Here is a 144179-nt window from a genome sequence, read left to right on the forward strand (position 1 = left end):
CGGTCCTTGGAAGCTTGTTTACGGTCCAGGAAGGCATGGCTTGGCAGTTCGGGCTGGACTGTTCCCATGAGGCACAGGGTCAGACTGATTTGCATATGGCCATTTCTGAACTGGGGTGGCAGAGTGGGCTAAAGAACGGTGATGAATAAAACCCAGATCTGTTGACTGGGTGTGAGTGTTTGATTGGTTCTGATGCTCCGTCCATCACCACCCCCCTTTTGTACCGCTTTGTTCGCCATAAATTGGCAGGGTATGCTCAGACGTGAGTCCCTTGCTCACTTTGCCACTGGATTCAAGCAAGCCTGGCTGAAGACGGCTGAAATGCCAGAAACCGGTCCTAGGAAGCTTGTTTCCGGTCCAGGAAAGGCATGGCTTGGCAGTTCGGGCTGGACTGTTCCCATGAGGCACAGGGTCAGACTGATTTGCATATGGCCATGTCTGAACTGGGGTGGCAGAGTGGGCTAAAGAACGGTGATGGATAAAACCCAGATCTGTTGACTGGGTTTGAGTGTTTGATTGGTTCTGATGCTCCGCCCATCACCACCCCCCTTTTGTACCGCTTTGTTCGCCATAAGTTGGCAGGGTATGCTCAGACGTGAGTCCCTTGCTCACTTTGCCACTGGATTCAAGCAAGCCTGGCTGAAGACGACTGAAATGCCAGAAACCGGTCCTAGGAAGCTTGTTTCCGGTCCAGGGAAGGCATGGCTTGGCAGTTCGGGCTGGACTGTTCCCATTAGGCACAGGGTCAGACTGATTTGCATATTTCCATGTCTGAACTGGGGTGGCAGAGTGGGCTAAAGAACGGTGATGGATAAAACCCAGATCTGTTGACTGGGTGTGAGTGTTTGATTGTTTCTGATGCTCCGTCCATCACCACCCCCCTTTTGTACCGCTTTGTTCGCCATAAGTTGGCAGGGTATGCTCAGACGTGAGACCCTTGCTCACTTTGCCACTGGATTCAAGCAAGCCTGGCTGAAGACGGCTGAAATGCCAGAAACCGGTCCTAGGAAGCTTGTTTCCGGTCCAGGAAACATGGCTTGGCAGTTTGGGCTGGACTGTTCCCCTGAGGCACAGGGTCAGACTGATTTGCATATGGCCATGTCTGAACTGGGGTGGCAGAGTGGGCTAAAGAACGGTGATGGATAAAACCCAGATCTGTTGACTGGGTGTGAGTGTTTGATTGGTTCTGATGCTCCGTCCATCACCACCCCCCTTTTGTACCGCTTTGTTCACCATAAGTTGGCAGGGTATGCTCAGACGTGAGTCCCTTGCTCACTTTGCAACTGGATTCAAGCAAGCCTGGCTGAAGACGGCTGAAATGCCAGAAACCGGTCCTAGGAAGCTTGTTTCCGGTCCAGGGAAGGCATGGCTTGGCAGTTCGGGCTGGACTGTTCCCATGAGGCACAGGGTCAGACTGATTTGCATATGGCCATGTCTGAACTCGGGTGGCAGAGTGGGCTAAAGACCGGTGATGGATAACACCCAGATCTGTTGACTGGGTTTGAGTGTTTGATTGGTTCTGATGCTCCGTCCATCACCACCCCCCTTTTGTACCGCTTTGTTCGACATAAGTTGGCAGGGTATGCTCAGACATGAGTCCCTTGCTCACTTTGCCACTGGATTCAAGCAAGCCTGGCTGAAGACGGCTGAAATGCCAGAAACCGGTCCTAGGAAGCTTGTTTCCGGTCCAGGAAACATGGCTTGGCAGTTTGGGCTGGACTGTTCCCATGAGGCACAGGGTTAGACTGATTTGCATATGGCCATGTCTGAACTGGGGTGGCAGAGTGGGCTAAAGAACGGTGATGGATAAAACCCAGATCTGTTGACTGGGTGTGAGTGTTTGATTGGTTCTGATGCTCCGTCCATCACCACCCCCCTTTTGTACCGCTTTGTTCACCATAAGTTGGCAGGGTATGCTCAGACGTGAGTCCCTTGCTCACTTTGCAACTGGATTCAAGCAAGCCTGGCTGAAGACGGCTGAAATGCCAGAAACCGGTCCTAGGAAGCTTGTTTCCGGTCCAGGGAAGGCATGGCTTGGCAGTTCGGGCTGGACTGTTCCCATGAGGCACAGGGTCAGACTGATTTGCATATGGCCATGTCTGAACTGGGGTGGCAGAGTGGGCTAAAGAACGGTGATGGATAAAACCCAGATCTGTTGACTGGGTGTGAGTGTTTGATTGGTTCTGATGCTCCGTCCATCACCACCCCCCTTTTGTACCGCTTTGTTCGCCATAAGTTGGCAGGGTATGCTCAGACGTGAGTCCCTTGCTCACTTTGCCACTGGATTCAAGCAAGCCTGGCTGAAGACGGCTGAAATCCAGAAACCGGTCCTAGGAAGCTTGTTTCCGGTCCAGGGAAGGCATGGCTTGGCAGTTCGGGGTTGACTGTTCCCATGAGGCACAGGGTCAGACTGATTTGCATATGGCCATGTCTGAACTGGGGTGGCAGAGTGGGCTAAAGAACGGTGATGGATAAAACCCAGATCTGTTTACTGGGTGTGAGTGTTTGATTGGTTCTGATGCTCCGTCCATCACCACCCCCCTTTTGTACCGCTTTGTTCGCCATAAGTTGGCAGGGTATGCTCAGACGTGAGTCCCTTGCTCACTTTGCCACTGGATTCAAGCAAGCCTGGCTGAAGACGGCTGAAATGCCAGAAACCGGTCCTAGGAAGCTTGTTTCCGGTCCAGGGAAGGCATGGCTTGGCAGTTCGGGCTGGACTGTTCCCATGAGGCACAGGGTCAGACTGATTTGCATATGGCCATGTCTGAACTGGGGTGGCAGAGTGGACTAAAGAACGGTGATGGATAAAACCCAGATCTGTTGACTGGGTGTGAGTGTTTGATTGGTTCTGATGCTCTGTCCATCACCACCCCCCTTTTGTACCGCTTTGTTCACCATAAGTTGGCAGGGTATGCTCAGACGTGAGTCCCTTGCTCACTTTGCCACTGGATTCAAGCAAGCCTGGCTGAAGACGGCTGAAATGCCAGAAACCGGTCCTAGGAAGCTTGTTTCCGGTCCAGGGAAGGCATGGCTTGGCAGTTCAGGCTGGACTGTTCCCATGAGGCACAGGGTCAGACTGATTTGCATAAGGCCATGTCTGAACTGGGGTGGCAGAGTGGGCTAAAGAACGGTGATGGATAAAACCCAGATCTGTTGACTGGGTGTGAGTGTTTGATTGGTTCTGATGCTCCGTCCATCACCACCCCCCTTTTTGTACCGCTTTGTTCGCCATAAGTTGGCAGGGTATGCTCAGACGTGAGTCCCTTGCTCACTTTGCCACTGGATTCAAGCAAGCCTGGCTGAAGACGGCTGAAATGCCAGAAACCGGTCCTATGAAGCTTGTTTCCGGTCCAGGGAATGCATGGCTTGGCAGTTCGGGCTGGACTGGTCCCATGAGGCACAGGGTCAGACTGATTTGCATATGGCCATGTCTGAACTGGGGTGGCAGAAAGGGCTAAAGAATGGTGATGGATAAAACCCAGATCTGTTGACTGGGTGTGAGTGTTTGATTGGTTCTGATGCTCCGTCCATCACCACCCCCCTTTTGTACCGCTCCATATATTAGCAAGGCACCCAAGAACCACTTTCATCTATGTGAGAGTAAAAAAAAACAACAGCCTGGACCTATTGGCAAGTATAAAAGGAACTCGTTGGTGAACTGACAAGAGTAATACGTCCAATCCCAAGCAGCCAAGGAAGTCTCTGTTCATTTACTAAATTCTGAGGAAAAGGGAAAAACAATACAGACATACTCCAAATCCTTACATTGTTGTATTCCTATATTATTAATCTGAATACCCTGAAGAAAAAGGGGAAATGTTCTCCACTTTTACTTATAGATTTTACATTACTTGTACAGGACTGCAGACACTTCTAAAGTGACTTCTCTTAATAAAAGCACCTACATTGTACGCTTAGGACCATGCTCTCATGTTATAGGAGCAACAGGAAAATCTAAAACTGCTAATTTAACAGTGATTCTTATTACATAAAGAGCTAAAAACTTCCACATAATGGGTACATTTTCTTCAGCAGAACATGTTGTGACAAACAATAATTTCTTCAAAAATGTTTGCTAAGGATCACTTGGGGTCTTTCCTGCATTCTACTTTTCACAATCCAAACTATGCAACATCAGCTCCAATAAGCTCTAATAAGGACTCTCAGTTAATTTGCACAGACTAGCTAATAATAATGGTGTTATCACCTGAGAATTTTAAACAAAACTACTCACATCTAGCTCCCCTTAAAGGTCAAATAAGGGAGCAGCAATCTAGACTACTCATCCTTTCATAATTTCATCAAACAGGATGGGCAGTAACATAGCATATATATTTTATTCATTTTATTAATGCTAACAATGTTTAAAACAGTATTACTGAATAGCCAATTAAATGTCTCATGGCTATTTCATAGACAGTTTAGACAGGCTCAAAAGAAATTGAGAAACAGAGAGAGAAAACATAAATTTGCCTACCCTTAATTTGTAGAGGAGCTAGCCTCCTTTCCCCATTTTGACAGTAGGAAACCTGAAACAGGTTTCAGTTCTGTCAACACTATCAACCCCTATTTGTAGCAACTGGGCATAAACAAAGTTATGGGATGTAAATAGAACATTGAGCGAGCTAAAAAACATGAATATCCAACCACCAATTCCTTTAGCAAATGTACAAGTGTAACATGAGGGCGCATGAATTCAAACTAAATCCCATTGCCTTATTTATCTCAGCTTTTGCACAGTAATCTTTAAACTGAAAGCATTAGTGCTGTATATATGGCAAAGATATCCGTTAATCAGAGCTCACATATACAATTATATTGCTGTTTATTCATACCAATTATCACGTACTGGAAGGGTAAGAGCTTGAGGGACATCCTGGTGAAAAGTGACATCACAGCAGAGGCGCAGCTAGAGCTTATGGTGCCCGGGGCTATCCCTCAGATTGCCGCCCCTTTGGGGGGGGGGTTTGCTGGGGGGAAAAAGGACGGCAAGCACTTGAAAGAGGACCGAGAGACACGTAGTATTGCTGCTAATAGTTACCTCGATCATGCAAGTTACATGCACATACATGACACGGTCCAAGCCTACACAGTTGAATACACCGGTGACTGGCAGTGACTGGCAGTACAAAAGAGAACACACAGACTACATGATCTATCTGGTGACTCAGAAAAAACGCATGTGACATCCATCAGAGAGCTGCGTGAACAATTACCTGGTAATCCCCTCAGCACAATGCAAACATGCACATACATGACACTGTTCAGGGATCCATCATCTATAGCTGACATTAAATGACCATTCATCATGGTCCCCCCATTAAAGCAGTGCACTTTGTGATCTGCATGGTACATGTTCTTTGCAGCAGGCACATTAAACCTCTGTGCTACCTTTCCAGGAGTCAACCATTCCACTAGACAAAACTCGGATCTCTCTCTAGGAAGAACATTAACCACCAAAGTTATCATGACATTTTTATTGTTTCTGAAAATTGCTGGAGGCCAGGAAGGAGGCAGCAAGTTTTTTTTAAACCATAATATATTTGCAAACACTACGCACCCACCCGAAATAGGTACCAAGTGCAGTCACACCGTTCGCATCGCCCTAACCTGCTCAAGGTTCATGTGACCTCAGTGACAGAGTCACAGTGACTGGATCACTGTTGCTCTAGGGTGTGCTGCTTCGTAGGCCTGCCCGCAAGACTGGAATTGAACTTCAGTATGGATTGTAGTGGACAGGCCTTCAAGGTTAACTCACAATTTACACAACTAGGGTACACCTGCTTGTGCTAAGACAACAAGCCTTGTAAGGTCTAGTGGGGCCTTGTAAGGTCTAGCATGGGAATATGCCCCCGTCAGTAGAATGGTCTGGTGGAATGGTCATGAAGGCTGAACCCAGTTCCCCAGTTCCAAATTCGACAGCTCTGGCCATAGTGACACATCCTCTCCCCCACTGAACACCATACTGCCCCACTGAGAGAAACTCTCACTGCCTTCAGCTACAACCTAATTGTGCCCGCTATAAACACTTGGATGTGGCTCAATTCAAATTATGCACTTGATAAGAGTAATATGCTGCCTAAAAAAAAAAGTAAAAGCAAACACTCATAGGGAATGCAAGATTAAGTAAAGCATGTGAAATGTAAGCAGAAACAACATGGTTACCTTAACGATCTCTCACTCACTCACTATTCAGAAATCAGCGAGTGGTTTTACCGGAAAAGCTAAGGACATGACTACAGGGCCCTGAAGGGAACCGTTTCAATGTCCATTGCTTATATCCTTAATAAACGTAAGCAGTATGGTTTAAAAACACCACATCAATAAGAGCCATGGTACGCATTTTGTTTTCCAATCAACCCATCAACCAGGTATTGCAGTACTTCCAGGAATGGTGCACTTCCCCACCTGGGGACAACAATGCTGTTCAAAGAAAGACGAGAAAACAAAAGTAGCGCTTCACTGCAAAGTCTGTAAAGTGAGGCTGATGTGTTTGGATGTGAATAAAACCAATCTGGCCACTTTGCAACCACTCTGTCTTGCTTTATTTAGTTATGTATTTATTTTTAATATTTAAAACCTTCTATTTCTCTCCATCCCGCTGCACTTTGGAATAGAAAAATGTCAGAAAAAGGGCATTTCCCGCAAGAGTGTTTTTCTTTTTTGGATCCATTTCACAGGGAAGCAACTAAATGAAAGTAGGAAAGAGGTTGTGAACCGTTTCTACAAGTTACGGTTTTCAGTAAGTGAGGAGCAAGACAGAAAGAGAGGGAATAATAGGAAGAGAGGGGGGGACAGCTGCCAGCACAAAAAAGAAGAGGACATTGCCTGAGTCCTATTCCTTCTCTGCCCGTCCCCGAACGTCCACGAAAGCAAGCCGAGCCTTAGCTGAATGCCTTTGTTCACCCCCAAAATAGTGCTGCCTGGGGCAGACCGCCCCCACCGCCCCCCCTAGCTACGCCACTGCATCACAGAAACCCCTCAAACTTATCTTCATGGGTTTTTGATGCGGTAAAGTGAATTGGTGTCCGAGACGTAGGACGGTGTGTTTAAAATAGTTCTTCTAGGCCTTATCATAGCCCCGGTGATCCAATGCTAACGTAATAACAAAATATCATATCCAGGAGTACTTGAACGATACTAAATGTTTTTACATTGATCTTCAAGTGAATGGTCCTGCTAATTACTTGTATGATAATTACATGCCCACGTATATACGATGATGGACATTCTCTATTTTTTATGAAAACGATTTGAAAGACTTACCTGCCTGTTAATTTTACCATGCACTCGGGTAATCCAGAATCACCAAGCTTCTCTTGAAAAATTAAAAAGCCTTGAGGAAGTCACTGGATGTGACGAAACACGTTTCGGCTGTTTCTGCTCATCGGGACTGTTGCACGTAATCACCAAATGAACATCCTGCTGGTCATTTATTTCCTGGGATTACTTACATCTGTATTCAGTCCTGAATTTAATAGGTTTGATGGTGTTTTTAGCTTTATTGCCAAATCACTTTTGCCACATATTAAATTCTCAAAATTTGATTCTGAAAAAATCTTCTGTGTATGAATCTATCTCTGGTTTTCAACCTGTGAATGTACTGAACTTTGAAATTTACATATAGAGATTGACAGAGGCTATACACCTACCAATTTGTTGCAACCTTAGAGTGCCGGGATTCTTAGTTTCATATAGCTGTAAACACGAACCCTTTTGGGTTTTGGTGTTTGTCTGCACCTTTGGTAGTGAGGTGTTAGTAATCCTGAGTGGCACCATTACTTTTTGGATTGTGTGTCTTTGGACACTAAAATTGTTGGTTTCTTTCACTGTGTTAGCCCTACATAATTTTTTTAATTTCCTCAGATGTGCGACTCGTTTATACACCACTACCTCTGTTTTTGTAAACTATCTTCATGGGTTAAAAGGTTTCTTCCCCTGTGGGCATTGTAGAGCGTATAGGTTCAGCCACCATGTTAAAGAATTCTCTATACCCAATACAGCTGTGAAAAAGAAGATATCACAGTTTCTTACCTGCAGCAGCTGCTTTGTCATTTATATCCTACAATGCCTGTGCAGACTCAAATACGTAGGCAGCACCATCATGAAAAAGAGGGTCCTTGAACACCTTAGGGCTATTACTAATAACGACCTGCATTATCCTATTGCGAGGCATTTCCAGGAGAAACACCAATCTAACAGATCCCTCTTGCGTTTCTGTGCCATAGAACAAATCAATATGGGACACAGGGACGGCAACAGAGAATTGACACTCAGGAAGAGGGAATCGAAGTGGATTCTTGAGTTAGAAACCCGTTTCCCTGGGGGCCATAACCTTGATGAAGAGTTAGCAACCCACCTATATAAGAACTAAAAAGTATAGGTAGATCTCACTATTTAGCTCCCTGTATCATTGATGCCTGTGTTTATCATTACTAAATTTGTAAATATGTAAATAAATATGCATATAAAACTTAGAAAATCCAGATTTTAAGTTTTGGAAAGTTAAACTTAGATATCATTTATCATTCCTTCCTACAGCTTCTCTCCTCATTTGAATTTAAGATTTAACATTTTAAATGTAATGTCTGCAATCTGTGCAATCTTAGGAATTTCAAGTGTTAATATTTGTCCTCTTATCTTGTTTTTTCACAGGAGGAAAGGAAGGGACCCACCACTGGAGAGTCGGTCACTAAATGGGTTCCCTACCCTTTTCTTCACCCGGGCTCAGGCTAGCCCTCACAATAAGATAAGAGTCACTATTATGTTATTTGATGTTCACTTTTTTGGAATAACAATGCTTATGAAGTACATAGGACTTGGTATATTTTGCCACTTAGCGAATGCAGATTTTTTAAATATATATATACATTTTTTGGATTGGAATAAATACTCTTGTGGCATGTACACGCACATACCTACATCACTTATGAAGTGTCCTCGAGCATAATGCCCTTTAATCACTGAAGGCATGCGTTGAGGAGGTTGAATGTTGTACATTGGCCACTTGGCGAATGCATATAGCGTTTCTATTCACCACTCTGCCTGGACCTATGACACATGACTTTTAAAGTTTTGAAACATATTAAATCACAGTGCCCGTGTGTTTTGAGAATCACATATCTTAATTCTGAATTTACAGACACTATATATCATTTTCAATCTGAAATGTGGTAGGATTGTTTATTGTATTGGTTTTTGTATTACTTTACTCAAAACATTTTCTGTACTACTCAAAACATGCTTTCAAAATGCTCTATAAACGTATAGATGCACCTATTCAGTGACGATATATACTAGGATGGGTGCTCAAGCTACAGCAGTACCCAGTCCAACATGGCCGACAAGCTTCTGGGGCCAGTGACTCATTTGCAACTAGAGTCCTATGTCTATTGCAATTGTTTATTTATGCACGTAACTTTGGTAACTCGGCGTGTGATCAAGCCATTAGTTTGGCGAAATGCGTAACGTTTTGAGGAATAAAATTATATATATATTCACTGAAAAAACCATAGGTTTCAGGGGCGTTATAGTTAGCTGGACATTTCCCTCGTACAAAACCCTAGAAATTCCCCTGTTATAGTTAGTTCAGCTAACTATAACTCGCGCCCCCGCAATGCACTGCTGACGACGTCACATATACTAGCAACTAGCCCACCAGGTACCTCCAGTATGGGCTAGGTAGCTGCATTGCAGAGAGGTATTCAGAGGTCACGCCCCTTTTTTATAACACTCTGCAACACAGCTCCGTGGCGCTTACTGGAGGTACCTGGTGGGCTAGTTGGTCCCCAGGGACCCTCAGGATTGAAGAGGAATTAATTCCCCAATTTAAAAAGTGCCACAGTGAGTGTCTGCATAGATCTCACCTCAGGCCCCGCCCCCTACCTTCACCTCTGTGCAAACGCGCCCCGTGGGGTGTTTTAAGTTGGGGGATTAAGTCCCCTTAAATCCTGAGGTCCCATGGTGGCCAACTAGCCCACCAGGTACCTCCAGTATGCGCCAGGGAGCTGCCTTGCAGAGAGGTGTTCAGAGGCCACACCCCTTTTTACAACACTCTGCAACGCAGCTCCGTGGCGCTTAGTGGAGGTACCTGGTGGGCTATTTGTCCCCTAGGGGACCTCTGGATTGAAAAGGAATGAATTCCCCAACTTAAAACGCGCCACTGGGCGTGTTTGCTCAGTATCACCTCAGGCCCCGCCCCCTACCTTCACCATTGTGCAAACGCGCCCCATGGTGCGTTTTAAGTTGGGAGATTAAGTCCCCTTGAATCCTGAGGTCCCCTGGCGGCCAACTAGCCCACCAGGTACCTCCAGTAAGCGCCAGGGAGCTGCGTTGCAGAGAGGTGTAAAAAGGGGCGTGGCCTCGTTACACCTTTCTGTAACGCAGCCCCCTGGTGCATACTGGAGGTTCCTGGTGGGCTAGTTGGCCCCCAGGGACCCCCAGTATTGAAGGGGAAAGAGTGGTGTAAGAAGGGGGCGTGGCCTCCGGCCCGATCCTTTTTTTTCCCCCCCTCTGTTTTTTAGAAGGGGGGCTGTGTAGCCCCCCTTCTTTTTCTTTTTTTTTGGCCCTGGGGACCCCATCCCCCAGGGCCTGCCCCCAATTTTGATTTTTTTTTTAAACGGGAAGGGGGTCGCGTGGCCCCCCTCCCCAGGCCATAATTTGCCCTGGGGACCCCATTCCCCGGGGTATGGCCCTTTTTAAATAAATTATTTTTTTATGGAGGGGGGCTGCATAGCCCCCCTCCTGTGCCACCTATGGCCCCGGGGACTCCATCCCCAGGCGCCATTTAAAAAAAATGTTTTAAAAAATTTGGGGGAGGGGGCCGCGTGGCCCCCCTCCCGGGCCACTTATGGCCCTGGGGACCACATCCCCCGGGGCCTGGCCTCCGTTATAGTTAGTTGGACATTTCACTTGTACAAAACCATAGAAATTCCCCGGTTATAGTTAGTTCAGCTAACTATAACTTGCGCCCCGGATATGCACTGCTGATGATGTCACATATTACATCACTCATGACATGGTCAGTGACATCACTGATGACATCACTGATTACATCTCAATGACATCACTGATGACATCATCAAAGTGATAAATTGATGCATCTTCTCACACCCTAATATAACCTTTGATACACCCACTCTAAATTACAGACTGCCATTCTCAAAACCGTAGACACTCCAACACCAATAACTACATACCCACTCACTGATTTGTAGGTTTACACACACATCCACTCACTCACCCGTACAATCACTTATACTTATGGTCACTCAGTACAGGACTATCATATGCACTCATACACCTATATAGAAACTCACACACCGCCACTCATCCATAGAGGTACTCACACACCTAGACAGTCATGCAAATAATCACACTGTCATTTACTCACCTATACAGTATACACACACCAGCTCACTTACTCATACAAATACTAGCACATACTTACGCTCTTATACAATCACTGATACAAGCACAGACTCATCCATACAGCCACTCTCACAATCACACACTCTCACTTATAGCCATTTATATACTCCAACACACATATATACTGCCTTTCACATATGTAGTTACTAACACATGTACAACTGAGATATACATTCACTCAGTAACACACCCATACACACACTCACCCACCCATACAGTCCATCACAGATGCACTTTTGAAACCATGCACCCAGTGAATCACCCACTCACACATCTATGTACAGTCACACACACCCCACCCACACAAACACTCAGGCACCCATACAGATACTCAGACAACCAATCAATAACCCATATAGACAATCATTTAGCTATTCGCAAACCCATGCAGCCGCTTACACACCAACAGACAGACGGATACAGACATTCACACAGTTTACTCACTAACCCATGCATTCAGTAAGATAAGTTTAATCACTCAATTATAGTCAGTCACGCACCTACTAAATCATCCATTCAGACACTTATACACCCACTCATTCTTCAATACGCCTTTCCCTATCTATATTAAACATATTTAAACTTTACAGAAACACACAGTCACTGGATGATGTCATCAGTGATGTCATTTGAGATGTCATCAGTGATGTCATCAGTGATGTCACTGACCATGTCATGAGTGATGTAATATGTGACATCATCAGCAGTGCATTGCCGGGGCGCAAGTTATAGTTAGCTGAACTAACTATAAGCAAGGAATTTCTATGGTTTCGTACAAGGGAAATGTCCAACTAACTATAACTTTCCCTAAAACCTATGGTTTTTTCAGTGAATTTCTAAGGTTTTTTAAATGCTCATTTCTAACTATAACGTGCCTGAAACCTATGGTTTTTTCAGTGAATTTCAAAGGTTTTTTAAATGTTTGTTTCTAACTATGCCTACAGAGGTAGGACATGTGAAGAAAGAAGAAAAAACGCACAGAAAGAAGCAAAAGGAATGCAGAAAGAGGCAACAGAAGTCCACAAAGACGAAGAAAATTGCAGGAAGAATAAAGACGTGCAGAAAGAACCAACAGAGGAGCAGAAAGAGGCCTTGTTGCAAAATCATCCTATGCCCACAACTTTTTCAAACGGGTACTGGTGGTAACTGACTCTGACTAACCAGGCCTAGAGCCTGTGCTATGCTAAAAGACACTTAGAATACAGTGAAACCACCTACATACACTAGGGAACACTATGCGTTGGGGTACCCCTGTGATTATCATGACCTCCTCTGTAAGGCCCTAGTACATAATAGGGCAGGGGGATTAAAACTACCTCTTAAAACGCACCACGAGGCGCGTTTGCACAGTGGTGAAGGGGGGGCCTGAGGTGACCTGTGTGCAAACACGCCCTGTGGCGCGTTTTAAGTTGGGGGATAAAGTCCCCTTGAATCCTGTGGGTCCCTGGGGTCCAACTAGCCCACCAGGTACCTCCAGCAAGCGCCAGAGAGCGGCGTTGCAGAGAGGTGTAAAAAGGGGCATTCCCTGGACCACCTCTCTGCAATGCAGCACAGTGGCACTTACTGGAAGCACCTGGTGGGCTAGTTGGCCCCCAGGGGCCCTCAGGATTGAAGGGGAATTAATTCCCCAACTGAAAACGCGCCACAGGGCGTGTTTGCACAGGTCACCTCAGGCCCCGCCCCTCCCTTCATCACTGTGTAAACACGCTCCATGGCACATTTTAAGTTTGGGGATAAAGTCCCCTCAAATCCTGAGGGTCCCTGGGGTCCAACTAGCGCACCAGGTACCTCCAGTAAGTGCCAGAGAGCTGCGTTGCAGAGAGGTGTAAAAAGGGGCTTTTCCTGGACCACCTCTCTGCAACGCAGGTCTGTGGTGCTTACTGGAGGTACTTGGTGGGCTAGTTGGGCCCAGGGGCCTCAGGATTGAAAGGGAATTAATTCCCCAACTTTAAACGTGCCACAGGGCGTGTTTGGACACATATCACCTCAGGCTCCACCCCTCCCTTCACCACTGTGCAAGCGCGCCCCTTGGCGCGTTTTAAGTTGGGAGATTAAGTCCCCTAGAATCCTGAGGGTCCCTGGGGTCCAACTATCCGACGAGGTACCTCCAGTAAGTGCCACAGAGCTGCGTTGCAGAGAGGTGTAAAAAGGGGCATGGCCTCGAAACACCTCTCTGCAATGCAGCTCCCTGGCGTATACTGGAGGCACCTGGTGGGCTAGTTGTCCCCCAGGGACCCTCAGTATTCAAAGGGAATTATTTCCCCAACTTACAACGCGCCAGGGGGCGCGTTTGCAAAGTGGTGAAGGGAGGGGGCGGGGCTTGAGGTGACATGTGTGCAAACAAGCCCTGTGGAAACAGCCACAGGGCGTGTTTGCAGAAGTACCAATAGGATGGTCAGTATCAAACAATTCCTCACATGTAGCAGTACTTTCGTTATCTATGTCCTAGAATGCCCATGCAACCTCAGTTACGTGGGGAGTACAAAACATATGGCAAAAAAGAGAGTCCTAGAACATATGAGGACAATAACAAACAGGGACCAGCAGTATCCAATTGCACGACACTTTGAGATTGAGCATTATTCAAATTATAAAAAATTGTCATATTATGCTATTGACCAGGTCATTAGCCACAGAAGAGGGGGTATCGGACCCTTAATCTTAGACAAAGAGAATCAAGGCATATCATAGGTATGGGGACACGTCAGCCCAATGGTCATAATATTGATGAAGAAATGGCCGTATACCTTCAGGAGGGTTAGTTAGTGACAGAGAGCCTTTTTTGCAATCATTATCAATAATCATGCTATGTCCCTACATAAATGCTGCCATGCACGTTTTTCATCTCACTGTATATAGCTTACAATGTTTTTATCTTCCACAGGAGAGAAGGAAGGGACTATGTTTGAGACCAGTGACATAAGGATCCCTACCCTTTTCTTCGGCTGCGTGTCAGTGTCAGATAAGATCTCACTCAATTATATGATTTGATTAATTTCTTTTTGAATTCACGTTATTTAGGATAATGGGTGGTAGAGGACACAACACCTAGGGCAAAAGCACTGACACACAATAACACAGCAATCAAAAGCAAGGCCGTTTAACCACTTTATTTAGAGATTTTATGTCGTGAAACATGGTACACTCACATGAACCCACTATGGTTAGCTCCAAACTCCCCCAATACCGGATTAGGTACTATGCTAATAGACCGATAGACAAACAAATTTGAGCACTAACAAGCTTGATAATATATGCACACTAGGCAACAACACGTGGCCACACCGAAACACAGTGCCTTTTGACAGTGTCAGATGATGCCAAGATATTAGTACGGTCACATGCATCGCCGAGACAATGGGGGCAGAAATATTTGGTAACATGTAGGGATATTAAGACTACAGCAACCATAATGCATCAGTAATGACAATTACCACATGAAGGGAGTGATTTTTTCCACTAGGTATTATGAAACGTAGAAGGAACATTCAGATACCGATTTAATTTTGATTAGCATGTGACTTTCTAGCAACCTATGTTTTCATAAGAATTGTGCCAATGTTACACGAATGTTAATATATTATAAGTGTACTCTTCAAATTGGCGCTTACACTGCATTTTCTGAAGTCCTCTTTTCATGCACATGATTGAAAGAATTTTTTTTTGTATAAGCCTTTACTCACAGTGTTTCCCGTTGTGTGAAGAAGCCACTACACCCCTTGAGGGTGAAACGCATCACAGTGGGATTATGAAGCAATAAACTCCATTTTTGATTAAACCTGTTTGGTGATTATTGCTCTAAGAGTGCGATTGGGATTCCGTTCATTGTGCATATATATATATATAAAGTATAATTTCCTTCTGTAGAAAGAATTTCACCTTCTCAGGTGGAAACTCACGAGCCACACTGACCAGCAGTTTCGAAGGCATTTATTAAGTCGGCAGGGATAACATGTTTCGGCCACACACTGGGTCTTTGGCACATGACCATTGATTTGTATCGAGTTGTTTTAAAGACCAAATTGGCATCATACATGATGCGACTTTGATAAACATAAAAGAAACACATAACAGTAATTGGGTGGATGACAATTTGTAGTTTCATTGTTAGCAACAAAAGGAATGTCACATCTGTTTAAATTAGCACAGATTTCATCCGTCAGAGTTACGTGAGACATAACCAAATTATACTTACATATGGCTCAGAAAAGTCAGACAATAGCAGCAATAAACAGTTGGTTTAATTCGTTAGAATTCATTATGGTCACAATGTAACCTACATCTACCAAGTGTTGTGGTGGTATTTGCCTTATTCTTATGAGCCCTCTATGTTGGCTTTGAACAGTATGTGGAAATTAAAGTGCTTGGTCAAAAAGTGAACAAATCAATTGTGTGCTTGTGAAATAAAGGTATAGTACCTCCATCAATAATTGAGTTCCATCGTATTAATAATACTTTTGCCTGTGTCTATGCTAGTAGAGGCATTTAGTCCATAGGATACCCTGATATAGTAACTATGGTTAATCCTCTTACTTTTCCATATAAGACATACTAGCATACCTCTGCTGGCTATAGTGACTAGGGATCAGTGACTGTTGCCTGGAACATCTCCCAACTCCTGTGCGGTTACACAGTACGATGGTGACTATTGTTATTCAAGTTGTACTTGCCACATTGATCTTGCAACTGGAACAGAAAGAAACAGTCATCACGTCTGGGCTCTGGAATAAGCATAAAAACATTCTCCAAGATGCTTATATATTCTGACCACTTGCGATTTTCTTTGGGCATTGTCAAATCCATCGACTCACATCTGCTATCATTATTGAATGACCCACAATTATAGACCCATTTGTGACACAAATGTATTAAAAACACCCTTTAGTTGCATAGATTCAGAGAGACCTTCATGTTAATATACAAATGTGAGTATAATTCCTCATCATTGTTCATCACTTGTGGGATGATTGTGCCAGCCTGCAGAATCAAACGTGATTCTTGCCTCCATAAGGAAGACAACCGATTGGCACCACATTGGTGTTTAGGGACCGTATACAAGCCGAAAAACTTGGCTTGTGTCCAGTCACCTCCGTGGCTGTCATGAAAAGGTTTTGCTGTACTGTAACTAAAGTCTCTATTCGCCATAGCTCTCCAGTGTTCTAGAATTTGTTTTATGACAGGAAACGTGCTAGATCCTATATACCATTATATATAACTTTATCAACCCTCAACCCCTAAATACTTACACCCCTGAACCCTAAAAATACTCGCCACCCAAATACTCCTACCCACCATAAACCCTAAAAATAACCTTGCCACACAAATACCCTTACCCACCCTGAACCCCAAAAATTCCCTTGCCACCCAAATGCCCTACCCATCTGAAATATTAAAAATACCCTTGCCATCCAAATTCCCCTACCCACCCTAAACCCTAAATATATCCTTGAGACCCAAATACCCCTCCCTACACTAAACTGTAAAGATACCCCTGCCACCCAAATACCCCACCCACCCTAAACCCTTAAAATATGCTTTCCACCCTTACCTAAACCCTAAAAATACTCATACCACCCAAATACCTTTACCCACCATAAATCATAAAGCCACCAAATAAGCCCCCAGCCCCCAACCAATTATAGGGTTGCATCAATATGAAAGGTAATTTCATCAAGGACACACACTCAACTTATCCCATGAGGCTGTCCTCAGCATTTTCAGTCACAAAGATTCCCAAGGTGTACTGGAAGTCCATGCCTTTCCGGGCTATCCTAGTCTTCCAATGTATAGGACACATGCAAGTGTGATCAAGAGCGCAAGGGTTGAAATGCATTGGTGGCGGTTTGATGTAACTGCTGATGCCAATTAAATCAAATAAATTGAGGACCCCGGGAGTGCATTGCTAACATTTATATAATATATATATATATATATCCAAAACACATAAGCTCCTATTTGCTGGGACCGTTGACCCATGAGGGGTGGAGTTTCAAGCTGGCAGAGCACACCAGGAATTAGATGCCCTATACAATGAGGAAAAAAGGACGTTCACACAGGTTAGCGTTGTGATGAAAATGGTTTACTTCAACACCATACTCATTTCGGCAGACACAGCGGCCTTGCTCACATAACACTCTGCATAATAGCAGATAAGGTAAACTCAAAAGACAGACAACAATGAAAACAAATGTTACACAAATAAGTAACATAGGCGCCATCTTGTCATGTCATAAAAAACACCGAAGCGGGAGTAAAATGTAAAATATATAAAGGCTTTCTACTTACCTGCGAAATACTTATTTTTTGTTGTAAAGGCATGTGTGGTAAAGGCATATGCGTTGTGAAGATTTGCGTGGTAAAGCTATGCGTGGTAAAGAAGTATGTGTTGTAATGGATGCGTGGTAATCGTATTGCATGGTTCCGGCCATGTTTCCCCCTTTTTGGTTTTAACATGCAGCATAGCAAAATATGATTGTTATTGGTTCACATAAAAGGCACTACTGCCTTTGACTCACTGTCACCTGAAAGTAGATTTTAAATATACAAGCATTACTAAAAAAAAATTACATTGGATAATGAATGGAAAAGAAAAAATATTGGCAAATTTAAGTAATGACCCACCAACCTTGCCACTAAAATGCACTTCCTTTTAGGCAGATGCAGATGTTATCAGGTTTAGGCAAATATGCACATGTGATCAAGCAAAATGCCATTGCTCATGTGCATGAGAGCTATTGGCTGAAGTCGGCTGATCTATTACCCCTTGCCATATGCTTGGGGGACCGTATGGGATTTATAATGGAAGTTCATTACCAAAAACACATGCAGAAAACAGGTTGAGCAAAGAAATGCTTTACTGAATGACGACACTTATTTTACTTAAACAAACATCATCTAACTTCTGAGCACCTCCATGAACTATTTGAGAGCAATGGAAGAACATCACAAGGGTCTGAAGATATCACACTTTATGGGAGTTTGCTCCTCTTAACCAGTGGCCTGTCTTTCTCTTTGTTGTGGTGTATGCTGTTGGCAGGCAAAACCAATGCACAGTTACATTCACTTTGATTTCCCCCGGAGAGTCCTCAGACAAATGTGGCGTTTTATCTTTCTAAGTTGTGTGTGTGATAGCAATGAAATCACTGACGGAGGTCACATTGTTTTAATGCTGGTTGGAAGAGCTGTAGCTATGCTTGTAACTTACATTTACAGTTAATTTTACAGTTAAATATTTTAATCTGAACATATTGTTCGATCCATTTAAAATGTGTAAAAATGAGTTCTTAAATTGACATACTATATTTGTGAATCTAGGGGCAGATTTACAAGACCCTTGCGGCTCATTTACGCTGCCGTTGCATCACTTTTGTGACGCAGCAGCGGCGCAAATCCTGCACCATGGTGCGGGGTACTTACAACGTGACGCATCTGGGAGATGTGTCACGTTGTAAAGCCCTGTGCCACATGTAGGCGTTCCTGCGCAGGGGAGGGTGTTCCGGCGCAGGAACGCCTCCTAAAAGTGGCTGAGTGAAATCTACAAGATTTCACTCAGTCACTTTTAGACCCATGCTGCGTCAAAACCCTGCGCCTGCCTGAAGCAGGCGTAGGGATTGACGCAGCATTATCAAGATAGGGCCCCCCAGAGCATTGCTGGAGCTGCGTCGCGCTTGCGACGCAACTTCAGCAATGCGCCACTTTTACGGCACAGATGCATCACGCATTTGTGCTGTTTTTGCCCCATGGTGTGCCGCATTGTAAATGCGGCGCATCCATGGTGGCGGAACTGTAACGCACAATAACTGGCGCATCCCTGCTGATATGCAGGGATGCGCCAGTTATTGTAAATATACCCCCTAGTATTTATTAAAATTAAATTCATCCTTTAAGCTTCAGGCCCAAATGTTTCATTTGCCACCTCTTTTCACACTCAAATTCTGAATTGGAAAATAATTTAAAACCATGAAGTCAAAGTCACACTTCATGTTCCAGCCATAATCGAAACAAATATGCAGGATTTTTTGGAAAACAACACTCACACAGGTAATTTAATTAAAGCTAAAAATTAAGAAATAAATGCATTTTATTCTCCCTTTGACGAACATAGGGCGACATGCATCAAAAGAAAAACCGGTCGCAAACGGGTATTTTTGCATTTGGGATGCATCATCCCAAATGCAAAAATCGCAATTTAAGTAATCTCTCAATTGCGATTACTTAAATTGCGATTGCATTTAAGGAATCGCAAATTGAGATTCCTTAAATGCAATGCATTAAAGTAAAGAATTTAGCGATTTCGCTAATTATCATCAATTTGTACTTGATGGTAATTTGCAAAAACTTTGAAAAATGCACTAAAGTGCATTTTTCAAAGTTCCATTTTACACACACACATGCCCTTGGGGCATGTGTGTCTGCAACATGTACTCATATGCAGATTTCAGGGGTGCAACAGGGTATCCTTTTGGAACCCTTGCACCCTTGAAATTACATTCGCAATTTGCAAGTACCTATTGGGTTATCGCAAATTGCGAATGTAATTCCCATTCATTCCTATGGGCCTCTAGGCCCATAGGAATGAATGGGAAGACATTCCTTAATTGCGACTCACAATTTGCGAGTCGCAATTAAGGAATGTTTAGAAATCGCTATTTTAATAGCGATTTCTACATGCATAGGCTTTTGCGATTCCTTAAATGCGGTTCCTTAATAAACGCAATTAACCCCTTCAGTGCCCCGCCCTTTCCCCGCCCTGTGCCGGGCGTTACATTAGCGGGCGGGGTTCATGACGAGATAGTCTCGTCATGGGCACAGCGCAACCGTGCTCCATGACGAGACTATCTCGTCATGGGCACTGAAGAGGTTAAGGAATCGCAAAAGCTTACCTTGATGCATGTGGGCCATAGTGAGTGTTTTATGTGCCAGCTAGTGCAAAAGGAGCATTGGCGTGGCTCTGCAAAAAAATAAGAAACATCTCTCCACAAGTTCGGTTTCCTTTAAGCTTTGGTGTGACACTCTTTGCTAACAACTGATCTGTGCACTGCATGACTTGTGGGTCAGTCTCTTTTCAGACAGTTGTACTGCTCCTTCCCCTTCTCCGTTTTTTCTTTCCTTTTTCTGCTATCTTGCTTTAAGTTGTTTAATCCAATACATGGCTGTGTTGTTTTTATGAATTGTCAAGGAAATTGTTGCATTTAATAAATCATTTTAAAGGCTAGTGATTAACATCAAACTTTTTAAAAGAATAGCATCTAGCATCTTAAGATGTTGTGAAGTTCCCTCTTATTGTTTTTGGCTAGTTTTGTGAATTAAAATATGAGGCAAAAGTTAAAAACTCATTGTAGGAAGCTGGCTTTGTATATACCGTACCAAAGTAAGGTATTGTGGGCACAGAGTCCAGGGAGTCCCCAGAGGTATAGCAGGGGTTAAATTAGATAAACACTAACAGGTCTCTTTTTTGGTAGTGTGGGCGAGCAGTTAGGCTTATCAGGAGGGTGTGTTAAGCATTTATTGTATTCACTCAATCAGGACTGATTTCACACACTCCGAGACAGAATCCAGACCAATTAGGTAAGCATATAAAAGATATACTTATGTTTTATTTCTAGAACAAAGCAGGACTCGGAATAGGTACGTAAAATGTACTTGCAAGTGTAAAACTTTACAAGGTAATGCAATTGGGAATGTATCTGCAATCGTTACAGGTTGTATATGTTTTAAAAACACTTCAAATTACATAGAAATTACTTCTGATTGCTTTTGCATTACTTTTGGATTACATCGACTACATGGGGCGGGATGCCTAGATACCGCACCGTGGATCCTACAATATAAGGTAAGTAATACTTTTTCAGGTTTGCAATATAGTTACTGTTATTTCACACAAAAAGTCAGTTCAGTTGTACATTTTGAGACAAAAATTATAACATTGGTTCCTATGGAAAATAGTGTTAATGGTTTACAGGTAAGTAAAATACCTGTCAGTATGGTTTTTGGAGGTTAGGACCAAGGTTCCCCAAGGTCCAGTTAGGCACTCACATCACACCACCAGCTGCACTAGGGTGGCCGGGTGCAGAGTGCAGAGGCACAATGTTAGCCAATGGGGCTAGGGGTCACTCTGGTTGGGGGCCAAGCTCCTAGGGTTAAGGTCAGGGCAAAGGGGGTCCCAGCTTGGCACCAAGTCCAGGTGCAGGGTGCTTAGGAGAGGTTAAGAGCAAAATGCGATCCTATTGAGGTTTCCGGTTTTGGATTTTGACTGCAGGCTCGGTCCAGGAAGTCTTCAAGCAGGAATCAACAGCAGGACAGGCACGTTGGAGGGCTCGGAGACCTCAGGTCCTCTTCTCCAGGGTGCTGGGGGACAGGATGCAGGAGTGCCTTTTGTGGTCGGATTTCACTCGCAGTTGGGGGGGTCTATGTGCATAGGCTGCAGGCGACGTTGGGGAGTCCTTGAGGGGTTAACTCTTGGAGGTCTCAGACTCTGGAGCACTGGAGGGCCTCACTGGGACCGGTAGGCCACTTGGACTCGGGCCAAAGGTGGCCTTTCTTGTGGTGGTTGCAGGCGCAGAGTTTCTTCATCCTCAGCAGGGTCAGAGCTTGTCTTTGGGGTTTGTTTTGAAGAGAGATGCTGTTTACACAAGATCGGGTCTTTGTTGAAGGCAGTCAGTCCCCCCAGGGGGTTTGGAGGTCGCAGGCTACAGGATGAGTTGACTTTTGGCGCAGGATCTCCGGAAACTGCAGCCGGGCTGGTAAGGCCGGGGCCAAGTCAGTTCTTCTCCACAGTCTCCTCTGGTGTGCGACTTCTTCCATCGTTTTTCTTCGTAGGTTGCAGGAATCTAGGTAGGCAAGGTCCAGGGTCTCCCTAAATACTAAATTTAGGGGTGTAACAGGGGTGTGCAGGTCACGACCAACAGGTCTCTTCCTTGGGTTGATTACACCTCCTGTTATGCCACACTTCAGTGGGAGGGGCATGAGCCTCTATCTAAATGTCTGGGTCCCCTCATCTGCAAGATGGAGGGGACTGAGATGTGTGCTTCACCTCACCTCCCCTTCCTTAGGGGTGCAGTTGGCAAAAGTGGGCACATCTGTTCTCCTAACTTTGTTTCCCCGCCAATTCTCCTGCCCAAAGTGTAGTTCAGAACCGGTGGGAGCCAGTTGCTGGGGGCATCAAAAGGCAGGGACATCTTACAAAGGTGGCAGGCCTTTGAAGCATTCCCTTCATGGACCCAGCCCATCCTGGGGAGAAGGCATGACACGCCTGCCCAGGATGGGCTTTGTATCTGGACCCAGAGAGTGGAGGCCCTTTACCCAGAAACCTGTCTGGTGGTGGCAAATGGCGGGCAGCCATTCAGGAACCACACCAGGGCTGGTTGATTTTCAGAGGGCATCTCTAAGATGCCCTCTGAGTGTATTTTACATTAAATACCAAACTTGAATCAGTATAGGTTTATTGTGCTGAGAAGTTTGCCACCAAACTTCCCAGGTTTTAGTAAAGCTATTATGCAGCTGTCGAGTTTGTAATACCAACCCCCAGACCATATACTCTTTTTGGCTTTACTGCACTTACAATGTCTAAGAATCGACTTAGACATTGTAGGGGTACAGGGCTTGTGCTACTGTACCCTCACCTGAGGGCTAGTACACCATGTTAGAGGGGTGACTTCTCTAGGCAGTGGGATGCAGGCATGGCACACAGGGATGTGTGCCATGTTAACTCTTCACTTTTCTCTGCATCAAAACATGCAGACTGCAATGGCAGAGTGTGGGTGTTAAGGTACAGTGCCTCTAAGGGTGGCACAATATGGGCTTTAGTGTTTAGAGGCCTTCTCTGGTCATAAGTCTTTGTAACAAGCATATGAATGAAAGCGATACCTAGACACCATTGGATCCGAAGTTCCTCTTGTTAACACTCACAAAAACAATAATATCACTGGAGACCTACCAGGTTATATTCATTTAAAACAAACATTGTCAATGCTAAAAAACCAAACAAAAGACATTAAAACTGCTATCTGGCCACCTAGTCTTGTCACTGAAGCAATATAAAGCAAACGCAAGGAGATGACGGATGGAGCGCTGAAACTTTTCAGACACTCACCCCCACTCACAGATCTGGGTTTAATCCATCATCGTTCTTTAGCTCACTTCGCTACCTCAGGTCATACCCAGCTATATGCAAATGAGTCTTGACCCTGTGCCTCATGGGAACAGTCCAGCCCGAACTGCAAAGCCAGGACTTCCATAAACCGGATACAAGCATCCTGGGACCGGTTTCGGGGTGACACCCCTCATCAGCCAGGCTAGCTTGAATCCAGTGGCAAAGTGAGCAAGGGACCCACGTCTATACCATGCCAACTTAGGGCGAACAAAGCAAACACAAGGAGATGATGGATGGAGTGCTGAACCTTTTTAGACACTCACTCCCAGTCACAGATCTGGGTTTAATCCATCATCGTTCTTTAGCTCACTTCGCCACCTCAGTTCAGGCCCAGCTATATGCAAATCAGTCTTGACCCTGTGCCTCATGGGAACAGTCCAGCCCGAACTGCCAAGCCAGGTCTTCCCTGAACAGGAAACAAGCATCTTTGGACTGGTTTCTGGGTAACACCCCTCATCAGCCAGGCTAGCTTGAATTCAGTGGCAAAGTGAGCACGGACCCACGTCTAGGCATACCCTGCCAACCTAGGGCGAACAAAGCAAACACAAGGAGATGATGGACGGAGCGCTGAAACGTTTCAGGCACTCACCCCCAGTCACAGATCTGGGTTTAATCCATCATCGTTCTTCAGCTCACTTCGCCACCTCAGTTTAAACCCAGCTATAAGAAAATCAGTCTTGACCCTGTGCCTCATGGGAACAGTCCGCCCGAACTGCCAAGCAAGGTCTTCCCTAAACCGGAAACAAGCATCCTGGGACCGGTTTCGGGGTAACACCTCTCATCAACCAGGCTAGCTTGAATCCAGTGGCAAAGTGAGCAAGGGACCCACATCTGGGCATACCTGCTAACTTGGGGCACACAGAGCAAACACAAGAAGATGATGGACGGAGCGCTGAAACTTTTCAAACACCCACCCCCAGTCACAGATCTGGGTTTAATCTATCATCGTTCTTTAGCTCAGGGTCAAGACTGACTTGCAAATAGCTGGGTCTGAACTTGGGTGACGAAGTAAGCTAAAGAACAATGATGGATTCTACCCAGATCTGTGACTGGGTATGAGTGTCTGAAAAGTTTCAGCGTTGCGCCCATCATCTCCGTGTGTATGCTTTGTTAGCTCTAAGTTGGCAGGGTATGCCCAGACGTGGGTCTCTTGCCTGCTTTGCCACTTGATTCATGCTAGTCTGGCTGACGAGGGGTGTTACCTCGAAACCGGTCCCAGGATGCTTGTTTCCGGTATAGAGAAGACCTGACTTGGCAGTTTGGGCTGGACCGTTCCCATGAGGCACAGGGTCAAGACTGATTTGCAGTAGCTAGGTCTGAACTGGGGTGGGGAAGTGAGCTAAAGAACGATGATGGATTCTACCCAGATCTGTGACTGGGGTGAGTGTCTGAAAGGTTTCAGTGCTCCGTCCATCATCTCCTTATGTTTGCACTGAAGCAATATGCCAACACTCCAGAAGAAGAGAGGTAATAAATATGCACATTTTAAAAGAATTGCATATAGGTCTGACTAAAAAAGGACTTCTTCTCTGCTGAGGGGGAGCTCCATGGGAACTTCTCCCAAGGGCAAAAAACATATCTCCCCCAACAACAGAAACCCTGTTACCTGCGGCGTCACTGCTGATACTCCACACCACATGAATGTTTACCTCTTTTCTACCCCCCTTACCCAAGGCAGTTTTGCTTGCTCCATTGGCATGTTTGTGTCTATGTGCTTTATTGTGTATCTGTGAGTATGTGTGGATGTTTGGGTATTGTGTCCTCTGTCCAACGTGGCAAACATGCTGAATGGTGGCAATTCATGGCAAACTGTGGAGATTCTTGGGGGATGCCCATTGTCCACCCTTGGCAAACTTAATGCCATAGCATTGTGGTGATAATTCAAGCCAACTTGTGGGGATCTATCGAATGATGCCCACTCCTGGTAATATGTTGACTGCTGTACAATTGTGGGTGGTAATTCTTGCTACCTTGTGGGCAACCATGGCAATGCCCATTCACACTCTGTAGATTGCTGGCCCTGACTCAATGGTGGTAACTCTTGGCAAATCGTATGTAGCCATGGCATATTGCCCACTGTGGTAATTAATTGCATATTGCGGACACCCATGATATGATGGTGGCCATGCCTGAATGAATGGTGTTCTTTCTTGACATATTATCTGGCTCCATGGAACAGTGGTACCCAACCATGGAATACTATTTACAATGGCGGTAAATCCTAGAATATTGTGGGCATCCATTGCACAATGATGATTCTTGCAGAATCGTAGCAATTCTTACCATGTGGTGTGCATCTATTGTGAATAGCAATTCTTGACATGTAGTGGACATCAGTGGTGCCCACACCTGCTATATATCTTTTCCCTGCATAATTTTAGTAAGTCATAATATATTTTGGCCGTGCAAGGAAAGATAGCTGCTCTATGTCAGTGTTAGCAACTCCTGGCATCTTATAGGGTAGTCATGGCATGTAGCCCAACCCTGGTAAAATGCTGGCTGTGGCATAATGGTGATAATTCATGCACTATTGTAGCCCTCCAATGTTTTAAGGTGGCTACCCCATGGTGATGATGATGCACATAACAGAATGTTGGTCATTCCTGACATATCATTTGCATCTATGTAAGAGTGTCATCAACCCACAGTAAATCATTTACCCTGGCACATTGACGGTATTCCCTAGAATAGTGTGGCCATCCATTCACAGTGATGATACTTGCAGTATGATGGTAAATCTTCCCATATAGTGGCCATTCAATGCACATTAGTGATAATTCTTGTCATGTTGTGGGCATCCCTGGCATCCATACGTGCTATAATTCTAATCCTGCATTATGGCTATTATTCATAGCATACTGTTGCTGTGCATGGCATGACAGCGGTCACTCCAACACAGTGCTGGTCCTGGCTTCATCGTGGTAATTCCTTGTATATTGCAAGCATATTGTGTTCTATTAGGATACGGTCAAGGCACAAATGTAAATAATTTTGAATACTAATGTTGAAGCAGGTTGTGAGACTAGAGAAACTGGTGCAAATGAGTGTACACTAGATTAGATGCTCAGTCAAACCTCTCTCCAAATACTAGGACAGATATGTCATTTCCAGTGGCTGGGTTTTGGGGAGAGAGCAAGCTAAAACCCATAATATTTGTTTATTTGCTTTCTATTACTTCCTACTTGGTATTATAGTGGTGTCTGACAAGTGCACACTTAAGTTTTCCAAAATTGTCATAAGCTGTGTTGCCATTGCACCCTTGATTACGTGGCATCAGGGTGTACTGTACTTGCACCTAAGCCTTCCAGGGGTGGGGGCGCTAGCACCCAACTTTCAGTCATTCTTCTGCCGTACTTGAACAGATATATTACGGTATCTATTTGGAAGCACACTGGGTTTGAAGAGAATCCTCTTACTTTGAAAAGAGACGACTTACATTTCTAGTATCTGCTTTGTTTGGGGTTTCCTTGGCTTCCTCCAAAGCTCCAGTGATTAGAGCTGAAGTGGTTGTTAATACAATAGTTGGACCTATGAATCTAAGATTCTTTCGATGGGTTCTATCTCCTTGCAGTGCATATGCTTTTTTCGTGTTATTGTATTATTTGGCATCAGTGAAATTGTGGTAATTTATTAAGTTCTTGCAAACTGGCATTATACACGTATCCCCATGCAAGCACAGTGCCCAGCTTGGAATGCTTTTTGAAAGAAACTTCATTCCAAGATGGCAACTGATGGGAGAGGGTGTGGTCCGTCGGCTTAAACTGCCGACTTTGGTGCAGGAAACCAGGGTTCGAGCCTCGAGGTCGCGTCCACATCCTGTGATTCTGGGCAAATCACTTAATCTCCCCGTGCCTGAATATGTAATGCAAATACGGTGCTCATGTAAAGCGCTCCAGTCAGTACCTTCGGGTCGAGTTCGCGCTATATAAAAGATGCAAAAAAAAAAAAAAAACTGTGTGTGCACAAACGCTCCATCCATTTTGGAATGTGTTTTTGTAAAGCAAAAGCATTTTCTGTGCATTTCACATGTTACCCGTGGCCTTCTCATTTACAATGTGTCATGGTGTGCATAGATGATCTTATGCAAGAGGATGTTCAATCCAATGAAAATATGCCACATGCAATGGGCTGGTGGTGTCATATGTGGTATGCTGTGCACTTAATTGCATGACTATAATGTACCCCTTACAATGTACTGCTTGAGCATGCTACCTTTCAGCTTTGTAGCCTATGTGCCATGCGTTATATGCATAGTATGTTGCAGCGCTGTGCTTCATGTTGAGATATGCATTGCTTCGACGGTGGTCCTGTCACGGTCCCATTTTGATGGCCACAATGCCACACCGTAGTTACATGACGTCAAATTAGTTCTTAGGCCAGCTTTTTAGTGGAAGTTAGGGAACTTGTTACTTTTGATCTCTTAGTCATGCAGCGCTTTGGGTGGCTGCTTGCCACAGGTCTGCAAAGGCTGGTTAAGCTTGTTAAATGATGTCACTCAGAATGCTCAAATACAACATACTATGTAGGGTGTGCATTTCTAAGTGCCTAATTTGTGTGTACGTTTGTGTTTTTTGCAAATGTATGTGTTACTGTGTTGATCAGTGTGGCTGTGTGTACTTGTAATAATATGAATGAATGTTTAAATGTGTGTGTGTGTTTGTTGGGTGTTGCGTGTCTGCTGCATTCATCCCACAGCTCCTGAGCACAGACGAAAGGTGCTTACCGAGGATGCAAACCTTGTGGTAAAAAAAAACCAATTAGTTGCAGAAAGGGAGACAGGCTCATAATTAGTTTGCTAAACGCTGCTCTAACTTTCAGTCCATATTTACAATCACATAATCCTTCGTTCTTTGTCAAGGGCCTCCTCAAGTCTCTCGCTTATAATTATTTTCTAAAAAATGATCTTGACCTTAAGGAGAGAGGGTGTGAAGGTCACGTCTGTGAATTACAGGCCTTTCTTGACATCTGGAAAAGAAGGCCTCCTGGAACACTCGGTAGACGCCTGCTACTTGACCGCTTGCAATATCAGAAAGAGGTATGTGTACTAGATTTTTTGGGCACCGTAATTATCTACAGAAACATATAATGAGAAAAACAAAAAATAATGACCTTCCGTTTATTGTTCGCATTGTAGACTAAATGAAGGTTTTAATCTCACAAATATGTCAATGGTCGTCCAGAAATAAAGGTATCAGTTCATTTGCATCATTGCATGCAACGCATAATTATTAAGTGTGTTTTTCCCACTAAACAATTCACACATTTCTTCATTCTCACCTTTTTTTATCCCAGCACATTATTTGAGACTAAACGTTCGCACTTCCTGGAAATGAGTTTTGCTTCGGAAGGATTAGACAGCCTCGGTCCGTTTAAGCCACACAATTGAAGCTTAAAAGGGCATGTTTTGTACAAGACCCATCTCTCTACTGGCTGTAACATTCAAGGCTGCTGCCATCCAGTCACCCGATCATTGATCCCTGTTTGATTTTGATCCGTGCCGCTGGCTGAAGCATCTGGAAGGAAAATGTACTTTGTACTATAGTTGGTAAGTTTTTTAATGCGAGATAGACCCAAGCAATGTTTCTGTCTTTTATGGTATGAGTTCTTTGGCTTTATGGAAGCAGAGGATCAGAGCCATAAAAGTATACCTTCTAATGGACTTGCACACACATACCCTACTTTGAGTCAGAAAGATGAAAAACAAGCATTTGCAATGCAATAGGTCTCGTATTTACACGAGTTTAAGCTATTGGCATTGTAAATGAGAATGCCTTTCATTTAGGTTTTAAAAACAAAAATAAAAGGCATTGTCATTTGCAATGTCAATATCTCAAACTCGCGTAAATGCGAGACCTATTGCATTGCAAATGCGTGTTATAGGGAGTGTCCAAAATTCGCATTATTTGCATATGCATAAGTACGTTAAATGTTTGAAATGTTAGACGAAATTACACAGAATTATGAGAAATATAAAACTAGCATTTGGCAGTATACTTGAGCGCAAGATGTGTTAGTGCAGAGGACACGTTTGAGCTGAAAAAAAATCTCCTGGAAAGAAGCAGCCACTCGTGTTCTGGTCGTCTGCATGCTGCCTTTGAGCACGTGCATAAATACGCAGCATGGTGAAATAATTTAATTTCTGGAATTTTGTGCTACTATCGTACCGCAAAATTGCGCCTCGTAACAGCATTTTAACCGGGCCTAATATATACCACAACAGAGTAAATAATAATTAGTATTTTTTATTAATAATTAGATCAATAAAACATCAACTAAAATATGATTTTCATGATATCGTAATCCTACAGTAAAGCATAACTTTGAGTTGAGTCGTCCAGAAAGGTTTGTCGCTGTTCGATAAAGAGAAACATGGATTGAGTTTACGAGTATAATTGGTCTTTGACATGAGATGTGCACATTCTCATTACAACACACAGCTAAATGAAATTGTAAACAGTCCAAATGCAGAGGGAAATAAGGACTCCATGCTTTGCAATAAATAATGCTATCCAATAAGGGACACCCAAAAAACCCAGAAAAACGTATTCTGTGAAGTCTGGAAAAAGAAGGTGCAGCAGGTGCAGTGGCACAGCTGTGTATGTGTGTGTGTGAAAGTAATCGCGATCGCGATCACATCAAAGCGGCCGTGCAGCCCGCGAAAGTGAAAGCAAACGAGTGCTTTCAGGCCTCCAAATGGTGCGCGCGCCCGGCCGACGCACATGCACTGTATTTGGAGGCCTGAAAAGCCACTGTTTGCACTGCCAAAACTCGCTTACTATAAGTCTTGCCAGAGCAGCGCTAAAGCGCTGTCTCAGACGAGATTGAGTTTACGAGTATAATTGGTCTTTGACATGAGATGTGCACATTCTCATTACAACACACAGCTAAATGAAATTGTAAACAGTCCAAATGCAGAGGGAAATAAGGACTCCATGCTTTGCAATAAATAATGCTATCCAATAAGGGACACCCAAAAAACCCAGAAAAACGTATTCTGTGAAGTCTGGAAAGAGAAGGTGCAGCAGGTGCAGTGGCACAGCTGTGTATGTGCGTGTGTGAAAGTAATCGCGATCACATCAAAGCGGCCGTGCAGCCCGCGAAAGTGAAAGCAAACGAGTGCTTTCAGGCCTCCAAATGGTGCGCGCGCCCGGCCGACGCACATGCACTGTATTTGGAGGACTGAAAAGCCACTGTTTGCACTGCCAAAACTCGCTTACTATAAGTCTCGCCAGAGCAGCGCTAAAGCGCTGTCTCAGACGAGACCTAAAAAAGAGTTATAAATGTGAGGTAACGTAACTCAGGATCCTTCGGGGGCACAACTAGATAAGAAATATGGGAGGGGCTAACCAGCCAACCAAACCTATCACTTTGAACAATGGGGTGTAACTTTTCTTGGATCCAATACATGAAAACAGAGGGGCATATTAGCAAGCGCAGTATCGCCGCTTTAGCAGCACTTTTTGCAGCTACAGAGGCGATATTTGTATCGCCCTATCAGCAAGCTGTCGCTAACAGCTGTTAGCGACAGCTTTATGGCAAAAGCGTCTGTTTTGGGTGCCGCTTTGCATGTCAGCCATATTTATGGCTAATGACATGCAAAGGAGGCGTTCCCAACTTGAAAGCGACTGAAAGCAGTCGCAAACACACCTTCCGCCTATTACCAAGGCCCCCGAAGCGATAAAAAAAAGCACGGTAACCGCGTTTATCGCTTAGATTTTACACCTGGTAGAAACCTGACTTACCCATGATAGTCAATGGGAGGTGGATGCTACGGTTAAGTCCTCACCAATCTATTAGCAAGATTTCCATTAGCGATGGGATTTTTATCGCTGGATATCTCACGTTATTGTTGGGATTCGCCGCTATCACTGGATTTAATATCACCTTTGAGATAAACGTTGATGATAATGCGTTATCTCAGCGATAAAATCCAGCCATAAAAAAACACAGCGCTAAGCGCGCTTTGCGATAATTATCACAAGTCCTTGCTAATATGCCCCAGAGTTATAAACTGTCCCTTTTGAATGCATTGGCCTTACCCAATACGATTGCAACAAACATGTTTTAGTGGATTTGACAATGTTGACAAAACAGCTTCTACAGATTAAAGTACAAGTTAAACCCAGTTTTCGGATAGTTAGTTCAAGACGAGGACCCTTTTTGGCAATTCTTCAACAATACCTTCTTTGAAATGACAATGAGCTCATTAAATATATATTTTTAATTCCATCTTCAGAAAGACACTCCTGCTTGACTGTTGACCAAAGCGCGGTTTTCAGTCTGCCTTTTAGGATGTTGCAACATATGCTTGTTTACGCACACTTGTACTTGTCTTGAACTATTGAGCTTTCTGGTTTAAAGCAACTGATTACGGGATATGCGACCTGGCAAGCCTCAAGTCTGATTCCTAATCCAGCCTCCATTCTCCTGAGATTGAATAAGTGACTGTCAATTAGTTGGCAATATTACCACATTTTAATTACTGTGCCAGAAATTTGCACTATTCTAAAAAAAACAAGCATTTGCAATGCAATAGGTCTCGCATGTACGAGAGTTTGAGCTATTGGCATTGTAAATGACAATGCCTTTTATTTGTGTGTTGTGTTTAAAACCGATACATAAAAGGCATTGTCATTTACAATGGCATTGTCATTTACAATGCCAATAGCTTAAACTCTCAGCAAAAGTGAGACCTATTGCATTGCAAATGCGTTCGGCGCCTGTGCTATAAATATAAAAAAAGCATTAGGAGAAAGTGTGTCCTGCCTGCAACAGGAGGCAGGACAAAGCTATTTGAGGAAATAGTGTTTGGAGGCTGCAATTAAAGTCTACCAAGTAACAACACACAAACGGGTTGTCGCCATGGGAGGTTACAAAATGGAACAAGGCGGTACTAAGGAGGGACAGCTAAGCCTATTGGCCAATGAACAGTCACAGTTTACAGTGGGAAATGAAATAAGCGAATGAAAAATATGGGCTCATATAAAATAACTGTGCTACATACATCCACAATGGGACGCGAACTCGAGACAATTTCACTTGCCGTGAGGGGAACAGCAGTTTTACAGACCTTTTGCTTCATTCCCTCACTTGCCTGGCACCATTTACCTTGAAGCCGTGAGGGGAACGGCATTGCTTTCCCGGCGGAAGAGAACTACGACTCCCAGAGGCCTTAGCGCGACCAGCGCGCAGGACGTCAGCTGAGGGCAGGAAGCCCTCATAAGCCAGGGGCGCATCCCACAGCGCGGGACGCGAACTCGAGACAATTTCACTTGCCGTGAGGGGAACGGCAGTTTTCCAGACCTTTTGCTTCATTCCCTCACTTGCCTGGCACCATTTACCTTGAAGCCGTGAGGGGAACGGCATTGCTTTCCCGGCGAAAGAGAACTACGACTCCCAGAGGCCCTAGCGCGACCAGCGCGCACAACGTCAGCTGAGGGCAGGAAGCCCTCATAAGCCAGGGGCGCCTCCCGCTGCGCGGTACGCAAACTCGAGACAATTTCACTTGCCGTAAGGGAAATGGCAGTTTTCCAGACCTTTTGCTTCATTCCCTCACTTGCCTGGCACCATTTACCTTGAAGCCGTGAGGGGAACGGCATTGCTTTCCCGGCGAAAGAGAACTACGACTCCCAGAGGCCCTAGCGCGACCAGCGCGCACAACGTCAGCTGAGGGCAGGAAGCCCTCATAAGCCAGGGGCGCCTCCCGCAGCACGGGACGCGCGCGGGCAGCGCCTGGGCGAAGCCAGGGCCAAGGGCGGGCCCGTTCTTGCCCGTCAAAGGCCGAAGGAGGCCGGGCTGGGCCACCCCCCCTTACTGGTACTACCGGGTTAGTTGGGTTTTGTGTCCCCTATTCGTCCATTTATTTTATTGTTTTCTTTTGTTCTGAATAATCAGTCAAAAGCTGCTATTATAGTGTTTTTATCTTTATGTAACTTACCTGTGTTTAGGTATTTAGTTAATACCTCTAAGGTTGAGTTGTTTTTATGCGACTCCTGCTTTAATCATGTGGAAACATTGTAAGCATCCGACTGCTCGACCAATGACCAGGCAACTTGCTAATTTGAATCAACCGCTCCCGAGCCTCACTGCTATTGACAAAATGTTACAGCAAACCATTGGGGTGGTAGCTACGGCAATTGAAAACACCGAAAGGCGGTTGTCAATCACTCCTGCTATTCCATCTGCACCCCCATTGGATGATGGTTCGGTAGATTCCCTCAACCAGGTTGAGGCGGAAGCCTTGTCTTTTATGTTGCCTTCCTTCACACATTTACCCTGTGCCCAGACTATATCAGCGGAAATGGTGCGAGTAGAAGCTGGTCCGCTCTCTTCTTCTCCGGTATCTACTGTGGCACTTAAAAGGCGGGTGAAGGTAAAGAAAAGGAAAAAAGCTAAAAAAATGGTTAAAAATTCTGTCTCTTCCACCATAAATCCTGACTACTTGGATATTGTTAGTCATCCACCAATCTCTAGCCCGCCGGTGTGGGTTACTAATATATTAATAGATTTGCAGTCACATATAGACCAAACTCTAAATGCTTTATTTAAAAGCCTGTCGTCTAAGATCGACAGACTAGTAACCTTGATTAATACCAAAGGTGCTGGGAAAAAACAGTTAAATTCTGTTTTGCAAGTTCCTGGTAGCATGGAGGGTTCGGGATTACCATCCTCGACTAGTAAACCTACCCCACAGGCTCCCTCTATCTCGCCCCAATTTACATTACCTGGTTTAGTCCAGTTGCCCTTGGTGATGCCAGTGATACCCCCACCTGCTGTTGGGCCTTCTACTTCTTCTAACATCTCTCAGGTCCCTATTGGCGCAGGCCTTCGTGATCAACCTTCTAGCATCAAGACTTGTGCTCCACGGAGCCTGGGGGTGGGTAGGTTGATGCCTAACCCGGCTGTGAATTCAGGCACAACAGGTTTGGCTAATTCTCCTCCCTTTCCGCAGCTCCCACCTGAGGCTTCACCCTATGTGGTGGTGCTCACGGGAGTACCTCCTTTATCAAGTGATAGGGGGGAAACTTATTTTGAACTAAAAAATAAAGTTATTCACTGGTTATCTAAATATAGACCACTGGATGGAGTAGGACAGGGGGAGATTCTTTTTGTACGTAGAGTTTGCTGGTTAGGGACCAGATCTAAAGATATAGGGGGCGATTGTGGCCTAATCAATTTTAGGGACCCGAGAGTTGTTGGCCACATACTGGATTTTGGTGGGAAGATTAAAATGGGCTCTATTGATACCTGTCACTTGGGGTATTTTTACATGCACCCTTGTGTTCCAAGCCCCAGGGAATTACCCTATTTTCATCAAGCCACCCACCAATCTCACTTTAATATTCCGATTGTCAACACATTTGATGCACTTAGCTCTGTGGACTGACTATCACTTTTGAGGGACACTGAAGGAAGGCATATGTATGCCAAAGGGGGTTTGGTTCAGGATGACTGTAATATGGAGGTGCCTGTGCCCAATACAGCTTATGGAAATGGGACAGGAGCAATTTCTATTCCTTTATCCCCCCAAAGCAACAGTTCTATCCAAGGGTCATCTGAGTCTGTTCTTCTAGACTGGATAGCTTCTTCCCGTTTTCTTGATTGTGAGCCCCTAGTGGATTGTCCACCCCAGTGATGAGTACAGGCCCCAGCTAGGCCCGCAAATACAAGGGTTCGCCCTCCTATGTACGAAAACTAGAAGGAAGTTGGCACGGAAACTGCAAATACAAAGACAGAGTTTATTAACCCTTAAGGGTGGTCCTACAACCTACACAACACTCTTCAGTATTGCATAGAGTAGCACACAGAACTTGCGTACACGGTCCCCTTTTATACACAACAGAGGGGCTCATAAGTGGGTGGATACAACATAGAGCAAAATACATTACCATTTATGGACATTTTCGATACAGGATCAATATATGGGCGGAGTTAACATTTTTCATTTCATAAGGCTTTATTCGAACACAAAACGAGTTCATAAAAGCACACATTAAAAAGACAACAATTCAGAGGCAGGAAAATACATCAGTGTAAAATGATTAAAAAAGCATAATTTTCCTAGCATTAATGGATTTAAGAAGAAAAGTAGCTGTATAAAAACACACATCTGGAGGATGCAAATTAAAAAGTAAACACATACAATCACGTAATGATCTCACCCCATATTTTACAAACAAGGGTTTCAGGTAAGTTGTCCGGAGGTATTTATACAATTGACAAAACAGAAGAAAGTGCAAAGTGCTTTGCGGGGTACAATTGTCACAGGGACACGGACCGACTGGATGTATGTTCAATGTAGGGAAGGCAACAAGGTTGTGGACTACTCCCATTCTAAGTCTGATCAACACAAACCGATGTGCCTTCCAGGTTACTTGAGACAAATAAGGTTGAAGACCCATAACTTCGTTTAAATCATGATAAAAGACATAAGTTGAAAGATTAGAGCTAACCCGGTGTCTCTTAATGGAGATTTGGTGTAAGAGGCACTGCTTAAGGTCGAATTTGGACAACGCATCGGCCCCATGGTGGTCTGCGACAATATTGATATTAAAGATCTCCCCAAAATTATCGACAACGTACTTCAACCATGGGATCCTTGTGTAATAGTCCAAAGCAAGGCAATCGGAAATGATAGCTCTACACAAAGACGTCTCTTCTTTGGTCCAAATGGAGCGCCACAGGGTCAAGGGTCTAAGGGCGATCAAATCGGAGAGGTTATAAATACCCAGTTCATTATGCACTAAGGCATTAGAAACAGAGCTTGGCAGGCACAAGAGTTTCTTCAAAAATGTGTTCTCCTCAACTTGTAAAGGTCCTGCCGGAGCATAGCCCCATATACCAGCTCCATACAAGGCAATAGAAACACAGCGGGATTGAAAAATTTTCAACATATCATTTACCCACCTATCTCCCAATTTGCTTGCCATAGTAAAAATTCCATAAGTGCTCCTGGCCATTTTAGACCTTACATTCTTATGTTCGTTGGCCCAGGTGTTATTATTTGAAAAGGTAACCCCCAAATACGAAAAGTTGTCAACAGCTTGAATCTTTTGCCCCTCTATAAAAAAGGCTGGCTGTTTCTTTCCAAGCCTACGGCCGTATTCCATGGAAAAAGTTTTGGATTTGTTTAATACTAACTTTCTGCTTTTAATAAACTGCATAAAACCATCCAGCAATTTTTGAAGACCATACGGTGTACGTGAAATTAAAACCGCATCGTCCGCATAAAGTAGCACAGGGATATATTCATTATTAATTTTGGGGGCATCCACTGCCAGAGATTTAAGAAAGGAATCTATCTCATTGATAAAAAGTATAAAAAGCAGTGGTGCTAGGACGCATCCCTGGCGTATTCCACGCCCAATCCTAAACAAGGGGGTACATTCACCTTGCGGACCATAACGGACGCAAGCTCTCAGTTTGGTGTATAAGCGTGCTAGGAAGAAAATGATACCCTCCGGGGCCCCCATTTCTAACAACTTTGCCCAGAGGATGCCGTGGTCTACCAAATCAAAAGCACTACTTAAATCCGCAAAGCAGAGGTTGATAGTGCCGGTCTTGGCCAAAGTATATTTACCAACGAGCAGTTCTAAATTTAGACACTGCTCGATGGTACCACGACCCTTCCTGAAACCAAACTGACTCTCAGCTAAAATACCATTTTCCTCCGCCCATTCCTCCAATCTCACCAGGAGCACTCGGCTCATAACTTTTACCGAGGAATCCAGCAGGGAAATTGGTCGATAATTCTTAGCTTCCCCACGGTTACCCTTCTTAAAAATTGGGACTAGAATAGATTCTTCCCAGGTCGGGGGCATTTCATTACTAACTGCAGCGTTAAAAATATTTGTAAGCAAGGGCCCCCATATTTCTGGGACCAATTTATATACATCAATTGGTACCCCATCGGGTCCTTGTGCTTTTCCCCCTTTACTATCCCTTATACTAGCCAAAACCTCTTGTACCGTAAAATTTAGGGGAAGATGTAGCCAACTATTCTCTATAACATTAGACGCACCATCTGACTGGAAGATTTTAGAAAAATGCGAGACCCATTCTGACTGCATAACGTTGGAGGTTAGTTCCGGTATTTTGTCATCTTTGAGAAATGGGGAATTGACAGTTTTCCAGAACAGGGGACAGTTATTCAATTCAGCTGCCTTAGTCAAATTGTCCCAAGCCTCCTGAAGTAGTTCTATTTTTCTGCATTTAAGGGTCTCTTTATATCTAACTCTAAGATCTGTAACCAGACCATTAATTCTAGGTTTAGCAGATAGAGCAGATTTCAACTCCCTCAAAGCCAGAGTGCAATTTGAATTAAACCAACCTCTCGGTCGGTCCTCCTTCAATTTACAGGTACTTGTAAGTTTTGAATTAATGGCCGCATTGATACTAATAAAATGCTCAATAGAGCAAGAAGTGCCTATTTTATCTTCTAGGATCGCGACAATATCTACCAGGCAACTGGATATAATAAAATCGGACGTGATATCAGCCTTATCCCCTTTCCATCTTAATCTTGTACCATTGGGGCGCTCGGCCTCAATACTATTAGCAGTGTGGCCCAAATTGTGGGTATCAACATTATTACACAGCATGGCCTTTACTACCAGGCAATTATGGTCACTAAGTTGGATATCTATTACTTTTGGGGCTGTAGTCCAAGCCTCCAGACCCGGGGAAATGCAGATAAAATCTATTACTGAGTTCATACCCCGGCCTGTAAAGGTAGGACAAGTCTCCCCTTTGGCATTTTTCTCGTTAGCCATGATATACATATTATATGATGCAAGAAAATTATTTAAAGCATCTCCATAGTAATTATGTAAAAAATGAGGAAACCCATCCTCGTGACCGTCCCACAGAGATTTACCTCTGAGAGGGGACAGGTAGTAATATTAAAATCCCCTGCCAAAAACAAGTCAAAGACTTCATTAGTGTCCTTAATAAAGTCTTCCAGTGCCTTTGAAAGATCTTTAACCGGCTGATCCCTAGAATCAGTAAAAACATTGTTATAAAAATTAATTAAAAGAATGTTCCTACCTCCTTTTATATTCAGCCATAACATTTGGGAGTAAGCCCCAACTGTAACATATTTAATAACCATCAGAGGAGCTTTAACTGAAAGCAAGACAAGGAGGCCCCCCTTAGCTCTTCCCGATACTGACCCAATAGCGGGTAACTGGTATGAATTAAAACCACTACAGCCTTTGAAATCAGTGCACCATGTTTCTTGTAGGCAGATTATATCAAAAAGATCTAAAAATTCCAACCACCCCAGACTATCTGCTTTTGATCTAATTCCAGCAATATTCCAACTTGCACTATAACTGGATAAACCATGGCTGCCTGTTCCTAATTTGGTACAATTATTATTAACTTGTTGGGAAGTAACGGTGTTAAAAGTTTCTTTGTCTAACACAGAATAACCTACTATATCATTCTCCTTACCCAAGGTCGTATAGTCTATGTATGGAATAGGATTTTCCTCCTCTAACCCTGACGAACATACAATTAGACCTGTATCTAACAAAATATGATTCCCCGGGGATTCCGGAGGGGCGATACCCACCTCCGTTGGAGGTTCCGTGCGGACAACGAGAGCACCCATCTTATCTACCGGTATGGGATCTATTATTAGCTCTAAAACAGCATCCAACTCCTGTCAATCGTTTTGATCCAACCCACTCAGGCATTGAAATCGGTTGGCAGTGTCAACCTGGGGGTTGTTTATCATACTGAACATTTCTTCTCTCCTCAATCTCCCTCTCCCCTGATGCCCTGAGGGGTTCTCCATATGATGACTATAAAAATAACCCAGAGGGCGGAGTGAGATGCCCTGATCATTGCTGGGGCGGGACGAGGCACGAATCAGAGCTGTGGTAGCAAGATGAGGGTCACTAAAGTTAATAATAATACAGTCACCAGGTATATTTTTAGGGGACATTCCAATCCAATTAGTTCTGGTAGTAGTCAGAATCTGATCCGCCATAGCCACGGGAAAACCACATTCACGGTTAAGCCAGGCCATGGTTTTATTTTTGAGTGTATCATAGGATTCCACTGAGCGATAAGGCCCATCCTCTCTAATAGGTGGAACATTAGTAAGAACTGCCACATAATGTGCACACTCAGGTGGCAGATTTGGTTGGGGGAGGCCATGGTTATTGAACCTCCCCCTACCAGAGGTTCTGGCTGTATTCCCCGTTCCATATGTAGCTGCATTTAAGGGAGTGTTATTAGGACAAGAAGGCTTGGCTGAAACTATACTAGGTGTATCCCGGGAAGGGGATCGTATTAAATTACCTACAGAACCCTGCCGTTCAATAGCGTGATTGGTTCTAATCGTAGACTGTGTAGGAATAATGGTGCCTGTACATATCTGGCCATTTCTAGATATATCGATGGAGGTTTGCACCCTTTTACCAGTCAATCCCGTAGTTCCATTCACCGCAGCAGGCGGGTAAGGGCTATCTTTACAATTTGATCCGGATTGCACCAATTCGCTCAGCCTATTCACTTCCCTTGATACAGCCTCAAGTTTAACTAAAAGGGGTGTGATAATTTTGTCTAACTTACTGTCAATCATACCGATTAGCAGCTCGAGCTGATCTGGGTCTAATATCATGTGGGTAGATGTAACAACATTGTTTGAATGAGTATGTTCGGGTGAACCCGCGTTAGGGGCAGAGACAGTATTCTGTTTACTTTTGCGGCCCCCTTTTTTAGGCGGTGCCGCTCTATGAAAATGTGTCCCTGATCTTAATACTCTATGCGTTTTAGGGACCACGGGGGTTGATCCAGCAATAACATTAGAAAACCTACTAGTATCGGGAACCTTAAGGGGGTTGGTATCACATAAAGGTACCGGAATTGGGTCAATTACACATACATCTGCCCTCACCGGGGAGTCTATACGATTTAATACTTGACTATCATCAGAAGAGTGAACCTCAACAGAGACTAGTTGGCTCGAAGGTTCAGATTCACAATTACTAGTCAGACCCAGAGATAGTCTGCGGTCCTTATTAATCTTATCTACAACTTTAACCAGATAATTATCAAGCGTAGAAACAATAGGCCGAGGAGTCCCGATAGACTTGGACATGTTGCCTTGAGATAAAAACCTTTACAGTAATTACAATGACAAAAAACAATCAATTAAAATAGCACTTACTATGAAATGATTCCATACAACTAAAATAGTGAATGATGCTATACCCTTATATAGAGTGTAAGTTGATGACGATGCTGCGTGGAAAGCGCGTTTGGAATCAACCAAACTTCCTAAACAATAAAACACCCAGAGCAAGGAACAGAGGTAACTGCAGACTATACCAAAGGCATAGATCCCCTCAGCTTTGGGCAACAAGGCTATAATCACAGGGTATAACAAAATGCCAGTAGTTTCCAACAACAGTTATTGGCACATTACCTTATGACAAAATCCATATAACTGGGAAATTAGGGGGATTGCCCGGCCCGGCCTCCGTTGGCCCCGGATGGCCACAGACGGCCCGCTCTCTGCCCGGGCTCAGCCCGGCGTCGCCCGCGCGCGTCCCGCGACGCGGAGGGAGCTGTCGCTTATCAAGCGCCTCCGGGCGCGCTGGCTACGGAAGTGCCGTCAGGGGGAGCAGGGGCTCCTGGGGATTGTAGTCTCCGCTGGTTCGCTGACGACTGCACCACCCAGCAAGAACACCCTGGTCCGCTGTTTCCCTGGGAGGGATGTCGGCGTTCTCCTCAGCTTGGTAAGGGTTCAAGTGTGTCCCCCCGCTCCACCGAGGGAGCTGTCGCTTATTAAGCGCCTCCGGGCGCGCTGGCTACGGAAGTGCCGTCAGGGGGAGCAGGGGCTCCTGGGAATTGTAGTCTCCGCTGGTTCGCTGACGACTGCACCACCCAGCAAGAACACCCCGGTCCGCTGTTTCCCTGGGAGGGATGTCGGCGTTCTCCTCAGCTTGGTAAGGGTTCAAGTGTGTCCCCCCGCTCCACCGAGGGAGCTGTTGCTTATCAAGCGCCTCCGGGCGCGCTGGCTAGGGAAGTGCCGTCAGGGGGAGCAGGGGCTCCTGGGGATTGTAGTCTCCGCTGGTTCGCTGACGACTGCACCACCCAGCAAGAACACCCCGGTCCACTGTTTCCCTGGGAGGGATGTCGGCGTTCTCCTCAGCTTGGTAAGGGTTCAAGTGTGTCCCCCCGCTCCACCGAGGGAGCTGTCGCTTATCAAGCGCCTCCGGGCGCGCTGGCTAAGGAAGTGCCGTCAGGGGGAGCAGGGGCTCCTGGGGATTGTAGTCTCCGCTGGTTCGCTGACGACTGCACCACCCAGCAAGAACACCCCGGTCCGCTGTTTCCCTGGGAGGGATGTCGGCGTTCTCCTCAGCTTGGTAAGGGTTCAAGTGTGTCCACCCGCTCCACCGAGGGAGCTGTCGCTTATCAAGCGCCTCCGGGCGCGCTGGCTACGGAAGTGCCGTCAGGGGGAGCAGGGGCTCCTGGGGATTGTAGTCTCCGCTGGTTCGCTGACGACTGCACCACCCAGCAAGAACACCCCGGTCCGCTGTTTCCCTGGGAGGGATGTCGGCGTTCTCCTCAGCTTGGTAAGGGTTCAAGTGTGTCCCCCCGCTCCACCGAGGGAGCTGTCGCTTATCAAGCGCCTCCGGGCGCGCTGGCTATGGAAGTGCCGTCAGGGGGAGCAGGGGCTCCTGGGGATTGTAGTCTCCGCTGGTTCGCTGACGACTGCACCACCCAGCAAGAACACCCCGGTCCGCTGTTTCCCTGGGAGGGATGTCGGTGTTCTCCTCAGCTTGGTAAGGGTTCAAGTGTGTTAACAATTTCCTGAGCCCGCGAAAACATGGTCAAACAAGGACTAACTGATTACAGATGTGGTCAAGTCTGGGCATGCGCCAGACGGACAAAGGAGCTATTTATAGACTGTTACTAGGCAGATTACAAGAGCAACTAGCAAAGAGGTAGGACTCTTCTCGTGCAAAGCACGTGGAGACATGGCAATACAAAATGGAGTCCGGACATTAGTCAACATAAGACAAGAAACACGTTTTGACTGTAAAGAATTCATGTCTTCAGTGAATGCTTAATCATATCGCTGTTTTAGTTTTCAACAGACGACCCTTTCAGCATTTACTGAAGACATTCGGCTTATTAGGATAATCATCATATATGTCAATTTTCATCATCTCTTCCACCTCCTTGTTTAAGTTTTTCTGATAGGTGACATTGGCAATAGCTTTCTTATCAGGAATACAAAATGACACACATAAAGAACAGACTAAGGGACCACACTGAACACAAATGCAGCAAGAAAACAGAACTGCTACAATAATACAGAGACCAGTTAAGACTTTCCATCCCCATGTAGTGATCAATGCCCAAAACCATCCAGAAAAGGTCCAAGTGCCATTTTCTGTATGAATCTCAGCTGCGATTTTATGCAATTTATTAATAGCGTTATAGACTGATGGCGTGTGGTCAGGAATAAATACACAACAACTACTTCCGATAATTCTACATGCTCCACCTCTGTCTCCTAACATAACATCTAATACCATACAATTCTGTAACGCAACAATTCTAGTGATTTGCAATTCTTCCGTAAGATTCCCAATAGCAGCAGCAGCTTGATTCGTTACAGCCTCTACAACTCTTGTTAATCGTCGAACCTTCCTACTATTTAGGGCAGCTCCAACAAAGAAAAACAATCCTAAGTTAAAATCAACATACTGCTGTAAGCTTGTGTCGGTTTGGTCAACATCATCAATAGATAGAGTACGTTTATACCTATTTACAGTTACATTGTTCAATAATTACAAGTCTTTATGATAGGATGCAGGTGCTAAGAATACAGGGGGTAATAGGAACGCTACATAACATACTCCGGACCAGCCGGCGGGTAAGCGGTAATAACCTTTATTCCCACATACGAAGTACGTATTATGAGAAGCTAAGAAAGTAATATTATTTAATCCATCTATATTCTAAACAATAATACAATCACTAACACCAACAGGAATATGACCGACACTCTGGACACACAGGTCCGCTTGAGCTTGCGCCACTTGAATTACAAATTTCTCATTTCCAACAATGTCTCTGGTGTTCGTGAAGATGTAGGGGGTTGATTCATTATCTGGTCGATATTCTTCCCACTCCCATATTGTCCCATTAGCTTGTGGATAGCCTTCTTTATCTTGATGACATTCCTTATTAAGTCTAAAAAGTAGTCCCACTGTAGGTTTCCGTATGGCAAAAAGCAAAGTGTACCATGCTCTACAAGAGCCATTATGAGAGAAAGGAAGAGGTATAAACGGCGTTCCTCCTTTCTTCTGATGAGCTGGCATCATACCACATATCCAACAGTTCGTAGCATTTGTAGCAACATGGGTATGATGCAACATCTGGATAAAAGTATTATTCAAATAAGACTGACGATGCTTCAATTCTTGATACGGAAGGGTGTAAAAGTAGTGCTCCTCAGGCACTGGAGTAGTCAAAACAAGCAACTCACGGGCAGGAGTCACATTCTCAACAAACCACGTGGTTATACCAACAATAGCTACAATGATAATAAAACTTGTCGCACAAAAAATCTTCTTCTTCTCCATTTTGTAGTAAAAGTCAATATCTTCCTGAAACTAAAAGGTTGTCAGAACTCTTCCCCTTAGGCAGCCGTTGATTTCTTCACCAGCGGGCCAAGACGGGTGTCGCTACACTAATGCAGGGCTGATCCCCCCCCCTTGCCTCATTGGCTCTCCGTTTCACTAACCTAAGGGCCGTTCTGACAACGTGTCCTGATACTGGAAAAAAAAATCACTTCCTCGGTCTGAGATGATATCTTCTTACTCCAGGAATCACTTGGTCCGGGAAGAGCTCCTCAGTGTCGTTCGGTCCCACAGCACGGCCTTTCTCTGCAGTCAGGATTTCTCGATGGTCGGTCAATACAGCAGGCTCCACTAATCCAGGTGGCACTTTACGACAGTGCAGGGAGTGGATCCAGTTCTTCCGATTGGAGACTCGCACAGCTGTCCTCGTTGCGAGCAAGACTTGCTCAGGACCAACCCATCTCGGCTCCAGACTGCTCGTCCTTTCAAACACCTTGAGCATAACATAGTCTCCAGGCCGGAGATTATGTCCTTCACCTGTGGACCGATCAGGGAGCGCTTCTCGAACCTGTTTGTGAATAGAAACCAAATTATCAGTTAACTGTGCCAGATAATCATTCATCATTACACAAGGTACATCATACACTGACTTCGGTTTCGGTGGACCCCAAATATTCATTGGGCGTCCGAACACGATCTCATATGGCGTGAGACCAGTCCGAGAATGCGGTATCGATCTAATTGACAACAATGCCAGCGGTAAAGCGTCTGGCCAAGTCAAAGAAGTTGAAGCTTGGATCTTAGCGATCTTAAGCTTCAAAGTACCGTTATATTTCTCAACCAATCCCGCAGACTGAGGGTGAAACACTGCATGAAATTTCTGGGTGATTCCCAGTCCTTTCAGGACATACTTGATAACGTCTGCTATAAAATGAGGTCCGTTATCACTCCACAACAATCTACAAACACCATATCGAGGGAAGAACTCCTTCAGTAGCATCTTGGCTGTAGTCATCGCAGTATTGTCTTTCGTAGGGTATGCCTCAACCCACTTACTGAAGGCACAAACCACTACTAGAACATACTTCAAATTGTTACAGCACTCAAGCTGAATGTAATCCATCTGCAAAACCTCAAAGGATGCAGTAGGTGTTGCAAATCCTCCTGCTGGAGTTCGTGTACCCTTTCCTGGGTTATACTTCAGGCAAATCATGCAAGTCTACACTACCCTCTTTGCCGTGATAGCGATCTCCGTATGCTCCCAAACTCGTGTAAGTAATTTTACAATTGCGGAAGCTCCGATATGTGCTAGTCCATGTGCCATCTGAACCATAGGTTATACGAAAGCTGTGGGTAACTTCCATTTATCCATCTGCTTATTTCTCCAACACCCTTCATCATCCAACTCTCCATCATTGGACCATTGCTCCCGTTCCTTATCGGAAACGGTCCTCTGTATCTCTAGCACTTCTCTCCTAGCGTTGTGACTTCACAACATACATTGCAGTAGAGTCAGGCTGCATCGCAGTCTCTCGTGCCACCCGGTCTGCCAAAGCATTCCCTTCTCCAACTTTATCAACCACCTATTTATGGGCACTACATTTAACTATAGCAATCTTCTTTGGATATGTTAATGCAGTCAAAAGATTGTGAACTAACTCTCCATACATTATCTGTGCTCCATGTGATGTTAGAAACCCTCTCTCCTTCCAGAGTAGGCCAAAATCGTGCGCTACTCCGAAGGCATAGCGGCTATCTGTATAAACATTCACACACAATCCTGTACTAAGCTCACATGCTCGTGTTAATGCTATCAGTTCCGCTGCTTGAGCTAATTTCTGCGGTATGCGTGCTGTCTCCACTATTGTTTGCAATGTGGTAATTGCATACGCTGCTGAAGTCGTACCATCTGGTAGCTTCAGGCATGATTCGTCCACCCATAGTTCTCCATCCACATCTGTAAAGGGCGTATCCTGGAGATCAATACGACCCTTTGTCTGTTCCTCAGTCACGAGAATACAGTCATGTGCTTTTTGTGCTTCAGACTGAGTTTCCGGGAACGGCAACAATGTGGCTGGATTTAACGTAGCACACCTCTTCAACGTAATATGAGGAGCCAAAAGCGTCAATTCATATCCCGTTAAACGAGCACTGGTCAAATGCTGCGTCTTTGTCTGATTAAGCAGGGCATCAACAGCATGGGGAACTAATACCAACAGCTTATGAGATAACACAATTCCCTCGCTTTGGCGTATTGACACAGCTGTCGCCGCAACCGAGCGAAAACAACCAGGCAATGCTCGGGCAACAGGATCAAGTACGGCCGAAAAATATGCACAAGGGCGCTGCTTGTCGCCGTGCATCTGCACTAAAACTGATAATGCACATCCATCTCTCTCATGTACATACAATGTAAAGGGCTTCGTATAATCAGGGGTACCTAATACTGGTGCTGAACAAAGGGCTTGTCGCAATTGCTGAAAGGCAATTTCACACTCATTTGACCAGGGAAGAGGAATTGGGGTATCTTTTGTCAAAAGTGCTAACAATGGTTTAACTATATATGAAAACCCCAATATCCATTGCCTACAAAAAGAAGCAAGACCCAAAAATGCACGCACGTCCTTCTGTGTGGAAGGTACTGGCGTGTCCAAAATTGCTTGAATACGATCCGGTGTGAGTGCACGCCCCTCCTTAGACAAAAGGTGACCCAAGTAATTCACCTTTGGTCTACAGAATTGCAATTTCTTCTTCGACACTTTGTGATTGTGAGAAGCCAAAAAGGAAAGCAAGGATAACGTGCACTTCTCACATAGCTTAGGAGTGTCGGCCGCCAACAAGATGTCGTCGACATATTGTATAAGGGCTACACCATCAGGCAGAACAAAGGAATCCAATTGTCTTTTCAATGCTTGACTGTAAATGCTAGGACTCTCTGTATAACCCTGAGGGACTCTACAAAATCTATAAGACAGATTATTCAAAGTGAAGCCGAAAAGGTACCGGCTATCAGGATGAATAGGAATCGAAAAGAAAGCATTTTTCAAATCGATAACCGAGAATGTGGTTGCCGTTGGCGGGACCAGAGTAAGCAACGTCGTAATATCAAAAACCACTGGATACTGAGGTATCACTATCTTATTCACCTCCCGTAAGTCAATAATAAAACGATAAACCCTAGTATCAGTATCTTTCTTCAAAATGGGTAGAATAGGACTGTTGCAGACATTGTATGGAACTTCCTCCACTACTCCCACCTTAATCAAATCCTGCACAATCTGTATGAGTGCCTCCTCCCCCTCCTGGGAAATACGATATTGAGGGAGGCGTGGTAACACAGCACCCTCCTTGACACTAATGTGTACAGGCGGAATCACCATCTGTCCCACATCAGTATGCGAAGTGGCCCCCAAAGTACGAGGGAGAAAAGCAAATACAGTATCCTCTGCAACCACACACATCCGTTCTGCCATGGGGTGATTATCATTTAATATCACACGTACTCCAGTAGGGGAGCAGCGGATCGTAGCTCTGAAGTGCTTAAGCATATCAAGACCCATAATGTTGTCAGGCGTGTTCGGAGCAAGCAAAAACGGACAGGGTGCAGAAAGTTGGTCAACATGAAATGCAAGGGGTTGGGATAGAGGGCTTCGAGAGAGTGTACCATCAAATCCTACCGATGTAACCATTAAGCCAGATGGGGGAGCCCTCGGAACCAATTGTTTGGACAGCGCACTGCGAGTACCTCCTGTATCAACTAGGAACCGATCAGTAGAACCCAGAACATTTGCTGTAACATAAGGACCCCTCTGATCAACTGGCACTTCAACTGATTCCAACCCCCACCCAACGCAATCCTATGCATGCTGCGAATCATGATACCCAGGGCGGTCATTCCCAGACATTTGATACTGATTTTGCCGATCAAATACATTAGGTCTATCTCGTTGCTGCACGTTAGGCTCAAATCGAGCACGATCATTGGAATTCCATCTGAAGTTCGAAAAGCCCCCTCTACCTCTCGGCAGGCCCTGACCACGTCCCTGACGAGATGCATATAATACCGGACAATCCCTGGCCCAATGACCCAACTGTTTGCAATACGCACATTGATTTCTATTAACATCCGACCGACCCGAAGGGGAACCATAAAATCCTCCTCTACCTCTCTCAACACCCCGACGAGGCGGACCATACACTTGTGCTAACATCACCTCAGTTTTCAAATCTTTCGACTTCTTCTCCTCATGACCCTTCGCTTCTTGTTCCTGACGCTCATAATACTGAGCCATAGTCAGGAGGGATGCCGGAGACGAGGTGGACCAAGAGCTTTCACTCGCTTTTAATCGAGCTGCTACTCCCGGTAATAAATTCGCCACATATTTATCAACAAAAAGATGTCGACCCGTATCATCCGTAAGTGACTGACCACTGAAATCATGAAATGTTTCCTCAAAGCGCGTAAAGAAGTCTGAAACTGATTCATCAACCTTCTGTTTACACGAGGCTAACATATTCCAGTCAATCTTTTTAGGGGGAATAATCGTTTTCAACTTAGTCAAGATAGCAGCAGGAAGATCTAAAATAAGCTGGGGCGGTTTTTGCGCGGGCTTTCTCTCCCTATCCTCATCCTCAATCTCAGACCATTTGGCCTTAAAAACGGCTTGATCATCCACCTTCCGCACAGATCGCCACATATCCGGTGGTAAAATGAGCCCACAGAACAAATCTATATCTGCTAAAGTCATAGTACAAGAATTCAAGGCCCCTTCGACCTCTTCATAAAAGGCCGCTGGATTCTTGCGGGGGTCAGGCAATGCATTCTTCAATGCCATAACATCAGTCCTATGCCAGGGAGTATAAACCCAATTATACACAAAATATCCCCTAGCATCGGGGGAAGACGTGTCTGAACTAGTTCCCGCTCCTTTAGGAGGAACATACAAAGGTGCCGCCTCTCGCATCGGTTTAGCATGCACTAGTTCAATCTTATCTGACTGAAGGATAGCCGACTGTTTCCCGCCGACATGTGGATTCGATTGCTCCTCCTCCCCTGTCTTTTGGCGCGCTTTCTCTTTGAGTTCAAACGTCGCGTCCCGCAATGCAAACAGCCGTCGAACCGCATCGGGTACCTTAGAGGGAGAAAAGACACCGTTACGTAATGCTTTAGAATCTAATACTATATCATCAGACTCAAGAACATCAGAATATTTCCGAAAGGCAGTAACCACTTCGTCAGAAAAAGTTTCAGCAAAATATAACTTTTCCCTATCCTGCCAACTTTCCAAAGATGCCAATAATTCAGTAAGAGATAGCTTGCCTTTAAGCGCACGAAAAGAAATTTTCCGAAGCTCACCCATACGATCAGTTGATAACATGGACCGCGTGTCTACCTTATCCGAAACCGATCCAGAATCCTGTGACCTCGGGGCAGACGCGCCAACATAAGGGGGCGGAGAGCGATCTAATAAATAAAAATCATCTTCAAGATTAGTAAGGACAGGATAAAGTGGCTGGTGGACAGCATATTGATCTGATACTTGCAACCTACGCTCTTTCTCTTGTCTCTCCGCCAGTTCTCTTTCCTCCCGACGCTTCGCTTCCTGCGCTCTCACATGATCATTTTTCCGTTGCTCTTTATCAATCAGCGCTTTCTCACGTTTCTCCCGCTCACGCACTTCCTTCACCCATAACCGCACACATTCAAACATGTCTTGCCTAGCACGCCGTTTACACATACACTGTTCCACATACTCAATCTTACGCATATCAAACGATCCATACAAAGGCCATCGTAACTCAGGATCCTTTTTGGTGTATTTCCTCCACACTGTGCTGTACATTATAGAGGAAAGACCATGCTTCACATACATATCCCTATTAGGAGTCCCCTCTGGGGGGGCTGGAGCAAATTCCTCAAGATTTAACCGGTTTCCAAAGCAGCAGCACCACTTACGGAGTGTGCTAAAAGCAGGCATGCTCAAAAATAATGCAAAATATGCAGTATTATCAAAAATGGCATTTAAACGTTGCGCCGTTCAAATTTTAAACAACTCCGGAGAAATATCTCCACATTGCCTGCCTATATGTGTTGCAACGCATATATTCCCACAGTAATCAATACAAAATATGACCGGTCATTACAAATCAAACTCAAATAGCCAACCCAGGCTTCAAAACTCGGAGCAAGTACCGTACAACGGTTCTTACCAATCAAGAGCGTCCAGATTCCAACTGCCAAGTTCCAAAATTCGCCCAAACGGCTATCACGTGGCAAACCGACAGAAGAGGTCTCAGTCGAGGACCGGCGCCACCCAGATGGTCAGCTCGGAAGGGAAGGAAGAAAAACCTCGGGATGCCAGGACTAAAAGACGCCGCTGGCAGTGATCACATCCCCGGCCAAATTCCTCACCTTCGTCACGACCAATCCTTCGAGCATCCGAGTCGCCGATGAGCCCCACGTGACGGGCGCCAATTGATGAGTACAGGCCCCAGCTAGGCCCGCAAATACAAGGGTTCGCCCTCCTATGTACGAAAACTAGAAGGAAGTTGGCACGGAAACTGCAAATACAAAGACAGAGTTTATTAACCCTTAAGGGTGGTCCTACAACCTACACAACACTCTTCAGTATTGCATAGAGTAGCACACAGAACTTGCGTACACGGTCCCCTTTTATACACAACAGAGGGGCTCATAAGTGGGTGGATACAACATAGAGCAAAATTCATTACCATTTATGGACATTTTCGATACAGGATCAATATATGGGCGGAGTTAACAATTTCCTGAGCCCGCGAAAACATGGTCAAACAAGGACTAACTGATTACAGATGTGGTCAAGTCTGGGCATGCGCCAGACGGACAAAGGAGCTATTTATAGACTGTTACTAGGCAGACTACAAGAGCAACTAGCAAAGAGGTAGGACTCTTCTCGTGCAAAGCACGTGGAGACATGGCAATACGAAATGGAGTCTGGACATTAGTCAACATAAGACAAGAAACACGTTTTGACTGTAAAGAATTCATGTCTTCAGTGAATGCTTAATCATATCGCTGTTTTAGTTTTCAACACCAGGTAGCTACACGCAGACCCCTAGTAGGGTCTTGGCATGTGGCTGGCCTGGGGTCCAAACTCCCTAATCCTGAGTGGGGAGAGTTAATGGACAAATTTGATATTTGCTTATTTCAAGAAACGTGGTTACGGTCCATATCAGTGCGGGTGGGCTATGCGTCCTTTTTTGTCCCTGCGGTCCAAGGAGCTAGGGGTAGACCCTCTGGGGGGTTAGCTGTATGGGTTGCCACCCACTTAGGCTGTACAGTTAAGACCATAGACTCACAGTGCCCTGATATTTTAGGCTTGTTACTCACTTTCCCCGCAGGATATTCGCTGGCTGTACTTAATGTCTACTTGCGTCCCTATCCGCTACAGCTTGGTCTATCGATCTTGGGTGCCCTTGATGCCATCTTACACTCTCTTCCCCCTTAGACCCACAAAATATTAGGGGCTGATTTTAATTGCCATTTTGAACCCCTTTTGGGATTCCCTCAGTTACTGTAGATGAGGATGAAATTTTTAAAATCCCAGATTGCACTATGTACCCTGAAAAACGGCTACTGCCCTTGGCCCTCGAGATTAACAAGATAGTTATTCTTCATTGCCTGAGGGCCTGTAATGGCAGACTTCTTCCCGATGTCCCGGGTTCTTATACGTTTAAAAGACCCGGGAAATGCTCAACCATTGATTACATCCTGGTGAACGTCGAATTTTGGGGCTATCTAGGAGCTTTTTCTGTCATACCTAGGGTTGACAGTGACCACAATCTATTGTCACTAGAATTGGTGACTAATATTGGTGGTCGTAAAGTTCCTGGGGGTATAGTAACACCAAGCAGCGAGAATTTGGTTTTAGCTGCAGGTGGTAGACGCATCAGGTGGGCAAGGATCGCGACTGAGGAGGCGAAACTGGCGGAATTATACCACAGCGTCTCCTGCTCTTTGGCGGAGGTTTCCCACCTTCTGTGTCCCAATGGAGATATTTTACAGCATCATCTCTTGGACCTGCAGGACATTCATACTAAACTTCTGGGCTCTGTGGCTGGTTACTTTTATAGTTCTACCATACAGAGGCCAAGGACCCCAAAGAATGATCACTGGTACAACAAAAGTTGTAGGTTGGCAAAGTCCGTTTTGATTAGGGTAGTAAAAGAGGGTTCTCAGGCAACCATCAGAGCTGCGAGGGTTCATTATAAAAACCTGATAAAAGCGCTAAATCTGAGTGGGAGGACTCAATGTGGTTAAGTATGAAGTCAGCTTTAGAAGCTCGTGACTTAAGGGCATTTTGGAATTTTGTCCAAACTGGTTCGGCAGAAAGTCCGCCTGCTATTATTCCCAATCTTAGCGAGGAGGTTTGGCTTGAGTACTTCACAGCCCCTCTATTCGCTCAGTAATACCAATAGTAGATTAGATTCAGTAATCCGGCCAACTGATATTGTTGAGGCGCATCCGGAACATGTGGATCTGGAGAGCCGACCCTTCACCCTTTCGGAAATTGAGTTGGCGCTTAGTACCCTATCTGTGGGGAAAGCCCCGGGCCATGATAGGATTCCGGGTGATCTATATCGAAGCGAAATAAAAATCTGGGCTCCCTACATTCGGGTACACTTCAATGCTATCTTGCAGGGCCTTGAAATTCCCCATACATGGTTAGGAGCCGAAAGTATACCCATCCACAGAAAAATCTTCGCCTCCGGACCCGGCCAATTATCGCCCCATAAGCCTGATCGATGTTTTACAGAAGCTGTTTGCTCGCGTGCTCTTAACAAGATTACTGACTTGGATGGAAGAATATGAAATTTTAACCTCTCTTCAAGCGGGCTTTCGAGCAAAAGTTTCTACCATTGATCAACTGTTCAGGCTACAGTTGATCTACTGGAAGACAGTTTCTATGGGGGCTGGCAATTTGTATTTGATCTTCGTGGACCTTTGGTCCGCGTTCGATATGGTCCAAAGAGAGAAATTATGGGTATTATTAATGGAGATGGCTGCTCCCCCTTATCTCTGCCATTTATCTAAAAGTATGTATGAAATTACTTATGCAAGGGTGAGATACGGGAGAGGTGGGCAAATTTCGGGCCCATTTCCGGTTGAAAAGGGTGTGAGGCAGGGATGTGTTCTGGCTCCGACACTATTTTCCCTTTTTATCAACGGGTTGATTGAGTTCTTATTGTGTGCTAATAATCTGGATTCCCCAATACTAGCGGGGCGTAAGATACCTGCCCTAATGTTCGCGGATGATACACTCTTACTGGCAAAATCATTTATGGGCATCCAGCGTTCCCTAGAGGCATTTTGCTCCTTTTGTAAAATCAGGGGTCTGGAATTGAATTTATCTAAAACTAAATTCATGGTTTTTAGCTCTAGCCCAGCCAATTGTCCACACCCCCAGATGGAGGGTACAGAGTTGGATCGTGTATCCACATTTGATTATCTGGGGGTTACCCTTAATGTCAAAATGAAATGGGGGTCACATATGGCGAAGGCCAATTTAAAGTTAGCACAAACTGTGGGGGGTATTTTGAAGGTTTTTAATAATACCTCAACCAAACCCCTGGGCCCTCCTATGGAAATTTATAAATCTCAAGCTAGAGGGGGCACGCTTTATGGTGCAGAGTTATGGGGACATTGCAGTATCGCCCCTCTAACTTCAATTGAGAACTCTTTTATTAGGCGACTCTTGAAATTACCTATGAGTACCCCCTTAATCCCCCTAAGATGGGATTTGGGTTTAGTTCCCATTGAAGAGATTGCCCTGAACCGCCCACTCCTGTATTGGAGACGACTCTGGTCTACACCCGAGCTTGTGAGTTTTAGGCCGGATCTTGGTGATATTTTGTCAAGAGGGAATCTGGGGAAAATCCCTTGGCTGATGCATGTTAAGAACCTTCGCTACCTTATAGGAAAGGGGGTTTTGTGGTCGGCTCCTGAAGAGTCTTGCTGTATGTTAACTAAGAAATCATTGATTGTGGCCTTACAGCAGTATCAAATGGAAATCCTATTACACTCTTCCTTGGGTAGGCTAACCAACACCTTCTTGGACATTAAGACTAGTCCCCATTTTGAAGCATTTTTGGACGTTATCCAGCCCCCATTGGCCAAGAAACTTTACATTCAGTTTAGACATGGCTGGCTACCACTAAGGGCTTTCACCCATAGATGGTCTAATGCGCCTTGTCTCACAAGCTCTTGTCCAGAATGTATTGACACTTGTGAGTCAGAGTTGCATGTTGTCCTCTTTTGCCCTCTCGAAGCTACGGCAAGAAAAAAATGGATCATTCAACTCTGTAAGTCCAGGGGCCTTAGGGACTATCAGGAGGTGTTTAGAATCCTTAAATATGACACAACCCCTATGATAGTTTTTGCAACGGCTAGATTCCTCCTTTCCATGTGGTTCTCTAGGTGTAAAAAATTACAAAATGTGAGGTATTAATTTGTCCCCAATGATGATTTTTTGGGGGATGTAGCGAAAGCGTGTTTAGATATGAGTCTATTTAAGGATTGAATATTGTTTTATTTTTTCCTTACTAATAATGCTTGCAATTGTGTTTTAATGGGATTTTAATTCTAAAACAAGGTGTTTATGATGGATTATATCTAATGCAATTGATTTTAATTATTTTTATTGTAAATAGTTATTTATGTCTTTTTATGGTATTATACCGAAATAAAAGCTTTTTGACTTGACTTGACATACATCCATGAAGCCACCACTTCTAAAGAACTGGCAAAAAAGTCAGTTGCCTTAAAATAACATTGCAACAAGGATGTTCCGGCATGCAAAAGATACAAGTATTCCTTCAAGCTCCAGAACACATAAAATGTGTGGCAGATGGGCAATGATCTGTAAAGAAGTCACTCCAACAGAAACAGAAATAGCGCCTGTTATCAGCATATGTTATACTAACAATCACACTTTCAATTCTGTTCAGAAGCCCCCAGCACATAAAGTGTCACATCCAGTAAAATATTAATGCTATTTTTAATTCCTGAAAGGGCAGCATGCATTATAAAATGTAACACCTTTGATAATAAATTCTATATTCTTTTTAATGGTTGTTCCTAAATGTCTGTACTAATTATAGCAATTGACCTGGCCTAGGTAGAGAAAGGGACAACATTGAATAGGGCACAAGAGAGACACCTAACAGACCACATGGAAACCATTATGTCATTGCAACAGAGCAACAAATAGTGTGCAAATGTGTGCTTTCATTGTTCAATGCATTTACATTGGTAACATATTAAACACAATAACACAATATCAGAGCGGTGCTGCCTATGACAAGCCCAGACGTAGCTGGACAGCAGAATAAGGTATCACAAGCATTTTGCTCCTAAAACTGCACTTGTTCGAAGTGGTAGGACACAGCAATGGAATACTTACACAAGGGAAGTGGAGGTGTTCTGGCTCCACATAGACATCATCAACATCATCAAAGACAAAAAACACCCAAAGCATTTGTTAAAGGAAATCCTACACTCTGTCTTACAACACACTATAAGAAACTGATCATAAAGTGGTTTGCTTTAGGTGCCAAAAGTAAATCTCTGTTTTGACATCAATTTTATGTTTAGGCTTCACACACCTGAGCTATCTCGCAGTCTACTCATAGTTTAGGAATCAGACAACTGTGCTATCTCTCAGGTGACAATGTTCAATCACCACAGGACAAGAGTCATAACCTTTCCTTTCTGCTTGATTTCTTTTGAAATGTAGTACCTGAGGTAACCCACTAAATATGTTGAAAACCTGTGCATGCAATATATGAGATGAGTTGTTACTTTTAATGTACAACAAATGCCCTAGGGCATCTTGGCACTGAACACATTAACAACAATGACACTTTAGTATGTTGCCCTAAGTGGGACGTGCATGCCCAGACGAGAGTCCCATGTATGCTGTGTCACTGGAACCAAGCTGTACCTGGATGATGAGCTCATAACAAGGGCAAATGCGATCCTGGATTGCTTGTGTTTTGGATCAGGGAGCACCTGGCTCGGCAGTTCGGGTTGGATTGTTCCAATTGGAGTAAGTTCAATACTGAATTGCATATGGCTGAGTCCAAGCTGAGGTTGCATGGTGTGCAAAATAACAATGGACTGGAATGGGGCCCCACGTAATTACCTGTGGCTGAGATTAAATCAAGACTTCCATCCATCACTTTTTGTATACTTTAGGAACTCACTAACAACATCGGAAAAGATATGAAGATAATACAATAAATTCATTTTAGGAGCATTTCTCTATTTTTTGCACAACAAAATGAGGTGCATTGCAAATGTTGGAGGCAACAAAAGAGAGAGAATATCCCATTGAATTCCCCGGACCCTACCAAGCTTTTCCAAATCGGGAGACTGATAGCAGAAGGGAAGAACCAAAATGAAGGGATCACTGAGACGTGGAAGCAAACATATAAGCATCATGGGGCATGTTTCATGATAGGATCTGTGGGAAAAGTAGAGCACCTTATTATGGATCCAGTTAGAAACTGGCAACCAGTGAAGTTTATGCTGAGTTTCAAAAAAGCTATCAAATATCCGGAAATTCATGACAACTCATGTTGCCATATTCTGAACACATTGAAGCTTGTTATTAGCTGACCTAGGAAGGCCAATATATCAAGCACTGGCATAGTTCAACCTAGAAACGATGATAGCATTAACAACACCAGCTCTCAAGTGGCACAGAATAAAAATAAGGTTTCTTTTACAAAGTCCTCTTTTGTAGGTAGCAGTACGACACAATTGCAACAGCAGGTTAAGGCAACTGGAAATACCATCATTGTAATCTTGTCTGATGCCATCCAATACAGCCACAGGGGCTGTCTCAGTATCTAAACATGGTATTAATCTCATTCAGCTAGCAGCTAGTAACTCATCCTTTTCAAGATGTTTAGAAAGTCAGTGAGCCAGAACTTCTCGCCAACTTTACTAACAGCTAGCAAAAGAAAGATGAACCTATAGTTAGCTTCTCTTTTGTAAGTCTGACTTCTTTAAAGAAATTTTGACAACCCCGATTTTACAGCCCCTAGTGTCAAAGCCAGATTAAAGCGGGTATTAAGGGTGAAGGTAAAAGCACGTGTAACAAACGCAGATAAAGATGGTATAGTCCAGACTGGCCAAACATCACCTGGGCTATTAGAAGACATGACAATAAAGCAAGTATTAAAATGAGCAAAATCGGGGGTTTGGTGACCACAATCTGAAATTAATATATTGTAAGCTATGTACCTATGTGGATATTATGATAGAAGCACAAGATAGATTTGAGACTAAGGCCATGGTTCCCAGTTATGTAGAATTCAGATGCTAATCAGTGCACACAATAATTGCTGTTACCTTGATGCGTGCTATTGAATGGATAATATAATTAACTACTCCTGAGTTCTCCACCTCTCTGATTATCACGTTTTACATTTATGTTTTGCAAGTGAATATTAAATAGCGAGTGCACACCTTCTCTTCTTTTGATTTAATTTTATGCTTAGATTAACAAATACATGCGTGCATCACAGCGCTGTGAACGTCCCACACAGCATATCAAAGATACTGCCAGAACGGGTGACCTTTGCGCCCCCTGCTGTTGCACTGCTATAATGAAGATGCTCCCCTCTTGAAGTAAACCAGGTTCACCAATTTTTACCGAATAGTCCAAAGTAATCTGTAGTAATCCACAACATTAATCAATAATTCATCCATCCTTCTTTTAATCACTCCGGAGACAGCGATGATGACTTAGAATGTTTTATTTTATTTTGCATTTTCAAATGTCTTTAACTGCCAAACAAGCTTAAACAAAGACACGTGCTTACAACATTCCATTAAACCGGCATTGTCAAAACAACCCAATGCTTTTCGAACTGTTAAAAGTTCTTCGTCAGGGGTACTGAAAATAAATCAGAAAGAACTGCATGAACAAACAATACAATACATTTAATTCATATGCTAAATCACAATTACTAAAATGACAACCACTTATCATCCCTGAACCCCAACTAAATCCCATTTATTTTCGCTACAAAAACAAAAAGTGCATTGAAAAGCGTTTCCTCCCAAACCCTTTCTTAACGCTCATTCCCTTCTGGAAAACTAATGTTGACTCTCTTAAATTAAAAGAAATGAGAAACGTGCTCCCACCCATTCACAATGCACATATAAGCAAACTGGATCCTTTTTACCTCGTCACGCCATAACCGGCTATAGGACCCAAATATGGCTCTTTTCATTTACAGAATTTTGCGTTGATATTGCATTTGCACTTTAGGTGGAATTAATCTTCATTGCATTCGTACTTTACTTTATGAAGTCATGATTTGCTGCTACTGCATTTGCACTTTATTCTGAGATTTGAAAAGATGAATGGAGTGGCTCTATAGTTTGCACTGTATTTGAATATCGATGCATTGTATGATATAATAGAATTAATCTTCTTTTCCTTTTTCTCCTGTTTTGCATATATTTCGTTGCTATTTAAAATGCAATGCTTGAAACCATGTATAATGTATCTTCCTTTCTCTGCTCAATAAAAAAAAAAAATAAAAATAAAAAAAATAACCGGCAGTTATTTGTACGCTTATCTTCCTCTATCTTCATAGCATCAACAGCTCTCCACCCATCCTAGCCGATCTTAAAACCTGCTCTCACACGTTTTACCTATCAGTGCCTAATTAGACTAGCCCCGTGACCAGCCATGTATTATAATTCCTGGAGAAATTAACTGAAGCCTAGCATACCCATAAGGCACCACCCTTGTGAACAAAAACAGTGAACACCACTGAAATAAAACACATATATCTAGTCATATGAAAAAAAAAATCAGTTTGAACATAATTTAAAACCGTCAACAATCATAGAATTACTTACTATAACTGAATCAGTCCCATTTATTTCAACAAAAGTCCATCGTGTGTGATAACTTCATGTAATCCAGACTGCATAACACTGCCAACAATCCGCCCGCGGTGATGTAATATCATGCTGTCTCCAAAGTGGTCTTTTATTTAAATACTCAAATTCATCCGTGCGTACTCTTCTGGGGTGCAGGTTTGGGAGGAAAAGCTTTTCAATGCACTTTTTGTTTTTGTAGCGAAAATAAAGGGGATTTGGTTGGGGGTTCAGGGATGATAAGTGGTTGTCGTTTTAGTAATTGTGATTTAGCATATGCATTAAATGTATTGTATTGTTTGTTCATGCAGTTCTTTCTGATTTACTTTCAGTATCCCTGACGAAGAACTTTAACAGTTCGAAATGGATTGGGTTGTTTTGACAATGCCGGTTTAATGGAATGTTGTAAGCACGTGTCTTTGTTGAAGCTTATTTGGCAGCAAAAGACATTTGAAAATGCAAAATAAAATAAAACATTCTAAGTCATCATCGCTGTCTCCAGAGTGTTTAAAAGAAGGATGGATGAATTATTGATTAATGTTGTGGATTACTACAGATTACTGTGGCCTATTCGGTAAAAATTGGTGAACCTGGTTTACTTCAAGACGGGAGCATCCTCATTATAGCAGTACAACAGCAGGGGGCGCAAAGGTCACCCGTTCTGGCAGTATCTTTGATATGCTGTGAGGGAAGTTCACAGCGCTGTGATGCACGCATGTATTTGTTAATCTAAGCATAAAATTAAATCAAAAGAAGAGAAGGTGTTCACTCGCTATTTCATATTTACTTGCATTGCAATTCAACCTCCAAAACCGAAGCTGCACCCCAGAAGAGTACCCACGGATGAATTTGAGTATTTAAATAAAAGACCACTTTGGAGACAGCACAATATTACATCACCACAGGTGGATTGTTGGCAGTATTATTCAGTCTGGATTACATGAAGTTATCACACACGATGGACAGTCTGGATTGCTCCCTGAAATACGGTCGAGCCCACCCTGACCTTTAGGAGTCAGGGTGAATCCGATGATGAAGCATGACACTACTAGCGTGTACAAGGGTTATAAATAAAAAAATATTTTTTTCCTTCCCCACACTAGTCATGCAGGGCAAGCATACCTACCCGTGGTCTGTGTATATACAGTTTGAATCACATAGAATACATGGAGAATAATGTGCACAGAGTTAACGGGGGCTACCCTTTGGTGGTGCAAACTCAGGGATGCAGGACGTTAGGATGCCTTAGAGCACTTCCAATAAACCCCAAAACAACCTATGTGGATATTAAAAGCCATATGACAAGTACAACAGCGTCTGCAGGACCCACAGTTCCCTTAGATTAAGGCAGCAATTACCTGGGACCAGGAAAGCAGACAGACTTTGGAGGACTGGGGCATGAATTAGAATCATTGCTAGACCAGATAACAGAATATATATATATCACTTTTTCAGTTTGTGATTAAACAGTGACTGATGTTGTGAAGTCGCGCAAAGCGTTAAGAAAATAAAACAAAGCATTGTTTCTACAAGGTATGTGCTCTGGGCCTCTCAAGGGATAGGCGAATGCTATAGGAATAACAATATGATATAATATCACGGTCTCTCTCTGGAGCATTCTTATAGAATATTGCATTCACCCCCTTTTGTTGAAGCAAAATTGTGGTGAAGTACCCCTGAGATAACTACGCCTTTTGTCCCTGTTGATCTATTTTCAGGCACATTAATGAGCCCCCTTATGGTCCTGATTACAAGTTGAATGGTACTGGCGGGGTGCAAACTCCACACCAGTTATTAGCAGTACAGTGCAGTAATCACCCACCAGCATCTTGCAATTATGAGTTAAACCTCACGGAATTAGGTAAATTGTGTGAATCCTGATTTGCCATGCGGGATTCCACATGGTATTTCTTTTTCTGTGGGTTTCTTACACACTATAGCACCTGTTTACATCTGGTGGTAAAAGTGTGCAGGGACTTTTGTATTGCAGGGTCAGGGAGGGGGTCAAAAGTGTTAAGGAAGGAGTGGAGAATGATGGACTTGTGTGAAGTTGGAAGCGGTCTGGGCTACAATGCAGCATGTTTCCACAGTTCTTTTAATCAAGTTCATTGTTCCAGTAAATCTGGGTGCAGGAACACTGGCTCTATTAGAATTGTTCGTAATGGAATTCCACACTGGAATTCTGCTCCACACAGTTCCCAATTGGGGCCCTTGTCTTTTATGGGCACCTGGTAAGAGGACTGTTTTCTCACAATGTGCATTGCGTGCCTTGTGTCTTTCATGTTTAATTTTCGCATACCCAAAATTCTCAAGGATGCAGCAAGGCCAACAAAGAAGGATCAGAACAATCATGAAGTATTTGCATTTGTAAAATAGAAGTCGTTAAGGAAGGCTGATGCAAAAGATGGACAGAAATACACAGAATGTAATTACTAAGATTTTGTTTTAGAATTTTCTTGCAAAAACCTTTTTGTAAGGAAATTTGTTGTTAAATCTATGTTACAACTAGATTTTGTGTGGAAAAAAATCAATTTTAATCGATTTTTCAGCTAGTTTTAAACTTCCACAAAATGTTTGCAAAGATCACAGACCTGCAAAGTGTTTTTTAAAAAGGTGATAAAGGTGGAGTACATGAGTTTTTACACTTTAGTCCACCGCTTTGCAGCCTACATTATGTAATCAAACTGGGTGTGGATTGCATAGATAGCACCAAGTGGCACAAATGCTTTTGATTGCCCAAGAAAGGAATGGAGTTACCCTTTTTGCAATCTATTTTGTGGTGTGAAAAGTTTGCAGTGCTAACTAGCATAGGAATATTTATGAAGCAATAGTATCGCCTGTTTTCTCCTGCCTCTCCAGGGTTTCTAGAAACCTAGCAAAGTAGTGAAATAGCTGAAGATGGTCCACCCTCTTCACCTCTCTCAAATCTCTACAGGTCCAAGGAAGGTGGGGGAATGATGGTAGCACTCTCACCTGCAAACTGGCATTTTACCTATCAGCTGCCCAGTCTGCACAGATGTGCAGCTGACAGGGGACTTCAAGCAGTGCTGGTGAGACTCTGAAAGCTGATCAGCTCTTGTGTTTTTTAAATATATGGATAGGGTGGGCACATGGGTGGGTTGATCCAAGTGCAATGTGGAGGTCGGCAACATGCCATTATGTTCCAAATATTTGGGCATGCGAGAGGTTGGTATTCAGAGGAGGTTCTCAGAGGGTGGTAAGACATGGGGGGCCATATTACACATAGAGCGCACTACATAACACCTTTAACTGGGCACAGCCTGGCGCAGTGCACACTAGTACACATGTGCTACTCCAAGTGCAGGCTTGAACTTGCACTTCCACTGAGAACCCCACATTAGTGTAAGACGGATTGGCTGTTTGAAGCCTCCATTTCAAGAGGTCTAGAGGGATCGCCTAGCAGGCAAGTGAACAATGTGACTGCACCCGCCTCTATGGTGAATGCCTGGGGTGTTCTTGCAGCCACTCTCAACCCTGCCCAAATGGCACCTTTAGGGTGGGCCAGTAACTACACGCAGCCATATATGTGAGGCACAGTCTGTGGGCTTCCAGACAGGTTTCTTGCTGCTGAAGCCATCTCTGTCATACAGCAAAGGTGCAAAGGTCTCCTTTTGCACCGGCATGAGCTGTATTATTGAAGGAGTTGAACATGCATCGGTAGTTTCTTGTGTAATACCAAAGTGCCTCAGGGGAACAAAAACTCTGCATGAACCCCCATTTGCCCCAGGCACTTTGTATAGCATGGCGCCAAGAAATGTTCTTTTCTTTTGCCCATGCGCAGTACTATTTCTTAAACACAGCCAACAGATGCAGAGGAATTCTCCCATTATGCTCACATATGGTCTTTAATGCCCAATGCCGCCTCAGGATCATCAGGTACTGCCTCACGTGAGACGTTTACTTCCCTCTGCACGGGCAAATGCACTGAGTAGTGTCCTCATGTATGCAGTAGCGTAGCAAAGTCAGGTGGAACCCGGTGCGGAAAATTTCTTGTCACCCCGGCTTGACAAAATGGCAAAAATATGTGTCTAAAACACATATTTTTGCCATTTTGTCACCCCCCTCAGTGATGACAACCGGGGCAGTCCGCACCCACCCCACCTCCCTTCCTATGCCACTGCATGTATGGATATTGGAGGAAAAATTACTTATATTTTAAACATGCTTAGTGGGCATTCCCGTTTGCAGACATAACCTTAAAGTGATCACTGAAGATATGGCCTCAAATGACCACGACAAGCTCTCCATGGCTGGTGTTTGCATTAAATTGTCAGTGCAGGCTCCCCTTGGGCAGCTCTAAACTCAGAGACCCAGTGTTGCCTAACCACGTGCCAGTATATCCTGTGTATATCCTCTGTAGAACAGATTCTTTGTGAGCATGCATAGCCAAAGTATGCTGAGTAAAACCTAACCAAGCACAGGTATGAATTAATACAGTAAGCTCAACATACCCATGTGAGGGTTTGATCTCTCACGCCCAGTACAGCCTCCATGTTACATGTGAAGGGTCAGGGGAAGTAATAGCACTCAAACAGCACCGAGAGATGATACTTGTGGAACCAGATGATCAGAAACTCAGACAGGCGTCTAACCAGAAGACTGACCGGGGTCAACCAATGCAGAAAGGGTATTGTGGATACATCCAACCCTTACTGTTAAAGCTGCAAAGAGAATGCTCTCCACCACTTTTGTTTTTCTTTCCCTTGTACTGCTGATCTGTCTGTCTGCATTTTGTTGGTCTTGCACTTTTCCTGCAGATCCATAAATCTGTTTCTCCCTAAATTTACTGCTCTCATTGTCCTGAATCTGATTGTTCTTCTATTTAACTGACTCCCCCTCCTTTTGCTGCTTTATTCTTCTTGTTCTCACTCCCTTTCTGTAGCGCAGGATTTATTCATTTCATTTCACTGTCTGACTTGTCAGAAGGATGTCTGAGAGAAGAACAGCATTTCCTCCCCCATTCATAAGAATCAAAAAGGAGGCTTCGGCTTGGTCAGGGGTTACCAAGACAAGGGTGATCATTCCCTCCACATTACTGGTCCCTCTCTTAACCCCTCAGCATCCACTTATTTGCTGATGAAGGGACATGAGCAAGACATGCAAGTGGACACCCCAAGAGGGAAACAGGGCTCTCAGAGTCATGTTTACCTTCCATCTGAGGAGCTTCTTTCTGCCGCATGAGGGGGACGTTCAGATTAAATTGCCAGTAGTAGAAGGGGAACTTCAGGGGTAACACATGCTACTTCTTGCAGGGCCGAACTGCCAGAGGTCTGGCCCCCATTAATGAATCAGATAGTTAAAAAGTGGCCCACATCTGCAAATCCGATCAGTTTTAAACTCAGGAAGACGTGCTGTATAAGTGTTTTATAAGAGATATGGGTGATTGCATGCATTTGTGGTTGCTGCAGTCAATGCTTGTGGTAATATCAGAACAATCAACAGTAGAAACCAGCCCACCAGACCATTAAAAGGCCCACAAACAGTCAAAAAACAAGCACACACACTGACCTGTCACACCAGTCGTTGTGACACTGTCAGGTGGCCCTATCGGCACAGATTTTCAGAATACCTCCAGCTTGAGCTTTTTATGCCAATCAATTTATTGATGACAACAGATTTACCACGTTACACCACAATTTTAGAAGGGCTTTAGGCACTTTCTAAGGGAAGTGGGTGTTTTTGCAGAATAGAGTCTGACAAAAGGTCACTTGTGCCCCAATGACGACACTGTCCGCATCTTGCCAGCACCACATTGCACTTGTAGCGCTGACCAACCTGTCCTCAGCACGAAAATGTGGAACGGGTGAAAGATTTGTACAAGCTTCTTGTTTCACTGTAGAAACTGCTGGATGATTAAGTGATGCATGTATTTAACATGGTAAAGCGCAGCCAGCAACCACAAATTGGCCCATCACTACAGGTACTAACCTTGTTGGTACCCAACAACATATGACGCTCACTAGTACCATTGTCACTATCCTTTCGCTGTCATCAGATGGAAGCCCACCTGTTGTTCACTTACCACTTTGCACATTTGGAACAGTATGTTAGAATTATTTGCTGCAGTAGGCGGCACTAACAATTCCACTTCAGCAGGGTTCTGATGGAGTCCAGTTTACCAAATTTGTGGCAGCTGTAAATGTGTTTCTAGATGCATACACTTAGCTCCTATTGGGCACCCAACAATGCCAGTGAGGGTCAGGCAAATGTATTTATTGTTTTTGTGACTTCTGGCTGCATTAAGTTGCATGTGTGCATACAAGAAAGCCACTCTGTTATTTTTAAAGGCTTTAATGTAAGGCGAATTTAGGGCAGATGAAAGAAACAGAATAATTGCAGGCATCATTAAAACCATAATGCTAGCATAAGCAAAAATTAAATATTATGAAAGTTGGCAAAATGTTGTATGTGGTGTATATTTAAGAATCCCTAAATGTCTAATACTTAAGCATAAAAAAAATGCCATAATGGGTCCGTTTTCGGGTCGAATTAACACACATGTGTACCTGTATTTCATATGTTTTTTAGGTCGTAGGCTCATCTGTCAGACAAGTCTAAGTGATTTCTCTATTCGAAAATATGTTTAGAGACACAAAGTCCCAGAGGTCTTACAGTGGCTCAATTTAGAGCAGCACTCTTCAGTTTTCTGTAATTTTGAAATCCTGATGTCTCTCCTGGAGTGCTGTGAACAGATATATCCAACGTGTTATTTAGAAAAATAAACCTTGTGATCATTTTACAAGGTGAGAGAAATAACGAGAGAATTCCCTGGCACACTCGTGTGAAAGTTATTAGCCGTTCTCCATGGCACATCCATTCACATGAATATAGGAATATATGGACTAGAAGCCTACTGTCAAAACTCAATATAAATATAATGTGTATCATACACATTGTTGCGCAATAAGAACAAACAAATGCATTAGCTGTCAATGGCAAATTAATAACAACTTAAATGGCTTACGCGCATGTGCAAATGCACAATATGGGGTCCCCTTAAAATACATATGGGGCATAATACATGAAACGAGTGACTGAAAGTTAAAGTGATGCAGGAGCAAGCACAACCATAAACACCGTTCATAAAACCTGCATACGTTGAGGTGTCAGTTATTCACCAGGCTGCACTCTGTTTGAAACAAGAGGCCGGCCATGATGAAGTGTCAGTTCATGACATTCTTAAAATAGGGGAGTGCAAGGTCCAATCAGACCACCGATGAACCCAATAGGTAATAATTCACTTAGCATATGTGAGCTATTCAGTACCCCATTACCTCCTCTCCTGCCCAACACAAAGCAATGCTGCATTGGCCATCACTGGTCATGCCCACCATTTGGATTTATTTTGTGATGGATAAATGGCTGCATTATGTCTCCTAGACAGTTTGTGCCAGGCAATTGCTGCCTGTGGACAGTGCGGCATCGTTCTGGTTCTTCGCTTTTACAGAACCATTTGAAGTTTTGCCCCAAAGAAGAAAGGGAAAAATATACACAGCAGTGATTCATAGGCTAGAAAACACCCAACAGCATGCTGGCACTTTCTTAGACGAGTACCCCAGATGCTGTCACCATGCAGGGAAAAGAACAGTTGCCTACCTCAAACTTCAGTACCCTAAGACAAGAGGACATCAGGGGAAGGCTCATGACGTCATTTAACCATGAACATAAAAACAAGGCCCATCCTTAAGTAATGTCTGCTTCATAAACTGGTAATAATGCTTGCCTTGGACGTTCTGCCATACTCATTTGTGGAAAACAATGGTTTTAGGGACATATTGGTAAATGCCCACCCATATTGCCAGTTTTCCAATAAGCTCTAGTGTACATGGGTAGCTGTACTACAGCTGAACGATTGAATGCTTCTTGAAATAGAAAATGACATACAGGTTATGATGGTCCATTGGGACATAGAACTGTTGACTAGTGGTTACATTACTGACTACTTAGCCTATAACTGTGCACTTGGTCACTGTTCCCATAAGTAGTGGAAAACAAGGGGAGTTGCATAGTTTGATGGTACTCACCAACAGGTCCATTTGTGGATGCAACACTATGATGCCAGAAGCCAGAGAGGCGCTGACCTATGGGGACATAAGAGGATTTGGTGGAGAATGGGCTAGGTCTCCCAACACCTTGAGCTGGGTTTTGTGGTGGTAGATACTATCTGGAATGTCATTGCTGGAGAGCACATTAAACATGCCTCACTGTGCCTGCTTTCTCCACCTTGTTGTGAAATAATTTCAAGGTTTAACATCCTTCTCATTCCATTGTTGCTGTGGCTCAGAGAATATTTGTGAATTCTGCCTTGGCATAAAGTTCTTCCATTTATTGCAGGTGTTCCACAAATAAGCAAACAACCAGCTGACAATAGCAGTGGCAATGAACTAGAATACCACATTCAACCAACTCTGAGAGCAGCGGAATGCTAAAAGTGACTCCAGCTATTGTCAGAGTTGAAAGTTTGAAGGTGCATTTATCAAAACAACATGGTAATGCCTGGCGTCAAGGGTCGGGCTGGCCTGTAGGGCAGTCAAGCAGTGCACTATGGGCTAGTCCAGCAGGTCAGTGTTTAGGATTTTTTTGTAGTAGTTTGTGGGCCTGTTTGGTGGTGTAGGCCAGTTTTGGCTGTTGATTTCCCTGACAATACGACGTGCATTGTTTGCAGCATACACACTGCATACAGTCTTTCATTCACTGCAAAACAATTATACAGTGTGTGTTTACAAGTTCAAACTGGGCTAATTTGCAAATTTTGGGAAATTTTTAGCTCTCTGATTCACAAGTGGGGGAAATTTTAAATTAGTCTATTGTTTGCCCCAATCTGACCCTGCTGGCACCTGTGATTTGGGAATCATTGGCAAGGTTTTCTCTTAGAGTCCATTATGGTTGGTTGCATGTGTGGGGTAGGTACAAGGTAATGGAGATAGGCTTTTTTGAGGTTAGTGTGACTTGAGTTCAGCATGGGTACTCCAAGTAGTTATTGCTATTAAAATACATTGGAATGGGTTGCTTGCAGATATGTAACGGTGAAGGAGTTGCAGTATGTGAGCAAGAGATGGACATCATTTTGGAAAGGGAGTGAAATGTGCCTTCCTCCTCTTTGGGTGCTCTCAGATCCTTCTTCATCCAGGATAGGTGTTGCTTCCTGTTAAGGGATGTCATGTTTTCGCCTTGACAAATGTGCTATGGCAGTGTCTTTTGCTGGGCACTTTAAATTTCCTTGAGTCATAATTAACTCCTCAGGTTGATGGCTGTTGTTGACCTATTATTGTGCTACACAGTTTGTTAATTGTATTCTGTGTGTATCTGGTTGTACTTTATGGTTAGATGATGACATGGTTCAGATGGCCTTGTATTTCTTCATGAATAACTAAAGTACTATGTAAATATGTTTCATCTATTTTTGATAAGCATATCATAATTTGTGGGCTCGGTTCGAGCAATGTTATCAGTGACCTTTAGGGCTCAAATGTGTGTAATTTGCCACTTGTGACTGTCATCCAATGTGGCTGCTGAGTTAACTTGCGCTTGTATATAACAGGGTGTGGGTGTGTGTGTGTGTTGGTGTGAGAAGAACATATATGATATTTTCAGTGATTCATTTGAAAGAAATAAGTGCATATGGTCCAAATGTATTCTCAGCTCCCGTCGCTGGTGCTGTCGGATGTATGACGTTACAACGCATACATTTACATCGCGGAACATTACATCGAGGTTTTTACAACGGAAGTCGTTACAACGACTTGCATTGGAGGGCGCTGGACTTAGGAGTAGTATAATTTACTATTCCAACTCCAGTCTACGTACAGTAGGGAATGTGTTGGATAGTAAATTATACTATTCCTTGTCCTAGAGCGCCATCTAGCGCAAGTCGTTACGACTTGCGTTGTAAAAACCGCGATGTAATGGCATCGTGATGTAATCCCCGCGTTGTAAACGATGTTTCCCGGTGCTGTCAAGTGTAGAGTTTGCTGAATATCTGGCGTGTCTAGTTTTGATTCCATCTACATTCCTCTTTCCTACACCTCTGTACATTTTAATTCTCTTTATATAACTGTCTTAGTTTCCTTCTCATTTCTGTTTACTCTCTCTTTCACAATACTTCTCTTCCTTCTTTTTTCTCCCTGCTCTGATTTCCTTTCTCTTCCTCTTGGTCAAAGTCTGATAAGTACCTATGTTTGCTACCTGCTGATAAAATCCTGGTAATGTGGGATTTGCACGGTGGGACTTTGTTGTATTTTTGAATATATATCGATATTTTGAATACACTTTTTCCAACTGCTGCTCGAATGATGCAGGTCTGCTTTTGTTTCAATGTTTATATGGCAGAGTTCATCCTTATAAGCTCTGGATGGTCTGAGATTCTGTTGCATGACTTTGGCTAGACCCTCAATCGGTATATGGATTTTGTGCTCTAAAGTATGTTAAGAGACAGTGTGATATATTTACAAGAATTGCAGCTCAGCAGTTTTCACGCTGCTTAGCAGCCATTTTTTTACTGTTGCCGATCGCAGAATCCTAAAGCTATGTATGCGACATCTTTACAAGACGTCGCTACATGGCGTTAGGATCAGCTAACAGTCGCTAAAAATTGATGCTAATTCTAGCGTCAAGGTGATAATAAAATTCACGTTAGTGTGAATTAAAAAGCTGGCCGGTCAAATAACTGTAAAAAAGTTCACGCTAGTCAACCAAACGTTACTTGTCAGGGTCTAGTGGGAAAAATATCTTGCAAATACGCCGCTAAGGAAAAAAAAATCTAAAGAATTACATGAATACAGAATGGAGCAACCAGGACCAAGTTCAGCACAGGACAACAAACCCCTCAACCCCCGCCAACAGTCAGGAGCATGAGATCCTGATTGCGGAGGTGACGGAGCATCAAAACTAGCCCTTCATCACCTCCAAGGGGTCATTGGGACCCAAAAACCCTATTTGGCAGTCCATTGTCAACGAGGTGAACTCCATCGAAGAAGTCAAGAGGACAGTGACGGACTTCAAGAAGCACTGGCATGATGCTTAGCACAAAACTAAGCAGAAACAGGTGAAAAATCGACAGGCAGCATTGCAAAGTGGAGGTGGCAGTCCAGTGTAGTTTGTTATAATTTTTGTGCTGCAAACGTTTTAGAGTTGAATTTCCATTGACAACCAATGTACTTTGCAAGTTTTATTATTTTGGCTATGAAAACTTCACACTAACATGTAATGCTGTTCATAAAATAATGATAAATGGTATTTGATCTGTATTTGTACCATTTGTTTTAGCTGTTGCATGCCTGGCAACAGTCTATGGCTGTGGCATGGGACATATGTTGTGTATGTGGCTTTCATTAGTCAGATGTCTTTGGTTTAAAATGTGCCTCGGCTCTCAACATACAAATCTTCAAAGATGCATGCTGCGCCATACTTCACAATGTTTGATTGGCAATGCATGCAATGGTACACATTACACTGCTTTCCATATGTTGTAAGTGTGACTACATATGTGGCAAGTACCTACCCCTTTCCAGTAAGGTGTCTAGCAATGTCATGGGGTTGAGACTCACACATATGTGTCAACCAAGTATGTACTACTTGTGTTAAATATTTGGGGGAATGCATACAAGGCACAAACGCCAATGGGACATCACTTTTGTTTATGTTCTAGTGGAGTTAAAAGCATCCCCATATTTACAGGGTTGCCCAAAGCCAGTTACCCTTGATATATTTTTGCCTTACCACAGCAGTCCGTTGCAGCAAAGGGATGGGCAATTGGTGTTGGGTTGAACATTCCTCCACAACTTCCATAGCTTTTGATGCAGCTCCAGATTCATATATCTGGGGCTGTTTCAAATTTGATGGCTCTGAAAATGCGATGTTAGACAGGAATGATTATGAGAGATGTCTTTAGTTCTTGTGTGTTTCAGCTCATTCCATGTGTGCTGCATGCTGCAGCACACATGGATGAGGCAAATTCCCTTTCTAGATTATTTTAGTGCTGTCCGGTGACCCTTCATGCACAGAATAAATACCCATGCAGCTCAGTCTCCCTTGCTACAAAGCACAAGTGTGCCTGCACTGGCACTGCCCAGATTTGTTGACACCAGCGCAAGTGCACGCACAGGGATGCAACATAAATATGGTACATATGCCTCATCCCTATGTGTTGAGACAACACAAAGCCCCATGCTACCAATTTTGCACAACACCAGCCTCATAGCTTTCATCATACATTACACCTAACATTTCTGATTGGGAATTAGCTGTTTCAATGTGTGAGGCATGGGCATGAAAGTGGCAATAGCAGTTTAAATGTCCTCTATTACAATCACAATATGCCCTCGTAGATGTCGTTGTTAGCTGCCAGGATTATGGGGCATATGTACAAAGAAGTGATGGGGCGCAGCGTTAGCCTTCTTTGATTAACGCCTGGCTCCACCACTTCTGAAATGCAGGGCTGCACAGTGTTTACAACAATACGGTGCAGCCCTGCATTTCCCCTTGCACTGGTGCTAATTTCAGCTGCATAGTGCAAGGGTGTCTGTGTTGTGGGAAATGATTGTTATTGTGCAGAAAGGTGTCTCTTCCTGCACATAAACAATCTTAAATGCTTATGCAGCACACATAGAAGTTGCAAATCACCTTTTTTTAAATGATTGTTTATGTGCAGGAAGGTACACCTTCCTGCACATAAACAATCATCCTTGGCGTTTTGCTGTTTTTATGTGTGCTGCACAATGCAGAACAAATAAAAACAGCAAAAACTAGGAGAAATAAAGCATTTCTCCTCATTGCGCCCTGTTAAGACCAGCTTTTCCCTGGTCTTAATTTTAGCGCTGCACCATATTTACGCCACTCTTGTAACTATGGGGAAGCATCAAAATCAATGGGTGTTGAGGCGGAACGCCCACTGCAATACCTAGTGCCCACACCTTTAACGCTAAGTATAGCGTGAAAGGCTGCCTTGTAAATAAGGCAAAGCCCGTATTATCACCACAACATAAAAAAAAAGTGATGTTCTGGTGGTGATAGGGACTTGTAAATTTACAAGCCCCTATGTTGACATCCAGGACAGTGAGGAGGAACCTGGAAAAGGATGCCTGTGATACTCTTGGCACTCTGGCGGTGGTAGGTTGAAAAGTTCCTGACGCCAGCATGTGGAGGATAGCGAGTAGCTTGGTCTGTGGAGGGATGTTGGTGCTGCGCTGGTATGTAGGCTGCAGGCCAGGCACTATCTGGTTCAGGAGGTGGACAATGGACCCCTTCTTAAGCATGTAATGGGCTATGACCTCCTCTTACCAGAGGTGAATGAGGGTGATCCTCTGGCAGTAGATCCGCACCATTGTACGGCACTGCCGTGGTGTCGGTGGTGGTCATCATGACCTTGCTGCCCCCTGTTCTTGCACATTGTGCACACTCAGACTTGTCCATCCTGGAGTGTAAATTGTGCTAGTATTATGGAACCGTCCCGCATGTTGGTAGTTTAACTGTCCCAATGTATCATATGTGCTACTGATTTGAGTAATCCCTGGTGGCAGTGGTTGTTCCATCAACTACATGTTTGTGCTCTCTGGATATGTCCAACAATGATTGAATGCATGAGGAACATTAGTTAAGCGAAGGACATTAAGCAAGCTAGCCTGGCTGATGAGGGGTATTGCCCCAAAACCAGTCCCAGGATGCTTGTTTCTGGTCCAGGGAGGACCTGGCCTGGCAGTTCGGGCTGGACTGTTTCCATCAGGCACAGGGTCAAGACTGATTTGCATATAGCTGGGTCCAAACTGGGGTGGCATCGTGAGAAAAAGAACGATGGATTTATCCCAGATCTTTTGACTTGTGGTCAATGTTTGATTTGCTCTGCATTCCGTCCTTCATCTGTGTGTCTTTTGCATTCTCAACCATGGCACCTGTCCACACAACCATAGACACGTATACATGGCCTAATTGATGGTGACACATTGTCAGCACACCTCCACCTGTGGCAGCTCGAGGGTTTGAAAGACGGTCAAACTATTTGCATGCGGTTGCTCTTGTCAACTCTCCTTACCTGAGCACCTCCTGTCTTCAGCGACGATCTTCCTGGCTGGGCATCTCTGCTCCCCCAACGGTTTCTGGTTGTGCATCCCTCATTCTTCCACTGCTCCCGACAGCTCCAAAGAGTCTCTGGCTTTCCACGGTTCACTGTCTCCAGCTTCCTGTTGCTGACGTTCCGGTGGTGCAATGTGCTATGGCATATTTACAAGACCACATAAAGCCACCTTACGTGGCTTTTCATGGCCTTGTAAATATGTGCCCCTTTCAGGCAGAGCACTGCATTCCATGGGTGTTGCTGTGGGTGTTCCCATGAGTGCCCATGGAATCTGAAGCATTCCCAGATTAATGAGAAATCGCAAACCTGGGAATCCGTCAGAATCTAACCCCACCCCAGAGGTGGCGTTAGTGAGGCGCAACGAGGAGAAATGTTTTCATTACTCCTCATGTTTTCCTTTTTCTATGTGTGCTTCTGCAGCATACATAGAGAAAAAAAATTGGCTCTTGTGAATGATTTTGTGCAGGAAGGTGTCCCTTCCTCATCTACAGGCCCCACAGCCCCGCCCACCCTTCACCAATGCCATCATAGTCCTCATTGCACCTCAGGCTCTCGCATCCACTGATCACATCCTACTCGGAGACCTCAATTTCCACCTGGACAACCCCAGTGACCAGAATATCACATCCCTACTAGAGAACCTCACCAACATCGGACTCTAGCAGCTAGTCGCCGACCCGCACAGCTGGACACACACTTGACCTAGCTTTTTCCACCAGCAGGAACTTCACCTACAGCCACACCACAAACTCCTCTGGACCGACCACCACTGCTTACATCCCACTTCACCATGCCCACCTCACCTCTCTGCCCTTATTGCCCCCCATCGCAGCTGGAAAAAGGCCACTAAAGAATGTCCCCTTGACTTCCTCAGCATGACCACTCCGCCAACACCAACAGACACCAACACTGCAGCGCACAACCTTCACGGATGGCTCTCCATCTGCACCGACACTATTTCACCCCTCAAGAAGACACTAGGCAAGCAACACTCCAAGCAAGCCAGCTGGTTCACTTCCACCCTCCACGAGTCCAGACACACCTGCAGACAACTCGAGAAGAGATGGATGAACAACAAAACCCCAGAAACCCAGGCAACCTTCAAATCCACCGACAATGCACACCACCTTCTCCTCAAAACCACAAAGAAAACAGCCTTTCAAGACAGAATCAACCCCATCACACACAACAGCAAAGAATTCTTCACAATCATCAAGAGGTTCGCCAGGCCCAACAGCGATACCACACACGTCCCAACCTCCCAAGACCTCCGCAACAAACTCAGCACCTTCTTCCACCACAAGATCAGGCAGATCAATGACAGCTTTGACACTTAAGGCCCTGCCACTATGCCCGCCACCACAGCATGCAACCATGCTGCACCCCAGCAGATCATGCTCAACTGGACTTCACTCACCATAGATGACACACTCAAGACTACGAAGAGCAACCAATCAGGAGCCCCATCGGATCCCTGTCTGTACCACTGCTTCGATAGTGCAGGCGCCTCCATCGCCCCCCCAGCATCGCCACTGCGTCAACTGCTCCATCGAAACCACCACCTTCCCTGAGGACAGGAAACATGCCAAGATCAACCCCTTGCTGAAGATACTGTCTGCCGCCCCGACAGACCTCAAGAACTTCAGACCTATCTCATTCCTTCCCTTCCGTGCCACGGTCATCGAGATCGCACTCCTCGCCGCCACCAACAACATCCGCTCCCCCCTCAACCAGGGCGAAACCACAGCCCTCATCCTACTGGACCTCTCGGTTGCCTTCGACAACTTCTCCCACCGCACCCTATTCACGAGACTCCATGGTGCCGACATCCACGACAAGTCACTGGACTGGATCCACTCCTTCCTGCCCGGCCAACACAGTGAGTCAGACTACCCCCGTTCCTCTCAGAACCTACAGAGATCAGCTGCGGAGGGCCACATGGCTCCTCTCTGAGCTTAACCCTCTTCAACATCTACATGGCCCCCCTCACAGCCATCGTCAGAAGCCACGGACTCACTATCTTCTCCTACACAGACGAAACCCAGCTGATCATCTCCCTCACCAACAAACCTACAGTCACCAGAATCAACTTTCACAACTGAATGAAGGCCGTCGCTACCTGGATGAAAGACAGCTGCCTCAAGCTCAACTTGGACAAGACCAAAGTACTCATCCTGGGATCCACTCTCTCAGCCTGCGATGGTTCCTGGTGGCCTGCCACTCTTGGAACTCCTCCCACTCCTACAAGCCACGAACACAACTTTGGCATCATACTGGACTCCACACTCACAATTAACTGCCAAATTAACACAGTATCCTCACCCTGATTCCACATGCTCCGCCTGCTTCAAAAGACTTTTAGATGAATCCCCACAGAATAAAGAAAGCTGGTCACTCACGCACTCATCACCAGCAGACTCAACTACGGCAATGCACTCTACGCCAGCGTTACCCAGAAACAGCGCAGGAAACTACATAACTTCCAAAACGCCGCAGCTAGACTGGTCCTTATCATCCCCCTCCGCAACCACATGACACAATACCTCCGACAACTCCACTGGCGCCCAATCAACAAGAGAATAACACACACCTACAAGCCTCTCCATGACGCAGGACCAAAATATCTGAACCATCGCCTCGCTTTACATACACCCGCCAGACAACTCTGCTCTGCCCAACTTGCCTTGGCCTCCGTTCCGCGGATCCACAAGACCAGAACTGCAGGAAGAGCCTTCTCCTACCTCACCACCAAGACCTGGAACACCCTGCCCATCCACCTCAGGTAAATCTACACCTTTTACCTCAAGACCTGGCTCTTTGAACTAAAACCTCCACACCCAGATGGATCAGCAGCTCCCCCAAACCAATGTAGGTGAGTAGCCGTGCTATATAAACCCCTAATTGATTCCAGCACAAAATCAATCAGCCTGCAATGCAGGCATAGTGCAAGGGTGCCTACCTTGGCGCATGGCAACCCATTGTGCGGTAGCGCTGGCGAAAAGGGCGGGAATGCACCGTATCTTATTGTAATTTTCTTGTGATGCATGGCAGAGCAGCAAAATTCCTTGCAGTGCTGCCTGGGCCAAAACCTCAAAAATGAGGCCCCTATTATACAAATGTGTTAGCGTAATTTTTAAAACCAGCTTTCATGCGGTAAGAAACTGCTGCTAATGTGGCTTAGTGGCAGTTTTTCTTTTTTAGCAACGTACAAGGAAATCCTTGTAAATATTGTGTTGTGTGTTTTGCAGGCGTTTTTTTCATGGGAACGCCTACATTGCATCTCTTTTTCCGTAAGTCACGCTAAGTGAAGGGCACTGTGGAAAATTGCCGTTAATGCTTAAAAAATACTGCTAACTTGGCTTTGTGCATCTTGTAAATATGCCGATTAAAAAAGCAGCCGTAGCATCAAACAATTGACACTACGGTTGCGTTAAATCCTTGTAAATACGCCTCAACATTTGTAATAACCTGTTGGCAAACCAAAGCTTTTGATGAAAGCCTTATTAAGGAGTTACTTTTTGTTAGTGAATTATAGTGCTGTGTGCACAATACAACAGATTTAATGGCAACTACAGGCTCCTATTTAGCAATAAGCAATAGGCGTGGAGCTGTGAATTATGGTGGAAGGTGGAAGTGGAGTGTGGACTGGTTGGGTTAGGAGATGGTTATTGGGTTTACCAAAAGGATTAATGGTCCGTGTGCTACAGAATATTGAGGGAAAAATATGTTAGTTCCAAAAATGTTGGAAAAGCACAGCTAGAAGAAAGAACCCGCTGCAGTGTTTCAGTTCTAAATTGCCTTGTCCAAACACTTGTTTTACTGCATGGTTCTGCCAACAAGCTAAAAAGAAAATTACATTTTGCTCATGATTCCAAAAATGTGGCTATATTTCCGGCTAAGTACAATTGATGATTGTTTTCAGCATAACTCGCTAACTTAAAAATCGGATGAACTTTCAAAGCGAATGATAAGGGTTCCAGCGGGAAGAACAAAATTGGATGTTGAAGTGGGTCTAGTTTGTTCTGCGTCAGTGTTTCATACAACGTCAAGGCAGCAAATTGCATCCACTTTCTGAAAAACAATTTAAAAATAAAACTGTGCTTTCACTGGAGGACAAATGATGTAAAATAGTAACACTACACGCACAGAGTCCTTAGTGGATGCAGGAAATCCCATCTGGGATGTTCCATCTGCCATATCTAGAGTCCTTCGGCCCTGTGATAAAGTGTTCACTCTAAATGGGGCAGACAGAACATATCTCCTGGGTTTTAGTTCATGTACCCCATTCAATAAATTTTAAATGCCTCCATAAGTCTCTCTACTCATAGCAAAAAAGACTTTGTGAATTGGCCTTCATCTTTTACAGCGATTAACGTCTATTCCTGATTCAACAAAAATCTTTTTTAGGTCGAGCCTGGGCAGCGCTGCTCTGCGAGGCATGCTGTATTCAGGTAGGGGCTTGAAGCTCCACCCACTCTCTGCCGATATTTTTAATTGGCTTGTGTCATTGTCCAATGTAAACTGTGGCTGCTCATTGGTCAAAAGGCTTAGTAGTCCCTCCTTGTCTCATTTTGTAACCTCCCATGGTGACACTCTCTGTTAATGTGTGTTGTTACTTTAATTTCAGCCTCCGTGCACTATTTTCTCAAATAGCTTTGTCCTGCCTGCAACGTTGTTATTGTTGTTGTTATTGTTAGGTGTATTTGTAAAGCGCGACATTCATCCTGCAAGGATATCACGGCGCTGCAAAAAATAACAGTCAACCAAGGATTAACCTGAGAGCATATTGGTTATTCTGGAGTAGGGAATAGTGTAGTTTTTAGTTTTTTCTTGAAAATGGAATAGGAGTCCGTGAGTCTGAGGTTGATCGGTAGTTCATTCCAGCATTTCGCAGCAATATGTGAAAAAGCATTTCCGCCCATTCTGGAAAGCTTAATCCGAGTGGTGGCTGCTTTGGCTGAGGCTTGTGAACGTAGGTTCCGCGCTGGGGCATAAAACTTAATTCTATTTCGTAGAATGTAAGGGCCTGTATTGTGGATTGTTTTATGGGCAATACATAGCATTTTAAACATGGCTCTTTGTCTCATGGGCAGCCAGTGTAAGGCTCTCAGACAGCTTGTGGCAGAGTCGTACTTTCTCTTATTGCAAACTGCTTTTGCTGCGGCATTCTGGACCAGTTGTAATTTTCTAAATAAGTAGTCCGACATTCCTACAAATAGCGAATTGCCATAATCCAGCCTGCTAACTAGTAATGACTGGACAAGGATCTGTCTACATTCAAGTGGGATCCAGGGGAAGACCCTTTTCAATCTTTTTAATATGGCAAATCCTTTGCCACATATTGAGGAGACATGACATTTCAAGGATAAAGTGGTATCCATCTGAATTCCTAGATTCCTAGCAGACGATGTAGGGATTGGTGGAGAGCCTAAAGAGGTTGGCCACCAGGTGTTATCCCAAAGCTGTTTGGCCCCACCAAAAAGTAGAATTTCTGATTTGTCAGCGTTCAGTTTTAAATAATGGCCGTGCATCCAATTGGATAGCTCTGACAGGCAGTTGTGTAATCTACTTTTGGTGTCATTATCTCCATTTAGGGTTACCATCAGCTGAGTATCATCAGCATAGGAGCAGATATTAATGCCCCATTTCTTGCCAATTAATGCCAAAGAGGAGACATATACATTGAACAATGTTGGGCTCAATGTGGCTCCTTGGGGAACTCCATATTTAATCTTACGGGGGGTAGAGGTAAAGTTACCTAAACAAATAGACTGGGATCTGTTTGATAAAAAAGACTCCAGCCAGTTTAGGGCTTTACCTTGTATTCCTTTTGCAGCAAGTATATGAATTAGTAGTTTATGGGAGACGGTATCAAATGCCGCTGATAAATCAAGAAGTATCAGGGCAACCGTTTTACCTTTATCGACCTGCATACGAATGTCGTCCATTACGGCCAAAAGCGTTGTTTCTGTGCTGTTGTTAGATCTAAATCCTGTTTGGGAGATATCGAGAAGATTGTTGATCTCTAGATAACTTGACAGTTGTTTTGATACCAGTCTTTCTAACACCTTCGATAAGAAGGGGAGCTGTGAAATGGGGCGGTAGTTGGCTGGATCGTTAATATCCGCACCCGCTTTTTTTAGTAATGGAATTACTGCCGATTTTTTCCAAACTTCTGGAAAGACAGCTTGCTCCAGAGACTGGTTAAGAACTTTTGTGACTGCGGGGCCAATTATAGGAGTCAGTTTGGAAAAAATGAAGTGTGGACAAGCATCCCATGGTGAGCCAGATTTAATTTCTGACATGGTTTTAGTGATCTCATCTTCTGAGAATGGGCCAAAGGTAGAGCAGTTGGTTTGCAACGCTTTTTAAAAATGTTTATACCACGGGCGGCAAACGCATTTGCAATGCAATAGGTCTCGCATTTGCAAGAGTTTAAGCTATTGGCATCATAAATGACAATGACTTTTATTTATCTGCTTTAAAAACAACACATAAATAAAAAGCATTGTCATTTACAATGCCAATAGCTCAAACACTAAATGCGAGACCCATTGCATTGCAAATGCTTGTTGTATTACATGGAGTAGGTCTGCACAAGTGTTGCACTGGTGTGTGGACTATGTCAGCGGTGCTTTAATAAAAAAACAGACTATTTAATAAATCACCACCACAGAGGCCTTGGAGAAGCTGCTTGCCTGAATTTCTTCCAGGAATTCAAGTTGCTGTCCATCTCCCACCCCTTATTTCGTAAAATATTTCTGTTTCGTGTGTTAGGAAGGCAGGATTAACTCAGCCTAACCTAAACCTATCCACTATGCAGGCAGTTCAGATGTGTGTGACATCTCCTTAGCCTGGCTGAGCAGAACACCCCTTGGTGTGCATTGTCACGGGACCTTCTTACCTCTTGCTGACAGGTCAGCTTTCTGGAAAGATTTTTCATGATGAATGAACACTGAAAGGCTAAGACTGGCCAGGAAACACAGACAGTGAGTGAGTGTGTTTGCAAAGCTCAGCGTCTGTAAACTCAATTGGTTCCAGCCCAAATATATATCCTTTAAACCATCAGTGTCTGACTTATTGTGTTTTTTTTTAACAAAAGCCCTTGGTAGGCTGGCGTAGATCTTGACAGGAAGAGCAAAACGAGTTAATAACACTTTATCATGGGGCTAAAGCCGTCATGAAGCTTCTCCACACTCATTTATTTGAAGACATTCGACATCCACCAGAGTCAAGGGTCTCATGATTCTGACATACCTTGCACACAAAACCTGTGAAAAAATAGTAGTGCATTTCTTGGGAATGACTTTCATTAGGAGTATGCTCTGAAGTCACGGAGACGGTATATATATGTCCTATTAATCATTTCTGTCTTTGAAATGCAGTGGGTAAGAGAAAACGAGAGGGGGACTCAGTTTGAAGGTGCAAATTTTGGGATTGATTTTAGAGCTGTGCCCATTGCCGGACTTTATTGTTTTGCAACTTTTGTATTTTTTTTTACTTCACCAGCTTTGTTATAAAATGAAGCCCTTGAAACAGGCATAGGAAAAATGTGCTGCTGTCACTCAGTACCACTGCCTGCCTCACAGCAGCCCTCACTTTGACAATCTTCATGAGCACATGTAAATTCCTTGATCACAGGAAGTCCCAACCCCTGTGGTGGAGGCACAGTGCTTAATTTGTAAAAGAATAACTGCTAGGGCTCAAAACTCTGCTTAGTAGTCCATGACTGATGCAAATCAATGTCAGTGAGATGAATACATAGCATGAGCAGGCTTAAATTCACCTCATTTTCTTTAATTCACTACTAGATACTCTCTGCCACTTAATGTCACTCTTGCAGGTTCCTGCTTTCTACCTTGTGATGGTTTTGCCGTCGTTCTCTTCCTTTGTCTTTCTGCTTTGTGTGGTTTTCTCTATCTTGCTAACCGTAAATGTCTGATGTGGAAAAATAAGTGCCAGTCCCCAAAAAATGAGTGCTGGTGGTGCTGGTGGCCCTCACCAGAAACCACCAGCTCAAACTAAGCACTGGGTGGGACTTCCGGTGGCAGGAAATGGATGTGTCTGGACATTGCATCATTTCTGTGCTGCCACTCGTGGCCAAAGGCAGCTCTTAGTGATAGCAGAGGATACAGGGAAGACCATTAACTATAGCTTGAAGTCTTGACTACCTCAGGAAGGACATACATCTGTGCAAAATTAAAGTGCTACTTTATCTCCTCTTCAAGTTCAGGTAAAATAAGGAAACTTTGCCCTCCTTCATGAAGGATGAAGGTTCCTGAGTATGCTCAACTTTGAAGGTAACGTATACAAACTTTGTGTACACTGAAGTAACACCATGAAGCAGCAGTACCATAACCACGTGATATGACCTTCAAATGTAGTGATTTCCAAAGATTTTACTTTCACTGACATGTTAGTTCACGTGTTACCACATTTCTTGGTGTTAGGTCTCCAGAAACCTTTTGCTCCCTAAAACTACTCATATTATTTTTTGGGAAGTAACAATTTTACTTCATCACTGTCAAATCACTGAAGTTAAATATATTCAGAAGCGGACCATTTTTTAAAATCCTGTCACTGCCAAAGGGACTGAAAAAAAGAACTGAAATACGCAATGACGCTTTCATGCCTCCTCATTTGGTAGTGCCAGAGTGACAATATGCCCGACAGGCCAGCCCAGCACTGCATAATGCAGAACATGAACAGAATCAAAAAGATGGCAGACCTGTCTAGTGTCACTGAAGGCACATATATTAAAAATGAGAAGTAAGCAATGTCTGCCAGTACCTTGATTTACTGACAGTTAGGTCCTCCATGATATATTAGTCAGTGAATTGTCTATTCCCATCAGTGTTTGTATCTTCTTGCTCTAAGGCCCATAGCCTCTCTGCCCATGTCAGTCTTGATGTTCTTGGTACAGTGTGAGGATCTCTGTGACCCAGTATCTGTTTCCCCCCGACTGTCCCTGTCCCAGTAATCATGTCACTCTGTTCCAGTATGCTTGTACTCTTTTTCAATGTACATGAGTCACTGTTTCAGTGTTTTTGCTCCCTTCTCTCACTATCTATGCAACCCTCTCCTATTTCTTGTCTCTGTCACATTACCTGCATCTCCATGCACCAGTGCATTTCAGTGTGGCTTGATAGGTGTTTGTTAGACTTGTTTCCAATGTACGGGAGTGGGCTGCAGCCGTTGGCTTAATGGCCTGCCCCCTTCAGCCGATGCTAATTAGCGCCAGCACAAGTAGTGCAACCTGCGAAACGAGCAGGAATAGCACTCTCGGTCGCTCCGTCGAGGCCCTACTAGGACTTCGTAAGGTACTAATGACCTTAAGCTCAGAGTAATCACACTCTGACCCATTTCCTTCAGGATTGGACAATACCCAATCCTTACACACACATTTTTTAGGTCCTGAAGAAAGCCCTACGACCCGTCAGGGGCACCTATAAGGGCTGAAACATGTCGACCATTGAACTGGACTACGAGAGTGCAGTGGATTCATACACAGTCTATTCTGCACACACTTCACATTTTTCTTAGATAGTCTTCACATACACCTACGGAATAAAATATGTATTTTTAGGTAGTTTCACTCACCACCTATTACTGATCACTACTGTAAAAACCAGTGGTTCCCTCCAGATGGAGGAAACATACAAAAAGAGACCCAATGATGATGCTGTCACGTATGTAATACAGGCGGAGAATCAAGATAAACTGCCATACGACCTGCCTACAGGAATTAGGGTTTTTTAAGTACTTTTATTAGTACTGAAGGATAGTACACAGTGGACCCTGGTTACAGGTACAAGTGATCCATTCCCCTCTGATTTTGACATTACCTGCATCAACATGCACCAGTGCATTTCAGTTTGGCTTGATAGGTGTTTGCTAGACTTGTTTTTAATGTACGGGAGTGGGCTGCAGCCATTGGCTTAATGGCCTGCCCCCTTCAGCCGATGCTATTTGGCCGTTTAGATGTATCATTTCACCTCCCAGAGAGTGCCCCCATTGCAAAGAATGTGGGACTATTGAAAGAGATATTTTTGTATTTATAATTTCATGTTGCAAATAATGTTGAGCATTAATGATTTTTACAATGATGTAGTCACAGAACTGCCATAATAGTTAAATGGATGCAGTTTTTTTCTCTGTGTCTTCACTCATGCATCTACTGCTCCTATCAGGGGTTTCCATATCTCATTTCTCCTCACAGGCTTTGCAAAATAGGAAACTAGATGACATCATTCAGCATTTTTCCAAAATGTGTATGCAATGTGCAGATGCGGCCCGTGCAAGTAAGAAGGGTGGGGCCGGTTTGGGAGGGTGATTCGACAGAGAACCATGAGGGAAAATTAAATGAATACTTAATGTTCCCTTGTCATCTGTCGAAATCCCCCCCGCCCGGCCCTACCGCTCTTACCTGCAAAGGCCGCGGCTGGCATCGTGAATTAATTTTCTGATGTTCCAGTAGTGATGTTAAAATGTTGCCATAGTCCAAGGAGCTTTCCACTGTAATTCTGCTGATGGGTTAGCCCTGGTGTATGGACTATAGTTTTCTGAATGTTGCTTTTTCAGTTGAACTTCCTACGATGATATGTTGCCTAGGCTGCTCAAAGCTTACTAAGAATGGGACAATGTTAGCATTATCAGTGAGACTCTAAAGCTTCTGATTATAGATCATGCCATGTCAACCTGTGCTATTGGCTAATTTGTTAAGCTTATGGGAGCGAGCCACATTTTTCCTTGCAGACTTTCCATGCTAGTAGGAATGCTGTCCGACTTTTATTGATTTTTGCTGCTCATTTGAGACTAATAATGATTCAATTGACGTTTGACAATTGTGTATAACTTTGGTACATGAGCCTTTATGGCATGTATTCTGTACTGCTTAATTTAGAAATGTTATTTATATTAAAGCTCTATAACTTATCTCTAGATCTAGAGCTCAGATATTGAGAGGTCTTCCTGACTTATTTTGTTATTTACTAACTGCTAGTGGTGGGGGTGTTCTCTTACATTAGATCATACTGGAAGCGGAAGTTCCTGAGGTAAATAGTGAGATTATGACATTTTGTGGTGTCACGATTATTGCAGTACAGTTCTGAATATTGAGGTACTGGGGTTCTGCATCAACCATATATGGTAGCAGAGGATGGTTTCATAAGAGCACCTTCTCTTTGAAAGGGGTTCACCCAGATTGTTTCCCTTAATTCTTTATCCAAGCAAGAGAAAACGTTCCCAGAACCATGAAAGCTCCATTCTGTGGTTTTTCCTGCAGAAGTTGACTTGTAGTGCATTCCTGAGTGATTTGGATTGTAAGTATGAATTGGGCTGATTGATTGAGGAAGGTTGTATGTATGTGTGGTGTGAGTTTACATAATTGATTGTTGTTCAATTTGTAAGTTGTTTGGTTAGCTGTTTATTATTTTTGGCTTGATCTGTGGCATAATCACTGTTTTATTTATGTACTATTCATATTTGTGATTTTTAGTTGTTTAAGATTTATTGGTTATTGGATGGTTTGGATATTGGATTTGTTGAAATCCAAGATGTCGAGATACTGTAGTTCACATGTCTACATAAAGTGTTGTTTAGCACAAGGTGCCACATGCACATGGTTAGGGTTTTCTGAATTAACAAATTTCTTTTTCTAGTTTGTGTGTTGAATCAGGCAGGTGTATCTCCACTCCTAAGTGCACCGGGGTATTAATCAGGGAGGATTTGCACTGGACGGAGTCTAATAGTGTGAATCTATCTGTAGTTTATTGTGAAAATTGGACTGTAATACTATAACCTTTCCAATTTAGGTTGCGAGTACATGACTTTTATATGTTTAAAGTTGTTTTAAAAGTTTCTGAAATTGTTTACCATATTCACGAACAAATCATGCTGTGATTGGTTGGTCAGCCAGTGAGTCATGGTGTGATTGCTGAGATGTCACCACAAAGCTGTGCTCTGGTTGGTTGGTTACTGACAGAGCCATGCTGTGATTGGTTCACTTTTGACAGAGCTGCACTGGGATTGGTTGTTGTTCTCACACTTGTTTGTTGTGGTTTTGAATCAGTTTTATGCAGATATAATGTGGAATGTGTTGAAAAAAACTAACGTTACTTTTGTAGAAAGTAACCTACCAAAGGGATGCCTTAATACTGAATGATGACGAACATCCTGTACTATATGTGTATCTGGATATCTGAATGACATGATTATACTGCTACTAACAAAGATTTGAAATTCCCTATAGAGGGTATATTTAACATGAGAAAGTTAGATTTCTTTTGAGAGATAGGCCACGTATGACATGCGGTCAATCCCTAGACCAGCACCATTTGAGGTGTTTAAGAAATGGTGTCGAATGGCAACAGAGAAAGAGAGAAAGAACATTTTAAAACATGTGAAAGACTCATTCAGATAGAGATATGAGAATAAGTTGAATTGACAAGAAAAATCTTGGAGGGAGGATATAATTGAACATGTGAAGACTTTTCTTGATTTAGTTAAAAAGACAAAGGACAGGGACAAAAAAATTAGGGAGAGAAGTGAATTATGATTATGATGAGGAGGACAATTTCTTTAATGAACTTTTGAATTCTACGCCTCCTCCATACACTACAGCAGCAGGAATGGTGCCTCCTGTTACAGGAACTATGGTACTGCTGGACTAGCTCCTTCGAATGTTGCACCAAGTGCACTAACTGAGATAGAGACAGTGTTAATGCCTAGTACTACCAGAGATGTTCAGTATATTAAATAGGTTCAAGCTGACTCACCTGAAAGAGTGGTGATAGTTGAAGAGCCTCCTAAAGCCATACATCTTTGTATTTTGAAAATACAATTTGGTGAAATGCTAGCGGGAAATATTGATTTGAGTAGACAGTTACCAACAATGCTGCCAAATTAGATATTTGATTAAAGAAATAGTCAGGCATGTGAATGAACCACATGAAAAGCTAGAAGAACTGGCTTATATTAGCAGCATGAAAAATGTTGAACAAAATTAATTTCACTCATGACAAAATCATAGAGATTGGCTTGATTACTTTAAGTGCTCATATTAAAGATTTATTTGAGAAGACAAGGGATTGGAGTGATCTAAGATATTCAAAAGGGATAGAAGAAAGGGTCAGCAAGGAAAAAGAAAACAAAATGGACAGTGGGAAAGGGAACAGCAAGTGAATTAGAAGCTGGGACAGAAACAGTTTTAGAGTATACTTTGAGGGAGGCACATCGAGAGAACATTGCACGTGTCCCATGCACAAGATCTGATCTTTATGTTTTTACTCATAATTTTCTGAAATTGCTTGGGGAGCCAGGGAATGTGTATGTAGTACACAAATTAACACCCATGTCATAGGTGCTGTAGGCTGATTTGAATTAATTGTTTGAAATCATAGTTCCTAGTGACTTGTGGACAGAGTGCAAAACTATAGCTAATTTGCCAAATACGGAAACACTGAGAGTGGGTCCTAATACTACTCCAGCAGCAGCTATCACTGACAAATGTAAGGCTGTAAATGAATATTTGAAAAAAGAGTTCCTGAAAAGGATATTAATTAGCCGAATATTCTGAGAATCACATAGGAACCGAAAGACTAAGTACATGCTTTTTATGAGAGGTGTATGCAGATTTTCAGCATAGCGGAGTTGATGACCCAGAGCAAGATGGTGTTAATGGTTTAGTGTCTGATTTCATGACTGGTTTAAGACCAGAGATTAATAATGACATTCATTCGAGGGAATTGAGTTGACAGTCAAAATGATCTTGACGCTGGAAAAATATAGTAGTGATTAATTAGATGTAAAACTAAAAATGATTAAGGAGAAGCTGATGGTTGCTCAGATAAAGCAGTTTGAGAAATTGTGTTTGGTCTGGAATTAACCGATGAATGGTACAGCAATGGAATATGGAAATGGAATGATGCAAATGTAAGGATATAGGTGAGGAATAGTGAACAATGAAAGGAACACAAGGACTGCCCGAATACAGGTAATGTGAACCTCGACTGTCTTCAAGATATGATCAACCGTAAGGTGGATTCATGGAAGGATTTAATGATGCATGGTCCTGATGCTCACTTATCGAGCAGTGCCGGGAGAGCTTTCCAACCATACCACCCTTTGAAGTGACTCTTCACTATCATAGACATACCAGTCTTGGCTTTACTCATCAACACCAGGACCACGCATAATTAAATCCTTCCTTGAATCCAACTTACAGTAGATCATATCTTGAAGACAGTCGAGGTTCACATTACCTGTATTCGGGCTGTCCTAGTGTTCATTTTGTCCTGAAGAAGACCCTCCATGACTGCTAGCAATTTGCACACTTTTGGGTTGAAACGTCGAAGCGCTTATCAAAATCCTGGCCCGATTCTCTCTGCTCCACGTCAAAAGGAAATTCAAATCCCAATCGGATTAGAGATTTATGGATCTAGGGATTGATGACATCGGAATGATCATTTTTAACCAACAATACATCACTGTATATATCCTTTTCACAACCAGCACTTTTATGCACCCTATCACTTTATCACTTGCTCCGTTTTGTTTGTTTATTACTTGTGACAGCCTCTTAATGTCATTTATACACTACAAATTGTAAAAATAAAAAACGTGATTCTTTCCTTTAATATCTTCCTTTGAATTATTCATGATTGGTGTTTTCTTTCTTCTCCATTAACTGCTATGACACAAATGTTTGTTTATTTTTGTAAAATGTTCTTTATTCAGTAAGCAAAAAAGCAATTTTGTACCCTACAAACACAAACAGGCAGAGGAACACAGAATGGTTAAACAAGAAAATGCCTACTTTCTGAAAGTGGCATTTTCCAACACACAATTTAAAAAAATAACGTTACTAAAAGATGTGTTATTAAATTCTGAGTTCAGGGAGCCTAAAATGTATTCCTCTATCTTATCCCAATGCAAAGTTATACTTGTAAGATGTTAAAAGTATCACTCATGCTATCCTATGAGACAGATAGCATTTCAATAGTGAAAAACTAAATTGGCAGTATTTCACTATCAGGAGTTGTCACACACACCAGTACATGTCCTACCTTTCACATACACTGCACCCTGCCCATGGGGGTACCTTGGGCCGACCTGAGTGGTGTATTGCATGTAAGAAAAGGGAAGGTTAGGGCCTGGCAGGTGGGTGCACTTGCCAGGTCAACATGACAGTTTAAAATTATGCGCAGACAACGCAGTGGCAGGTCTGAAATACCTTTTCAGGGCTACTCACGTGGGTGGCTGTTAGAACCGGGATCCCTGGTTGGCTGAGGTAGGTACCTTAGGCCAAGTAGGAACCCTCACTTCCACGTCAGGGAAAGGAAGGACACCTTCTCAGATAGCCCCATCGGTAGATTGGCACGAGCAGCCAGGCATATCTTCAAGGCAAGTGTGTAAAGTATTTGTAACCACGCTCCCAGTGACCCAATGATGACACCACAAATGGACTCCACATGAGTTTCATATAAAAACAATTATAAGTTTATATAAAAAGATATACGATGAGACCACACAATAAGAATCCAACATATGCGTACTTGTAATAATTCACCAAGCAGGTTATTAGGCCAGCAAGCCCTTGTAGGTTCTGACGGTATTAATGAGCAATTCTAGATGATCTAATGTAATCCTAATGCAAGGCTATGCAGTTCGTAAAGCAAGAATCAGGCACTTTGCAATGTAACAATACTGCAGTTCGTTATGCAACAATCCAGCAGATCGTAACACCAAAATAATGCAACGTGTAATGCAACACTCAGGCAGTTCGTAATGCAAACTAATGTAAAGGCGTAATGCAATAATAAGGCAGTTTGTTATGCAAACACAATGCAATACGCAATGTAACAATCAGGAAGTTCGTAATGAATGCAGAAACAATGCAATGCTCAAGTCACTCTGGCCCCAATCACGGTGCTTTAGATGGTCTCTCTGCCACTCATGCTGACTCATGGTCAGCTTCCGCCAACATATGCCCTCAACACGGATCTGGTGTAAACCAAAGTACAGCTCCACACTCCGATCCCGGTACTGCCACTCTATGGCACGTACGGGCCGCGATACAAGCTGGAATAGAGGCTCGCGCTACCAGAAGGGGAGAGGCCGAGAGCGGCTCTCTCCGAGCCCGCCCCAGACGCCGACACTTGTTACCTGGGGGGGTGCGACCTCGCTCTCCTCTCCTCCTCTCGCTACTTGGGCCTCCAATGCGACTTGGATGATTCCGGGACGATGACGATAACGAAGATCTCCGGCTGCAACAGGGCACACGCACACAAAGTCGCTGAGACTCCCTTGAGCCTTGGGTGTGCACGGTCACAGGGCAATCCTCACGAAGGTCTCAGGCTGCATGAAGCACACGCACATAGCGTCGCTGAGACTCACTTGGACTCCTGGCGCACACAATCACAGGGCAATCCTCCCGTGGTTCTCAGGCTGCAAAAAGCAGATTTACACAGCGTCGCTGAGACACTGTTGAACTTCCGGTGCCCACGATCACAGGGCAAATCTTCCAAGGGTCCCAGGCTGCAAAAAGCACACACACACAGCATCGCTGAGACACTCTTGAACTTCCAGTGTGCATGGTCACAGGGCAATCCTCACGAAGGTCTCAGGCTGCAAGAAGCACACGAACACAACGTCGCTGACACTCAATTGGACTCTGGGTGCACGCGATCACAGGACAATCCTCACGAAGGGTTCAGGCTGCAAAAACCACACGCACACTGCGTCGCAGAGTCTTGCTTGGACTCCAGGTGCCCAAGATCACAGGGCACTTCTTACGAAGGTCTCAGGCTGCAAAAAGCACACGCACATAGTGACGCTGAGACACTTCTGGAAACCTTTGTGTTCCTGAGTTTCCACAACAGGGAGCCCGCTCTCCTCAGGCCCTTGGGGTTAAGTTACTTCAGGACACAGCACGGCAAAGTCCTTTCAAGCAGGGGGACACAGCTCACAGCAAAGTCCCGTTTGCCTCTCCTGCAGGACAGCCCCAGAACACACAGCAAGGGACAGTTCTTTCCTTCAGTCTCTTCAGCTGTTTCTTCCTCCTTGGCAGAGGTTCCTCTTGACCACAAAGTAGTTTCAGTCTTGTTCAGTCTTGAACAATACAATTCCAAAGTCCAGGGGTTTCAGCTCTCATAGTTATACCCCTAAATGTCTTTGAAGTCTTTGTGTTCGGGGGGCACTGACCTCTGTCTAAACCAGTTCTGGGTGTCTCCCTGCCAGTGACACCTTCTGCCTTTGATAGTGGGGGTCTGGGTCCTTAATCACTCAGCAGGGGGCGGAGCCATTGATTTATGGCTGCAGCCAAGGCCTCTTCACCTCCTGGGGCTACTCCTCCCCCCTACACTCCAGATGCAGGTCAGCCTGTAGCTGTCTCACCTCCTCCCCTGGGTCAAGACATTCCCCAGAGCCTAACACATTCAAATCCAGACAGTCAATCCACAGCCTGGCAGAGACACATAGAAATGTTAAAACACAAAAACACAGCCACTTCTAAAAGAGTGGTTTCTAAACACACAAATCAAAAATCACCTTCACAAAAAGATGTGTTATTGAATTGTGAGTTCAGGCATACTAAACTTCACCTCTCCATCTTACGCCTATGGGGAGATAGGCTGGAAACATATTACACAGCCTTTCCCATTCTGTCCTATGGGCAAGGTGGCCTTTTAACAGTGAAAAATGAAATGGAGAGTATTTCACTGCTAGGACATGGTACACACCTTAGTACATGTCCTACCTCTCACATGCACTGTACCCTGCCCAGGGGGGTACCTTAGACCTACCATAGGGGTGACTGATGTGCATAGAAAGGGAAGGGTAAGGTCTGGCAAGGGGGTGCACTTGTCAGAACAACATAGCAGTTTAACAAACTGCACACAGGCACTGCAGTGGCAGACCGGAGTTCTCTCTTTAACCCCTTGCATGCTCATGACGAGCCCAGCTTGTCAGGAGGCACAGTGGAGCTGTACTCATGACGAGCTGGGCTCGTCATAATGGCTGCGCTCCGCCCACGCGCGATTGATTCCCCACCCGTGCTGGAGAATCAATCAGTGGGCAGAGTCGTGACGAGCCCAGCTCGTCAAGAGCACAGCTCCACTGTGCCTCATGACGAGCTGGGCTCGTCTGGAGCACCGCGGCGCCGCGCGCCGTGGGGGAATTACCCCCGCAGCGAAGGGGTTAAGGCTACTTGTGTGGGTGGCACAATTAGTGCTGCAGGCCCACTAGTAGAATATGCATTACCAGCCCTGGCACACATAGTGCACTTTACTAGTAAGGCAAACATACCAATCATGGACAACCAATTACCATTACACTTTACACAGGGAGCACTTGCACTTTGACACTGATCAGCAGTGGCAAAGTGCCCAAAGCATCTAAGTTAGCCAAACTAAATCCATCACAGCATCAAAAATAGAGGAGGTAGAGGCAAAAAGTCAGGGGTAATCACACCAAGAAATGCCAGGTCTAACAGTGGCCCTGTCAGTGCTGCCGGCCCATTAGTAGCATTTGATTTACAGGCCCTAGCACACTCAGTGCACTTTACTAGGGACTTATTAGTAAATCAAATATGCCAATCAGGGAGAACCAATTGCAATACCAATTTACACAGGGAGCACTTGCACTTTGACACTGATCAGCAGTGGCAAAGTGTCCAAACCATCTGAGCTGGCAAAAACGAAATCCAGCACAGCTACAAAAATTTAGAAAGTAGAGGCAAACAGGGGAAACCACGCCAAAGATGCCAAGCCTAACAGGTATATTAGCCTTAAAGAGATCGATGGAGATATCGTCCGGTCCCGGTGCTTTTCAACCCTTACGATCCATGAGAGGCCTACTGATCTCATCCAAGGAAAAAGATATCCTGCCATGATCATGAGGTAATTCCTAAACAGCTGCATGGTCTGTCCCCAGAGTTTCCATGTTAGGGATAGGATAAATCTTGGAAAAGTGGGCCACCCAGTCAGTTTCATTAATCACGACTGCTAATCCAGGCACACTATCATCCCTTAATAAGAAGCGGTTGATCACTTACCAAAAGGATGAGCAATCTTTGAGCTTATTGGCTTCAAGTAAAGACTAGGCAGCATTCTTTAGCTCAATTTTCCTCTCTTCAAACTGTAGTTACGTTGACATGCATTCACTTCGAAAGTACATCTGGGAGATTTATGGAGTGCAACTTTAAGTCGATTGTGGGCTCTAGAATATTTACGATCAAACCAATCTGAGCTGTTATGGCTTGACTGGGGCACAGATCTAATTAGGCATTCTTTAATCCCACTTGAAATACTAAGGACATTTCCCTTAATATCAGGGTCAATGGAGGAATCATCTAAACAAGTATCAAAAACATCTCTAAAAATCAATGGCCAGTGTTTCAAAAAAGTTGACAGGATCAACCTGGGTCCAGCGTAAAGAAATTCCATCATGTGTAGCTATTTCAGTATTGTCAGCAGTACAATATGTGTGAGTTTTCCTCTGTCTCATCATTAGCACTCTGATGATAATGGTCACTCATTGAAATAGAGCGGGTAATGAAGTTGAATAATAGTGGGCTAGGTTTGTGAGATGAAAATGTATAGTCAGTGACAACATTAGAAACACTGCCATTAAATGTACAATTAAACGGGAAGGGAGGGGCATACAATTCCTTAGCAAAAACCAGATCATACTTAAACAACAAGTCATTCATGTTTGCTCTGTAAACTTTATGGGTACAGTGGGATTGATCCATATCATGTATGTCCACCATACAGCAAACATTTTGGGATGGAAGTTGACATAGATAAACATTCAAATCACCTCCCTAAAGGAACAAAATGTTTTCCATGCACAAAAGCACATGACGAATAATCGAAAGGGGGGATGTTGGAGCTGGTTATTTCAAGAGGTCCTGTTCCTGTGCTCCTAGGAGTATATGTGTTCATCAAAAGGGAACAGTTCCTCGCTTGGGGCCAAGGTAAAAAGTATAATTGTCTTCCTGCAATATTGGTGGTATCTGGGGAGAACTGAATTTCAGATCTTAATGTCCTCACACACCTGTTAGGGTGTTATGCTTCATCATTGGGCGCTCCTTGTCGGACCGGCGCTGCAATGTCCAACGGGCCTGGTGGCATCTTTATCGGAGATCTTCTGATCTGAGAACGCCGTTAGTGAGTGAGGTGTGTGGATTTACTGGAAAACAATGTCTCCTGATATGTGAGAAAAAGTGATTTAAAATAGGCCCTGGCCCTGTTGATTCTCTTTAATAAGGGGTCAAGGCTGGGACTAAGTAAAAACCAGTGAGGCTACTCCAATGAGTTAAGGTATTGGATATCCAGATGAGGAACAGACACGCCGGATCCATTGAGAGCCCGCACCCACATCAGGTGAACCAGTTCAAGTGGTCGGGTCGTCTTTCCTTATCTCTGAGGCCTTCCGCACTACTCCTGTGAGGTGGAGCGTCCTTACAAGAACCCTGAATCAGGGTCTTGCATTCAAGAGGGGTAGATCACATCCCTTGACTGACCATCAGAGGTCACTACATATAGATCTCTACCCCCGGTCCTGAAGAAGTGTCGCTCTATCTTGGAGCACAAAAGATACAAAACATGTTGACCCCAGTCAACTGAAGGCTACCTTAATACCTTGACTCATTAGAGTAGCCTCACTGGTTTTTACTTAGTCCCAGCCTTGACCCCTTATTAAAGAGAATCAACAGAATCTACGCCTTCCAATGCGGGCAATGGTGCAAAGCAATTATAAGTGGTAACCTCAGGGTGAATTTCATAGTGGAGGTACACTGGAAGGGGATCTTGACCAACTATGAGAAGCCAAAGGGTGATAGAATTGCCAAGCCAAAGATCAGTAACTTGATGGGATAAAATAACTGGAGATCTTGTTCTTTGCAAGATGGCATCTACCAATCTGGGTGTCTTGAAGGACATAACTACTCAATCACCGGGTAGGGTTTTAAACCCCCGACAACCCACTTTACCCTTCTGACCATCTTAATATCATCAAAGAAGGCCTCAGTCAGTCCTCTTTTCTTAACGACCCAACATATTGACTTATTCCTCAGATTTTCTCAGGTCTCAAGATCTACTTGGCCTAATGTGGGCACTTTCACCAGTACCACAACATAAAGGGTTGCTTCCAGAGGAAGATCTAAAAAGTTCACCACCACACTAGCTGTGGCAGACACCAAGCCTTTTTGAAGTTTCATGTCTAGTGGTCGAGTCAAACTATTATTCGGGATGGCAGAAAGTAGAGCAGTAGCATTCCCTGGGTTTCATGGTATGATCTGCTTTTAGGTAGAGTTTTGGTGTGGATTGGTTATGTTGTGAGGGGGGCAAGGCACTGATCACATTACAATTGAGACTAGGGCTAACATTAGATTTCAGTATATCGAAACAACTGGAGGTCGATTTTTCCACTTGTGTTAGCCTTGCAGATAGTGAACCTAAAGTAAAGCTTTACAATCAGCCAAACTGGCTGGGGGGAGTTTGGTAACTTTAACCCTTTTAATAGACAGTTTGAAAGACTCGTCAACAGTTATAATCCCACCCTGAGTGCTCTCAACTAATAATTTAGAAGTAGGTCCTCGTGTATTTTGCGGTTGGGAGGTGGTTGAGATGGTGAATGAGACGGAGGAATCAAGGTGATGGAGTGAGAGTTGCCTTGCACGCACCCAATGACCACCATGCTTGGAGCAGTCTCAATGTTCCCAATGCCACTTCTGGGTGAAGTGATTGTTGGTAAGTTACTTTGAAGTTCTGTTAAGGCTCAATGGCAAATTATTGGTCTCTCTTCAACAATGTTGATTTCTTTATCAGTTGCCCACATTGCACATGTTAAAAAGTTTGCAACTGAAGTAGAAGACTTATCCGATGCCTTAGCCTTTGTAGGGGGGAGTTTCCATTTCACCATGGCTGAAGGGTAGAAACCAAAGAGGATGGCAAGGGAATTGCAAGACCAACTGGAAAACAAAGAAGAACCAAGAGATTAGACCCAGCACAGCCTCCTCTGGGCTCAGATAGGCACAGAAGGGCCAGCTCCTGGTGGGATCTTTCCAGAGGCATGTGCCTGGGCATGTATTGCATGCATGCCGTGCTCGCAGGTCTCAATGTGCTGAAAAGTGCTCAGGCAGCGTCCAAGCCCCTCCGCCTGTGGTCCCCTGCAGCAGCAGCAAATTGGCATCAATCTTTTGAAAAGCAGGGCTTATGGGAAACTGTAAGTTCTAGGGTTAGTGAGTTAGGAAAGAGTTTTGGCAAGGTTGGTGAATGGATAGAAAGTCTAGGTGAAAGCACATTGCATTACCTACAAACCCCTCTTATAATCATGAATGTTTGTGCACATGTCTTGTGTCTTGATGTGGAGGGGTAGTTAACAAATAAATGAAAGAAAGGAGTGGTTCAAAATAGAAGAGAAAGCCGAAGGAACAAAAAATGTATGATGTCAAAGACTTTGTCTATAACCAACTAAGGATATCTGAGGACAGTTCCAGAGTGAAGCGAAGAATGATGTTGAGTGAATAATTTCTCCTGATTAATAAAGTGGTTAAATGGGAGTTAGTGATTAAAAATAACCGGGGGGGGGGGGGGGCTGCCGGAGTTTCTTTTTGGTTTCTATAATTTCATGCTGCAATCAATCTTGAGTATTAATCATTTTTATGGTGAATTGTAGATGTAAATATTGAATTAATACATTTCCAAGTGAGTTTTAGATATAACTTAGAAGTGTGTTAATTATTGTGTTTTAGTTAGGGCACAATTTAATTAAAACTTCCATAATGGTTAAATGGATGCTGTTTTGTCTCTGTGTCTTCGCTGCTGTATCCACCCCCTCTCATTGGAGTTTTCTGCATCTCGGCACTCCTCAAAGACTTTGTGAAACAGGAAACAAGAGAATACCATTCAGTATTTTTCCAAAATGTTCATGAAACATGAATGAATTTTCTGACGCTCCCGTACTGTTGTTAATATATTGCCATAATTTCAGGTTGCAATAAATATTGAGTATTTTTATGATGAATTGTAGTGGCTGGCAAATAATGAATTCATATTTTTGCAGTTGAAACACATTTTGTGTATAGCTTAGAAGTGTGTTAATGTGTTTTAGTTAGGCCACAATCTAATGAAAACTGCCATAATGCTTAAATGGACGATGTTTTTCTCTCTATTTCGTTGCTCCTGTATCCACCCCTTACATCAAGGTTTTCTATATCTCTTCTCTCCCCACAGTCTTTGCAGAACAGGAAACAAGATGATATCATACAGTATTTTTCCAAAATGTGCATGAAACATGGATGAATTTTCTGAAGTTTGAGTAGTATTGTGGAAGTGGGGGCCATCCGGGGGATTGCGAAACCTATACACTCTGAGATGTGTATAATAGAGAACCACCAAACTACTACAAGATCAAATCCACTTATTCTTGGCTCTATGTCCTCACCAACCCCCGATATAACCCAAAATGTTAATCCTGGGTTCCCTGGGCCCTCACAACCATAGTCTAGTAACACTATGAACAGTTCAATGTTCACCCCTCAGGCTGCAAACTTAAGAAGGGGTTTAGGGGATCACAATCCATTGGGCCAGGCCAAATGTAGTGGGGTGATTAATGAGGATCCCCTGGACACTGGTCATCAGAAGCTTCATCTCCCTCCTGCATCTTCTCTCCTTGTACTAGTTTTGGGGAATGTTCCAATCCTGAGGGAGGGCCAGTATGAATCTACGGGCCAACTACTAGACAAATCACTACACTGGCTCTCTCGCCATATTAAGCCCAGAGGGGGCCCTTCTTTAAAAAACCAAATGATCATGGCACGAAGGGTAGGCTGGGTGGGGCCATCGAGGAAATCGTTGGAGGGTGAATGTGTGGTGACTAATTTTAACAACCCTTATGCATTGAAATATGTATTGGACCAACTACACAGTCAACCCCCAAGAGACACACAGATCAAGGGTCTCCCACTGGTTTATTTCTGCAATCGCTCCCCACCCTGCCTTCAAGATCTCAGGAAGAACCCATTGGGTGGCATAGTCAGACATATAACCAAGAGGGATACGGTTGTAGCAGGGTCAGGAGTTTGTTCAACAAATAGGTATGCCCCACTCTGGAATCTAGATTGTTGTGATTGACTACCCCCTTCAATATCCAAAGCGCCTCTCTCTGAGCACCACTTATTTTTCACCACCTCGCTTTCCCCGAGACAGAATGACCCAGAGGGAAAGAACAATAACCTATTTAAAATAAGCTCTTGGAATGTGGCAGGAATCTGCAAAAAGCTGGATAACACACACTGGCAAAAGCTTTGGCGGGCTAATGATATCATCTGCTTCCAGGAAACCTGGACTACAGAACACGATTTCATTAACGGGTACCGCTCTTTCCAAACTATGTCCTTGCCATCAACCGCTGGGAGATCGAAAGGGGGCCTCCTAACTTTAATACCTAACACAACATCATTGAAAATAAGGAAATTTGATGACAGGAGCCCTTTCTTCCATCTCCTTGTTTTTGAATTTCCGAAAATGGGAACTTGGATTCTGGTAAACTTTTACAATACTAACTTTGGCCCAAAAATGTACATGGTTGGAAATTAGGTTAATACCTCAATCGAGGAGATGTCTAAATGCAAAAACCAAGATGAGGTATTTACCATAATCTGGATGGGAGACTTCAACATCCATCCATGCAAAAATAATCAAAACATACTATGCGGTTTGGTTGATTTGATGGGTAATCCTGCCCCCCTTTTTGCCCATAGCATTTTCGGCAATTGCCTTAACAGGATCTTGTCTAGTAGAAATTTGTCTATTATGAATATTGGTGATAATTTAGTGGGCTCCCCTATGAAAACATTTTCCCGGGAGGCCTATGAGTCAACAATAGATTTTATACTAGTTTCTTATATGGTCGAGGGCAGTTTTAGTAGTATAGATGCTAAATTTAACAGTTTCAATGAACACGCTATTTTAACTGGTATAATAACTTTGAATTCCAATGAGAAGGTTACACATATGGTAGTTGATTGCCCTGTATTGGCCCCAAAAACGGTTATCAATTGAAATGGGCTCAAATTGATAGGTTTAAATGTATCCCTGAAATAATAAAAACCACCCAAACTAGTATTGAAAGGTGTCTGGACCTATCCATAGCACCCTCAACACTGGTCCACTCATTTACTGATGTCTTGATGCATATAAAGGCGGCCTGACCTGTAAAAGTAATGGAAAGAGTCCTACCCAAAAGGGATGGTTCGACACCTGTACCAAAGCCAAGAAAGCCCTTACTGATGCTCTTAAAACTCGGCCACGCGATCAAACCCAGATCGCTCTACTGCATACCCAGTTTAAATTGGCTAGAAGAAAAAGGGAGAGCATACTAAGGGAGGACATTTGGGAAAGGCTTACTCAAGCTATTATAGCAGGAGATAGTAGGGAGTTTGGGGCCATAATCAACTCACCGTATTTTAAGACTCATAGGGACCCTTCGTTGGATACACATGTTGGAGAGGAGGAGTGGATAGAACACTTCACTAATATCTTCTCGCCCGCTGACCCCCCTGCCCATTGCCCATCGGTCCCTCTGAATAATAGGAAGGTATTCTTGTCATTCTCGCTTATTGAGGTCAAGCGGGCCTTATCGCCATGCAGTACAGGAAGAGCCCTAGGTCCGGATGGGGTCCTAATAGACCTCTTCCAGGACAACTATGACCTTTGGGTTCCTTTGCTGACCAATATTTTTAACAACATAGCAATAGTAGCCCCCCCCGCTTCATGGAAGACATGTATAATCGTTCCTATTTACAAAAAGGGAGACAAGAGTAGCCCTAAAAACTACAGGCCTATTTCCCTTTTAGACACTACTGCGAAACTCATGGGCCGTCTGCTTTAAGCAAGACTAGAGCCTTGGGCAGTTGGTAAGAATATATTAATGCAAGCCCAATATGGGTTTCAACAGAGATGGGGAACTGCAGATCAGTGCCTCAATCTTTCATTGATCATTGATAAATATACAAGGGCTAAGGGTGGGAAAATCTATCTTGCCTTTATGGACCTATCAGCAGTATTTGACTGCGTTTCTCACCCAAAGCTCTGGTATATCATGGAAGAGATGGGATCGACCCTCCAATAATTGACTTTATCCGGTAATTGTACTCGGAGGCATCAGCATCGGTTAGATACGGGATTAACTGGGAATGTACCCTCCCTTTTAAGATCCTAAGGGGGGTAAGACAGGGCTGTGTCCTCGTGCTGTTCTTGTTTTCCATCTATTCGAACGGCGTGGGGAATGCCCTCCTGGGTATAAGTCCTGATCTCCCCATGTCTGAGTCTATCCAGCTCCCAATTCTGGCGTATGCAGACGACGTAGTCCTTATCTCCAGAACAGGGATAGGGCTGTGTCGCCTAATCACCACTTATGCCGCCTTCATGGATTCTCTTGACATGAAGGTTAACCAGTCAAAATCATTTGTAATTATTGCTGGGGGGGGTTGTTCGAGGAAAACTATCACACCTCCACACAGAATCAGGGAAATTTGAGGTGGTGGAGTCGTTTCCCTATCTTGGGGTGTATTTTGATAAGAATCAAACGTGGTTTAGACTAATTGATGCAAGGGCCATGGGAATGGAAAGGAGTCTGGGAGCATTAAAAGCATTTACCTCCAGGATGGGCAGGAAACCTCTGACCACTGTTAAGCTGATTTATCAAGTTAAAACAAAATCAGCGGCCACATATGGAGTGGGAGTCTGGGGTCTGGCACACCACAAACAACTCCAAATCATTGAAGATAAGTTTTTTAAATCCTTGGTCTCCCTTCCCCAATCAACTTCTAAATTTATACTCCACACTGAGTTAAGCCTACCCCATATTACAGATTCATTTAGATTGGCTCCTTTGCTTCTGTGGTTTTCAATTTGGCGAAGGAAAACTCTCCCTTTAACCCAGAGTATAATAAAAGATTGCCTGAGCCTCGACAATTATAAGAGAATCAGATGGATTAACTATGTCGAGCGAGAATTGACGGAGTTGGGGATGAAAGTATTGTTTACAGACCCGCTTCCTTGCAGGTTAATGTCCAAGCTAATACTGGTCGAACACTTTTATGCTGAAAGCCCAGTACATTCGTAGGGAGAACAACCACAGGAAGCAGTCTATTCTGGTTTATAAACCTTATTTATCTACTTGGGCAGGTGGATCCTCCTACCTAGAGGAGGTTACATTACCACAACACAAATTTATATTACTCCGATTTCGCTTAAATTTGATCCCACTAATGCTAGGATTCCCATCGAAAACTTATAACCATTCGGACCTGATCAACTGTCCTTGTGACAAGTCCTCCACCCAAACAGATCTTCATATACTGTTTTTTTGCGGTCACTGTCTTAAAGAAAGGAAAAAGCACATTGTACCGATTTTAAAGAGCCATAATTTTGTCCAATGTAGGGTTGCATTATTCTTTTTAAAATCATTACCAGACCATCTAGTGTGCTTCTCCCTAGCCTCATTTCTATGGGCTTGTAGGAAAAGGCGGAAGATTTTGGGATTATAAAACCTTTTAGGTAAATTTATTTAACTATTTATATTCTGCATTTTAACTTATATTTGATATGGCAGATTTTAGTACTTATAAACTGAATCTTTGTAAGATTTAACTTCTTCTTATCTGAATTCTGATGAAATGGTTACCATATTTAATCTATGAGAGTTGTTTTACCTTTTAAATGTATTGTTGTTTCTGTACTTTTATGATCATGCCTAAGAATGATCGAATAAAGTTGAAATTGATTGGTTGATTGAGTAGTTTTGTTAAAATATTGCCGTAGTCCAAGGACTTTTCTTCTAAATTGTTAGCACTGGTGTATGGACCATTGTTTTCTGAATTATGCATTTTCAGTTGATGATATATTGCCGAAGCTGCTCGAAGCTTAAGTAGAAATGGGATATTGTTTTAGAATGTACCAAATTGCTAATAGCACTGCAGGTGAATTTCATAATCAGCATGTTCCCTCTACAACTCTCCAATACCTTTTTTAAACTTCTTAACGAGGTCACTACCCAATTTATTTGGCATGTTATCAGACCACGAATCGCAGGTAAGATCTTATTAAACAAAGAGAAAGGCGGAGTGGGTCTCCCCAGCTTCAGCAAACTTCAAATTAAATGTATTCTCCAACAATCCATACATTAGTTCTACCCAAAACCACTGCTTCCCCTGCCCATATGGTCAGACATTGAAAAAGATCTCTTCTTCCCTTCCACCCACTTGCCACTAGTTCGATGAATCAATTCAAGCCTCTTCACTCCGCTAACATTCCCAGAGACACAATACTAGCAGTGAAACATCTAGACAACAAACGTACGGTCAAAGTCAAACATTCTTCCTTGCATCACACTGGCACAACCCTTTAATAAGAATTGACGGTAAAACCCTTCACTTGTAATCCTGGTCATCACTCAATGTCCTATATATATCAAAGAAGTGATTGATAGAACAAACCCCACCCCGTTCTCTCTTCTACAAGCAACCTTTGATTTACCCAACAAGAAATTCTACAACTTCCTCAAACTCAAAGTTGTGATAATTTGTAACCAATCCTTCCGAATACAGCGAACCCAAGTATTCTAAAGAAACTTGCACTATTTGCATCCCAACATCACCAAGCCTCAAAAATCTACTAAATTCTCCAGGATCACACTCCCAGCCCCATACAGAAGCATCAAAATAAATTGCCCTGGTCTGCTTCCTCAGAAATACAGACAATTCTAGTCTCAATCAATACTTGAACCATAACAAATTAAGACTGCTTTGGCTACCCCTACATGCTTACATACAGTCCCCCGCTCTCTCAGATGAGGATGCCGTCCTCCGAATTCTCAGCTAGCGACACCTTTTTCGTCAATTAGATACTTGGGATATCCCATTGCCCCCCTTCCCTCCGCCTCACCCTCCTTCCTTCCTATGTCACTATCTATCTATCTCTAGCTCTTTTCTCCTCTTTCCACGAGAAGTAGTTCCCCTTCTGATCATCTTAGCTAACGTGGCAGCTACAGCAACCAGGTGTATCGACGTCCGATCTCAAATAATTTGACTGCCCTGATGTACTTTGTCGTCATACCTTCTGTATGAAGCTTATAAATGGTCCATTATATTGGACTTGATGATATCATACTGAAATCCTTGTACTGCCTTTGCTTCTCGCCTGTACTATTTTGTTCCTTTCATTTTTGTTTTTTATTGCTATATTTCTGTATTACAAAATGTCTAATAAAATGTCAAAATAAAAAAAGAAATGGGATGGTGTTAGCATTATCAGTGTGACGCTAAAGCTTCTGACTTGCTCAATATAAATCATGCCATGTTAAGTTAGTGCTTTTAGCAAATTTGTTATGTGAGAAATGTGCATAAAAACTCCTTGAGTTTGAGGGTGAGCCAGCTTTTTCTTATGGACTTTCCCATGCTACTAGGAATGCTGTCCGACGTTTATTGATTTTGCTGCTAATTTGAGATTTAGAATGATTTAATTGACTTTCAACTATTCTGTATATCTTTGCCACTTGAGCCTTTATGGCATTTATTCTGCACTGCTAAAGAATTAGGGGGCATATTATCAAGGACGGCGTTAAATTATCGCCGCTGTAGCGGCAGGAAACTGCCGCTAAAGCGGCGATAATGGGCTTCATAATATGCTGCAGAGAATTCCAATAGAAGCCCATGTTCACACCTGAACATGGACTTCTATGGAATTCTCAGCGGCATATTATCAAGCCCATTATCGCCGCTTTTAGCGGCAGGAAACTGCCGCTAAAAGCAGCGATAATTTTAATGCCGTCCTTGATAATATGCCCCTAGATTTTTTATAATATAACTCTTTAATTCTTCTCTCGATCTATGACTCAGTTATCCAGTGGTCTTTATGACTTATTATTATTTACTAAACTGATACTGTTGGGGGTGTTCTCATATGTTAGATCAGATGGGAAGCAGAGCTTCCTGGAGTAAATAGTGACATTTTGAAAACTTGGGGTGTTACCAGTGTTTGGGTACAGTTCTGTTTGTTGAGGTACTGGAGTTCCAAACCCACACTACTTTGCATCTTAAAAAATAACTGTAATCACTCTTTTTGTCTTATTGAATGCGTCATCCCATGCATACATTCAGAATAGAGAATAAACATTTTCTTTGTAATTTTTATAGCCAATCAATCAGGACTTGAGTGTATACCTGGTCCCTCCCTCATCTCTTATGTCAAAAACAAAACTCACTCATTGTACCTGCCCTCCTTTCAGCAGTGCAGAGAGAAAGATTACAATGTTGAAAATAGATTTATTTGCGAATGCTGGTTATACCCCCTTTCCATGGCCTTTCTTTTCAAGTTTCATGCCTACAGAGTCCTCATGGTATGTAAACAAGGTTGCATGAAAACTTTAAAATGCACGAAGGAAAATAATTACTGTTGGTTTCTGGTATTCCTAACAGCCATGGTAATATGCTACTTTCAACAGCTGTGTTTTTTAGACCTTTAATAAAGGATACTTATTGCATAGATTCCAAGGAGCTGATTTATGTGAGGTTTGCAAAGCCGGAGGGGCACTTTTCTGACGCTCCAGCGGCGCAAACCTCTCAATCATATCTATGAGGCGACACAATGCCGCTCTGTGTGACTTTACATGGCCTCACAGATATGGAGTAAGACAAAGCAGCTCAATGTCGCTGCCTTGCCTTAATCTGTGTCAAGGAGGCATTCCATTGGCGTTGCAGTGGGTTTTCTTACGCAGAACCCATGGATTTTGATGCTGCCCCAGGTTTACTTAAACACGTAAACCTGGGGCAGCACCAAGACCTTATGCCTCCCCAGAGCAGGCGTAATGGAGAGGAATATTTACCTCTTTCCATGTGTGCTGAATTCTGCAGCATACATAGAAAGAGGAAAACGTCTCTCGGAATTGTTTTTGTGCAGGAAGGTGCCCCTTCCTGTACAAAAACAATCCTGACTGCAACGGATGCACCCTTGCACCATGTTGCAGGCGTGCCTACATAGGCACTAGACAGCACATTTTGCAGTGCTGCCCTACACCAATTCCTCATAAATAAGGCCTCAATGTGCACTTCTTCCCAAAGTATCAGGGATGCATGTCTATGTTTTGGAAAAGACTTTTGGATATATAATCGTTCTACTTAGGTCCATATATCTTTGCTCCAACATATCAGAAATTCGGTCAGTAAATCACTCTGCTTGTGTCCAAATGCTTGATTCATTTTCTCACCTTTCCATAGCCTTTCTCTCCCTGTCACACGCCATCTCGAGCTCTCATGACAAATAAACAAATTTGCACATTATTAGAGCACTTGAATAATCTCTTTTTAAGTATATTAAAAAGTTTTTTCTTCGAGGGTTCTTGCACGTTCTAAAAGAAGGTTTTCCTCACTCTCTGGACAATTATTAACATTATGTGGTATTGCAGTCTTTTGCTAGTCACTCTCCGGACAGCTAGCATTGCCAAACCCAGAGGGCCTTTCTCTAATGTGCTAATGTGTGCTAACACCATTTGTGCATGCCATTGTCTATATCCATTGCTACCTTCAAGTCAGACCTAGTAGCTTCACCAGTGTTTATATCTCCCTGGCTGTACCTGTCTCAATGGCCAATTCTCTCAGCAAGGACACTACTGTCTCCCTACCCCAATATCTTGCCTAGTTGCCTGTCGCCGTGATTCAATGTCAACGTCTTTCTGCAATTGTCTCTTTGTTCAGGTATCATTGTCTTGTTATCCCTATGACCGGATGTTTGTGACCTGATGTGACCTCCGTGACTAGCTGTCCTTGTTCTAGTGTCATTGCCTCTCTGTTTCGGAGTACATGTATCAGTTTTCCTGTGTCCATGTATCCCTGTGCTTATCTGAATCTTTGTTCCAGTGGCTGTGTCATCCTATCATATATATGGATCTGAGAGAGACCCCTTGGAAAGCTCAAGGGAATGAAGTACTCTTTACAAGTATAAATAACCGTCCCTTTGCTAGACCAACATTAAATGATCCTATATCACAATGTCTCAAAATTCAATTAGTCGTTGGCACATTAAAATCTTTTTGCATTTATTGTATCAAAAAAGAACATACATCCTATCACGATAAAAACATATCTCTATAGAGACCTACAATATGGACTCATTAAAAACAATTCAACATAAATAATGACAAATAGTTATGAACCAGCATAACCGAGAAAACAACATAAAAGACACTGCACTCATAGGTTACACATCAAATTAGACCATCAATCTAGACAGCACAGTTTGTGATATATCAACCACTCTTCTATCTACAAATCTGTGGCGATCCCTCTGATTGTGTTCTCAAATGCGTCAACGCGTTTCGATGGATTTTCTTTGTATTACCATCTTTCTCAAGACAATTAATAGGCGTTTTCTCAATTGTAATTTCTGTGTATTCAATCCTGTATATATAGTTGTATCCACAATCTCTACCTTATTCGGTGCTTCTTTATGTTATCCCAAGTTTTTCTATTGTCGCTATTATTTGACAATATTCAAGGTATTTGCATGTCCTTGCAGTCTTACATTTATACTCCTGCGGCCCCCATGTATGGACATGATTGGCTCTGTTTTCCAATTGTCAGAGGGAAATGGAGGTCTGTAAAATTCCTCCCTGCTTATCTCGCCACCTTTCAGCGTGTGGTGCGTGGCATCTATGCCACAAGAAGAAAACATATAATAGATCCTTCTCCGGGATGGCTCCCAGAATCTGGAATGCCTTACCTCCTGAAACCAGACTTAACCCCTCCACTGCTTCTTTCAAAATGGAGGTAAAATCGATACTCATGGCCAAATTCACTTAACTTTGGACTATAGACTTCTGGGTTCCAATCACATCCGTGCCCCATCTAGATGGTGATAATAGACCATCTAAGCAACTAGACATTTTATTTTTTTTCATGTTGATTATTCCTTTGCCTTCACAAGATGCTCTGTGTATGCGCTATGTTCAACACATATTTATTGTATAGTAACTTTACTGACTGTATAGCACTCTGATATCCGTTTAGGATCTTGTTCGCACTCTATAAAACTTTCTAAATAAATAAATAAAAAAAATAAATAGAGCATGATTGTTCCCACATAGCCACTCATGCTTTTTGGCGCATTTCCAGATTTGCCAAGGAACGCATTAAACTCGATAGAGGCGCAATAGGGAGAAATATCTTTATTTTCCTTGTTGTTTCCTCTTTCTAAGTGTGCTGCATCCTGCATCCTCTAAGGTTTGTTTTGTCCCTTCCTGCACAAAACCAATCCTGCCTGCAATGCAGGCACCATTGCACCATGGCGCAGTGCTTCAGCATGGGGAGAGAGCAGAAATGCACCACATCTTGATATGGCACATTCCTTACTCTCCATTTGACTCAGCACAGCAAGTTGTCTTGCTGTGTTGCTCGTCGTCAAATACTGATAAATCTGGGCTCCAGTGTTTTGTGCTTTGAAGTGGGACTTTACTACATAACTCAAACACATTCCATCTGGGTTGACTGTGCAGAGGGTTATGCAGATCTCCTTCCTCTGGTGTACTTTGAATGTCGATAATCACAGAATCTTTCCTTGCAATACCTTCCAGAGCAAGTAATTTGACATTCACTCTGGAAACTCAGCTTTGCAAACCTATGTGAGGGTCTGATGTGCAGATTAGGGGTGGGCGGAATTTGCGGAATTAACCTTCGCAAATTATCGCGAGAATGTTTAAAATTATCGCAAACAAGCAGAAATATCGCGAAGATGCGGAAGTTTTTTTCCGGCACGTTCGCGAGATTTTCTGCATGGTTGCGGGTCGCCAACTTACCCATGTGGTTGCTTGCGGGCGCGGCCATCTTGTTTTGAGTTGTTCTCGCGGTGCATGATCGCGAGAAGAAAGACGTGATCGCGCGACGCATGACGTCACTGCGGGCGCGAACTGTCGCGAGACAGCGCAAATGGCTAAAAACAATACAACATCTCATGGAGAACGCGACCGGATCAAGAAAACTTGTCAGCGAACGCAGGGATTCAGGTAAGGCGATCGCGCGCGCGCGAGAATGTATCATTTTACAGCGCGAGCAAGAAACAAATTATCGCCAAGCTGCGGAAACCGGAATTTTTGACATTTTCGCGCTCTCCGCGGAACGCAAAAATGTCAAATTATCGCAATTTCCGCGAACGGAACGAAATTTTTGCCCAGGCCTAGTGCAGATGGGGGTGGTGATGGAAGCCAATTTAATACAACAAATGTGAACACTAGTAAGAGAGCCTTTTGGTCTACTTGTAAAGCAGTAACTTTGCATTTGAGCAAATAATATTCTGTCAGTAATTATCCTAAATGATAATCCATTTTGCATGCAGCGAATGAGTCTGTGGAATTGATACTACATAATACAGAAGATATATTAGTTGGGGTTTAAAGAAACAGATACAAGATAATGGTTTTTGTAATAGTACAGTCTCCAAATTAGTGACTGGGACGCGGCAGTCACCGTTAGTCCAGGGATGCTGCTAGCTGTGCTGTGTGTATGCCGTGTTTTTTAATATTGCCTGATTACTTTTTAACGCTATCTCGTTGCTGCTATTTAATTGCTCAGGATTTTTAACATCATATGTTTAATTCATTATACTCGTGAAAGCTCTCACCTGCTCTTTTCTCCCTGGCCCCGGTCCGACGTAACAAGTACCGTTGCGCGGAGGGCTATTTGGATCAGATACCACTTCCTGCTGGGGTCAGCGCACCAGTTGTTTTTGGCGCTTCACACCGATAGTCCAGGGACGCTGCTAGCTGTGCTGTGTGTATGCCGTGTTTTTTAATATTGCCTGATTACTTTTTAACGCTATCTCGTTGCTGCTATTTCATTGCTCAGTATTTTTAACATCATATGTTTAATTCATTATACTCGTGAAAGCTCTCACCTGCTCTTTTCTCCCTGGCCCCGGTCAGACGCGGCAAGTGCGCGGAGGGCTATTGGGAGTAGATGCCACTTCCTGCTGGGGTCAGCGCACCAGTAGTTTTTGGTGCCCCACAAGCATTTTAGGCCACTGAATGCGCACGCGCAGCAGACGCGCGCAGTGGGAGCGCCGGCAATGCGCCAAAGGCAAGCCCGTCTGCGCCCGTCCGTGCCTGCACCGGGCCCAGGGCCACCCCCCGGGTCCTGAGCTTCCAGACTATAAGATACTTAGTTTCTCAGTCATGGAACGAGTAAACCTACGCCCAGCACCTATTAAGGGATGCATGCGTATGGTGTTAGATGCCAACAGTGGGCCTCCTAAAGCCTATCCTCATTGTAATTACCTACCCTCTGCATGACTTAATCGGCAGGCCTGTATAGCACACTCCTCTAACCCTGACAGCGGAAACATCAGCTCAGCACTCATTATTGCGCGCTCTCTAGTTAAACATAAACACCAAATCGCGGACTTGATGATTGATCACAAACTCGATGTTCTTTTTATAACGGAAACCTGGACAGATTCTTCATCAGGACCGGATCTCACAGATGGTACCCCAGAGAGCTATACAGCATTAAGGCAAGACAGAGTTAATAAAAAAGGTGGTGGGCTAGCGATAATTTTTCGCAGCAGCCTCACAGCTAAAATCAAACATATCCCCTTGTTAGCCTGTGAAGCCATATATTTCTCTATCCAGCTCACCTTATCTCAAACTTTTAAGGGTATTCTACTCTATCGCCCGCCGGGATCCAGGACAGAGTTTCTTTCTACTTTAAGCACTCTGTTAGAACCTTTAGCAGTCGAACCCACCTTCACTATTTTAGGGGGTTTTAATTTTCATCCAGAGAATCATCTGGATAATAACACCAACACTTTACATTCAGATTTGGAAGCGGTGGGCTTATCACAGCAAGTTGTAAACGCTACGCACCAAGCTGACCACACTCTAGACGGCCTCTTCTCAAATTCCCAAGCCATTCGTTTACAGAGTATTTTCCCTTTAGTTTGGTCTGATCATCATGCAATTATTTTCAATATTCAGATCAACCTCAAGCCCCCTCCCAGTACCTTGATAACTAAGCCGGGCATTCTAAGAGCTTGGAAAAGCTTAGACCCCCAGCTTCTAAAAATACACTTATGCTCAACCCAACCAGTAGCCCTGTCAGATCCCAACGTGGCCTCAGTAAACTATACCAACTGGTTAAATGATGCATTTGACTGGCTGGTGCCTAACAAAATTATCTCAAAAAATCGGAGCGCACCGTCAGCCCCTTGGTTTACTGAACTCCTTAGAGAACAAAAACAATTGTGCAGGAACTGTGAAAGAAAATGGCGTAAATCCTATAACCTCCAGGAAAAACTAGTATATAAAGCAGCACTTACTAACTATAAACACTTGATCGCGCAGGAAAAAAGGAGATATTATGCTGCTCAGATCCAAACTGCGCAAGATTCTAATAAGCACCTATTTCAAGTAGTTGCCAAATTGTAAAGTCAAACATCCTCCAGCAACATGGCCCCTACTCAGTCACTATGTGACTCTCTAGCGAAGTATTTTTTTGAGAAGGTAAACGATATTTACTCTAAATTTGCATCTGAGACCAACACTATGGCTCAGCCGTCAATAAGGGACACCTCTGAATATTTCTTATTGAAATTTGATAATACCACATCTGATCAGATTGCTAATATAATCTCCTCTGTGAAATCAGGCTCCGCCAATGACCCTTGCCCTCCGGCTACACTTTTACCAGTCATAGATCAAGTGGCACCCGTCTTATCTAGTATCTATAATACTATGTTTGCCTCAGGCATCTACCCCACGATTTGGAAGAAAACAATTATAAAACCACTCTTAAAAAAAGCAAACTTGGATCCTACCGAAACAAAAAATTATAGGCCTATAGATAGCCTTCCTTTTCCAGCAAAATGTTTTGAAAAGGTGATGAACACCCAACTTTCCAAATATATTGAAGATCACCAGTTGTTAGATGACACACAATTCAGTTTCCGTAGGAGCCACGGAACAGAGACCGCACTCATCAAAGCGACTGAAGACATCAGAATCATCTTGGACCAGGGAGGCGCGGCTGTCTTTGTGTTACTGGATCTCTCAGCAGCTTTTGACACGGTTGACCATGCCATCCTGATCGACCGGGTCACTAAACTAGGTATCCAGCAAAAAGCCCGAGCGCTGCTGACCTCTTTCCTCGCCAACCGTACCCAGTCGGTAAACTTTGGTACCTTTCAATCTACCCAACTGAGCCTCCCGTGTGGTGTTCCGCAAGGTTCATCCCTATGTCCGACACTTCTTAATATCTATGTGGCGGACTTAGCCAGAGTTATCAAGGGACATGGGTTGGGCCTCACATCGTACGCCGACGATACCCAGTTGGTGTTGACTATTCACAATGATGGGGAAGAGGTAGCAGCAAAATTTCAAAGAGGCATGTTGGCCATCAGTGACTGGATGACCAGCAATTGCCTTAAATTGAACTCTGATAAAACAGAGGTTATGACATTTGGTAAACTATCCCCTGCCTGGTCTTCATCTTGGTGGCCGTTGTCACTGGGTCCTCCTCCGCCCCCAGTCACTAAGGTTAGGAATCTAGGCGTCATATTTGACGATAGATTAACTAACTAACTAACTACTAACTCAGTAGTTTCAGCTGCATTCTACAAACTACGCATGATAAAAAAAATGTTTACCATTTCTTCCTCTGACAGCAGGAAAAACTCTGGTTAGTACACTAGTCATGTCTACCATTGATTACTGTAATGGGCTCCTACTGAATGCCCAAAGCAAGGTCATCCATAAACTTCAAACTATTCAGAATGCAACCACCAGGATGCTGTCAGGAACCCCTAAATATAAGACTATATCTCACGTTATTCAGAAATTTCACTGGCTCCCTGTGAAGAGTCGTATAATGTTTAAGGCCTTGTGTATTGCATATAAGACGTCTCGCAACACAGGACCTCAGTTTCTGATTAGAGAATTAGCGACCTATATTTCAGCTCGGGCTCTTCGCTCATCTACGGCATCTCTGTTCATAGTGCCACGCACTAAAACTGCTTCATAGGGCGATAAACGTTTCATTGTCGCTACTGCTAAACTTTGGAACTTGCTCCCATTACAGATCAGAGCATGCCAATCCTTATTAACCTTCAGGAAAATGATGAAAACATGGCTGTTTACACAATAAGTCCCTTGGTATAGGATTCAAGTCGCCTGTCCTCAGCGCCAAGACATCCATGGGTATTTGAGCGCTTTATAAATCTCATAAACATATACATAAACTGGGAAGAGTTCACAAACATTCCCAATAATGTAATTTGTCACCCACGTTCGGCCATGCTGCATTACCCAAATTGAATAGAGAAAAATGTAGATTCCTCTGTGTAGCTTTAGTTGTTTGTGGATAGATAAAGTTGAACTTAGGCAGTGATGGAACCTGATTCTTCAGAATCGTACCTCTGGGATATAGGGCATTTATTTTCTTTGGGTTCTTACTCTGGGGGTTATTTAAAGTTTGAGAGTTGTGTGATATCAGCCAAAAAGCTTATTAAACTAGTCAATTTGTTGCGGAACCTAGAACTAATTTAGAACTAATTGCAATACAATTTCTGTGAGTGGATTGTTATTGAAATTTTTCAATAGAAAATGACGGTAAAAAGTCTACCACTCTATCATGATGCGTTAATCCAATATGGCGGATTTTTCAAAATGGCTGCCCATTATTTGAGATATAGGGTATAACTGTTTATATGCCCATGTGTGGTATCATTTTATATGTTTGTAGGGACGGGAAAGTCAAAAATAACATCAAAAATTGTTTCTGATGACCATAATATCAAATAATCGCAGAATATGTCAGATAGACAAAGTTTGTATAATTTTTTCGTTGACTTATATGACAAAGTGTGAAGGAACGTAAATATTACAATTAACTTTTGAAATAAAAAGTTTGCTATTGTTTGTGTTTTGTTTTGTAACTTTGTTGTTATTGTTTGTATTTTTGTTAATCAAAAATGTTTCATTTATGTGTTACAGGTTCTTGCGAGTTGCTGTGAGATACAGTGAAAATGGACGTAGAAAAGTGTTTCATTTGTGATGTGGTGTTTCAAGAAGATGACGATGTATCTGTACTCACTGAAAGAGGAGTGACTGGAATTCAAAAACATGCAAGGAGAGAAAAATATCTAAGTTTCACGTTTGTGTTGGGCAGAAAGTTCACAAGAAATGTAGAGGGAGTTTTGTTAACTTGAAAACACCGTTCCAGGAGAAAGAATCAGATCCCACAACTTCTCGTGTTCTACGGTCGTGTGAAAACCCGTTTGATTTTAGAAAAAATTGTTTTTTCTGTGGTACTGAGTTAAGTATATACTTCAGGGAGAGGAAAAGAAAATGTGTGGTTTAAATCACGAACAGATCAATTCAAATCATCAGTTTTACAAAAATGCAACGAACGCAATGATGAATGGGCAGACAAAGTTAAGAGACGAATCCAAAATGTGTCTGATTTATATGCTGTAGATGCATGCTACCACAAATAGTGTTACGTCAATTTTTATACTGGAAAATTAATTCCCGGGCAGTTCACTAATAACCCTCCAATATCTTCTGGTCGACCAGAGGACTCAGTTCGCCAGGAAACTGTTCTTCAAGTAGTTAAATACATGGAGGCAAATGATGAAGAACAAACTACTGTTAAAGAACTTGTTAATAAAATGCGAGAATTACTGCCAGAAGATAGCGAACCATACAGTTCGAAGTATATGAAACAAAAACTCAAAAAGCATTTTGAAGATGAAATCTTCATAGGAACAGTTGCAGGGACTGCTGATGTTACTTTTAAAAGTACAGCTGTTCATGTATTGCAAGAGTACCACAGTCATAGCCATGAAGATGTTGAAGAAGATCGAAACAATCTCCTTATGGCAGCTGCTGAAATAATAAGAAATTATATTAAAGACATCCCTGTAAAACCAGAATCATATCCACCCATTGAAAACATGAGTAGTGTTGACTATAATGTGAGCTATATTCCTGATTCGTTTAAGGCTCTTAGGGCCATATGTAGGTAAATTACATTTACCGATTCTTAAATACCGAATTTTACCGATTCGGTATTTATGAATCGGTAAATGTAATGTAGGTAAACAATCGGTAATTATTACCGATTCAGTAAATATCGGTATTTAAGAATCGTATTTACCGAATCGGTAATAATGCATCCCTTCCCATTCATTCCTATGGGCCTGGAGGCCCATTGGAATGAATGTGAAGCCAGTTCCCATTACCGATTCGGTAAATACCGAATCGGTAATGGGGGAGGCATTATCATGGGCGGCAGGGTGTCACATTGACACCCTGTTGCACCCCAGATTCGTCCATATGTGCACATGTGGCGCACATACATGCCCTAAGGGCATGTATGTCTGCCACATGGCACCTTTCAAATGGCACAAAAATGCTTTTTGGAAGGTATTCGTCATTTACCATCAACTTAAAGTTGGTGGTAAATAACGAATCCAGACACCCATGATGCACTCACTTGAGTGCCCCCTACATAGCATTTCTGGATTCGGTATTTACCGAATCGGTATTTTACCAATTTCTTATATTCCGATTCGGTAAATACCGAATCCAGAAATTATGCCTCCTACATCTCAAATAGCTAAATACCGGTCGGTAACGGGATATTTACCGAATTTCGGCCGTTACCGACCGGTATTTAGCCACCTACATGAGGCCCTTAGTATCAGTTTTTGTTACTGATAAAACCAACAGAGAGAGGAAAGTAGCTTCTATAGGACAGGCAATTATGCAAGCTGTGCGTCCACGAGTCTTGGTTGCACCATTGCAGTTAGGGCTGGCAGTTCAATTACATGACAACATAAGCTCGAGATTTGTAGTTGAAGCAGTAAATCATATGGGATTCTGCAGCTCCTATTCAGAAGTTCTTCGTTTTGAACGTTCAGCTGCAGCAGAAGGAGGAAATACTATACCTGTCCTTGTGGAACCTTCTGAAAGTTCATTCAATATGCAGCTGATAATATTGATCACAATATTATTACAATAGATGGCCATGGTACTTTTCATGGGATGGGTATTATCGCCACTGTGACTCCAACTGGAAAATTTTCAACGGTCATTAAGAAACGTCAAGTTTGATTTGAAAAACTGAGGAGGTTGGGGCAAATCCCAATAAAAACATATAATTCACAGGCCAGTGGGATGCGTTTCTTAAAGTATAATACCATTAAGGAAATCGCGTACAGTGACCCATCTGCAAACCTGGATATTTTATTGAACATCTCACATCTACTCAGCAACAGTGTTCCAGGATGGGAAGGAGTATGGCCAACTACTACATAAAGGTAACCATCCCGGTGTATCATCTGTCATCTTTCTGCCAATGATTAACATGGATCCAACAAATGAGACGTGTATTCTCTCAACACTGTTTTTTGTTTCTGACCATGCCAAGAGATACAGCCAGACCCCTATTATAACATTCAACCAGCCTCTTTTCCACAAAGCACTTAGCATCATAGACAATGAATCACAGGATAGTCCTTTGAAGAAGGTCATTCTGAGACTAGGAGGCCTGCACACAATCATGAGTTTTCTTGGATGCATCGGTTTTTTGATGAGTGGAGCAGGCTTGGTTGATATACTTGAGATCATATATGCAGGAAATGCTGTAAAGCACATGCTTTCTGGTAAAGCTATTGCAAGAGCGATTCGTGGTCATCTTATTGTTTCATCAGTTTTCAACACGATTTTAGCAACGCAAGCCCTAGATGATAACGGCGATTTACAGACAGCTAGATCATTTTTTAATAATCTTCTTAATGGGGAGCTTTCTGTTGAGGATGTTACACATAATGCTGTTGTCGAAATTTCAACCAAACTGCTGAAGGCCAAAGATGAACTTAAATTTTACAGGACTCCTCGACTTTGGTTGCAATATTAGGAAATGGTCAACATCCTGAAACAATTCTTAAAAGCTGAAAGAACAGGAAATTGGCATCTACATCTTGCAATGGTTAAGGAGATGCTACCTTTTTTTGCAGCATGTGGCCATAATTTATATGCCAGTTCTGCAGGACTGTATTATGAGAGAATGGTTGAGCTTGAATTTGAAGCTCCTGATGTATACACGGCATTTACAAATGGTCTGCATGTTGTCCGAAAAAGTGATAGGTTTTGGGGTGGCCTTTCCACTGATTTGGTAATTGAACAAGTTCTAATGAAGAATATAAAAGGATTCGGCTGAATGATCCATGGAAAAGGTATGACAGAACAGCAGCAGCTTGTCTGGGTTATGTCACGCCCTATTTGCGTCCATTTGAACGAATGCATGCAGGACTTTGCTTCAGTGAAGCATGCAGCAAGTGAGCAACATGTTACTATGACCAGTTCAAGAATTGAAAGCGATAAAGGAGATACACAGAAAGTACTGGTATATGTAGAACAGCTCAATGTTTTTGAGCGAGACAGCAACCTGCGTAACATTGTCGCGGGTGTTACTTATAGCAGTGATGTTAATCCTGAACTTGCAGAAGAAATTGGAAATAGAATTCTTAATGAGATGACGGACAAAAGAGTGTCTGAGTTCTCTTTCAGAAAAAGCAACCAGTTGAAGGTAATGAAATCAGTTCAATCTGTTAAATTGAAAGAAGAAACCTTTGTTAAGGATCCTGAACTATTGTTTCAGCGCTTGTTGCTTTGTACTCAGACTAGTGGCGTGGGTGTGCAGGAGGTGTTTCGTTATGAGCTTTGCTCATACCCAGCTAGTTTATTCAATAAGCATGGACTTATGAGTGAATCTGGGAAGTCGCAGCTTGCCAATTATATAAAAGAGCAAGTACCAGCCGTTGCTAACATGTCAGAAAACATGCAGTTCATCATTGATGGTGGGTGGTTACTACATCGCCTTCCTTGGAGTCCGAATCAGACATTCCATGAGCTGCTTTGTGCCTATGAGAGATATGTGCTAACAAAGTATGGCCAGGCAATAATAGTATTCGACAGATATGTAGATACGTTTTCTACAAAATCAGAACCCCATCTAAAAAGAAACAGAGGTATTGTAGGACCTAAAGTAAATTTCATAACTTCTACCTCCATCGCCATCCAGAAACAAATATTTCTAAGTAATAATGAAAAAAACTAGCCTTCATTGATCAATTATCGCAAAAGTTACAAGAAGCTGGGTGTAAAACTCATCCTACAGCCATTGTTGGCGAGGACACCGATCTTCTCATACTACTCCTTCATCAATTTCAAGAAAACCAATTTGATATTTTTCTTTGCCCATAACCGAAGAAATCTTCTAAAAACATAACTGTGTATGATATTAGGAAATTAGCAAAATCTTTAGGTAATGACGTCTGCTCTCACATCTTATTTGCTCACACCGTATCAGGATGTGATACCACCTCCAAACCATTTGGATTAGGAAAACGTGACTCCATATAGTTGCTAAGAAAATCAGGCAGCTTAAAAGAAAGTGCTGCCGTATTCCAAACTTCACAAAACTCAACAGAAGAAATTTTAAATGCTGGTCTTAATGCTATTATAGAGTTGTATGGAGGAATAACAGGAGAAAGCACACTACATGATATGATACTTCGAACTTTCACTTCAAAGGCAACAAAATCAACAATACATGTGAAACTAAAAGTCTTGCCTCCTACAGAGGATGCCTGCAAATTTCATTCACTCAGAGTAAATCATCAGGTGCAGCAGTGGATGGGTATTCATATGGATCCATTACAGTGAGGATTTGAAGTGAAAGATGGAAGTTTGGCTCCCATTAGAATGAGTCAAGCACCAGCACCAGATCATTTATTAAAATTTGTGAAATGTGGCTGTAGCAAGAGTCAATGTGCGACTCTGCAATGTATATGCAAAAGACAGGGAATAGTGTGCACAGATGCGTGCACGGATTGTCGAGGAAGAAGCTGTTGCAATTCCATGGAAGTGGACATGGACGATGAGTGAAATCCTACTATTCTTATACTGAGGAGTGCTGTTTGAATTAATCTCTTTAACAATTTTCATTTGTCAGTGTCATATTGAGAAGTGCTATATTATCTAGTTGAAATTTGTTTATCCTTTTCAAATTATGTTAAAAAAATGTAAATACAAAATAATGTCAAAACTATGTTTGGCATATTAACATATAATTATCGTTGTTTATTGTATTAATCCCAATTTGATATTATGGTCATCAGAAACAATTTTTGATGTTATTTTTTACTTTCCCATCCCTAAAAACAGATATAATGACACCACACATGGGCATATACACAGTTATACCCTATATCTCAAATAATGGGCAGCCATTTGGAAAAATCCGCCATATTGGATTAACGCGTCATGATAGAGTGGTAGACTTTTCACCATCGTTTTCTACAGAAAAATTTCAATAACAATCCACTCACAGAAATTGTATTGCAATTAGTTCTAGGTTAGCCCATTTTTTGAACTAATTTGACTAGACTATATTGTTTTGTATAAATTCTAAATTGGGTGGTAGGGACATCCACTGTTTTAGCAGATGTCCCACATCCTTTCAACTATAAATATCCCTCTTAGTCATTCAGACTCAGTCAGCTGGCTTCATCCTCTTCTGAAAGTGATGGTAACATTATTTACTTTGTATGGAACTAATGACTCCTTGCCTTATTTTGAAAATAATTTGGTATTATTGCAAAGGTAGGAATGTATTGCCACACAAGCAAAATCATGATAAATGGGGCGCAATACATGTAGAGCTGGTTAAGGTTCGAAATCTGTCTTTAGGCACCCTACTCCCATAATAATAAAGAAAAAAAAAATCAGGAGTCTATCTAGCTATCTATGAAGTACTTTTAGAGTGCATAGCTACCCATAGGCATCGCAGCGCTGATAGCGCAGCACAGAAGTATCAAAAGAGATTTTGTTTGTTCCTCTATTAGTGGGAAATGTTCTGGAAATACCATGTTTTAATTATTTTCCAGAAGGGAAGTAGCTGACTAACAGAGTGTAGAGAAAGAGGAAGGGTATTCCACAGCCTGGCTACATTATATGAAAAAGAACGCCCTCCAAATCTTTGCCATTTAACTTGGGGTACTTTGGCCAGGTGAGCATTAGAGGAATGCAGGGATCTTCAAAGATGATAAGAGGAAAGCAGGGGGCGGGAAGTCAGAGGCCCATTGACTGAAAGTGTAGCAAGAAAATGAGAGGCAATACAATCACAGAAACATGAGTAATAAAAAACGTGTCAATCCATAGATCCAAGTCTGAGCTGGAAATTCTTTTATTCCAAATTTTTACAGGGCTGCAATGATATACAAACACATATATATGATCATTTTGAACAAGGTCAACATGTAAACACAAAAAAAGCAAAGCTGTTTTTGCAAAAAGCGACAGAACAACAAAGGAGACATTATACAAAGTACTTGACAAAATCAACTAAGGAATACATGACATACCTAAAGACAGACAACAGAGTTAACACACTTTATACTGACATATATATTTTTAATTATTCATTTTACTTTACATATGAAGAGACACCAACTGTGTTACAAGGTCGGTATAATAGAGTCCTGTGTCAAATTTTTCATACATCAATTTGGCGCCATCTGGTTAGGTTGGAAAGATATCAAAGCTGAAAAAAGAAAGAAGACGGAGGTGAGTTTGATCATACACCTACCAATAAGCACTCAGGCCAGTGTAGTACAAACTACACCCAGACCAAAAACAAAATAGTCTGGCCACCAACCGAAAAGAAGTTACAGATCAGATGAATAGGCACCATCAAGTTCAAATATCCAAAGTGATGTCGACATGATGGAATTCAGCTGTATATCCATAAGCTTACCACTAGCCGGAAGTGTCGTGTAGCCGATCACAAGAAATATCTGATACAATTCTTCAATTCTTCTAATGGTTTTCAAAAGTCATTCAAGTGCTAAGAAATTCAGAGTGATAGAATTCAACCCTGATCCGTTAACAATAGCATTGAAGTCAGATCGTCATCAAGTCAATTCAAATTTCACCAAGTGCTCATGTAATTAGGAAAGCATACGTGTCATAGAATCACGGTTATAACCACAACTAATATCCAAGAAATATAGTTACTATAACTAAGTGATTATTTCGAATGGTGGCCCTGATGTTTAAAATATATCATAGGATTTTAATAGTTAATATAGCTAGACAGAGTATTTGCATAGAGTTCTAAATATCCGCATTCCAAAAAGACACCCAAAGTGAAAACTCAGAAAGAGATATCTGTCATAAACTTGATGCGGCAGTAATATAAGGATTGTTTACAGATTTGTTAAGTGTTCAATAGAGACGGAGCAGCTATAATTTAAAGATTTCATAACCTATTCAGGATAAATTAAGAGGCAGTAAGTCATCAATTCCAGCCATTCAAAAGTACCAACGCTAGCCCTCCGGTCAGGCAAGCCACGGTTCTGCCCCGTACTCAATACACCCAAGCCGTACAAACATGAGCACTACATGCCACTCTTAAGTGTATCCACATGGTGGCATGTATGTCCGTACTCACAAGTGTCTTCTGAAATCCTCAGCACAACGTAACTTCATAAGTCGTCAGCACCTCGTAATTTTCTTCATGCTGCTCATACGTCTCAAATGCTACTACGGCGTGGACTTCCGCCATAACCTAAAAGGCGGTCAGGTATAAATCACGACTGCAAAAGTAGACCGATAACCACAGTATCCCAACCTAATTAGAAAACTCACTTCGGCCCTACTTTACTCACTTCCACCCTACTTACAGCCTGTACATACTTAGATCAACAACTCTTCCCAGGCCTGACAACGGTAATTCAGTTCCATCGTAAACCAGGTACACTCAGTAGTATTCTGGTGAGTAAATATGTATCAAGTTCCAATAAAGTAAATATTATGGAATTTATCCAAAATCTATAAAAGTTCATTGATTGAGTTCTCACAGCCTAAAAGGTGATCTAAGCATATAGTAAACAAGACCTCAGCCCACTATTGTGTATTATGCACAGTAGTCATATATCCAGTATAACAGTCCATAACATCAAGTGTAGACTGATGATGTTATAAAAGAGAAGGACAGATAAGAACAAAATGTTTGGGAGATACAAGGTACAAACAGGTTATTTGAGAACAGATAATTTATGTGTCCAAGATGATGGCCTCCCATATGAGGGCAAAGTGTAGCGAACATTTGTAGAACACAAGATTAGTACATTATGCTAGGAGGTGAAGTATAGCACGCTACTTAAGTATAATAAAATACGGTATAACAAGCAAAGGAGGAAAAATTCTGTCCCAAGAGGAGCAGATAGTGTTTAAAACAAGTAATCAGATCCAAAATTTCAAATCATATTTTAACAGGACCAGAAGGGCTAATATTTTACAGCACAACGTAACGCCAAAATATCAGATGTTCTATTCTTGAAGCACATACAATAGTCCCAGCTGGATCTGTAGGACAAGTGGTACATATGTTCACACTAGGTCAAAGTATAGGAGACATTAGTCTAATAGGAATAGAGATTATTTGTTTAGAACATATATAACAGTCCCAATTGCAGGGATAGAGCAAGGAATGCAAGTATAAGCAATAGAAAGAAACATAGGAATATTACCCCTCAAGGAAGTAATGCAGATCATTGTCCATATTCAAACCTGATTCTACAGATCGTAGTTTACAAATCCATCTTGCCTCTAGTTGTCTCAAGCGTTTCTCCCTGTCCCTACCTCTTCTGTCAGGCAATGTTATATCAATACCATGAAATCAAATTTTGGACCTGACACCATCCTCTATACAATCGTGGGACACTAAAGCATAGGTGCTACCTTTATTGAGACAGGCCCTTTGATGTTCCTGTATCCGCGTTTTCAATTGTCAATTTGTACTGCCTACATAGACCCCGCTGTACGCACAGATTAGTACATATACAACAAAGTTAGATAGACAGTTAAAGAAGTGTCGTAAACTGTGTTTACTCACTGTATTGTAACTGAAGGTCTGAGTCCTATTGCACCCCAGATGACAAATGCTACAATCTCCAAAGGTATAGAAGCCCAATGCTCTTTTGAGCCAACTCTGGGTGCTGGATGTTTTCAGAAGCATGTAACTAGGTCATAGGGTTTCTTTGATAGTCTTACCCCTCCTATATGTAATGGAAGGTCTCTCAGAGATCAGATCGCCCTCTTCTGGTACTCTTTTTAAAAGGGCCCAATGTTTATTCTGAACCTTATAGATATCATGATTAAGGGATGAGTATTTAGTAATAAATGACAGGCGTTCCTTTCCTGTCACTTTTTCTCTCTTTGTGTATGTCAAATTGTACACTTTACAACTGAAACCCTTAACTCGATGCTCTGCCTGTTGAAGGACCTGTTGCTTGTATTCTCTCTTACTTAACCTTGTTGTTGCCAGTTTAGCTTGAAACTCAAAGTTGGCCTCTTCACTACAGTTTCTACGAATGCGGAGTAATTCCCCAAACGGGATGGCTTTTTTGATACAGGGAGGATGGGCACTTTCATAGTAAATTATGATACATATACTATATATGTATAATATACTATACACAGCAGTCTCTTTCCTATACACTGTACCCTGCACCCTATTGTTAGCAACACAAAATTCTATGTCCAAAAATTGAATTCTAGTTTGGGTCACATTTAGTGTAAAGGTGACATTACTATTGAGAAAGCCAAACTATTACCTCATCCGGATATCAGTTCCTGTCCAGATGATGATAATTTCATCAATGTATCGGCCCCAAATTGTATGTTCCTAATCCATTCTGCAGCCGCTACAGACCATGCATAGGAGTGTTCTACCCACCCCATAAAGAGGTTAGCATATGATGGCGCAAATTTAGAACACACCACAGTCCCCATATTTTGTCATAAAGAAAAAAGTTGTTGTCAAGAATTAGATCCACCATATCCAAAAGCATCTCATTGTGGGTTCAAAAAGTTAGCTTTTCTAGTGGTTAGGAAGATATCCACTGCATCCCACCCAGATCCTTTTTGATGCATGTATAGAGTGATTCCACATCAAGAGTCACAAACCACATTGATTCATCCCACGGTAAGCTTTCAAATTTACTAAGATTGTCCATGGTGTTCCTGACATAAGACAGAAGGTTTCTAACCAAGGGCTGTAAAAATGAGTCCGCCTACTGTGAAAGAGGTTTGGTCATGGAATCAATTCCAGAAATTATGGGATGCCCAGGTGGAAAACGTCCCCTTTTATGTATTTTTGGTAGTAGATAAAGACAAGGGAATCTAGGGTTTTAAATATGGAGAAAGTTACATTCATTATCAGAGAGAAGACCAATTTCCCTCCAGTGTGCCAGATACTCATTTATTCGAGCCGGAACCAGTGTTCAAGGGTTATTCTGCAACTTAACATAGTGCAAGGTATTATTCAACTGTCTATGCACCTCTCCCTCATAGTCACATCTATTCATGAGTACCACATTTCCTCCCTTTTCGGCCTCCCTTATCACCAAGGAGTTATTATCATGAAGGTTGAGTAAAGCTGCCCTCTCCTCTGATTAGAGATTATCCTTTTGGAAAGCCCTCTGTGATTGTATTTTCTTATCCTCTATTTGATACAGGTCATTAGTGACTTGGTTGTTGAAGACCTCAATACTGTTTAAGTGAGATGCTTTTGGTGTAAATCTACTGCGAGGGTGTAAACCTCTATCACATGTGTAGTCTTGTAGAATATCTAGACATTCCAATATATGATTTACTGAAAACTCGTTATCAGAATCTAGAGACAGCAAAGTAGAAACATCTTTGCTGTGTGAAATCGTGAGTTCAATTGATGTTACCATTGGTCTCTCTCTCTCATGCCTAAAGTCATTGATAGCAAAGTGACATTTAAGTTTCACTTTCCTTATGAATTTATATAGGTCCACATGCAAATCTGAAAAATGCCATAAGATACTGGACAGAAGCCAAGTCCTTTATTCGATGCCGATGTTTCATGTGTTGTCAGGATATGGTCCGATAAATTTATCACAAGATCACCATGCATATTGCCTACAGAAGACATATTTGTGTCATCGCCTTTAGTTGCTGTCATTATTTGCTCTGTTTTGATTTCTGGTCAAAACTCTTTGTCTATTGTCAATTTTTCCTCCTCCCCCTCTTCTGGTTTTACATTTTCTCTTTGTTTTCTGTTCCTAATGCGGAATCTCAGTACCTCCTCTAAAAAAGTAGAAGAACAGGCCCCTTGAGGTTCGTTGTCACTACCTCTACCCTGATTTTGTTCCTCCAGAGATGAGGCCTCTGAGCTACTATTAATACTAGACACACTACCTGTGTCCGCTAGGGATGGTACATTCCCCTTTGGAACTTTCACATAATCAAAGTGACACGCAAACGTGAAAATGCACCCTTTATCATAGTCTTTATCATATCTCATTATTTTGCTCAGCTTTCTATCCTTAACCATCACTCGATGAGCAGCAATTTCTTCCTTCAAGATGACATAGTTCTTTTCAATTACATCCTTCAAGTCCATAGACTTGATATCGTCCTCAAGGGCCTTACTTTCATCCCTGAGTTTTGAAGATCTCCTTTCAGCATGTTGGATTAAGATCCTCATCATCGTAAATGAGGAGTTGTGTAAGTTATCCTACCATTCAGACAACAGATCAGGGTCAAGCTCATCAAAATCAGGAAAAGTGAGAATCCTTAAACCCCTCGGGTCCTTCTTATTTTCCAAGTAGCTTTTCAAAGTAACCCCATCCCACCATTTAGATAGCTCACTCTTTTTTAGATGTTCTAATCTTTGAAACTTAGATTTCAAACCCTCCTTGTTACTTGTTTGAAAGTGCCTTATGGGCGAATCACAGGGATTTAAATGTGATCCTTTTAGCCACTTGGAGCCAATGAAGAGAATTCAGAACTTGTAGAGCGGGTTGATACCTAAGTATGTTGAACAGAAACTACGGGGCACAATTCTGTACCACCTGAAATTCCTTGTTGTGGCCTTTGGGGGTCCCAGATAAAGGGAGTAACCATAGTCTAGGTGGGAGAGCATAAGGACCTGGACTATCAGCCTCTTTGCAGTGAAAGGAAGAAGAGAAAGAATCTTCCGAAGCATTATGAGCATGCTGTAGCAGGTAGCTACAAGCTTCACTAACTGATAGTCAAACATGAAAGATTTATCCAGTCACATGCCGAGGCTCTTGATAACATTTTTAGGCTGTGGAGGAGGGCCTAGAGAGCTCGGACAATCCAGTCTCATACCCAGGATCAAGGTGTTGCCCAAGAGCATGAGCTCAGTTTTGTCCGTTAAGCTTGAGACAAGAATGTTCCATCCAGTTAGCCACCTTCTCAAGGCAAGGGCCTAGAGATGAAAGAGGGGAATCTTGTTTTGGGTCAACGAAAAGACTAGTTGCGTATCATCAGCATAAGTGACTATTGAGATCCCATAGGGAAGGACGATATCTGCATGTGGCCTCATATATACATTAAACAGAGTTGGGCTAAGGGAGGAGCCCTGAGGTACTCCCCATTTTAAAAGGAAAATATCAGATGTACACCAACTTCAGTAACTGAAACGTCCTATCTTTGAGGCCAAGAGAGAGTTCTTCCAGATATTCCATCATTCACAAGTCTTTTTACAAGGATGTCATACTTTACTGTATAGAATGCTGAACTAAGGACAAGCCAAATGATAGCTGCTAAGCTTCCATGGTCGAGTAATATTTTACATTCCTCAACCACTGCCGGAAGAGCAGTCTCTGTGCACTGGAAAGGTCTAAATCCGGTCTGAGTGGAATGCAGTAATTTGTGACTTTCCAGATATTCTGACATGGTCAGGTTGGCATGTTTTTCTAGTATTTTCCTAATCCCTGGGAGGAGGGAAATGGGAAAATAATTTCCTAGTGTCAAACAATCCAGATAAGGCTTCTCTAACAAAGCTTTAACCATGTCATGTTTGCAAGCCAATGGGAAACACATCCTGTAGTCATAGAAAGATTTACCAATTCAAGCAGAAAGGGGAGTAACAAGTCCAACGCTCTGCTTAAAATTCGTGGAGGGGGTTGGGTCATTGGGAGAACTTGACTTGACCTAGTTCAAGATCTCTGTGAGCTTATCTGGGGTCAGGAAGGGGGAATTCCAGGAGCCTGCTTTGAGTATAATGTGCCTGGTCATCATAGGCGGTAGAGATGTGATTAGGGGAAGAGTGGTGAAACATATCATAGATGTCTTGGATTTTTCTGTGAAAGAAACTAGCCCCGTCATTGCACCATAAGGGTGGTGATTCCAAGACAGGGGCAGAAGAGGAAGGCTCAAGAAGTGTTTTTGCAATATGGAAAATTTCCCATGGAGAGTTAATATAATGATTGATTTTTTCTTTGAAATAATCTGCCTGTGCTCTTTTAATTTCGGCTTGATAAACTCTAATAGAGTCTGTATTTCTGTTAGCTTTTTTCCCCATGGATATATCCTGTATTGTGAAGCTGGAATGTGCCTTTACAACACTGCCAATAGAACAAACGCATTGTTACCATGCATTTGTTTAGCACGCAAGTTGTTACAACCACGTGTTTTAGGGGGGAGCATTGGTGGAGTAGTGTTGAAATTTAGGTCCAACACCTACCCTACTGTTGCACAGACTAGAGTTGGAATAGTAAATTATACTATTCTAAAGTCCAGGCCCCCCCCCCAGACAAGGTGTTGTAACGAATTGTGTGCTAAAGGAACGCGTCGTAATGACACATTTGTTCTAATGCTGGTGTTGTAATTGCATGCATGATAAACACATGAGGGGTTCCGTCATACAACCATCTCCATGTAATCTTTTCTCCAAATCCTTTCAGCCATTTTACAGGTTTGTTTCAATACAGGTTTGTTTCAATTTACGGAGATCAGGTGTATACCAAGGTGAGATTTTTTCTTTAACTTGTCTGGGGACATTTTTTAAAGGGATAACCTGGTAGAGAGTGGATTCAATTCACAGAGAAACTGTCCGTAGGCTAACATTGGATCTGGGTCTAAAAGGGGTTGAGAATCTCTAAGAGCTTGTTTCCACTGCTCCACGGGCAGTTTAGACTAAGATCGGTCTTTGCTGCTAATTGGCTTGAGAGTCATGGGAGACAAAGGAGTTTTGAAAATAACTGGAAGCAGAAAGGGATCTGACCAGCTTTCTGGGACTGCATCCAGCACTTTTAACATTTCATCATTAGAGAAGACAAGGCCATGTAAAGTTCCTTTATCAGGAGTGGGTACTGACACCCTTTGCACTAGCTTAATTGCTAGAAGGTCATGGAGAATTCTGTAGGCTTCGGTATTCCCAAGATCATCCAAATGTAAGGTAACCTCTCCTAATAAAGTAAAGTTGGCTTTGGTACTAGCCAGGTTTGCAACAAAAGGAATCCTTTGACATCCATTTATACTCATTAAAATGAGAGAGAAGAACAGGATAGACAAGTGTTTAAAAAATAAGTGGAACATTTGGGAAATATAAGAAGTATTTGAAAAACAAAACTGGTGCTACACACACAGAAGGAAAAGGGAATACTTGTTTCATCACTCAGGAGAGAAACCAGATTTGTGATAACCAAGGATATTCCCTTCCATTGATGTATTCAGCATTTGTATGGGAACATTCTCCAAGATGTTTAAAATAAATGGAAACTTGTAGTTGGGCTGATGGTTTCCTGTTTGTTGGGGTGCAGGGGGAGGCCTTTTGATCAACACCATCACCCATGATTTTAGTGGTCTGAGAATAGCTTCATCTTTCGAAGGGGCTTTGACATGTTGGGACATGAGGTTAGCGGTGCACAAAGTGTTTATTACACAGGAGGAGTATTGCAAAGTGCTGTCAAAATGCAAACTAACAGTAGTATGGATTTTCCTGATTTTCCTTCCTGAAACTGCTTCACAATAGTATATCTTAAGGGGTAGATTTACAAGCCCCTTGTGCCACTTTTGCGTCACTTTTAACATGGGAAAAGTGATGCAAAAGTGGCGCCAGGGGCTTGTAAATAAGCCCCTTAGTATTTTGGGGCAGATTTACAAGCCCCTTGCGCCATTTTTGCGTGGTGCAAGGGGCTTGTAAATAGGCCCCTAAGTATTTTGGGGCAGATTTACAAGCCCCTTGCGCCATTTTTGCGTGGCTCAAGGGGCTTGTAAATAAGCCCCTAAGTATTTTGGGGCGGATTTACAAGCCCCTTGTGCCATTTTTGCGTCACTTTTAACATGGGAAAAGTGTAGCAAAAGTGGCGCAGGGGGCTTGTAAATCTGCCCCTTTGTGTACAAACTCATACTTTTCATATGTATTTCCCTTGCTTAACTTAAGTAACTCAACGCAAATCACCCTTGCATACAATATAATTTTGACAGCCATGATTTTTATGCAATAGCATACTTTGAAAGGAACTTTGCCACCTCTGCATATTTTTCATATTTCGCGCGAGAAAAACCTGAAGTTTGCTAGAAATAAACTTAGCAACTTGGCAGAGCCCAGCAAAGAGCTGCCAGCATGAAGTCATAATCGGGCACTTGGATGCTGTGAAAGGGATCGACATGGCACACCAGTCGCCTTTGTGATCACTATTGACTTATATTGTTATCTGGGTTGTGGGCGTAAAATATTGTACCTTTAGAAATTGAAAGAATGTTGTGTGCCTCTAGTTATAGTGTAGCATGAATTATTGCAAGCAGGAATGACTAAGGGGTATTTGAATTCTAAAGGGAGGAGTAAATTGCAAACATACTGAAGGACAAACAGAGCTTTTAGATTATCTGTAGGGAAACAGCAAAGCATCTTATTACACAACTTATTGGAACTTTTTTCAGGTGAGGATGAAAGGGTTGCCGAGGAATTTTGAAATTCCTAAAATGTTACTAGAACTACTAGCAAATAGAATTCTTGTGCTTGAATGCTGTGTGTTTTAGTATTCCTACTGTTTCCTTTTTGTTTAAACTGCGCCCGAGAAGGTCTTCAGCAATTTTCAGTGCTCATGATTGATTATTTTTATTTAAAGTGTACACCAGTGACAGTCGTTGTAATGCGTCTTAGTTTACAATGTATATTAGGTGAGTAAGGCCGAGTCTTAGGGGCAGATTTATGTTCCCTGGCGCATCCCTGCAAATCAGCATGGATGCGCCAGGGAAGATGCGTCACGCAAGTTTGCCCTTTGCGCCACCGCAGATGCGCCGCATTTACAATGCGGTGCATCGTGGCGCAAGGACAAGCAGATACGTGACGCATCTGCCGGCGTAAGGTTGGCGCAGTGCTGAAGTTGCGTCGCAAGCGCGACGCAACTCCAGCACTGTTCCAACCTACCCTATCCCTAACATGGTGCGTCAAGCCTTACGCCTGCTTCAAGCAGGCGCAGGGTTTTGACGCATCAGCGTTGGGAAAGTGACTCCGTGAAATCTTATAGATTTCACTGAGTCATTTTTCAGGGGCGTTCCTGCGACGGAACGCCCCCCCCCTGTGTCGAAACACCCACGTGAAACCTGACGCAGGTTTCACGTGGCGCAGGGCTTTACACCGTGACGCATCTCCATAGATGCGTCACGATGTAAATGGGGCGCAACGTGGCGCAGGGTTTACGCCGCCGCTGCGTCACAAAAGTGACGCAACGGCGGCGTAAAAGGGGTGCAAGTCCCTCATAAATCTGCCCCTTAGTGTCTACTGTCTGATAGCTGTTAAGTTTTTTTTTTTTTTTAGAAGTTGCAAAAGTGACCGCAAGCTTGCTGCTTTATATTCCTGTCTGTCTACATTGCAGCACCGCTGCCGCTGTTATCTTGTTACAGGGGGCCGATATTGCAGCAAGGCTGCAAAACCAGCTCCCAGTGACAAAACCGGCGCCCACAGCCGCAAAATCGGCCCCACCCCTCCCGCCCACCGGGGAAACATCCGGTGCCTGGGACAGCCAGTCCCGTCCTGGTGGTTGGGAGGATGGACAGCCAATCCGTGAACCTGCATGAAGCTCCCTCATGGCTTCTGTCCTGGGGTTTGGATGATGCAGCAAGTTTCAACCGCCCTGTTGCCTGGGCCATGATGCAGACAGACACAATCCAATAAAGTGAGATGGGGTTTGGTTAAGGGGAGACCCAGCGTAGCGCCCTGCCAGCATCCCTGCTCCCTGTCTTATGTGCATGCTAAATGCACTGGCATCTTTCTTTAAGTCCATACTGGTGCTATATGGTAAACCTGTTTGTGGTTCCTTTGGTCTTTGTACCAAGTGGGGTTGTTCTGAAGAGTGCTTGGCTGAAGCTGTGCAGTTTTGGCCGTATTGAAACTGTTTGAAAGCATTGGAAGCTTGGCCTAGAGTGAGAGATTAGTATGTATATGTGGTTGCACAGGTGGTCCATTTTTCAGTAGACTAAACAGGTCCTAATGAATGTTCCCTATAATAATTTTTCTTAGTTTTCGGCAAGTGTGGTATTGTCTACACATTTCTTTTTTGTCTGTAGGCTACTTTACTCCTAATTCAGCATCTCCAATGCACTACCCTATTTCTCACCCTAGACCTCTCTCAATATATCCTCTGCCTCCACTGTCTGACTCATCCCAAACCCCAGTCTACTACTATGATCCCCAAAATAACTCTTTCAAGACTCTTCCCTCCTATACCCCTCCATGCACCACCTCAAACCTCTTTTACTGTTCAGAGCTTCTAAACAAGCCTTTCTAAAACTCTTCCCTCATGTATCCCTCCAAGACTCATCTAATACCTCATCTTTCTCCTTAAACGACTTCTAGAAACTCTCCCCCCTTCATCTCTCCTTTACTCATTCCAAACCTCCTCCCACTGCTATGATCTCCAAATAAATAATTTCTAGACCCTTCTCTCTTCTATCCCTCGACTATACTTTTCAACCCAACTAACAGACTCACATGTCCCCTGCTCAAATTAATTTCATATGTCTTTATAATAAATAACCATTAATCTTTATTTACCTCGGTAGAAGCGTGATACTTGCCAAAAACCACTTTGACGCCTCGTTAGGGGTAGTAAGCACCATATAAATGAAATTACAATACAATACAATTTCAGTATAGCAGTGAAGAGTGGATTCTGTCTCTTTGTAGTTTGACTTACCATTTTCTCCAGAGAAAGTTCTACAATTGTTCTCGGTTATTTTTACATGTGCATATTAGTTACAACATGGACTGTATGTTGGAGCATTACAGTAATTCGACTTTTGGTAGTTCTCCTTATCACAGTTTGTTCCTCCTCTGGAGCTCATCTATGTTTTAAAGTCACCCATCCGTGTTTAAAGCATTGCAGCATTGCAATGTGAAGTTATACCTCTTTGATATGACCTCCTCCTTAGTCAGTAGAGCCATCAGACAGAGATGTTTCAAGGCATTGGCAAAGTGGCCAATTGTCCAAGGACTTAGCCTTCCAAGGACCCCTGGGAAAATCAACTTTCTCTATAGTTGACCCCAGTCTGTTCTATTTCTCTATTTGAACCTCTTTCCCTCTCTACCTTCCTCTACCCCTGCCTCTCTCTCTCTACCCAGTGCCACCTTAAGGAGATTTGGGGTCCCAGGAAAGACATATTTGAACAGTTTTGTGTGACAAATTTGAATTTTATTATCCTTTCCCTTGTAAATCAATTTTGCTTTATGCCAAGCAATACTAAATTATATGTTAAACAATTCTAAATTATATGTTAAATTATGAACCCTGATACATCTGGAGTTCTGGGTGCAAAATACTGAATCTAGGGTGCTGTTCTACTCAGAATAAGCACTCTGGACCCTCATTACAAATTAGGAGGAATACGGTGAGGTATTTACCACAAGAGGTAAATACCATTGATATATTTATCACATGTGGTAAATGTCACAAATTCTGAGGTTCTAACCTGCAAATTTGGCTTAACATGCACAATCAATATTTCACAAATCAAATTCTGCATGTTTCATCTTTTATTAGGACCCCCCCCCCCCCCCCCCCGAAAAAAAAAAAACTCATCAGGTTCTACCTGCCTGGAATCTATCAGGAGAAAACTGTGAGGGTGTGATAATTATAACATAAATGTTAATTCCGAGCCTAGGGGCAAATTTACTTTGAGGATATTTTTTTAGCAGGAGAGTGTCCGTTCCTGCACAAAAACGTAACGCAGGCTCCCATGCACGATGGTGAAAGGGTGCCTGCGTTGGTGCTAGGCAACCTCAAGTGCGCCAGCGCTGGGAGAGAGCTGAAGAGCGCTATATTTTAGTAGATATGGTGCTTTTCACCTGTGTCCAATTTACGCAATGAAGTGTAGTGCAGCAGAGCAACGTGCCCTGCATGAATTCTAAGTAATCTGCCCCTTGGTGTTTTAGCTTTTTGTGAATATGGATATATTGCATTGCGTCCTTTCAACAACAAATAGCTCTATGAACCGTATTTGTTTTAATGGAGGTTTTTTTCCATCTGCCAAATACGTGCTGTGAAAAAGATTACCGTGCTGTAATATCAGCTGTTAATAAACGCACTGCGTTAATTGATGTAGGCTGTTATAAGGTGGATGGAACAGAAGATTGAGTTCTTGCCTTCTCTAAACCATTGTAAATACATATTAATTCTGCTGAATAGAATAGCAGGCTTCTTCGTGTGATCCCATAATTAAATGCACATTTAGCAAATGGACCACGTGTTACGAAACATATATGCTGATGCTCACAAACTTCAAAAGCACAACGGCAACACTTTGTTGAAGAATTCACAGCCACCCTACACCACATTTTCAGACACCGTTTCAAATGAAGGGCAAGCCCACATGATTGTGTCAGTTCTGTGTACTGAGTGTCCTCTGGAACAGAGCCAGACAGGAACAATGGAGATAAAGAAAGGGTAATCTCATAGGAAGGGCGGTGGAGACATTAAGTAGGGCATGGGAAAGCGAAAACAGCCTGCCAGAAAATAGTTGTTTTCCTCCACTGAATAGAATAGTTCACTGTTAGGCTGTGTTACTTGTGTACAGTGTATTGTCACTCAGTTTACAGCCTCCCTCTTCTCATTTGCAGACAGGCCAGAAGGACACGTCTGATTAATGATGGCTCTCCTTGACTCTCAATTTGGGAGAGTGAAGAATTTGGGAGAGTGAAGGAGGTCCCTCATAGTATGCAGATGCCTCACTGTTTGCAAATACACACATGTCAGTTGGGCAGCAGTTAGCAACCATAGGGGCAAATGTATAAATCTTGACTCATCTTCATTGTAAGTGTACAAAAATGTTTTTAGCCACATTATAAAACCATGCATTTCACTCATACCAGTGATCCCAACTCATTCTGAGGTAAATAGTATTCATGGGCCGGATATGTACACATTTGGTGTTGGTCTTCCAGGGGGAAGCAAGGTCAAGGCAAGACCTAAGTTGGATGTGCAGAGGTAAAGAAGGGCAGCTTGTGTGGCTCTGCATGTCTTAAGTAAGCTGGAGTTGCGCAAGGCAGTGCACATTGCTGACTTGCCTTACTCTGCAGCAGGGAGCCATTCCCTAGATGGAGAGTGGGTTTCTCGCTGCATCAGCCCATTTATTTTGATGGCTCAGTTTTAGCATCAGTGCTAGACCTGGAAATGTATCATAATTCATCAAATCCACAGGTGAACCTAAGCCAGAAGAAAGATTCTAATTTCACATTTCTATTTCGTCATTCGCCCTGCGCTGCATTCTGCAGCACACAAAGAAAGTGGAAAACACCCCTTAGGAGTGTGTTAATGCCTGCAGGAGTCCTCACCTGACCAAGCACTATTTTGCCTACAATACAATCCCCTTGCACCATGAAGCAAGGGTGCCTGCGTTGGCTCTATGCAGGTAAATTACGCTACCAATATGAAAGGACAGCGATGCTCTGTATCATGGATTCACTGTGCATTCCTGCCCTTTTCCTGTCACACAGTGCAGCAAGGTGGCTTCCTGCTTTGCATTGCATGAAAGCCTGCCACAAACTCCACTTAGGTAAGATACTGGCCATGAGGCCAGCATTGATATGCCAATATTTGCGAAAACTAGTGCGTATGTCCTGCTGCACAAACTTAGGCCAATTATCTTTTATCCATGCAGTGAGGCCTATTGGAGCTGCATAGGTTTTGCAACAATGATGTTGCCACTCTGTGCTCTACAGATAGATATATGACAGAGATATGCAGGCTGCAATCCACGATACAACTGCTAGGCAACAGCACAAGTTCCCTGCCATTTGGACATCTACCCTGACAAAGTGCATTATACAGGCTGAGAGCTATTGTTTAGAAGCAAACCTTCAGATCGATGCATTAGCTGCCCTACATCCATGCAGCCTACATTAGTCTAATTGGGCCACTGTCACTCCATTCTACATAGGTCCAACATGGACACATCTGATGGAGGCTACGTCCCCCCTGAGGAAGAATAACAGCTATATCTGAGGTAAGTTTTAATACTGGGGGAATGTTTGGATTACATTCAGATCACTCACATCCCTGCGGAAACATTTGTTGAGATGTCTATTTCTTTTATGGGTTGTTTTCAAGAAACACCTACATCTGAGACGTAACTGGCACATTTCCAGCATCCAATTGTTGTGCAATGATTGCATATGATGGCTAACCTGGCGGCAATGTCATGAATGCCTATGCAAAGTGTAATTAGGTATGACACACAGGTTCTGTTTCAGGTACACCATCCCCATATTTCAAGTGGGTTACTGCAGGAATACCTTCATACACCTATATTGACACTACATTCACATTCACACCCCTCCTTGTTTATTTTATAATCTGTTGACATATGTGATGCTGTGTTTGCTCAATGAATCTGAGTGATTTATTGGTAGGTGATAAATACCTCCCCATACATATCTCACTGTTACAACTATCATGGATCACACACACTTGTCCCAGAGCTACAACCATGTAGTCAAGACACTTGCTTTAGACATCAGTATCCTGGAAGCTGTCAATGTCACCTTGTGTAAATGGGCAAATTCCACCTGCGAAACAGAAATGGAAATTTTGTATTAAAAATAGAAAAGTACACACACACTTCCAAATGTAAATTAAGTACTATGACATAACATTGTAATGGCACATTTAGCCACCCTTACACACATGTTTATACATTGTCAGATCGTGGAGTGCAGCTAGTTACCTCACAGGACTGATGTGCCTGGAGGTGAAAGGTGAGAGATGTCTTACATCATATACCAGACTCATGCCTCATGCATGTGATGTTGTAAGAACTGCTGGCCAACTTCATCACAGGCTCCTTTGCAACATGACACAAGAGTGCAAGCTTTGGCACGAGGCTGCCAAAAGTGTGCCAGTGCTAGGAAAAGACAGGAATGCATGCTGTTAGAAATGGGGGTCTCTAGTTGGCAGAGGTAGGTACCTTTGTCCAAATAGGGGCCCTTGCTTCTAGTCAGGGTAAGGGGTATACACTTCTAAAATAACCCCTGCTCACCTCCTTGGTAGCTTGGCATGAGCAGACAGGCTTATCTCAGAGGCAGAGTGTAAAGCATTTGTGAACACATACAGTAATACAGTAAAAACACTACAAATGGACACCAAACAAATTTAGAAAAATAAGTAATCTTTATCTAAACCAAAACAAGACCAAGCAACAAAAATCCACAATACAGTATTAAAAATAAGTCTTTCAAATGGTAGAAATAGTTCAGTTGAATTCAAGATGTAAATGCAACACTTTTCTCAAAAGTACCTTGGATGCATCACGCAAAACAAACACAATGGCTGCAGGGAAAGTGATGCGTTGATTCCTTACATGCAGGGAAGGTGATGTATCAGTTCATTGCTTCGGCGGAGCTGATGCGTCAGTTCCTTACTGCAGCGCAGGGGAGGTGGTGCGTCAGTTCCTTACTGGAGAGGAGGTGATGCGTTGTTTTCTTACTGCGTGGGGAGTTGATGTGTCTGTTTCTTACTGCCCCAACGATGCAACAGTTTTAGCGCCTCGATGTGATGATCTGGTACGATGCGTGACTTTGTGCCACTGCACACCAGGCTTGCGTCGGCATCGGTGCGGGGACCACAGAGATCGTTGCACCCGATGGCCCGTGCGGTGATTTATCAAGCCGCGGCAGGCGCTGCAACGGTTTCTTCGGCGATGCATCGGGAACAGGTACGGATGCGACATGCTTCTTCGATGTTGTGACGATTTTCCAGCTCCCAGCGACAAACAGTCTCTAGAGGTCCTAATCAGCAGCAGGCACCTCTTTGCAGGTTGGAATTCCCAGCAAGGAAATTCAGGGGAGCTGCTGGTGAAGTCTTTGGGGCCCTGAGAATTCAGAACAGGAGGCATGCTCAGTTTCAAGCCATTGGAGATCTTTTCTTCAAGCAGGTGACAAAGCAAACAGCAAAGTCCTTTTTCTCCTTTCCTTGGCAGCAAGCAGCCACTGCAGGCCAACCCCAAACAGCAAACAGCACAGGGGCAGTATTCTTCCTCAGCTTATCTGGCTCTTCTCCTTGTCAAAGGTTCCTCTTGATTTCCCAGAAGTGATCTAAAATTCTGGAATCTGGGCCCCTCTTTTTATACACCAAAATCCTTTGTTCTCTGAAGGCAGAGAGTGTCCGTACCCAGCCAAAACCAGTTCTGTGGGGTACTTTGCAAGTGCACAACAACCTCCTTTGTCAGTGTAATCCCTGGCTGCAGACACACCACGGGGGGGCGGAGCCATCATTGTGGAAGGCACGCACAGTCCTATTCAGGTGAAGGTGCTACTTCTCCCACCACTCCAAATGCAGACCAGGCCTATTTAGCCCAGCCCTGACTCATCAGACTTCTGGAGCCGCTGCCCCTCTCCTGTCCCTGTCATACAAAAGCCAGACATGCAATACACAAACCTAGCAGAGCCACACTTGATGGTTAGGCAAGAAAATACCTACTTTCTAAAAGTGGTATTTTCAAACACAGAATGTAAAAATCACCCTCACTAAAAGATGCACTTTAACATTCTGAGTTCAGGCATACTAAACTTTATTTTTCGATCTTGTACCTAGGGTCAGTTATGTTTATAAGATGTTATAAACAAACTCCACATTCTGTTCTATGGGAACAGATAGCCTTGCAATAGTGAAAAAAGAAAATTGGCAGTATTTCACTATCAGGACATGCCACACACATCAGGGCATGTCCTACCTTTCACATACAATCCATCCTGCCCACATGGGGTACCTATGGCCTACCTTAGTGGTGCCTAATATGTAGAAAAGGGAAGGTTTAGGGACTGGCAAGTGTGTGCACTTGCCAAGTCGACATGGCAGTCCCAGACTGCACACAGGCACTGATCAGCAGTAGTAAAGTGCCCAGAGTCATAAAACCACCAACAACAGGTCAGAAAAAATACAGGAGGAAGGCAAAAAGTTCTGGAATGACCCTGCAAAAAGGGCCAAGTCCAACACATGCCAATATGTTTAATACAACGCATTCCTGCCCTTTCACTTTCATGCAATGCGGCAAGGTGCCCTGCTGTGCTGCGTGAAATATTTATAAATGTGCTCCTTGATATATACATTCTGGTGTTCCCACACAGACATACCTTGTACCTTTTGCATTGGGGCTGATCTAGCCACATATTATGTAGTGTTTGTGTCAAATGAGTGAGGGAAAACCGCAATAAATTAAGAATCCTATTACATTTACAAGCACAAACCTTCTTCAGTACTGGATATTGCTTAATAGTAACTCTCATTTGGGCAAAAGGCTGCTATGCTTTACTTGGGGTCAAGAGTGATAGCTCTCTGTAACCCAACACAGCATTTATGCCAGATGTGCTGTTTTGTGTGATAGTTTGATACATCTGCGACTTGGTGTCCCTCTCTCTTGCCTTGTGTGTCAAAAGGTACCAACACATTGCAACAAAATGTTGATATTGATATGCACCTTAACTAAGTTATCTACATTGCTGCGTGCTGATGGTACATATATACATACATACTGGGGCTCCAATCTCCAAACCCAGCAGGTCCAGTGCATCAGCCTCACAGGAAATGACATACACTCAATGATGTTTGAGCTGCAAAATGACCGCTCTTCTTGGGCCACCTTGGCCATGTACCACCACATCCTCTGCCATCAATCCTTCTGATGCTTTGGCAGATATCCTTTGCTGACCTTTCCTCCTGCAGCCAGCATCTGTGGTATTTGGTACATGACCAGCCAGATCAATGCAAACATTTTATAAAAAACACGATCCCTCTCCCCTTACCAGATATAGCCACAATGGCATCAGATCTATCTATACTTAACCCACTAACAAAGAAAATAGTCCTTAAACCCCTAACTCTACCTAAGTAACTACTACCCCAAATTAGACAAACACCCAACCATTCAAAGGCAATTACAAATATATAAAACAACACTTAGGCACAAAATATACGCAAAATAGAATTCACAGGGACAGAATAAACATGGACTCCACCAAAAACTGCCCAAAAATCCACCAAACTTGCATAGCACTCTCAAACCACCAGGACCAACCAATAGATAATAACAGAAAGCGAAAGTAGCATTTACACTACCTGGTATGCAGCCACATCCATCTCATCATTTCTTGGGTGTGACCGGAAGGTTCTCGACATTTGCTGATTTTTCCGACGCATGGGTGCACAAAAGTACACTGCAAGGTCCAACGCAATACCAATGTACGTATGCAGTGGCCTATTTAGTGCGTCGTGAATAGCCCGCAACACTTATATTTCCTACACTGGCCTATATAGCGCAATGCACATAGCCACGAGGTAGCATTCATACAGCAATGCAAAGGGCCACGCAATGGCATATAGAGTACTCCGCAAATAGCCCCACAACGGATATGTTTCCTACGCAGTTGCCCATAGAGTGCAATGTACATAGTCACGCAGTAGCACTCATGCAGCAACGCAAAGGGCCACGCGATGGCCCAACTGCAGCACAGCAAATACATGTGACATTACACAGCAAAGCATCTTGCTGGCCTTCAGTGTGTGAAAGGAAAAGGGCCTTTTATACTCTATAATCCTCCTTATTTGTAGCATTTTTGTCCTTTTCCAGGGCTGGTACAGTTTTGTCTACCTTGCACAAATACACCCTTCTATCATGTTGCAAGGTTGCCTGGCTTGCAGGAAAGACATTTTGGTGCACAAAAGTACACTGCAAGGTCCAACGCAATACCAATGTACGTATGCAGTGGCCTATTTAGTGCGTCGTGAATAGCCCGCAACACTTATATTTCCTACACTGGCCTATATAGCGCAATGCACATAGCCACGAGGTAGCATTCATACAGCAATGCAAAGGGCCACGCAATGGCATATAGAGTACTCCGCAAATAGCCCCACAACGGATATGTTTCCTACGCAGTTGCCCATATAGTGCAATGTACATAGTCACGCAGTAGCACTCATGCAGCAACGCAAAGGGCCACGCGATGGCCCAACTGCAGCACAGCAAATACATGTGACATTACACAGCAAAGCATCTTGCTGGCCTTCAGTGTGTGAAAGGAAAAGGGCCTTTTATACTCTATAATCCTCCTTATTTGTAGCATTTTTGTCCTTTTCCAGGGCTGGTACAGTTTTGTCTACCTTGCACAAATACAGCCACCCTTCTATCATGTTGCAAGGTTGCCTGGCTTGCAGGAAAGACATTTTGGTGCAGGAAGGTACACCTTCCCGCACATACACAACCCGCTAAGGCATTTCCATTTTGTAATTGTGCTACTGAGTGAAGTACACTTAGAAAGTGCAAACAAGGTGGAGAGAATGCAGTGTTTTACCCACCTGCAGCTCTGGTGAGGAGTTGTACACTTAAGACCCATTCCATGGTCTAGCAATACTTGTCAATCTGGTGATGGGTCAATATCCATGAGTGGATGTTTGGTAAATGCCACACTCCACTTTTGGCACACCTCTCTGCTGCTGAGTAAGGCAAGTCTGCATTTAGTGCAGACTTTGGTTCCACTGGTTTCTTCAAGGCACTCTGGGCCACATAAGGTGCCTTGGCATGGCTTGATGAATGCCATTTAATTTAGTGATGCCCTTGTGTCCCTTGCTTGGATCACCTGCAACACAACTCTTAAGGAATATGGCCAAAGGTTTTGCCATCCTATTTGTATAGGTGTATCTGTCATCCATATGTATTCATGTAGCTGACCATTTCATGGTCTACAAGTATTTCTGGTGTTACAAATGCTATTCTAAGAATGCGTGCATATGGGTAATATCTCACAATCTACTTTGGAAGGGCTTTTAAAGATATTTCCTGAATGGGTGTGTTTGGTGTATGGTTCTTGATTACTGTAAGGTTGGTGTATAGTTCTTGATTACTGTAAGGTTGACATCAGCCTCCTTCACCTCATGTACCACAAGTTGACCCGACAGCATTCACAACAACCACCCTTTCAATGTCGAGAGCTCACAGATAAGTCTATAGCCACTGATCGTGAGTCAGTTGGTATGCACAGCATGCTCTATATATCACTTTCTACTCATACATGTTTATCTTCTTTTGACTTCCCTAATGATTAGTATATTAGATAGAAACTCAAGACCTGTCTTTTTGACAGAGACCCAGCATCCTCAGCGTTAGATATCCCTAGGAGTGACAGTGCTTCGCTATACAAATGCAGATTGATTAACTGATTGATAAATTGCCAAGCTAGAGATGCAGTGATACATTGTGCTTTTTAAGTAAATGTGATGTGTACTGCACCACTAGTGCAGATTTTGCACTATACATTGCCCTCATACCTTAGTGGGGTATCCATTACATAATCACCTTCAACATGGCTATGTACAGATGGATGCACACACATCTACATGACTCATTGGGTGATAGGCCTTCTCATCTAGAATCTTTCTGACAGCCATTAAAGTACACAACTGGTTGTTGCAAATCTCAATCTGAGTGGGACATCATTTTCTATGAGTGTCATATGTTTGGTAGGCCACATGGGAACTTAATTGAAAGACATTTCACCCTTTGACAAAGTTTAAGTCATTGCACAATCATTTTACATTGGGGAGTTAAAGATTGCAAATGGGACTTGTATGGTGAAGCTTTGACAGCTGAACTGTCATGCTGATGTGATGGGTTTATTTCTTTGTGAGATCAATACTTAGAGGCACATCAATATATGTTGGCTGATATGTATGGCCATTCCAAATAGTATTTGTTAATAGTGGATCTGATGTCGCACACACATAATTCATGCCTTCAAGATATTGGCTAGCCAAATTACCATGGTATATTACATATTTGTCTGATAAGTCGTCCCATCGTTTTGATGACTGTGATAGTGACTAGATCAGCATTTTCAAAGAAAACATAAATGATGCTCACATGAAGATTTTTGAAAGTTTGAAAATAGATTTATTCCCACAGTACAGAAGTCTTGGGTGAGTCATTCATATTTTTTAGTAGACTATGCAAAGAAATTTGCAAAACTTTGGTCGCGTCTCATGCGACTTGCTATTATGTGCTCTATATCTGCATCAGTTTCACGGTCCTCTTCCAGTTCATGTGGGATTTCAGTCTCATTATCCCATCCACATTTGTTTTGACACAGATGTTATGCAGTATTGCGCAGACTAATATAATCTTGCAGACCATAGGAGGTGATTACAGAAGTCTTTCATCTGATTTGTCCAGGCATCAGAAATGGGACTTTAGAACAACAAGCATTCGCTCTACAACTTTTCGAGTTTTTTTCAGAGCTGCATTGAATTTTTTCTGCCCATCCGTTTGAGGATCTGGATATAGGGCCCAACCCATGGCTGCAAAACAAATCCTTGGTCATCTGGAAAGTGGAAAATACTAGCAGTCAATGATTTGGTACATTGTCACTTAGACATAAGTAACTATGGGGCACATGCATTAAACCATTTTGCGATTGCAAACAGTGCGATTTGCAAAAATCGGCCGTTTGCGATCACAAAATGGCCTTTTCTGATGCTTGTACCTTTTTGGCAATTTGCAATTTAGGCAATCGCAATTTACTGCATGTCCCTAAATTGTGAATGGAAATAGGGAATCGCAATTTGCGATTCTCTTATGCAGATGCAAGAAACCTTTCCTAAATGTGATCTGTGCATTTAGGAAACGCTAATTACCATCAATTTCTTGTTGATGGTAATATGTGTATACTTTGAAAAATGCACAAAAATACAAAAATGCACTTTTCTAAGTGCCATGTAGCGCAGCATGTGTGTGCTTTACATGTGCACATATACATTTATTTGGGGTGCTTCTGGGGGACCTTAGGCCCCCGGGCACCCTTGGCTTTTCATTTGCAATTTGCGATTACCAATTTGATAATCACAATTTGCGAATGCATTATCATTCATTCCTATGGGCCTGTTGGCCCATAGGAATGAATGAAGTCACATTACCTAATAGCGATTCACTATTTACAGAATTGTTACTAGGTAATGCTAAGGAATCGCAAATTGTTTATCGATTCCTACATGCATAGGCATTTGCGATTACCAAATAGCGATTCCTTAAAAATCGCTATTTGGTAATCGCAAATTCAGATGTTAATGCCTGTGCCCCTATGTGTTTTATGTATGCAGGCAATTTCCTACACATTTCTTTATCTTTGAACAGATATGTCTTAGGTACTGTTGACCGTTGCTTTAAACATGTACGTGTAACATATATGAGTCATTGGGCATATTGAATATGAGGTACGACATTCAACACATCAACATGCTAACTTTCATGATTAGCCAAAATATTACTATAATAAGTGAGTTCGAATATTTGTATCAGCTGTATGAGAATTTAACTCAATATGTATGCAAAGTATCAAACTTAGGATCAGATTTTCTTGCATACGTCTTGCTCTATGAAGGTAGTGACAGTTCCAACATGTTTGGCACTCCAACATACATTTGTCCTATTTTCACCAATGATGTTCTTGCTTAACTATATAACAGTTGCACAGCCTTAGTCTAGTTTATATAGTTTTGCATGCCTATTTTCTTAATAATGTAGCCATTATTCAACATCTAACATGGACATTTTAATTGGCTTTATTCATACATCAGCTGATGCTTTTTGTATGGCAAGTTCTCTTGCTGTACTTAGATTGTCAAAATGCAGTGACAATACAGGTCTTTTTCGCATGGGAAATCATGATGTTGATATAAGTGACTTTGTAATATAGACCTGTACACAACACTTTCTGTATTCACATATATGTATGTGAATTTTCCTTGTTGTTAAATCTGTACTTACATGCCTTGATTCTTACATAATTTCTATAGCATGACACGATTCCAATTTTGATTGCAAGTACACTGTGATACCCTACCTTGCTTACATTTTACCTAAGTTATTTCCTAGTGGATAACATCTTTCATAGCCTATTTATTCATTGCGTCAGTTTTACATTGATGGGCGGAGATGCAGGAAATATAGGCAACTTGAGGCACTACATTATTCACCTATCCAATTGATGAAGTATGTAAATATGGCTTATTATCTATGTGTATATTTGGACCTAGAGGATTGGAATGCCTGAAAATTAGCTGCACTTTGACCTTTTGGTATCACAAATGTACCTAGAGTAAACTGTACACAAGATTTGATACTACACTTTCAGTGCATGACATACATGGAATTTAGATGTCCTTTTTCCATTTGTGCTCCTGATACTTTGATTATCCTACAGATATACTGCCATGTATGTCACATTTGCTTAGGATATCATGATTTCTTCATCCAACCATTATTTTAGTAGAAAATTGACCCCTAATCCAGACTTCAAAAAATATACAGATGAGCCCCTGGGTCTGGGAATCGGAAGGAGAGCGGGGGAGTCCCTTTTTCCCGTTTCCCTTACCCACCCTCAGGGATGTTTTGAATATAGCGATACTGCCATATTTCAACTCTTTTAATTCTGACTTCTGGGTGTCCCATTAAAGTTTGCTTTGACATATCAGAGAGTTGGTTTTAGTTCACTTTCACTTTTCACTTCACTCCCTCCACACCCTGCTCATCTTGAGGTTTTAGGATGAATCTTTGCTATATTCAGAACATTCCTGAGCTCCTCCCTCTCAAAGAGGGGATAGTAGCCCCCACTGCAGCTAGGTTTGTAGTGCAAGGAGGTTACCCTATGATGAAGCATGCCACCAACGGGTGGGTGAGGGAGGGAAACCGTCCTTTAAAAGGGACTCCCCTGCACTTCTTCCAATTTCCAGACCCAGGAGATCTGTGTGTTTTTTTATTGTGGTAGAGGGGAGTCAAAGACATTGATAACTGATGGTCCGCTAGTGCCTGGACATTTAGTGAGTAATTGTGTTTTTAGTTTCTGTACAGGTGCGATGTGGCTGCAGGGGCCACAAATTGCACATGTGTGAAATTAATGGTACCAAGCACATCAGGGAATACAGAAATGTTGTAGAAGCCTTGCTTGGTATCCAATTATTGTTGGGTAGTTTTTGGGAGAGACGGTAGTAGGGTATGTTTTATGATGACATTCAACACAGATGGGAGAAAAGCAGAAAATGCTCCCTGTGAAATGCCTGCTAATCTGGCTGCTGTCATTTGGAAGGATCGTGAGGCCAACATGTGTAGCACAGACATCAATTTTACATGTGGTGTGAAGGCATTGGTCCATGCAGTTGCTGGCTGAAGACTTGGTGCTATCTTCTCCATCAATTACATGATGGACTCCCTCTTCCGTCTGTAAAACTGAATGACCTCCTCCACCCTGAAGTGAATGAGGGATATGTGCTGATGGAAAGCACACTCCTTCGTTCTTCGCTGCCTAGACGGTTGACTTCCAGCTACTCCCAGTTGCAGTATAACAATCTCCATGGCATAGTTGAGCTTGCAAGAGTGTACATTGATGGTGAGTTTGTTAGTATTTTATACAACAGCCACTGAGTAATTTCCTATGCCTGGCTTGCAGATGCGCAGCAATTCTGATGCATTTCTATGGCTGCATTGCACTACACCTCAATGCGTAATGCAGTGATTTGA

This window comes from Triturus cristatus, chromosome 5_2 (assembly GCF_964204655.1).
Source record: "Triturus cristatus chromosome 5_2, aTriCri1.1, whole genome shotgun sequence".
Classification (NCBI taxonomy): domain Eukaryota; kingdom Metazoa; phylum Chordata; class Amphibia; order Caudata; family Salamandridae; genus Triturus; species Triturus cristatus.